The 131,596-nt window shown below is 41.5% G+C and overlaps 4 protein-coding genes across 5 annotated transcripts; 1 reads left to right on the forward strand and 3 right to left on the reverse strand.

Annotated features, from left to right (window-relative positions):
• Positions 1-8,226: 8,226 nt before the first annotated feature.
• LOC120575301 lies at positions 8,227-10,756 on the forward strand. Its single transcript, XM_039826022.1, has 2 exons — positions 8,227-8,444; positions 9,532-10,756. Exon 2 carries the CDS (start codon positions 9,770-9,772, stop codon positions 10,754-10,756), a length of 987 nt encoding a protein of 328 aa, XP_039681956.1. The 5' UTR covers positions 8,227-8,444; positions 9,532-9,769.
• Positions 10,757-26,525: 15,769 nt separating this feature from the next.
• LOC120575302 (DELTA-actitoxin-Aas1a-like) lies at positions 26,526-32,910 on the reverse strand (the record flags this gene model as incomplete). Its single annotated transcript, XM_039826023.1, has 3 exons — positions 26,526-27,272; positions 30,277-30,365; positions 32,812-32,910. Coding segments are annotated over 3 exons (615 nt in total), but the record flags the coding sequence as incomplete, so codon positions are not given.
• Positions 32,911-45,818: 12,908 nt separating this feature from the next.
• Positions 45,819-60,521, reverse strand: LOC120574923 (bryoporin-like). 2 transcript variants are annotated; one of them, XM_039825443.1, is made up of 4 exons: positions 60,362-60,519; positions 55,732-55,858; positions 51,755-51,849; positions 45,819-46,639 (listed from the first exon to the last, which is right to left on the reverse strand). In XM_039825443.1, exons 3-4 carry the CDS (start codon positions 51,835-51,837, stop codon positions 46,213-46,215), a joined length of 510 nt encoding a protein of 169 aa, XP_039681377.1. In that variant the 5' UTR covers positions 51,838-51,849; positions 55,732-55,858; positions 60,362-60,519; the 3' UTR covers positions 45,819-46,212. The 2 variants fall into 2 exon arrangements, with proteins under 2 accessions (XP_039681377.1, XP_039681375.1); XM_039825441.1 differs by lacking the exon at positions 55,732-55,858 and having other exon boundaries at positions 60,362-60,521.
• Positions 60,522-70,983: 10,462 nt separating this feature from the next.
• Positions 70,984-121,385, reverse strand: doc2a (double C2-like domains, alpha). Its single transcript, XM_039825411.1, is given in 12 exon segments — positions 70,984-73,304; positions 74,688-74,784; positions 76,230-76,311; positions 82,536-82,741; positions 94,119-94,178; positions 94,363-94,489; positions 97,980-98,011; positions 98,014-98,055; positions 98,057-98,092; positions 100,332-100,406; positions 113,150-113,229; positions 121,051-121,385. Coding segments are annotated over 12 exon segments (1,308 nt in total). The 5' UTR covers position 121,385; the 3' UTR covers positions 70,984-73,167.
• Positions 121,386-131,596: the final 10,211 nt, after the last annotated feature.

Below are 131,596 nucleotides of genomic sequence, written 5' to 3' on the forward strand. Positions count from 1 at the left end.
AGATATAAAATCCTGGATGACCTATAATTTTCTGATGTTAAACTCTAACAAAACTGAAGTTATTGTGCTGGGCCCTAAACACCTCCGAACTTCATTATCTAAAGATATTGCTACTCTGGATGGTGTTGTCCTGGCCTCCAGCACTACTGTCAGAAATCTAGGAGTTATTTTTGATCAGGATATATCCTTTAACGTCCATCTAAAACAATCATCAAGAACAGCCTTTTTTCATCTTCGTAACATTGCCAAAATTAGGAATATCCTGTCTCAAAACGATGCTGAAAAACTAGTCCATGCATTCGTTACTTCCAGGCTGGACTATTGTAATTCTCTACTGTCAGGTTGCTCAAATAAGTCCCTTAAGACTTTCCAGCTGATCCAGAATGCTGCAGCACGTGTTCTGACAAGAACTAAGAAAAGAGATCATATTTCTCCTGTTTTAGCTTCTCTGCATTGGCTTTCTGTAAAATACAGGATTGACTTTAAAGTCCTTCTCCTGACCTACAAAGCCCTAAATGGTCAAGCACCATCATATCTAGAACAGCTCTTAGTACCTTATTGTACCACTAGAGCACTGCGCTCCCAGAATGCAGAGTTACTTGTGGTTCCTAGAGTCTCCAAAAGTAGAATGGGAGCCAGAGCCTTCAGCTACCAGGCTCCTTTACTGTGGAACCAGCTCCCAGTCTGGGTTCGGAGGGCAGACACCATTGCCTTATTTAAGAGTAAACTGAAAACTCTCCTCTTTGATAAAGCTTATAGTTAGGTTAGATATAGGTCTATAGTGGAGTGAGGAGTTGCAGCGTCCACCTAACCCAGCCCACCTGCTTCTCTTCGTAGTCATCAGATTTATTGATCATATAATCAATAATATAGTGTGAGTAGAGGGAGGCAGGCCAGTACAGCCTCTCATCAATGTTTTCATTTGGTTCCTTTTGTATGCATCCTGTCCCAGAACTGCTTGTTACTAACCTAGCTCTGGGGAGTTTACTCCCTGGAGTCCTTATGTTTCTTCTTCGCAGAGCTATGCTCTGCGATTCCCTTCAACGCCCGGCCGCGTCCTGCTGCATCTGCTGCACCCAACCGTGCTCTGCAGCGCCACATTTCATCCCGCAACGTTCTGCTGTGACATGAACTACAACGACTACCTTCAAAGTTACTGTTCCACTATCTTCAATGCGACTATTATCGCCTTCACACCCCCAACCGGCCCCGTCAGACACCGCCTACCAAGAGTCTGGGTCTGCCGAGGTTTCTTCCCAAGAGGGAGTTTTTCCTTGCCACTGTCGCAATAGCCACTTATAATGCTTGCTCTTGAGGGAATTACTGTAATTGTTGGGGCTTTGTAAATTATAGAGTGTGGTCTAGACCTACTCTATCTGTAAAGTGTCTCGAGATAACTCTGTTATGATTTGATACTATAAATAAAATTGAATTGAATTGAAATCAGTTAGTTTGGAAACCAGCAGGGACATAACGCCGGTTACAGCGTTCACACTTATTACTGGACCAGTTTTAAAGATTGTTGTTCCCATCAGTCACTCACACACAAACATAGGAGAATAGGGTCTAGGTTGAACTGGTAAGCTTCTTGGAACTTGTCTTTGTGAAAATAAGACTGTTGCTCTTTGAATAAAAATCCACGACACTCATCTTTAAAAATCTGGTAAAATACCCTCATTACACCTGTCACATAGTGACAGTAAAATAAGATTAAAAACATCCCGTCGGTGTGTTTTGGGGCGTGCAGCCTTCAGGAAGTTACAGGAAAGGTTTGAGGTGAAACGATATATAACCCCAGGTGTGAGTGAATCAGCAGCTGCAGATGTTTAGTAATCAGGGTCAACCAATCAAAAACAGTGTTGGGTCAGTCTATCCCAAATAATGAAATAACTGTCGAGTACGTTTAACATGCACACCAATATTCTGGATTTGATGCATGTCATGTAAACAGCATATTCCGGTTGGATATTCAGAATAAGGCCTTTTTCCGAATATAGCAGTTTCTGATTAACCCTTGCGTTGTCCCAGGGTGAAATTTGACCCATTTTCTAAAGTTTTTTTAATATCAGAAATATGGGTTTCTTACAACTAAATTACCCAAAATAACATGAATGCATTCATGTTCTTTGCAGGTACAATTGGTGATTACTTTCATTGAATTTTGGGTGTTTTATTCAATTTTATAGCATTTGAAAAAAAAATTGAAATAGTTACAAAACAGTATTTTGACTAAACTTTGACAGATACCAGTCTGATTCACTCAACATCCTCTGTCAAAATAATTCATAATTTCATTTTTTTTCAAAGTCAAAAATTAGGTATATTGTCATCTAAATGAGGTTTGTTGACCATGAATTTTAAAAAAGCGTTGAGAAAAGTGACAAAAACTTTTTTTTTCAAGTGTCAAATGCATTGAAAAAAGTGACAAAAAGAAAATTCATTTTCAAGTTTTGACCCGGAAGGACAACAAATTCCTGGTGAACGGGAAGACAACACGAAGGTGACATGTGTGATATTCCGGTATTATTCGGGTTTTAGAGGCATTGTTTGGCGCATTCAGAATATGCGTCTCAATCGGAGATTTTACCGTAGGTCAGCTCTGTGGTTGCTGTAAACAAACCAACCAGCCAACAGTTTGCAAGGCTGCAGCCCCGATAAGAAGGAGAAACACAGCTGCTTTTAGACATGATCAAAGACTTGGATATCAACAGGTTTTTGGATATGAGCCGCCCTTTTCTAGAAGCTAGTTGAAGGAATGAAAGAAGGATGCTGTGTTTGCACGGGCCAACAAGTCCTCCACCGCTAGAAAACTTAAAGGTTAAAATCAGCGGCAAAAATGTCGGAAAAAGTAAGTATGCAACAATCAGGCAGATTGCACATAGGTTTAATTTACTGTGGCTTAATAATATTAAACTTAAAAACAATTAAATAAATGTAATAATCAGTACTTTTAGCGTGTATAGAGCCAGAATATTTCCACATGTAAATGGGTGAATTAAACCAGAGTGGTGATTGTTGGAACAGTGGAAAGACGAACCAAGACGGCTTTTACACATGCTGTCTTGGTTCATCTTTCCACTGTTCCAACAATCACCACTCTGGCTAAAATAAACCCTTAATTCTCCCATTTACATGTGGAGATATGCTGGCATGTGGAGATATGCTGGCTCTATACACACTAAAAGTCTGATTATTCACATGGAGTCTGGTGGAGATATGCTGGCTCTATACACGCTAAAAGTCCTGATTATTTACATGGAGTCTGGTGGAGATATGCTGGCTCTATACACGCTAAAAGTCCTGATTATTTACATGGAGTCTGGTGGAGATATGCTGGCTCTATACACACTAAAAGTCCTGATTATTTACATGGAGTCTGGTGGAAATATGCTGGCTCTATACACGCTAAAAGTCTGATTATTCACATGGAGTCTGGTGGAGATATGCTGGCTCTATACATGCTAAAAGTCCTGATTATTTACATGGAGTCTGGTGGAAATATGCTGGCTCTATACACGCTAAAAGTCCTGATTATTTACATGGAATCTGGGTTTGGTGACCATGATTTTGGGGCTGTTGCATGTTACAGTTTTTTCCAATTGCTAACACACTAAAATGACATGCATAGCACAATTATTTAAACTGACACACAGAGAGCAAAACCTCTTCTTAAGTCTCCAAAAGTCTAAACACCTTTTATGCTTTACACACATTTTGCAATTCAAAATGTCTCTTTTTAAATGCACTGAAAACAGTTCTCTGCATAAGACACAACAATCTGACATAAAGTCACACATGACACTACATGAGCTAATTGGCCAATATATGTGCCACCTGGCCAAACACCTCAATGGTTAATTGTTACCACTTTAATCAGGAAGTAAGCACTATGATGCCTCTTTTTTCTATATATTTTTTCTGCACATTTTTTTCTGCAATTTTCTTTTTCATTTTACTGTTTTTTGTGAGCATATTTTTGTTCAGTCCAATTTAAATATCTGCTGTGCATATGTTGCACTTACTTGTTTGGTGAAAAATAAAAATGTTTCCACAGCATGTGTGTGTATCTGCAAATATGTCTGTGCATGTGAACAATCTGAAGAATTTTCTACACTTTGAACTATTTTAGTATTATGACAAAGCACACTAACGATGAGAGTGCTTTTCATTATACCCAACAGTGTGTAGTAGGTAAGACACACATCTGGTAACATGAATGAAGTGTGCACCATGTGGTAAAAATGTTTGATTTTGATAATGCTATATGTAGTTTTGGTTGCAGTGCTTCATTCTGCAGGATATATATGAAGTATTTTGCAATTTGGGTGTGTGGTTTTGTGAATGTGTTAAGTATTTTGATAAAACCAGCCTAGTTTGCAAAATTGTGTTTTAGCAATTGGAAAAAACTGTAAACCAAATGAATGTAGTAGTTAAGTGTTGCAGTTCAACACTGTGACCATAGGAGGGCAGTGATCAAGCGTTAACACTGTTCATGTTAAACTAAAAGGATCTTACTCTTTAAAAACAAGGTCTATCTCTGTAGGGATCCTTTCTATAATGTTGTCAGACACTTAAATAATAAGGTTCAGGTTGGAAAAAACAACATTAACCTTTTAACTTTCTTTTAAAAAGCACATTGGGGTTCCATAGTTTTGTTCCACTCACAGTAGATTAATTTGTCAACATTTTGTATTTAAGAAATAAATCTCAGACCATGTTGGTAAAGTTCAGAAGTTATTTTCTTTCAGACCTGAGTGATTATATGAAGTATACACTTACACAGTTATTAAATGAATAAACATACGCAGATCCATTTTATCTTTTTTCAAATGTATAAAAAACTATATAAATAAAAAAACAAAAATAAAAAACCCAAATTTAATAAATGTAGTGAACTGATCATTTAATTCATTTGTGAAGAGCGTTGTAGGGAACCATCCACGTTATCTTTTTTTGACAATTTGGTTGAAAGAAACCCCAAATTTATTACATTTTATAACACTTGAAGAAAAGAATTTATAAAAGAACGTTGAAAAAAGTGACAAAAATGTCAAAAGCGCATACAAAATTTACAAAGAACTCCAGAAAAGTGACAAAACATCAGAAAAAGTGACAAAACATCAGAAAAAGTGACGAAACATCAGAAAAAGTGACAAAAATGTCAGAAAAAGCTTCAAAAACATGGTAAAAAAAACAAAAACAAGGGTTAAATGCGCAGGGAAGAATAGAAAAAAAATCAGGTCTGAAGAGTTCTGTGATGCTTCATATTTCACTTGATGCACACCTGTACCTTGACGACAGATGTGGCACTGTCTGACATGGTGGCTCGGACGATAACATGTTCAACTTTTTGAGTCAGACTTTGGGAGTATTTAGCTTTACCTCTGACGAACCCTGACTGTGGGTAAGTGATTTTACACATCTCTTCAAAAAGGCTTTCATCACCCTTTCTATTATTGTCGAAGACTCCCACTGCGTACGTGTTCGAGTTCATGATGTAGTCATAAGGGACAGAGAACATGACAGCCACTTTTTCAAGGCATTCCTCTTTGGACTCATTCTGGATATCGTAAGTGAAGACTCCAACAGCTCCACGTGCCGAGAAAGAAGTCTTGTTGAACTGAGCTGTGCCAGATTCAGACGGGCCAAGTGTTGGAATTTTACAGAATCCACTTTTAGTGTACACCCTGGTGACACAAGGAAGAAAAAAAACCTCGGAGTTAGTCACTGAAACACTTTTAGTCCGTAAGTTACGACTTCAAGTAACGACTTGGTAGCGTTCCAGGCAAAGTATCGACAAAGTTAGCTAGCGGCTACCTACCGCTGACGTTAGCTATCGGCTACCTAATGCTGACGTTAGCTAGCGCTAGCTGATACTAGCGATTTCTAGTCGGCGACATATTTTGGGCTTCATTTAATAAACATAACCTGTAGTAGTACACAATCGTATTTGTATTGTTTTGATTACAATGTGCAGAATTGCTTTACGTTGCCTATTTATGTCTATTTATTTCTATTTCTCATCGTTAATCACCGGCGTCTGTACAGCATCAACAGGGGTCCCCATTGTTGTTTATGTGTATGTGTGAGACGTCAAAAACTGTAACTGGGTGTAGAACGATCTGGTACTAGTTCACGTTTAGTAAGTTACAGGTTTGACTGGCGTTCCAGGGCACTTTCAGGGGTAGAAGGTTGTGAAAACACGTGTTACGTGTTGCCTTGAACGCAGCATTAGCACAAAGACTGGACTGGAACTGTTAGCTTAGCTTTACTAAAAGAGAGAAAATACTTCTGTTAGCAGCTCCAAAGCTCCCAATTCTCCCATCTTGCAACACTCTCTCATGAACGGGTTTGAGAAAAACTTAAGGACAACCGTTATTATGATATCCTATGAAATTAGGCGACCGCCGGCCGGTCACATGTCAGTTTAGTTTAGCTTCTTTACGGTTAAATTTAGCTGAGAAAAGGTGATTGTGAGCCGGGTACAGAGCACGGTGCAGTGAAAACACACCGGGCGCGTATAAGGCAGCTATTTTCATTTCGGCGCCCATGTTATCCAATCTGTCCGTTCATACCCGGAGCGGAGCGTCCGCATCGGCCCGCACACTGCAGCGATTATTTCGGCGTCTCCTCTATTTTCTTGTGTTGAACGAGGGTAGTTGAAAATCCAAAAACAACTAAAATAATATTCCTGCTTTTTGAAATGTATTTGTATTAATCCAAAAAAACAGCTATACTTCTGCTTTTGACATGTACTAGCTCAAGAACAGAAATGTACATATAAAAATGGGTGCTGAGCCAAAAACTAGGGCTCTTGGGCTGATTTTCTGCTCTTTTGACCTAAACCCTTGCACAGGACATCCTGTGTCTTGGAGCATTTTTGAGTGATTGAACTTAGTTCATTTTTCCTTTTATTCTTTTTTTTGCTTATTTATTTTTTCTTGTTAACTTTTTGCTTTAAAAAAAAAAATAAAACCACCTGTGTTCGTCTTGAACAAGGTGACCCAAAAAACCTTGTGAGTCTCTTTTTGCCGTTTTAGAAGACTTTTTTCCTTTTTCTCCTTTTTCTCCACTTTACCAGTGTGAGCGGGGACACCCCGAAAGGGGAAGTGGGGGCCTCCTCTTTAACCGTGTGGTTTTGCAGCAACCCCGGGGACCGATCGGACAAGCAGACCTTTGATCCTCCAGCTGAGCGGAAACCTCTGTGACCAAGGCAGAGGTAGCTGTCCGAGTGTGAGTAATCAATTGTAATTGTTTGGTTGTAAAGATCTTCTGTGTGCTGTGTATATCACATACGGGGGACATCTAGGTTGTCAATCAAAAGCCTCTTGTCTCGTCATCGGGTTTCCACCGTAGCGAGGACCCGTGAATGCGGGGGTGTGTGTGTCTCTTTAAAAATAATCTAAAAACCATAGGGAAGTATCTAAACTAATTCCTTTGAACCGGTATATAATTTATAATAGTATAACTTATAATATCCGAACCAATAATGTTTCACTACCTACAGTATTAACTATAGGAAAGTATCTCAAATAACTCCTTTAATATAGGCTTAACCATCCGCCCTGCTGAGAGTATCTGTAACGGCTGTATGGCTGAAGAGGGCTTAGAGGGCGAGGGTTATCGGGGGGGGTGTGGTGGCAAATTTTATTTTAACCATTATTGATTAATGATTATAACCATTTGCTTAAAGATTGTTTTAAACCTCCACAAAAATGCAGTTCCTTCCTCTTAGACTCTTAAAGGCCAGAGAGGGACAGCAGCAGCCATGAACTCTTAGCCTAGTGGTTTTTATTTAAGAAACTCTAGCTTCTCATTTTGTTTAACTTTTTAGCAGACAAAGTCGAGAAGGCCACAAACCATGTCTCCTACTGCCTCCTGAGATAAACTATTGTTTAGGCTAATGTTGGGAACAGAGAGCAGGGAGGAAGGTGACGATGGTTTGACTTTTGGTGATGTCCTCTTTTCAACTATGGCCAGGCTAAAAGATAAAGTTAGAGGAGTGGCTTGAGAGAGGTTTTGACTATATGATGATGTGATGTTTAGATTTTAGTTTAGTAATGCTCATTCAGTTGTACTGCATGTACCTTTGAATCTGTATTCTCATATTTTGCAAAATATAATAAATGCTCAAAGACCAGACTTTGGTTTAATATCTCAAACAGTCTTTATTCGTTTTCATTTTTATCATTGATATTTGTTTACTCTGCTGCTTCATAGAAAACTTCCACCACATTTTGGCGTTGTCGAAGGCAGGACGGTTGTGAACAGCGGCACGGAGGACTCCGTGGGCCTGGGGTTTTGCAAACCAGGAGATCAACGATCAGCCTGCCTCTATACCTCGAAATAAAACATTTCAGAGAGAAGGAGGCCAGGACCGCGGAGGACTCCAAGCTGTTTTTCCACTCCGTAAAACGAACAGGAAGAGATTTCTGGCAGCACGGGTAAGATCCAAATTAAACAATTTAATTGGATTATAAAATCAATATCAGGTCAATTATATCAAAATGAATAATTACAAAAATCATTAGTATTGTGTTATACAAACAAATGAAACTTATTCTGACTTTTGAGACTGAGTATTTAGATGTGTGTTGTGGGTCATTTTGGGTAACAAAAACATAACTGAGGTTATGAATGACATCTTTTGGCAGATATGGACATATTTATGATTGAATTCTCATATGGTGATAAGACAATTGATTGACGGACAAGACCAGTAAGAGAACTGGCAGAACAATAGGCAAGGCCTAAAGTATTAATCTACAAAACTGATAGCACGTTTCTTGATTAAAGAGGTGGACTGCAGAGTAAATTAAATAGTTAACTATTTAAGAGATTTTGACTGCAGGGTCGCACCAGGTTTTTCATACAAGTTTCCCGAACAAAAACAAATAGTCTATACTCTTTAGAAGAGCCTCTTGATTATTTAGAGACAGACTGCAACAAGGCGAAAACATACTAAATAGGTCAAGTTATTTGACTATTAAGTTGATTTTGTCCGCAGGGCTGTACACGGGTTTTCACGTAAGTTTCCCGAACAAATAACCTCGCGGTGTGGTGACGATCACATCGAGCAAGACATAGTATACTATAAAGTCCAAGAATCAATTATGGGAAACGAAATTTCCCGTTCCAGTGATGCAACTGGACCCATAGTGGATGAAATGACTCATAAATATGGACCGGATTGTTTGCGGTGTCTATCTTATTGGTCCAAATTGGCTTTCCGCCAAATGGTTCCCTGAGTGTAGCGAAGCTCAGGATGCTAAAATTAGATCTACAGACAGAGGAGAAAAAATTGAAGGGGAAGAAAACAATTAAAACGGAGGTCTTAGAGCAAATTGAGGATAATAAGGCATGTTTTAATGTGTGGATGAAAGAAGCTGATAACAGAGAGAGAAAACAGTTGCAGAAACAGATGACACTTCTGAGCATGACTGATACTAACAAAAAAGAGAAAAAAGAAAAAGAGAAAAAAGAAAAAGAGGTGAACAATGTCACTGGCACACTTTCTCCTCTCTATCCGAGTTTGAAAACCGTGGATCCGGTCTTGGACATCCCACCCCTGTTCCCAATCCCCGCCGCACGGAAGAGGAAGAGAGCAGCCACGGTACCAACGACCCGACAGACGAGAGGCGATCGGGCACGGGAACAGCTCATCTCACTCCTCCGCCGCACTGAAGCAGCTGCGACCGCTGGATTGCCAGTATTCCAAGGCCTCACAGAGGAAACTGATGAGGACGGAGATGAAGCTGATGCATTTCCCATGATTCAAGTCCCTACACAAGCAGGGGGAATAGGCCTGGTGTATAGGGCCTGGACTGAATTAGACATTAAACAAGCGACAAGCCACCTTCCCCCGTGCAAAAACTCTGGTACACAATTTACCATAGCCCTTCAGGCATTCATTGAGACTTTTCTGCCCACTGTTCCAGAAATACGACGTCTTCTGATGGTAAACCTGGGGCCTATGGAGTATGCAAAGATCCGACACCTTCTCCCCGAAGACCCGACCGATGATCCAGTCCTCCTCCATCCAAATCTCGCAAATAGAGCAAATGATGGCTACAATGACCTGCTGGATGAGCTCTCCACCGGACTAGAGACCGTGTTTCCAGACAGAATCGACATGACACGTGTGACAAACACCAAGCAGTATAAAAGCGAGACGGTGGAGGACTTCCAGCACCGGCTTTCTGAGACTTTTGATAGACACAACGGCATCGCTCGCACCACTGCCGCCGGAGCAGTGGTTGAACTTTGGGAAGCTCATTTCAAAAACGTGTTTTTGAGTGGGCTGCTCCCTGACATACGAGCTGAAGTGGACAAAACCTGCATTGGACTGCCCGATTCAGCCCTGGTGGAGATTGTTAGACATGCTAGACATGCTGAGAAAATCCTGACCAGCACAAGAGAAAAGACGGAGAAGAAAAGACAACAAAACAGTGATGCTGCACAGTTAACCCTCATAAAAACTGTGGCAGCAATGTCTCAAGAAAGAAGGAATGCGGGCAGAGGAAAAGGCAGAGGCAGGCCAAGTGGAAGAGGCAGAGGAAAAGGCAGAGGAAGCAGAGGCAGGGGCCGTGGCACATATCTCGATGGTGGACAAAGACACTTGCTACAACTGTGGCGAAAGGGCATTGGGCCTACGAATGTCCCCACCCCAAGAAGGACTCGTCCAAGGGACAGCGCAACGACCCCCAGCAGTTTGCAGATTGACAGGCGGTGGGGGATGGAAAGATGGGTGGAATGAACGGACTGGATGACACGAGTGCGCCTGTTCAGGAGGGTAACATGCACACACACAAAGATACACATGCTTGCAATGAAGACATGCTTTCCTGCATACCACAAACATCTACACCACCCCCAAACAATAAGCAAAACATACTAGATGCAATACAGCATATAGAACAGAAGGAATTGGCAGAGAAAATGCCTACTTACGCTATGTATTCATCAGATGTGTATAAAAAATTGCCTACAACAGTGTTGACAATACAGGGGAGGGAAATAGAATTCTTGGTTGATTCAGGGGCTACAAATTCGGTTTTGAAAAAAACATTGTTTCCAAAACAAAAACTTTCTGGTAGGGTAATTCTTTCTAGAAGTGCAAGTGGTATGATAATGCCAGAGAAATTTACCGTTCCAATGACTTGTGTGCACACAGATTCTACAGATCCAGACCCAGATAGAAGAGCAAAATGCTCATTTTTGCTCTCACCTGTGTGCCCGGTAAATTTATTAGGAAGAGATCTAATGTGTGTTTTTGGTATAGGGGTAATTCCTACCCCCACTGGCCTCAAGGTTGTGCGTTTTGACAAAAATCATCTTTTTCCTGACATGTTTTTGTTAAAATCAAAAAGCACACACTCCTTCACATTTCTATGGGACATTAACCTTTGTCCGGCTATCGATCTCCTGACAGAAGCACAACAACTAGTGTCGCCTTTAGCAGTGATGAGAACACCACAACAAATGCATTGTATCTCTCTTGTCTCCCCAACTCCAGACGAAGAATATGTTGACAAATTCCTTGACCAGTCCAAGGACGAGCTAGAGTTGTCTTATGTCTACTGGCACACGCACACATGCGCAGTGACGGTAGCCTTGACTGATAAACAGAAAACGTTTTTCAGAATTTCTAACTCTGTAGCTCATATTCTCCTCTCTTTGTCTCCAACAGACCAGGGGACAGACCCGGGACACTTTGTCATGACCTGTGAGAAACTGACTGACTGGACTGACACGGCTGATGACTGTATTTCATATTCTCCCTCAACAGGAAATTATAGAAAACTTTTATCATGGCGCGTGCCTTGTATCCGCAGTATCTATATATTGAGTGAAACTGCGCCTACAACAGACACATTTTTGCACGGTAAAAACGACATTTTACCTACTGACGTCTCACCACTTTTAGCCAAAGTGCCAACACACCTTTGGGCGACACATAAATATGACGTGGGGTTGATTAAAAATTGTCAACCTGTCGTCATAATACCACGTTCGGACTACAGACCACAGAAACATCAATATCCGTTAAAACAGGAAGCTATTGATGGAATCCGACCCGTTTTTAACTCCTTATTGGATACAGGAGTTATAATTCCGTGTCCAGATTCTCCTGTTAGAACACCGATTTTTCCGGTAAAGAAAATACGGCCAAAAGGCATTTCGACGGAATGGCGTTTTGTTCAGGACTTGAAAGCTGTCAATGCAGCTGTTCATGCGCGCGCACCAAATGTGCCAAATCCATACACAATCCTGCAGGGAATTAAAAGTGATGCTAAATGGTTCTCTGTTGTTGATTTGTCTAATGCTTTTTTCAGTGTCCCGGTGGACAAAGACAGTCAGTTTTGGTTCGCTTTCCTGTTTGATGGAAAACCATACACTTTCACACGCCTTTGTCAGGGATACACTGAATCTCCGACGATCTACAATGACGCACTGCACGACAGCCTAGAGAGCTTCACACCGCCCAGGTTCAAGTCGCTGCGTGCAGTAGACGACATTTTGATTGGAAGCTCAACACAAGAGCTGTGTGAGCAAGACACGATTAGCGCTTGTTGTCATCTTGCAACTGAGAGACACAAAGCCAGTCTTAAGAAATTGCAATTTGTAAAACAAGAGGTCCACTTCCTGGGACATGACATTTGGGGTCAGGGAAAACCTTGTCTCATTCGCGAATTGAGGCAATTGTTTCCCCTACCAAAACCGGTACGAAAAACAAATGATGTCATTTTTAGGGATGTGTTCCTACTGTCGTGTTTTCATCCCAAATTACGCGGAACTTGTTCAACCTTTGGGGACGTGATACACGTAAGGGACTGACTGCACACAATTTGGTAACCTGGACTGTTGAGGCTGAGCAGGCCTTTGTAGATCTTAAAAAGGCCTTTCAAAGTCCCCCAACCTTAGGTTTGCCAAACCCAAATCTTCATTTCACTCAGACAGTGGATGAACGCGTAGGATGCATGACATCTGTTCTCCTGCAGCCGCATGGAGACAGGTTAAGACCAGTGGCCTATTTCTCTGCAAAACTCGATCCAGTTGCAGCAGGCCTTCCGATTTGTCTCAGGGCTGTAGCAGCTGCTGAAAGGGCCTTGGCGGCATCACATGACATAGTAGGATATGTTCCACTCACACTGCTAGTCCCACATGCTGTCTCTTTGATCCTACTTGAACAAAAGGCTTCACATTTGTCTGCAGCACGATACCTACGTTATCATACAGTACTTCTTGACATGCCTAACGTAACAGTTAAACGTTGTACTGTACTTAACCCTGCTTCTCTTATGCCTACACCAGAGGACGGAGAACCACATGACTGTCTGGCAGAGCTGGCGCAAACATGCACACCTCGCCCAGATCTTTCGGATACTCCCTTGGAGAATCCAGACCTCATTTTGTATGTAGATGGGTCAGCCTCACGCTGCCCACAAACAGGACAGGGACAGTTAGGATTTGCTGTAGTTTCTGACACTGAAACTATGATTGCTAAATCTCTCCCAAACCATTTGTCTGCACAGGCTGCTGAGCTCATTGCCCTCACGGAAGCATGTAAGTTGGCTGATGGCTCATCTGTTACCATCTTCACGGACTCAAGGTATGCTTTTGGAGTGGTGACGACTTTGGTGCACTGTGGAAACACGACCAATTTCTGAAATCTGACGGTAAGCCCATTTTACATCATCATTTGATCAATGATCTTTTGACTGCTATTCTACTACCAACCGGGGTGGCTGTATGTAAATGCACTGCACACACAGGAGCGCAAGATGCTGTCTCTAGGGGTAACAGTCGTGCTGATATAGCTGCCAAAGCAGCTGCACGCCTGCCCCTCACACTTGACACCTTAGCTCACACTGCAGAGGATCACTTCTCACTCCCAGAGTCTGTCATTGCTATGCAGACACATGCTACACCACAAGAAAGACAACAGTGGAAAACAGTAGGGTGCACCTTTAACACTGGCATCTGGCTAGGGCCAGATTCTAAACCATGTCTCCCAAAACACTTTTTCCCACATTTTGCTAAGTTGACACATGGGTTAGACCATATTTCAAAAGGAGGAATGATGGTAGCTATCACACAGACATGGTTTACAAAGGGGTTCACTACATTTGCAGAAAAATTTTGTAAAGCTTGCATGATATGCGCACAACACAACATTGGCAGAGGAGTGAATGTAACACGACAGGCAGCACACCAACCACCAACACGACCATTTGAACATTTGATGATGGATTTTGTTGAGCTAACACCTTCAGAGGGGAAAAAACATTGCCTCGTTATGGTTGATATGTTCTCTAAATGGGTGGAGGTGTTTCCGGCCAAAAGACAGACAGCTTCAGTGGTGGCAAAAGCTCTAATGACTGAAATCATTCCCAGATGGGGAATACCGAGCCTTGTGTCTAGCGACAATGGAGCTCATTTTGTAAACTCAGCGATAACACAGATAAGCTTGTTTATCGGGATAAACATCAAGACGCATTGCGCTTACCATCCACAGTCCGCGGGATTGGTGGAACGCATTAACGGGACGTTAAAGACGAAACTAGCTAAATGCTGTGCAGACACAGGCCTCCCTTGGACAAAGGCGCTTCCTTTGGTCCTAATGTATATGCGAATGCGTACACAATCTCGTTCCAATCTCAGTCCGTAAGAGATTCTGTTTGCCAGGCCTCCTTATGTAAGGACAGAAATGCCAAAGGCGGCAATTCCCTCAACAGCTCTATGTGAACATGACATGTTGAAATACTGCACCCAACTTTCTTCTGCTCTTTCTGACATAAGAAAACAGGTTTCAGCAGGTCTGCCTAGACCAGCTGAGGGACCACCACATGAAGCCGGCCCGCGGGGGATTTGTGGTGATCAAAAGCTTCAGGAGGAAGAACTGGCAGTCCAGACGGTGGGAAGGACCCTTCCAGATCCTCCTGGTCACTCACACAGCAGTCAAGGTCGGCGGAACGATCCACGCGTGGAGTGCGCAACACACTGCAAACAGGTTCCGGACCCAGGAGAGGTGCCAGGTTCGCTAACACCTGCAACAAGTGACGAGCAGGTTCCCTGCTGAGTCACCTACGAGGGAAATCGATTCAGAGACCAGCCTGACAGACGGCGTTCTGTGCTATCTCTGAAATCAATCGGGGAAAAACTGGAGTTTTTCTCACTGATTTGCAAACACACTGAAGGACAAAAAGGACACTCACAGCACAGTCCTTGTTTTCTTTACACTGAGGAACTGTTGACATTCCTCTGTGACTCAGAGCAGGCACTCAGGCACAAACATACAGGAGCAGAGTGCTGTGATATGCACACATGATGGAGCAGCACGAGAAACTACTGAAATGGTACCCTCCGAGGAGATTCGGGTGGTCCAAATTTGTACTGAGTTTATTCTTCATTACTGCATTTGTGATTATATTGCATTCGTAATGTTAGAAAGATATGATAAACCGCTGACTGAAGTAACCATTTTTTCCAACACCACTTCTCCCAATGACACAGACACACCCAGACACACTAGGAACACCAGTGAGGAGCATGGGAGGGAATAGCGGCGCGTTCCACAGTTTCTGCGTCTAGGAGTAGATGCCGTTCAGAGTACAACAGGTATCACAGAGCTAATGTTACTATCATGGTCAACACTACATCCACTCTTATGCTTCAGCCCTGTGACTTTGTGTGGTGCGGGGAGCATGGAGCATCAGTAGGAGAGAGAGAAGTATATGTATGTTACATTGCAGAGGTGATGGACATTGGTTATTACAGAGAAGGAGGACCCTTATGTTCCTCATGGAAACAAGCTGTTTGGTATACAGGTAATGCAGATTGGGGCTATGAAGTTCCTAACGACCACACAAACCTAACCAATAGATTATCAATAAAGAAGGTAAACTATTCCTCAACAGGCATCTTGTTAACATTGACCAATGCTCAGTATTCGGACCAAGGTTACGTTCGTTGTATTATATCTGTGATTAGGGAGGCTTCTTCCTGTGGATCTTTCTATCTTGAAGTAATCTCACCTCCCACATCCGACACAGAATCACCACATTTGACGCAGACTTTTGAAAGTTTATCTAACAGATGGGGATCTTCTGAGGATAATGATGCATTCTCCACTAATGCATGGCTTGGCCTAGTTAAGAAGTTCACGCGTGATGTAGGGTATAATGACTCTTGTTATGTATGTTCACTATTTCCCCACTCTCAGAAGCAGGCTACCCCAGTAAAACCACACACATTGAATCTCACAGAAGTTGTCTGTGCTCTGACAGCACTCAAGGATGTTAGAGAGGAGGGGGGTCAGTTCTATTCGGCTTTTATTCAACCTTCACCTTGTGGAGGTTTTGCGAATCGCACTGTGTGTGCTCCGAATGGTACTATTTTTAAAACTAAAAATGGAAAAGCATCTGATAGTATAGGACAGTTTCACCATAGCCTTATGAAGAATTTGACGCATGCCCTATGCATTTAACGACCTCGTCGCATGGGTTCTCAGTATTTGGGGGTAACCATGGGTTGTCAGCGGACTTTGAATTGTACGTGCGCAACAGGGGATTTAAATATTAGTGCAAGCTTACACTCCACACCAGGATATCTTAGTGCTTCAGTACTGATACCATCTTTGACTCACACCATGCGTTGGCCTGATGATTCTGGCGCAGGGTCTCTAGTGGATTATGTTTGGCTCTGTGGAGACCATTGGTATCAGATTTTGACTTCACGATGGGCAGGAAGATGTAGTATGATATATTTGACACCTTCCATTACAGTTATGACTTCCCTTGTGCATACAACTCACCACTATCCCATGTACGTGCCCACATCTGATGTTTCTGCTAGAGATAAGCGAGAGGTTACCAGCCCAGGAACTAAATTCGCAGCAGGGTTTTTTCCTTGGTATGGAACAATAAATAATGCACATAATATTGATCAGGTTCAGGAAAGTCTTGAGAATTTGACTGCTATGATGATTTCAGGGTTTGGAGAATTTCCTCCTGTTATGCGAGCTATGAGAAACATGCTAATGCAGCATCAGATGGGATTGGACCTATTGCTAGCAGCACAGGGGGGACTTTGTCACATAATAGGGACACACTGCTGCACATTCATTCCAGACATTTCAGGAAACATCACTGACACCATTCACCACTTGAACCTACTTTTGACTAATCTCAAAGCACAGGACGTCTCAGAACACTATGCAGGATGGGACTGGTGGGCCTGGGTTTTTCAAGGGGGTGGAAGGCTTGGTTAGCTAGATTAATTGCACCACTAATAACTTTGATGTTTGGTTTCCTGATCTGTGTATGCTGCATAATCCCACTAGTCAAGAAAATGATTTCCTCCATCTTCATGGTAAATATGATACAGTATCAGGCACTTCAGAATACTGAGTCCTCTGACTTGTTTCGTCTGTCCAGATATGATGATGAGGTCCTGGACACTGTTTCTGATACTGTGTGAGACTGATTAAAATTTTTGTTTTATTATTTTTACTTAGACGTGAACGCTTGCTACAATTAAAAAGGTTTTTTTTTTGTACCTCTTTAAAAAACAGCATTTCAGCAATAGACAATTATATCCATAAGTTTGAATCCTAAGAAGTAAAGGTTGAATTTTGTGATTAATTCTAAGATATGTTTGATGTTTGAATCTTTAAGAAATAAGGTTTGAAATTTTAAAGTAAAATTTATTTTGTGTGATTATGTTGTAATCAAAAGGGTGGACTGTGGTGGCAAATTTTATTTTAACCATTATTGATTAATGATTATAACCATTTGCTTAAAGATTGTTTTAAACCTCCACAAAAATGCTGTTCCTTCCTCTTAGACTCTTAAAGGCCAGAGAGGGACAGCAGCAGCCATGAACTCTTAGCCTAGTGGTTTTTGTTTAAGAAACTCTAGCTTCTCATTTTGTTGAACTTTTTAGCAGACAAAGTCGAGAAGGCCACAAACCATGTCTCCTACTGCCTCCTGAGATAAACTATTGTTTAGGCTAATGTTGGGAACAGAGAGCAGGGAGGAAGGTGAGGATCTTTTGACTTTTGGTGATGTCCTCTTTTCAACTATGGCCAGGCTAAAAGATAAAGTTAGAGGGGTGGCTTGAGAGAGGTTTTGACTATATGATGATGTGATGTTTAGATTTTAGTTTAGTAATGCTCATTCAGTTGTACTGCATGTACCTTTGAATCTGTATTCTCATATTTTGCAAAATATAATAAATGCTCAAAGACCAGACTTTGGTTTAATATCTCAAACAGTCTTTATTCGTTTTCATTTTTATCATTGATATTTGTTTACTCTGCTGCTTCATAAAAAACTTCCACCACAGGGGGAGAAAGGGAGTTGGCTTTAAAAGAAAAAGTGATATTATGCCTCGATAACTGTCACATCGCTCCACACTTGCTTAGCCGACAAAAAGTGAGTGTCATGCAGCGACGCCAGTTAAGTTTAGACACCAAAACAACTAGATAAGATTAGAAAAAAACCAATTGTGGTTTGAATTAAAACACTCCCTAGACATGAACACCTAGTTCCTGGGAGGAAGTGGTTCGCAGCAAACATGCGAGCCGTCCCCAGCGCCCCGACCACGCTAAACACAAGCAGCATGAAACAGCCTTTATACAGCAGCAGTCAATGTGGTCCATTTCTCTAAAACAAAAAAACTCCCTTTCCAGGTGAATTAAGGTCAGCAGCTGTATCACGGGTTCTAAGCAGAAAGGTCTAAACTCCCAAAACTCAGAACCAACAGAACACTCTTTTGTACCTGGAGACATTCTACTTCTTAATTCTATGAAGAACCATAGATAACTTATTGACTTACTATTTATTGATTGTTTACTGTTTTTTTATTGGTTTTTAACTATGCCTGCAAGGTGGGCAATCTCTGTATTGTGTGTATGATTGTGTGTGATTTGTACTATACTTTCTACTGCACAACAAATTGCCCCATTGGGGGACAAATAAAGTAACTTGAACATGAAATTTAACTTGAATTACAGAGCTTTGATTTTCAGAGATATATGTATTGAATGTATATATGTATTGAATTAAAACACTCCCTAGACATGAACACCTAGTTCCTGGGAGGAAGTGGTTCGCGGCGAACATGCGAGCCGTCCCCAGAGCCCCGACCACGCTAAACACAAGCAGCATGAAACAGCCTTTATACAGCAGCAGTCAATGTGGTCCATTTCTCTGAAACAAAAAAACTCCCTTTCCAGGTGAATTAAGGTGAGCAGCTGCATCACAGGTTCTAAGCAGAAAGGTCTGGAGGAACTTTATCAGAAGCAGCTGGTAAGAAGGGCTGAATCTATCCTGTCACATAGTTCTCATCCCTTACAGGCTGAATCTATCCTGTCACATAGTTCTCATCCCTTACAGGCTGAATCTATCCTGTCAGATAGTTCTCATCCCTTACAGGCTGAATTCCACGTTGCCATCTGCATCATGCTTTAAACTCCCAAAACTCAGAACCAACAGAACACTCTTCTGTACCTGCAGACATTCTACTTCTTAATTGTATAAAGAAACATAGATAACGTATTGACTTACTATTTATTGATTATTTACCATTTTTATTTTTTTTAACTATGCCTGCAAGGTGGGCAATCTCTGTATTGTGTGTGTGATTGTGTGTTATTTGTGCTGTACTATCTTCTCCAGAACAAATTGCGCCATTGGGGGACAAATAAAGTAACTTCAACTTCAACTTGAATTACAGAGCTTTGATTTTCAGAGCTATATGTAAGAGTGCTTCATGAGAACAGCCTGATCTTGTAAGGAAAAGACACACATTGGTAAAAAGTTAAATATATACTCACTGCGGGTTACACAGGGTGAACTCAGAGCACTTATTCTCAATCTCAATGGTGCACTCGCGATTAAGTACAATCATTAAAACTTCACTCGCCATATTGTCTTCTACCTGTACAGGGAGAAAGAGGATGAGGGTGAAAGTAGGGCATGGAGGGACGACACCAAAAAACGATTTTTTTTAGTTGGATATTGGATGTGAAAAGAAGGAAATCGTTCTAACATTGCACTTTAGATGTGTGTGAATTTCCCACACCAGGAGTAATTTATATAGTTCTATTTTATAGTGATCCATTATCTGTTCAAACAATGTTCTATGTTCTGTGCAAAATGTTCTTTTAAAGAAAAGATAGAAAATAAATATTTGTGTGTGCTGTAAAGTGGTTATAAAAAATTTAATCGGAATTGGCTAAAATTGATATCGGCTGGCCTAACTCAAAGAAAATCGGAAATCGGAATCGGCCTAGAAAGTTGTAATCGGTGCATCTCTACTACATAATGTCATATTCATGTGTGGAAAGGAAAGTTTGAGCCCTTCCTCAGCTTTTTCAATTCTAATAGAAGCACATCTGTTCTGACAGACACACTGTGGAGATTTCTGAAGACGACAGACAGACAGACAGACAGACAGACAGACAGACAGACAGGCAGACAGACAGACAGAAAGACAGACAGATAGAAAGAAAGACAGACAGAGAGAGAGAGAGACAGACAGACAGAAAGACAGACAGATACAGAGAGAGAGAGAGTGACAGACAAACAGACAGATATATTTCAGATTAATGTAGTGGAGTAAAATGTACCATATGTACCTCTGAGATGTAGTGGAGTAGAAGCAGAAAGTGACATAAAATGGAAATACTCAGGTTAAGCATAAGTAGCTTACATTTGTACTTAAAGGTCCCATGACATGGTGCTCTTTGGATGCTTTAATATAGACCTTAGTGGTCCCATAATACTGTATCTGAAGTCTCTTTTATATAGGCCTTAGTGGTCCCCTAATACTGTATCTGAAGTCTCTTTTATATAGGCCTTAGTGGTCCCCTAATACTGTATCTGAAGTTTCTTTTATATAGACCTTAGTGGTCCCCTAATACTGTATCTGAAGTCTCTTTTATATAGGCCTTAGTGGTCCCCTAATACTGTATCTGAAGTTTCTTTTATATAGACCTTAGTGGTCCCCTAATACTGTATCTGAAGTCTCTTTTATATAGACCTTAGTGGTCCCCTAATACTGTATCTGAAGTCTCTTTTATATAGACCTTAGTGGTCCCCTAATACTGTATCTGAAGTCTTTCCCAAAATTCAGCCTTGGTGCAGAATTACAGCCACTAGAGCCAGTCCCACAATGAGCTTTCCTTAGGATGTGCCATTTCTGTCTGTAGCTATTGAGGAGGAGAGGGGGGGGAGGGGGGAAAGGGTGGCCTTGACCAACTGTCACTTTGCTCGTTTGAAAGCCATGATGTCTCTCTCTCTCTCATGGGTGGGCCAAATTCTCCGGACGGGCAAAGCAGAGAAAGGGGAGGTAACCTTGCTCCTTATGACCTCATAAAGAGAAGATTCCAGATCGGCCCATCTGAGCTTTCATTTTCTCAAAGGCAGAGCAGGATACCCAGGGCTCGGTTTACACCTATCACCATTTCTAGCCACTGGGGGACCATAGGCAGGCTGGGGGAACTCACATTAATGTTAAAAAACCTCATAAAGTGACATTTTCATGCCACTTGGAAATTAATAACTCACATCTATAACAAAATGAACCACTGCAATCAAAACACTCCTTTCTAAAAATGAAATTCTTGCAACAAAACCATACACACAAGCACCATTTGAATTACTCTTTCATATCACCAGCAACACACTGATGGGCTTTATATAAAACACTGCAGTCTTTGTGTTTCTATTTTTATTGTCATTTTCTCAGACTCAGTCTTCTGTAAAACTCAAAAGTAGAATTTTTACAAAAAACAAACATTCTTACAGAAATAAAGAAAAATAGAATCACAAATCATCAAATTTAGCAACCAAACAACATCACAGGCGATGTCCTCGCGGGCTGGGCATCGGGGAAAATATCGCCTTGTGTGCCGAATCCACCCTTGGATTGATCCCAACCTCAGTGTCTCCGCATGCCTCTTCCATTGCTTGCAGAAGAGGTATGCGGGCATGTGGTTGCCGATCATATACTTTCCACCGCCACGCTGAAAAGAATTCCTCAATTGCATTTATTTATCAGGTTCTTAAACTCTTTTGAGCCAATTACCATAACCTGTCTAACAGATAAAGTAGCTAAGTTTTAGCCTACTGTCTCATCTCTTGATACTGTTCCTACATGGTTCTTCAAACTGATTTTTTATAATGTGGGGCATTGGGTTTTGTCTATTATAAACAGATGCCTTCTCTCAGGTTTTGTCCCTACTTTCTCCAAACATGCCATAGTAAAACCTATATTGAAAAAGCCAAATGTGGACAAATTTGAGATCCATCTCAAATATATCTCTTATATCTAAGATCCTTAAGAAAAATGTGTTATTGCAGTTACAGAGCTTCCTTGATGAGAATAGTATCATAGAAAAATTCCAGTCTGGTTTTAGGACTAATCACAGTACTGAATCTGCTTTATTGAGAGTTTTAAATTATATTTTGTTTTCTCCTGATTCTGGGGACTCTGTCATTTTAATTCTCCTGGATCTGAGCGCAGCGTTTGACACAGGATTTTACTTTCATGCCTTGAAAAGTTTATGGGCATCCGAGGAAATGCTCTTAACTGGTTTAAGTCCTATCTTACAAATAGAACCTTTTCAGTTGGTATTGGAGATTCTGTTTCGTCCATAGCTTTATTTACCTATGGCGTTCCACAAGGTTCCATTTTGGCTCCTACTTTGTTTTCTTTATATATGCTACCGTAAGGATCAATCTTTAGGAAACACGGAGTGTCTTTCCACTTATACGCAGATCATACTCAAATCTATCTGCCTTTTAAGCGCACTGACACAAAGGGCCTTGAAACCCTATCTGAGTGTTTAAACGACGTAAAATCCTGGATGTCCTTACATTTTTTACATTTAAACGAAAGCAAAACCGAGGCTATTGTGTTTGGCCCTGTTCTAGGAGATGGAAAAAATACTTTTAATACTGCAGACCTATACTGTGACATTAAACCTACTGTCAGGAGTCTGGGAGTGGTTTTGGATTCCACTTTAAAGCTAGATAAACACATAAACACAGTGGTGAAATCAAGTTTTTATCATTTGAAGCTGTTATCCAGAGGTATCCAATCTCTGTACGACCAAAGTGAGAGCTGTGTCCGGGTTCTTGGCAGTAAGTCGGACTCGTTTCAGGTGAGGGTTGGCCTCCGCCAGGGCTGCGCTTTGTCACCAATCCTGTTTGTAATATTTATGGACAGGATATCGAGGCGTAGTCGGGGTGGGGAGGGGTTGCAGTTCGGTGGGCTGGGGATCTCATCGCTGCTTTTTGCAGATGATGTGGTCCTGATGGCATCATCGGCCTGCGACCTTCAGCACTCACTGGATCGGTTCGCAGCCGAGTGTGAAGCGGTTGGGATGAGGATCAGCACCTCTAAATCGGAGGCCATGGTTCTCAGCAGGAAACCGATGGAATGCCTTCTCCAGGTAGGGAATGAGTCCTTACCCCAAGTGAAGGAGTTCAAGTACCTTGGGGTTTTGTTCGCGTGAGTGAGGGGACAATGGAGCGGGGAGATTGGTCGAGAATCGGGCGTGCGGTATTACATTCCATCTTTCTCGCACCGTTGTGAGCTGAGCCAGAAGGCAAAGCTCTCGATCTACCGGTCAGTTTTCGTTCCTACCCTCACCTATGGTCATGAAGGCTGGGTCATGACCGAAGAGACGAATCCGAGGGTACACGCGGCGCGAAATGGGTTTCCTCAGGAGGGTGGCTGGCTTCTCCCTTAGAGATAGGGTGAGAAGCTCAGTCATCCGTGAGAGCTTCGAGTAGAGCCGCTGCTCCTTTCGTCGAAAGGAGCCAGTTGAGGTGGTTCGGGCATCTGGTAAGGATGCCCCTGGCGCCTCCCTAGGGAGGTGTTCCAGGCACGTCCAGCTGGGAGGAGGCCTCGGGGAAGACCCAGGACTAGGTGGAGGGATTATATCTCCAACCTGGCCTGGGAACGCCTCGGGATCCCCCAGTCGGAGCTGGTTAATGTTGCTCGGGAAAGGGAAGTTTGGGGTCCCCTGCTGGAGCTGCTCCCCCCGTGACCCGACACCGGATAAGCGGACGAAGATGGATGGATGGATGGATGGATCCAGAGGTAAGCATTTCCTATCACCAATAGAGCTTGAAAAAGTGATCCATGCTTTCGTTCTATCCCGTCCGGATTATTGTAATTCCTTATATGCAGGACTGCCCCAGTTCTCTATTACAAGGCTTCAAATGGTCCAAAATGCAGCTGCCAGATTCCTGACTGGGGTTTGCAAACATGAACATATCACTCCTATTGTCTCTTAACTGGCTGCCGGTGCGTTACAGAGTTGAGATGAAAATACTGCTGTTTGTTTTTAAATCCTTAAATGGTCTTGCACCAGCTTACTTATCCGAACTGTTAAATCTGAATGTACCTGGTAGGTGTCTACGGTCCACGAGCAACTATAATCTGTCCTAGCCAAGCTCGCGTCTAAAGTCAAGAGGGGACCGTGCCTTCGCTGTTGTTGGTCCTAGGCTGTGGAATAGCCTCCCCGTCTCCTTGAGATCGCTGTCCTCTTTATAGGAGTTTAAACTCAAACTAAAGTTTTATCTCTTGGAGCGTTCATTTCTCTAAATTCTTATTTTTATTTATGTTTTCTGCTGTCTGAAGGATGTTTTATTCTATTATCTTTCCTGACTCTTGTTATGTGAAGCACAGTGGTCAACTTATGTTGTGTTTACTTGTGCTATACAAATAAATGAAATGAAATTTAGAAAGGGGCAGTAAGGGGGCAGGTATAAAACTGTGAAATGGTTATGGTTGTTGAACCAATCTCGGACCAGAGCAGCCCGGTGGAAACTAATATTATCCCAGACGACAACAAAACTGGGTTGATCTGGTCTCTCCTGCACAACTGCATGTAGTGCATCTAGAAAAGCAATGATCTGTCCTGTATTGGAGGGACCTATAGTGGCATGGTGATGAAGGACTCCTTGGACACTAATTGCAGCACACAAGGTTATATTTCCCCCACGCTGCCCAGGGACATTTACAACGGTCCTTTGTCCAACTATGTTATGGCCCCGGTGGTTTTGGCTAGATTGAAGCCTGCCTCATTCATGTAGATGAACTCATGTGGCAGTTCGGCGGCATCAAAATCCAGAACACTCTGTAACAGAAAATATTGAATAGTGTTACTTAAAACACATACAGTAACTACAATGTCTATATTTTCACACAAGTAGGGGCTGGGTTGGATCAGTATAGAAAAAAAACTACAAGCTACAGGCAGGGCAGGTGGCAGCATAAACCCTCATTTCCACATCACAATATATAGTATGCAAAGCAAAGTGACACATACCTGCACATAATCATGGCGCAGATCCTTGACCCTGACACTGTTCCTCTCAAATGGCACCCTGTACAGCTGCTCCATTCTGAAGTTATGTTTCTGTAGAATGCGACTCAGTGTAGAAATGCTGACACTGTTGATATTGTTGAATACATTTCTATTTGCAATTATGCGTTGTTGCAACTCACGAAGTCGCATTGCATTATTTTCTCGCACCATTTCGATGATGGCAAGCTCTTGTTGTTGAGTGAAGAGCCGTTCCCTTTCACGTTGAAGAGGTCGTCCAACCATTCTGTAGAAAATGCCACCACAAGATGTCATTGGTTAGGTTCTTTTTTCAGATACTGTACTTTCAAACTGTACACAGTACTGTACCATCACAATGGTATTCCTTTACATATACTTCACAGCACTACCCATTTTTGTATAGTACAGTTATTACAGTAATACTGTAATATGATACAGAATCCTGTAACACATAGAGTAGGTAGAGTCTGAAGTAGAAACTTGAAGATATACCTGTTCTCCAGTTGGAATGTCCTTATTATCGATGCTACTGTGTAGCGACTGAGGTTAGGGTGGACTCTTTGCCCAGCCCCCCTCATGGACAGGCCATGATTTATCACATGGTCCACCAGAGTAGCCCTGATGTCATCTGATACACGTCTCCCCACTGGTCCTTGTCGTTGTCCTCATCCTCTTCCACGTTCGACTCCTCTCTCTCTTTGTTCTCCTCTTACTCTGACTCTCATTGCCTCCATGCTTGCAAAGTTCTCAAAATGGCTTCACTGGGGCCTATTGGTAGTGCTAAGGCTCAGACCGATTGGTGTTCTGTTTTCTGTGCAAGTGTTATGTAAGTGCCTACAATTGCCAGATGAGTTTTGCATTTGAGTGTTTTCCCAATAACAGGAGATTTCGTTTTTGAACAAAGTGTCTAATGTAAGAAAATGTGTGTAGTGTTTCGCATTAAGTGTGTTACAGAATTGCAAACAAAGTGCAAAGTTGACAATGTGTTTAAGCTATGGTTACACTGTGTTCAAGGTATGGTTACACTGTGTTTAAGGTATGCTACAAGAAGTTTAGGTATTGAGGCTTCGGTCTAAGCATTCGTTTTTAGTCTGTAAGCAATGGGCGAAAACTGTAAGAAATAAACCTCGGACCATGTTGTTGAAGTTCAGAATTTATTTTCAGACCCGAGTGATTATATGAAGGATACACACATGTTATTAAATTAATAAAAACATTGTAACCAGACAGAGACAACAGTTCATACACAGATTCAGATATATAAAGATAAACTAATGTCGAGAAATAAACGTGACATTATAAAATGAAAGTTGATTAATCTTTTGAGTTAAAGACCTTTTATTATGCTCCTTTTTAAGATTCATAATTGTATTTATAGGTTAAACCAGAATAGGTTTACATGGTTTAAAGGTATAGTAAGTGATGTTAATCTCGTCACGGTCACCAAGCTCTCGGTTTTCCGTGATGCTTCATATTTCATTTGATGCACACCTGTACCTTGACAACAGATATGTAACCGTCTGACATGGTGGCTCGGATGGTAACACGTTCACCTTTGTGAGTCAGACTTTGTGAGTCTTTAGCTTTACCTCTGACAAACCCTGGCTGTGGGTGCTTGATGTAACACATCTCATAAAAAAGTCTGCGATCACACTTTTTATCATTGTCAAAGACTCCCACTGCATACTTGTTTGAGTACATGTTGAAGCCATAAGGGGCAGAGAACATGACAGCCACTTTTTCAAGGCATTCGTCACTGGTCTTATTCTGGAGATCGTAAGTGAAGACTCCAACAGCTCCACTTGTCGAGAAAAAAGTCTTGTTGAACTGAGCTTTGCCGGATTCAGACGGGCCAAGTGTTGGTGGCAGAGGACTCTTACAGAAACCACTTTTAGTGTACACCCTGGTGACACAAGAAACAAAAAAACCCTCGGAGTTAGTCACTGAAACACTTTGACATGTTTTAGATCAGAAGTGTCAAACTCAATTCCGCGAAGGGCCATGCTGGAAAATAAGAATCACATCCAGGGCCAGACATGTTTAGTTTATTCACATACTATTATCATCATCGCAAAAGTCAAGCATCTTTTATTATATTATTGCATGTCTCATATAATCTTCTCACTTACAGCTTGGTCGACATAAAGACCTAAAAAAGTGAGCAAAAGAAAAAGTAACATAGCCATAAAAGAAAAAAACGACAAAAAAAGCTGAAAAAAAGCAACAAAAACATTGCAGAAAAAATGACGTAAAACAGGCCAAAAAACATTGAAAAAGTAGCAAAAAGGTCAGAAAAAAAACATTGCAAAAAGCTAACAAAAACTATGTGTGCCAAAGTCTATTGACCTAAATTAATATACGGGCCGTATCAAAATCTGCGAGGGGCCGGATTCGGCCTGTGGGCCTTGAGTTTGACACATGTTCTAGAAGGAACATCTAGAGATAAGTCCAGGACATGTTTAGCCTAGCTAATGCTGCGTTCCAGACACAATTTTTAGCCCGTAAGTTACGACTTGGTAGCATTCCAGGCAAAGTCACGACAAAGTTAGCTAGCGGCTACCTAACGCGGATGTTAGCTAGCGCTAGCTGATACTAGCGATTTGTAGTCGGCGACATATTTTGGGCTTCATTTAATAAACATAACCTGTAGTAGTACACAATCGTATGTGTATTGTTTTGATTACAATGTGCAGAATGAGTTTACATTGCCTATTTATTTCTAATTCTCACCTTTAATCACCGGTGTCTGTACAGCATCAACAGGGGTCCCCATTGTTGTTTATGTGTGTGTGTGACATCAAAAACTGGAACTGGGAGTACAACCATCTGGTACCAGTTCACGGGGAGTAAGTTACGGGTTTGACTAACGTTCCAGGGCGCTTTCACCGGTAGAAGGTTGTGAAAACACCGGTTACGGGTTGCCTGGAATGCAGCATTAGCACAAAGATTGGACCGGGTGGGGGGCGACCTGTTAGCAGCTCCGAAGCTCCCAATTCTCCCATCTTGCAACACTTTCTCATGAACAGTTATTATGATATCCTATGAAATCAGGCGACCGCCGGTCGGTCACATGGCAGTTTAGTTTAGCTTCTTTACGGTTAAATTTAGCTGAGAAAAGGTGATTGTGAGCAGGGTACAGAGCACCGTGCAGTGATAACACACCGGGCGCGTATAGCTGCATAGCGCAGCTATTTTCATTTTGGCGCCCATGTTATCCAATCTGTCCGTTCATACCGGGTGCAGAGCGTCCCCGATGTCCCCGATGTCCCGCGCGCTGCAGCGATTATTTCTCCTCTATATCTTGTGCGAGACGCGAGCAAATGTGTCAAGCCACGCAGGTAATCACAGGAAGACCACAGTGCAGCCGGATGCTTTACAAAAATAAAACACATTTCAAAAAACCCAGATTTATGGTGATTTTGGCTGTCTTGACTTCTCACAGCAAGACACGTGATCAGCCTCAACACACACACACACACACACACACACACACACACACACACACACACACACACACACAAACACACATACACACATACACACACACACACACACACGCATATGCAATCAGGTACACACACACACACACACACACACACACAAAGACACAGACACACACACACTCACACAGATACACACACAAAGACACACAGACACAAGGACACACACTCACACACAAACACACACACACACACACACACACACATATCCGGTCTCTTTTTATCTGACAGAGAGCCGAGAGGAGAAGGATTGCTTTTTAACCTGCACAGAGAAATACCCGTCCGCTATAAATGGCACGTAGGCTATACGCGACGCTTATGCACCCGGTGTGTCTTCATTGTTACAGTTGAGCTTAGCGGACAAAAAGTGAGTGCATGCAGCGACGTCAGTTAAGTTTAGACACCAAAACAACTAGATAAGATTAGAAAAAAACAAATTGTGGTTTGGATAAAAACACTCCCTAGACATGAACACCTGGGAGGAAGTGGTTCGCGGCGAACATGCGAGCCGTCCCCAGAGCCCCGACCACGCTAAACGCAAGCAGCATGAAACAGCCTTTATACAGCAGCCGTCAACGTGGTCCATTTCTCTGAAACAAAAAAACTCCCTTTCCAGGTGAATTAAGGTGAGCAGCTGCATCACGGGTTCTAAGCAGAAAGGTCTGGAGGAACTTTATCAGAAGCAGATGGTAAGAAGGGCTGAATCTATCCTGTCACATAGTTCTCATCCCTTACAGGCTGAATCTATCCTGTCAGATAGTTCTCATCCCTTACAGGCTGAATCTATCCTGTCACACATGTCTCATCCCTTATAGGCTGAATATATCCTGTCACATAGTTCTCATCCCTTACAGGCTGAATCTATCCTGTCACATAGTTCTCATCCCTTACAGGCTGAATCTATCCTGTCACATAGTTCTCATCCCTTACAGGCTGAATCTATCCTGTCACATAGTTCTCATCCCTTACAGGCTGAATCTATCCTGTCAGATAGTTCTCATCCCTTACAGGCTGAATTTCACATGTTGCCATCTGCATCATGCTTTAAACTCCCAAAACTCAGAACCAACAGAACACTCTTCTGTACCTACAGCCATTCTACTTCTTAATTCTATAAAGAACCATAGATAACTTATTGACTTACTATTTATTGATTATTTACCGTTTTTATTGTTTTTAACTATGCCTGCAAGGTAGGCAATCTCTGTATTGGGTGTGTGAGTGTGTGTGATTTGTAGTATACTATCTACTGCACAACAAATTGCCCCATTGGGGGACAAATAAAGTAACTTGAACTTGAATTACAGAGCTTTGATTTTCAGAGCTATATGTAAGAGTGCTTCATGAGAACAGCCTGATCTTGTAAGGAAAAGACACACATTGGTAAAAAGTTAAATATATACTCACTGAGGGTTACACAGGGTGAACTCAGAGCACTTATTCTCAATCTCAATAGTGCACTCGTGTACAGCTTTACTCGCCATGATGTCTTCAACCTGTACAGGGAGAAAGAGGATGAGGGTGATTTGGTATTGATTACAATGTCTATATAATGTCACACATCTGTTCTGTCAGACACACTGTGGAGGTTTCTGACGACCACCACAGAGAGACAGAAAGACAGACAGGCGGACAGGCAGACAGACAGAGAGAGAGAGAGAGAGAGAGAGAGAGAGAGAGAGACACAGACAGACAGACAGACATATTTTAGATTACAGTTTTTTTTCGATTGCTGAACGAAAGTGGGCACAACTGGAGTCACATGTGCAAAACTCTAACTACAGTCTGCACAGCAGCAGTTCATGTGGACCAAACTCTAGTTAGTTTTTCATTGCTTGAACACAGTTTTCAAAACTCTACACACTTATCCCACGACTTTAACCACAACGTGCACAACACTGTAGATTTACAGCACTTTGTTCAAATGCTAACACACTGCTGTCAAAACTGTTAACAGAATAGATTCCAGTCTGGTGCCTATCAAACATTGCTGATTGCAATTTTAGCTGAAAGCCTAAGCAGGTGTCTTGTTTTAGACTAGTTAGTGAACATATATGGTATTTATACAGAGAAAGCTCAAAAAGACTTTTTTGTAATACAAACACCAAATAAGAATGAAACAATTATACACTGTACTGTTTGAGAGAAACAGGTAAAAGAGCAAAGATACCAATATGTCCAGGTAAGATGTCTGAGGTTATATACACAGCTATACAAAAAAAGTGAAAAACACTATATCTTTATTATAGTAAAACTGCATTCCTACTGTTTTTCAGAAAGTAATAGAGGTGAAAGCAATAGAAACACCACATTCATTTGTATTTAGAGATGATGAAGACATCAAATGTGATGAAGAGAAATTGCCACATGATGCTGGAGAGAGGCATAATTAGTCACACTATTTGGTACTGTTATGTATGTACCTTTAGTTTTTTTCCCCCAGTAATTCCATAAATTACTAGAGACAAAATACTTTATTGAAGAAAACTGCTGATTTTCATTCCTTCTTGTTTACCTTATGTAAAAATTGGTATGCTATACAATCTATATTTTTTCCTTAAATAAACTGTTGAGTAGTGTCAAGTCACTCAAATTGTTCAAACTGTAAAGATGAAAAAGTTAGTAATTTCTGTTTTGGTGTTTGATGCTAGTGTTTTTACTCTCAGTGTGTTCTGAGTGACGGTGTGTGTTATCTCAGTGAGGATTGTGCATAGTGTTGCTGCACTGAGCCTGTTTTGAGACGTGTGTTAAGAGTTGTGTTGCTTTGAATGAGTTTTGCAGGTGATGTGAACTGTTTAGCTCAGGTGACTGTAGGTAGTGCAGACTGTAGTTTGAGTTTTGCACATGTGACTCCAGTTGTGCCCACTGTTGTTTAGCAATCGAAAAAAACTGTAATGTAGTGGAGTAGAAAGTACCATATGTACCTCTGAGATGTAGTGGAGTAGAAGTAGAAAGTGACATAACATGGAAATACTCAGGTTAAGCATAAGTATCTTACATTTGTACTTAAGAACTTCAGAAAATGCACTTAGGGCGTTTTCACACCTATAGTTTGGTTGCAGCATTGTTGCATTTTTCATTTGGCTCGGTTTGCATTCACACTGCACTTTGTCGAACACCAAAGACTGTAAACACACGTCGCACGGTGGAGACGGTCGCTTGTTTTATTGGACAGAATATCTGGAACTCGCCGCCCTAATTTATAATGTCTTGGGTTTTCTGGTTCTGCTTTAGTGTTTCTAATATTTTAGAAAACAAAATTTTGATTATTACTTTGTTATCTCATAAAACAACCCAGTCTCACGGCAGTTTGTGAAATAGTCACGTTATTTTGATCAATTGATATGTGTACAGGGACACATTTTTCTACTTTATTTCATGGAAATTGGAACGTTACCATTTCACGAACTTTCATGCGACTGGGCTGCAGCTGGGCTGCCTGCTCTGGGGGAGATGGTGACAACAGGATTCTTTGAGGACGCAACAACAGGGAAATTAAACGCTGCACGCCGGCGACAACAATGGCGAAAATAACGGGGGACCCGCTACAACAACGGGACGGTTGTGGTTAAGAAAAGAGAGACAGGGAAAGGTTGTGGTTAGGAGAACAAGAATGCGGAAAGGAACTACCACACGCAGGACGCGATCCACGGTCTCCGGGGTGAAAGTCCTGTGTTGTTTGACCCATCCACCACCCCAAATAACCTCCTTACACGGATTTTCGGCTTTTCAAAACTACTTGCTACCATAATCGTGCTGTTATAAAGTAATATGCTTCCTATTTAAATACATTAGTTTTAAATTCGTGCTCACCAACACCATAAAAACCCGAAAACCGTGTCCCTGTACACGAATCAATAGTTTAAATAACGTCACCATTTCATGAACTGCCATGAGACAGGGCTGCATAAAACAATACATGAACAGGTAAAAGTGACTTACAGCAGCGATGAGATGATAGTCTGTTTGGATGCTTCTAACAGTCCAGTTGTGGTTGAAACTGCAGCTCGATAAGGGGGCATGTTGTTCAGGCAGGAAGTGGTTTCATGAATCTGGTAAGTACAGCTGAGTTCTGAAAACATTTAAACATTAAGAGGAATGAGAGTTGGAAACAATAAAAAATTTAAAAACTCACTCTAACAGTCAGAAATCAAATAGAAAAATGGAATAAATTGTATCCAGAGGATAAAGTAAAACAATTAAACTTTCTAATAGGTGCACACTGTAGATGGACATGCATGCACAAACACACACACATGCACACACACATGCCACACACACACACACACACACACACGCAAGCACACACACACACACACACACACACACACACACACACAGTAAATCTGCCCCCTTTTTTTGTGTGTGTTTTGTTGCTGTCTTATTTTCCAGCCCGGTCTCATGGAAGTTTGTGTAAATGTGACGTTATTTTAATCTATTGATACGGAGACGTTTTTGTCGGTTTTTACGTGGCGGACAACACGAAAATGTGAAGTAATGTATTTCAATGGGAAGCATAATTTGTGGCCACAGCACGAAATTGTAGGGAGTAATATAAAAAGCCGAAAATCCGCGTAGGGAGGTTGGTCGGGGTGGTGGATGGGTCAGACAACACATTACTTTGACCCGGGCGAGCGGGGATCACGTCCCGTTTGCGGCGCTTTGTTTCCCCGGGATGGCGTCCCTGCGTGTGGCGTTTTGTCCCGCGTGTTACTGTGGAGCGTCTCCCGGCATTTAAGGCGCCCTTTCCCCGTAAGTTTTTTCCTAAACCCAACCTCCGCTATCCCGTTATTGTGGGGCGTCCCCAGCGGGCCGCCTTGCGGGCCGCCTTGCGGGCCGCCTTGCGGGCCGCCGCGGGCGCCTCCCGGCTTATGGAGCGTCCTTTTCGGCCGCCTCCCGGAGTCCTTTCCCCGAGAAAATATTGTGACATTTACACGTAAAAAACGAGAAAAACGTCTCCGTGAACACGTATCAATAGATTAAGAATAACGTGGACATTTACACGAACTGCCGTGAGACCGGGTTGTATTTTCTGTCTGTGTGTTTTATTACTTATTTTTTAACTTATTTGTTTTTTCTTCCCTGTTTTGAGAAGCATTCCCTGTTCCCCCTTGGGTTTTCTATTGAATGTTTATATGGGGGTGTAGTATGATAAAGAATGTAATGCTTTTTGCACTTGACACTAAGAAAAGTACTACAATAACGAAGAGATACATTGTAAACAATGAAAGGGTGTACAAGGAAAATGTTGCAATACCTCCACCTGTAGGAGAACGCCCTAGAAGAAGACTTCTAGGTCAAAGGAGAACCTATGCAGAATCATTGTAGCTATCAGCAGTCATGAGTGTTAAAAGATGTTCACCATATTTGTCACAAAGCTCAACCAAGGTAGTAGTTAAAGCTTTAACATTGTAGAATCTTGACTATCATGGTCTAATATAATCTTTATCCATGGGATTGCTTTCATTTCGGCCGGATGTCCGTCCCCTTCCTCTTTCTTTGTGTTGTGCAGGGTAAATCCAGACAGCTAGCTAGACTATCTGTCCACTCTGAGTTTTCCGTTGCACGACTAAAACAACTTTTGAACGAACATGTTCCACCAAAACAAGTTCCTTCCTAAGGCTATTTAGCAGTGACACCGTGGCTCCATAAGGCGTTTAGCACTGCCCCAGATGACTGTGATTGGTTGAAAGAAATGCCAATAAACCAGAGCACGTTTTTCTACCATCCAGGAATGCTGTGTGGACCAGCCAGACCTTCCACTCCAGCACTGTGGAGGAAGGACATGCAAGACTATTATTTTGTTATAAAAAAACCTGAACAGGTTAAAGGGGTGATAGAATGATTATATAGGGTATTTCACACTGTTCCTTATGGTCTCCTAATGGGGTATGTAACATTGGTTGGGCTGAAAATGGCCTGGTTGATATTTTATTGGCCCTTATGCATCCCTGTGTTTTGGCCCTATTTGTAACAAGAGCTTTTCTTTCAAATATGGTATGCTCATGAATATTTAGATGAGCTGCCCTGATTGGTTGAGCGAATTGCCATACGCATACATTACGAATCACCATACACACATTAGAGACGCGCGGTGATTGGTTGAGCGAATCCCAAATACACACACATTAGAGACGCAACAGAATCTTATATTCCAGACACTGCAATTTTGCCTTACCAAATTCACTTCTGAGTTTTAATTGAGAAATCAACTATATAAAGCTAAAATATGGGCCCTTTTTACGAAAATTGATGGCTAATGACTAATAAAATTTAGTAAGACTGTGTGTCGGAGTTCAGCGGCGGCCTGCCTTCCTTCACAGACCCCGGCCTGCTGTTAGCTCGATTGAGCTCCGTTACGGCTGGCAACCCTGACAGAGCTCCAGGGCCTGCAACTCCCATCTTCCTGCTAGCTAAATGGCCCATGTGTGAGAGTGAGAGCACGTTACACCAGCAATCTCTTACCACATGTTACACAAGTCACGCCACTTATACAACATCTAAACTAAATGTCTTATAAAGCTTAGGGGTTTCGTTAGCTGTGACTGTCCCTTCAATCCTAGCTGTGTGTAGCTACAAATCACGGATAGTTGGTTTCATTTTTGGCGTAATTCGAGTATAAATTTACAGTTGTCTCTCTACATACTTCTCTCCTTGTTTCTAAAACTCTACATCACCTCTCTGTCTATCTACATACTCACACTTTTTCACACTACCTACTCTCTACTGTTCCTCTCTACATCGTAAACCCTCTCATTCTACCATCTACTGTTGTCTCTAATCGTGACCACTATCTACCGTCGCTCTCTACATAATCTCTACTGTGTCTCTGTCATACCACTCTCACCGTTGCTCTATCACTTACCATCTACTGTTGTCCTCTCACGTACTACTATTCTATCGTCGCCCTCATCGTCACTTCACTCTCACCGTCTATCGCACTCACTTCTATCTACTTGTCTCATCTCACTACTACCTATCATCGTCTCTCATCACTCCACTTCTACTGTTGTCTCTCTACATACCACTCTCTAACCGTCTCTACTCGCTACTATCCACTGTTGTCTCTATCGTGACTACTATCTACTGTCGCCTCTCTACATACTCCACTCCTACTGTTGTCCTCTACATACTACTCTCTACCGTCGTCCTCTACATACTACTCTCTACTGTTGTCTCTCTTACGCACTATCTACTGTCGTCTCTCTACATACTACTCTCTACTGTCATCTCTCTACATACTACTGTTGTCTCACTACATACTACTCTCTACTGTTGTCTCTCTACATACTACTCTCTGCCGTTGTTTCTCTACATACTTTGAATTCGTCATGCCACTTATACAACATCTATCTAAATGTCTTATAAAGCTAACAACGATGTCCGATTTCAAGTTAATTAATATTTGTGAACATTAGCTAAGGGTTTCGTTAGCTGCAACTGTCCCTTCCATCCTGTTGAACTACAATCGGGAGTTAGCTTTTTTTTCAGCCCACGGTAGTATTTACAGTTTGAATTTCACACCACTTATATAACATCTACCTAAAAGTTTTATAAAGCTAACAACAATGTCTGATTTCGTTAATGAATATTTGTAATTTCAAGACTGAGGGGGCCTTTTGATAGGGTACATCCAGTCGCGGATCAATGAAACTCGCACAAGAGGCGGTATTTCACCAATCGCGGTTTTTAACCCATAACACACACATTATAAGATTAACTGGAAACTGTATGCTGGAACGAACTCACTGACCGCTCACCACAACAACCTGGCATTAGAGGTCCCCGGAGCTCTGTCCGGCACGCGGTGAATCCATTAGCCCACAAAACAGTGATCTTTGCCGGTATGAAGGCCATGGGTTGCAGCCGTAACAGACCTCAATCGATCAATTTTGTAAAACAGCCCATGTTTGAGCTTTACATAGTTGATTTCTCGCATAAAAAAGCCTTGAAGTTTGTAATGGAATAGCAAGATCTGCGGACCTAGATTCAGAAGACTGATCTCAGGTCAGGTGTAGCCTATGTAAATGTTGAGCAACCCATGGGTGACAAAGTTACAGGTCCGGAGGTTGACGCAATCCAGCTTTGTTGAGATTCGCCCGCTTTCAGCGCAGTTTCCAAAATATGAGATTTTCATAGTAAAGGGGTGTCAATGGGATTTTGAGCTTCTATGTATGTCATATTTACCCACCGAACTGTCGTTATTCAGCTATGACAGGGTAAAATCGGTTTTGCATTCTATCACCCCTTTAAAGTGTGACTTAAAGCAGCGATGAGATTATAGTCTGTTTGGACGCTAAAAGTCTCCTTTAGCGTCGGGACTCTTGACATCACTCTTTGACGCTCTGGGTGACTGCTGACTGACATGCGGTACCGAACAGGATAGTTAGGTTTAGGAAAAGACCCCGGTCTCCAGGGGAAAGTCCTGTGTTTTTTTAGCCCATCCACCCCTCCAACCAACCTCCTTACGCGGCATTTTGGTCTTTCATACTACTCTCTGCTGTTGTCTCTCTATATACTACTCTCTACTGTTGTCTCTCTTCATACTACTCTCTACTGTTGTCTCTCTACATACCCACTTCACTACTGTCGCCCTCTACATACCACTCTCTACTGTCATCTCTACAACTCACCATACTCACTGTCTCCCCCACTCACTTCACTTGTTGTTCCTCTACATACCTACTCTCTACTGTTGTCTCTCTAGCACCTCTACTTTATCTCTACATGCTACTGTCTACTGTTGTCTCTCTACATGCTACTGTCTACTGTTGTCTCTCTACATACCACTTCCACTGTCGCCTCTACATACCTACTCTCATCACTTGTCCATCTACATACTCACTCTCAAGTTGTCTCTCTACATCCTACTCCTCATCTCTCTACATACTCCACCCCTACTGTTGTCTCTGTACAGTAATCTCCTAACCTTGTCTCTCTAACCTACTCACTCTCTACTCTCACCTCCCACACTCCACTCTCTGCATACCACTGTCATCTCTACACTTCTCTACTGCTGTCTCTTACATACCTCTCTACTGTTGTCTCTCTACATACTCACTCTCTACCACTGTTTATCTCACATACCACTCCCTCACTGTTTATCTACATACCACTCTCACTGTCTCTACTCATTACTCCCTACTTCGTCTCTCTACACTCTCTACTTGTTGCTCTCTCTACATACTCACTCTCTATTGTCTCCTCTACATACTACTCTCTATCTGTTGTCTCTACATACCACTCTCTCACTGTTGTCCTCTACATACTCATCTCTACTGTTGTCTCTCTACATACTTCCACCTTTCTCCCTACACTTCCTACCTTTGTCTCATGTTGTCCTCTCTCAACCACTCTAATCTGTCTCTCTACTCATTACCTCTACTGTCGTCTCTACATCTCTACTGTTGTCTCTCTACATACTCACTCTCTACTGTTGCTCTCTACATACTCACTTTCCACCTTCTCTCTTACATACTCACTCTCTAATTGTCTCTCTACATACCACTTCTTACTGTTGTCTCTACATACTCACTCTCACTGTTGTCTCTCTACATACCACTCTCACTGTTGTCTCTACATACCCACTGTTCTCTCTCATATTACTCTCTACCCTTTGTCTCTGTACTCTGTTGCCTCTCTACATACTCACTCTCACTGTTGTCTCTCTTACATGCTACTCTCACTGTTGTCTCTACATGCTACTGTCTACTGTGCCCTCTACATGCTACCTCTACTGTTGTCCTCTACATACTACTCTCTACTCACTGTCATCTCTCTACATACTCACTTACTGCCTCTCTACATACTACTCTCTACTGCTTCATCTCACATACTCACTCCATCACTTGTCTATCTACATACCTAACCTCTAATCCTGTCTCTCTACATACCACTCCTCATCTCTCTACATACTCACTCTCACTGTTGTCCTCTGTAGCACTCCCCACTGTTGTCTCTCTACCTACTCACTCTCTAACTTGTCGCTCTCTACATACCATCTCTTACACTACCACTTCATCTCTACATACTTCTCTCTACTGCTGTCTCTCTACATATTTCTCTCTACTGTTGTCTCTCTACCTACTACTCTCTACCACTGTTTATCTCTACATACTACTCTCACCAGTTGTTCTATCTACATACTCACTCCCACCCATGTTGTCTCTCTACATTACTACTTCCCCACTGTCCTCTCTACATCTCTCACTGTTGTCTCTACATACTACTCTCTACCTGTCTCTCTACATACTACTCTCACTGTTGTCTCTCTACATACTACTCTCTACTGTTGTCTCTCTACATACTACTCTCTACTGTTGTCTCTCTACATACTACTCTCTACTGTTGTCTCTCTACATACTACTCTCTACTGTTGTCTCTCTACATACTACTGTCTACCGTTTTCTCTCTACATATTACTCTCTACCTTTGTCTCTGTACTGTTGTCTCTCTACATACTACTCTCTACTGTTGTCTCTCTACATGCTACTCTCTACTGTTGTCTCTACATGCTACTGTCTACTGTTGTCTCTCTACATGCTACTCTCTACTGTTGTCTCTCTACATACTACTCTCTACTGTCATCTCTCTACATACTACTGTCGTCTCTCTACATACTACTCTCTACTGTCATCTCTCTACATACTACTCTCTACCGTTGTCTATCTACATACTACTCTCTACCGTTGTCTCTCTACATACTACTCTCATCTCTCTACATACTACTCTCTACTGTTGTCTCTGTAGTACTCTCTACCGTTGTCTCTCTACCTACTACTCTCTACTTGTCGTCTCTCTACATACTACTCTCTGCATACTACTGTCATCTCTCTACATACTTCTCTCTACTGCTGTCTCTCTACATACTTCTCTCTACTGTTGTCTCTCTACCTACTACTCTCTACCGCTGTTTATCTACATACTACTCTCTACCGCTGTTTATCTACATACTACTCTCTACCGTTGTCTCTCTACTATTACTCTCTACTGTCGTCTCTCTACATCTCTCTACCGTTGTCTCTCTACATACTACTCTCTACCGTTGTCTCTCTACTATTACTCTCTACTGTCGTCTCTCTACATCTCTCTACTGTTGTCTCTCTACATACTACTCTCTACTGTTGTCTCTCTACATACTACTCTCTACTGTTGTCTCTCTACATACTACTCTCTACTGTTACAGGAGAAAGTGTGATGCACACATATAACAGAGAAGTTAAAGAGTTGAGTTTAACAGAGAAATATGTAAAACCATGATTTTGATTTTTTTTTTAAAGTTATTATAGTTGTGGTATGTTGCAAATGAGTGAGTTGTGGAGCATATGTGAATTTATCTTATTATTTATTATTTATCTTTTCCTCGGTTCAAATTTGACCTGCTTTTTTTTGGAGTTTTCTTGTATCATAAATATGGGTTTCTTTAAAACCAAATTGCCCTAAGATAACTTGGATGCATGCATGCACGTTGTATGGAACCCAGACAACATTCTCCGCATGTAAAATTAATGATTGCTTCCATTGAATTTTGTGTGTTTTTTTTTTCAATTTTATAGCATTTACAAAAACTATGTTTAAATGGTTTTAAAACAATCTTCTGACTAAACTTTGACTGCCCCAGCCTGATCTTAACTATTAGTCAAAATAATTCATAATATCTGCTGTTTTTCTAACTCAAAATGTAGGTATAATGTCATACGAATTAGAGTTGTTGATGATGAAGAAGAAAAAAACGTTGAGAAAAAAAAAAAGCACATAACATATTTTCAGGAAGGAAGCATGAACTTGTCATGCTTGACGGGAAGAAAACACAAGGGTTAAGGGAATATTATCACTGCATTAAAGCGCCCATATTATGCTCATTTTCAGGTTCATAACTGTATTTTAAGGTTGTACCAGAATAGGTTTACATGGTTTAATTAAAAAAACCCACCATATTTCTGTTGTACTGCACAGCTCTCTCTCTTGCTGCTGCAGATCCTCTTTTCACCTGGTTTCTGTTTTAGCTACAGAGTGAGACCTCTTTTCTTCTTCTTCTTCTGTATTATCTTTGATTGCACTTGCACATGATCAGTAGCTCAGATGTAGATCATCTCAGCTAGCTCCATAGACAGTAAAAGAAAGGCTGTTTCTCCAACTTCAGTCACTTAGAAGGCAGGATTAGCTGGGAGACTTCTAAATGAGGGTGCACATGTAAGTAGTTCTTTTGTAGATTATGGTGAACTTGTGTGTGTTGTAGCAGTGCTTTACTATTGAGAACGAGGTAGCATGCTAGCACGCTATCGCTAGCATGCTGACCCTAGCATGCTAACGGTTGTAGTAACACTCTTTAAAAATGTGTCTGTTTTTCCGACACTTTTATGCTTTTTCAATTCAATTCAAAGAACTTTATCCCAAAAGAGCAATTCCGTTTCCAGCAGTCTTCAGACACCAATAAAAAAAACACTTACACATAAATGCATACACAACAGACAGCAGATTGTCAGAAAGAAGTTACAAGGGACGGGCAGCGAGTGTACACAGCCCTGTTTGAGGCGAGAAATGACAGATACATGAATCATGTTCCCAAACAAGTTGAACACAAGCAGCTCACACCTCAGGAAAACAAAGCTCGTTCCAGAGACTAATGTCTAGGTATAAAAGTCTCTCTATTTTTAAACTACTATCAGTTTGTGTACGGGTGTTCTGCCGTGTGTATCGAGCCCAACAATGGAGATATTTTTCTTCCTACTTCTGGCAAGCGTAGGACAAGACCTCTAATCATTCGCTTTACCAGATAAAACTGCAAGACTCTGAGCGCCAGCTATCCTATCCTGTTCAGGGTTTGTTTGTCAAGCCCGATAGGATCCAATACAGGATTTTCTCCTGGGATTTAAATCAAGCAATTACGTGTTGGTCCTAGACGCAACTCGGCTATTAAGTCATGGGGGGTCCGATTGTTTTGACTTTTCAGTCGTTGACAATGCTCCAATTCAAAGTTTTAAGCGTCTGGATACTCCTGGTAAACAAATCAGGAAGAGAGGAAAACGGGGCAGAATGCGGCAATGACTAAGAAAACTAATAAAAAATAAACGTCTTCCCCTACCAATGATATTGCTGGCTAATATCCAGTCCTTAAGGAGAATTCCGGCCAATTTTTACGTTAATCTAGATAGAAAACTTTCGACCCGAATCAGTGCTGGCAACACGGAGTAGCTGCGTTTACAAGCGTCCCCTGAGCTAAAACGGCAGTTGATCGGGGCACGTTTTAGAGTGCCTTTGTGCCTCTTAACAGACACAAAATGCAATTAATATGTCTGTGCCACATGAACAGGGCCCTTACGTGTGAAGAAGATGTGTTTGCGGACATTGCTTAAATTCAACTACCCTGTCTTGATCCTGCCAGTGGGTAGCTTGGCCTGTTAGCTGCTAGCTGCTAGCTGTTAGCTTCTATCTGCCGTCCATAATAAATGTGTTCAGCCAGGCTTTTGTAAAAAATCATCACGCAGCAGTTCCGTGTGTATTTGTAGCTCATCTATTTTGTGTGTGACCGATAGTAGGTAGGAGGCTTGTCAGTGTCGATCTGTGTGGTAGCTAGTGCCCTTAGCCAGTGGTCTGGTGGATGTCCTGCATAGGACGTATCATGCCTTCGCAGCGAAAACTTTAGTTTATTTCCCCCTCAAAAATAGGTAATTCAGCACTGTGAGGACAATGGAGCCCTTGGTTTTGGTGTTGTCACAAGATGAAGCAGCAACTTTGAAATATTTATTTTGTAGACGATTTACATCTCGTTTACGTAAATGTGATTCTTGAATAAGTGCCACGTCTGTTTTTCCTTCTTAAATAGTCCTGGAATTTAGCTTGTTTTATCGGTCCATTTAGCCCCCTGATGTCAACAGAGAGGATTGAAAGTTTAGCCATATACATTTCTCGAGTACCCAACCGGAATTCACTGATAAATTTGTAGCAAAGGGTGAGCTGTTAGATCTAAGCACAGTGTGGTGAAAACACAAAAAAATTAAATAAATCCCCTAGCCTTCCGAGACCGCAGACCCCCTTCCCTCTCTGCCAGATACGTGGCCGCATCAAACGCAGCTCACACAAAAAGTCCAGCTCAAAACTGCCCCTCCTGTCTAAATTCAAAGATTAACTGAAACAGGTCTAACTGTCAGGTTTACATGGACTTTTCAGTTGGTTTTCATGGACTTTCTGTTTGTGTTTCCCATTCACTTTCCCCAGCACTCACTCCTCTCAGCAGTTCAGTACTGATTACACGCACCTGCACTGCATTACGCCTCATCATCAGTTCACCACCTGCATCTCATCAGTGACCACCTTCTTAAGCAGCACAGACACACTCTTACTTTGTCTAGTCTTGTTTGTTCACGACGCTCTGACTTGCTCTCGTATTTCTAGTTTATTCCCAGTACTTTTTTTACCTGTTGTTGGCATCCTGTTGTCTGCTGCTGCTCTGAGCATTACCTCGTCTCCTGCTGGTATCCTGCCTGTTCACACGACTCTCTGTTGGATCATTGTGAATAAAGCTCACTGCACTTACTCCAGTCTTCCGTGCGTGACACTAACGGTTTCCTATGTTAAACATGAACAATTTTACAAAAAAAACTTAAAACTAAGTCCCAACCAAAGTTATAATCTTTAACAAAAACAAACGAAATAACGAATCAATGTCTTTCATAGAGAAAATAACGTTATTTCTTTCCGACCATGACATTTCCCGTAGACATGTATAGTTTCTGACTGGGAACCCAGAAATTCCGACATTTCACGTCAAATTGAACAGAACATGTCCGTGCCACTGCCCCTCGCCTGGCATCATGGTGGTACAGAAAGTTGGAAGAAAGCTACAGTCCTATCTGATTATGACTGTGTCAGATAAAATCAAGTGCCTTGCAGTGGAAGGTGGTAAAATATGTGGACAATTTATTACAGGGGAAAATCCCACAAATTGGAAAGTACATTTGAGAAGCGCACACAAGCTAGGAGGCTAACCTAGCTTACCTTAAGGAGAACGTAAAGCCCCCTTTCCCCGAAACAGAAGCTAACTCCGGCACAGGGCATGGAGGGCCAGGCAGCATGACGGAGACAACCGCAGGACAGAGAACACTACAGGAGGGCTTTCACCGGCGAACCGATAGCTGCTGATTAGTACATACGCTAAAAGCGTAGGTTAATATGTGTGTTGATACTGGGATGTCTACACAACTGTGTGAGTCAATTGACTTCAAAAAGTTCGCCACTTTACTCGAACCAAAGTTCAAAACACCTATTCATGTATGTCTTTTTTAATTTATTGGCTATTTAGTTTTTTTTCCTGGCACACGTCACTAACACATTTTGCAGTTACTGCGGCCTCTTGTGCAGACTGTTTACGTATTTATGACCATATGTAGGCTACTTTTTATGTACAGGTGTTATTGTTGAATACATTGTGAATACATATTTCTAAAATCGTATGATGTTTTTGTTGAGTTATTACACAATACTTTTTCTGAATAAACTAAACTAGCAAACCCGCTTTAAAAACTAATTAAAACTAAACTGAATTTGAAAACAAAAAGTCAAAACGAAATAAAAATAAAAACTAATGTAAAATGCAAAACTATAATAACCTTGATCCCAACCATCTATTAAGTTCTTAAATGTATCTATGAAAAACAAATCAGCCATGTAGGAGTAGTAGACAAAGAAAATAAAATGCAGTCTAATCAAATACTCCTCATAACTCTGCTCCCAAGCTCATACATATAGTTTCGCATTGTTGCTTTTCCAGGACCCTGGTCATAGTCTGCTCCATGTGTATGTCCGCGTTAGCATCAGAATCCCCGCTAGCCGTCGCCATGTTAGCAGAGTTGGCAGAGTTCTGTGCTCGGTTAAACAGCAGCGAGGCACATACAATGAGTTTGCGGCGGGGCAGGGCGAGCACTGCTTTTATAAATAATTAAAATAACACAAAATAACTAAATGGTGGTAGGTAATACATCGGTTTTCATATAGGCCTGCTGCTTTAGTATAAAAAAAAAAAATTCTGGGCTTTGGCTCTCACCTGAGACCATTCTCGATATGCAGGATGCAAAAAACGAAAATTACTGTTGCACTAGTCTGGACAACTTACCGTGCCAACGTTGCAATAAAGGTTGCCTAAATGCCATGTATATAAATTTGCTGTCAGCTTACTAATTGATTGCTCGTTTTGTGTAGATTTGGACCTATATATTATACTATACTTTTTATTCCACATTGTTTAAACAGCTAGGTGGATCTACTGATCACTGTAGATTACCTTTTTTTTTTTCTGTCATTGGATTACGGCAAAATACGGATCTTTTTTCTTAACGTGTCTTAACATTTTATGGTGTGATTGTGCTTCGTTTCTGCGTTTGGAAAGGCATCTCGACAGACTGTAGGTCCAACACTGATTGGTCACTGTTATATTTTAGTTGAATGTAAGTGTCGGGGCATTCCGCCACCGTCTGTCTATTGCATTCCAAGACATTTGATTTCATGAGGTCGGATTGTTAAATTGTTACAATGTAATTTCAAATCTGCTTTAAAAATAAACATATGTTTATTTAGCATGCATGTTTTGTCCATATGTGCTGGTGCTGTGTTCCCCAAGTGGTAGTCCAGGTCTCAGCTGCTACAATGAGTTTTTTTTTTTTTTTTGACCCCCTGGCTCGAATATCAAACTCCGCTTATGGCGAGGCCTGCTTTTTCGCTCTTGCAGGCATTCCACTAAGTTACCGTGGTGACAAATGAAACGATTGACGTGGAATAAAAAAGAATAGACCTGGTTTTTAATGAAAATGCGGAGATGGGGCGAGGAGCTTTAGCCTCGAGCAGCCATGCGATTCGTCGTTAACGTGATCTCCGGGTTCCATAGTTTTGTTCGACTCACAGATTCATTTCTTGAAAACCTTTTGTATTTAAGAAATAAATCTCAGACCATGTTGTTAAAGTTCAGAATTTATTTTCTTTCAGACCCAGAGTGATTATATGAAGTATACACACACAGTCATTAAATGAATAAACACATGTAACCAGATGATGCAAACAGAGACAAAAGTTCATACACAGATTCAGATATATAAAGATAAACTAATGTCGAGAAAAAAAAGTGACATTATGAAATGAAAGTTGATTAATCTTTTGAGTTAATGACCGCATGTTATGCTCCTTTTTTAAGGTTCATAATTGTATTTAGAGGTTATACCAGAATAGGTTTACATGGTTTAAAAGGTATGGTAAGATGTTAGATGTGATTTTAATCTAATACACTTTTTTTCAACTTAAGTGATTATTTCCTCACGGTCACGAAGCTCTCTGTTTTCCATGATGCTTCATATTTCATTTGATGCACACCTGTACCTTGACGACAGATGTGGCACTGTCTGACATGGTGGCTCGGACGGTAACACGTTCACCTTTGTGAGTCAGACTTTGGGAGTCTTTAGCTTTACCTCTGACAAACCCTGACTGTGGGTAAGTGACGTTACACATCTCTTCAAAAAGGCTTTCATCACCCTTTCTATTATTGTCGAAGACTCCCACTGCGTACGTGTTCGAGTACATGATGTAGTCATAAGGGACAGAGAACATGACAGCCACTTTTTCAAGGCATTCCTCTTTGGACTTATTCTGGATATCGTAAGTGAAGACTCCAACAGCTCCACGTGCCGAGAAAGAAGTCTTGTTGAACTGAGCTTTGCCGGATTCAGACGGGCCAAGTGTTGGCGGCAGAGGACTCTTACAGAATCCACTTTTAGTGTACAACCTGGTGACACAAGAAAGAAAAAAAAAACTTGGAGTTAGTCACTGAAACACTTTGACATGTTCCAGATGGAGCATCCAGAGATAAGTCCAGGACATGTTTAGCCTAGCTAATGCTGCGTTCCAGACACAATTTTTAGCCCGTAAGTTATGACTTCAAGTCACGACTCACGACTTGGTAGCATTCCAGGCAAAGTCACGACAAAGTTGGCTAGCGGCTACCTACAGTTGACGTTAGCTAGCGATAGCTGATACTAGCGATTTCTAGTCGGCGACATATTTTGGGCTTCATTTAATAAACATAACCTGTAGTAGTACACAATCGTATGTGTATTGTTTTGATTACAATGTGCAGAATGAGTTTACGTTGCCTATTTATATCTATTTATTTCTATTTCTCACCGTTAATTGCCGGTGTCTGTACAGCATCAACAGGGGTCGCCATCGTTGTCTTTGTGTGTTTGACGTCAAAAACTGTAACTGGGTGTAGAACGATCTGGTACGAGTTCACGGGGAGTAAGTTACGGGTTTGACTTTCACGGGTAGAAGGTTGTGAAAACACAGGTTACGGGTTGCCTGGAACGCAGCATTAGCACAAAGACTGGACCGGGGGGAGGGGGGGGGGGGACTGTTAGCTTAGCTTTACTATAAGAAAGAAAATACTTCTGTTAGCAGCTCCAAAGCTCCCATTTCTCCCATCTTGCAACACTTTCTCATGAAGGGGTTTGAGAAATATCGTACGGAAACTTACGCACAACAGTTCTTTTGATATTCTACGAAATTAGGTGACCGCCGGCCGGTCACATGTCAGTTTAGTTTAGCTTCTTTACATTCAATTTAGCTGGGAAAAGGTGATTGTGAGCAGGGTACAGAGCACCGTGCAGTGAAACCACACCGGGCACGTATAGCTGCGTAGCGCAGCTATTTTCATTTCGGCGCCCATGTTATCCAATCTGTCCGTTCATACCGGCTGAGGAGCGTCTGCGTCGACCTGCGCGCTGCAGCGATTGTTTTGGTGTCTCTTCTATATCTTGCGTGAGACGCAAGCGAATGTGTCAAGCCACGCAGGTAATCACATACAGGAAGACAACAGTGCAGCCGGATCCTTTACAAAAATAAAACATTTCAAAATAAAACACCCAGGTTCATGGTGATTTTGGCTGTCTTGACTTCTCACAACGAGGCACGCACGCACGCGCACACACACACACACTTTTTAATTCATTTTAGAAGCAACAATTTTGTTAAACAGGTATGTCTCAGTGCAGATGATTGACAGACACACACACACAGACCGAGTCTCACACACACACACACACACACACACAGTGTTTCTCACTATCTTTGTGGGGACCCGTCATTGACATAATGCATTCCCTAGCCCCTTACGCTAACCTTAACCACCACAACTAAATGCCTAACCTTAACCCTAACCCTAACCATAACCTAATTCTATCCCTAATCCTAAAACCAAGTCTTAACCCTCAAACAGCCCTTTAAACTTGTGGGGTCCAGCATATTGGCCCCACAAAGCTGTCCCCACAAAAGGTTCTAAGCAGAAAGGCCTGGAGGAACTTTATCAGAAGCAGCTGGTAAGAAGGGCTGAATCTATCCTGTCACATAGTTCTCATCCCTTACAGGCTGAATCTATCCTGTCAGATTTTTCTCATCCCTTACAGGCTGAATCTATCCTGTCACATAGTTCTAATCCCTTACAGGCTGAATCTATCCTGTCAGATACGTCTCATCCCTTAAAGGCTGAAGTTCAGATGTTGCCATCTGGATCACGCTTTAAACTCCTTTAAAATGAAAGACTACTTGAAAAAACATTTCAATATTTAGTGTAATTGCAGTATCTGAGACTTGGCTTACAACTGAGAAAGAAGCGGATGTAGAACTACAGGGCTATGAGCTATTTTCAACTAATAGAGAATATAAAAATGGAGGTGGTGTTGCACTATTTGTGAACAACAAACTTAGGTGTAAAAAAGTAATGGAAATGTCAACAAAAATGGAAAATATCATGGAATGTGTTACTGTAGAAATAGAGGTGGAGAACAAAGAATATATTAATAAGCTGCATCGATAGAACACCTGGATCTTATCTAGTTACTTTTAATGAGAAAATGGTTCACATTTATGATAACAGACATAATAACTAGATGACCTTTGTATGTGGAGACTTTAATGTAGACTTGTTAAAATTGAAGGAGCACAAACCTAGCAGAGATTTTATCGACACAATGTACAGTATAGGTCTACTACCTACAATCTTGAGGCCAACAACAATAACAACTGACAGTGCAACTTTAATTGACAACATCTTTACCAATGAAATTGGAAATAGAGTACTAAGTGGATTGCTTATCAATGATATAAGTGATCATCTTCCCGTGTTTTCAACCTTGCAAAATTCCACAAAGGAAAATAAACAGAGAAGCTCCAAAATTGCTAAGATGATTCGGAAAAAAACACCTGACTCCATAGAGGCCCTTAAGGAGGGGTTAAGGCAGCAAACCTGGACAGATGTCTATTTAAATCATGACCCAAATAAAGCCTATGATGAATTCATGTCAATATTTTCCACTCTGTATGACAAAAGTTGCCCTTTACAACAACTAAGGACAAATAAATATGAAGATAAACCCTGGATTACTAGGGGACTAGAAAATGCTTGTAAAAAGAAAAATGTATTGTACAAGCAGTTTCTACAAATTAGAACAAAGGAAGCAGAAAACAAATATAAGAAATATAAAAATAAATTGACTAGTATATTGAGAACAAATAAAAAGGATTACTTCAACAAACAATTAGTACAGTATAGAAATGACACGCGGGGCACATGGAAGGTGCTAAACAACATAATCAAAAAAGGTACTGGGAAATCAGATTACCCTGAATATTTTAATAAAAACAACCAATCAGTGATTACTGACACAAAGGAAACTGCTAATGATTTCAATGACCATTTTGTGAATGTTGGCTATAATTTAGCAAAACAAATTCCTGATCCAGTAATAACAGAGGATATAAATGACAATATTATTAAAAAAAATGCCAATACCATTTTCTTGAGGAGAACTGAGGAAATAGAGTTAATTGACATGGTAAATAACTTCAAGAATAAGAAATCCACTGAAAGTAATTGTATTGACATGGCTTTAATTAAAAACATTGTACATAGTATAGCCAAACCCCTGACTCATATCTTTAATCAATCATTACAAACAGGCATATTTCCAAATCAAATGAAAATTGCAAAAGTCATTCCCATCTACAAAAATGGAGATAAGCACCTTTTCTTAAACTACAGACCGATTTCTCTTATTCCACAGTTCTCAAAAATATTAGAAAAGCTTTTTATCCATAGATTCGATCAGTTTATAGAAAAACATAATCTACTGAGTGAACATCAATATGGCTTCAGATCAAACTGGTCAACTACAGTGGCAGTGATGGAGCTAACAGAACAAATATCTACAGACATGGATAATGAGGAATTCACTGTATGCATTTTCATAGATTTAAAAAAAAGCCTTTGATACAATTAACCATAAACTATTATTGAACAAACTGGAAAAATGTGGGATTAGGGGAGTAGCATATCGATGGCTCAGTAGTTACCTGGAAAATAGATATCAATATGTCCAATTAAACAACTGCAAGTCAGAATTATTGAAGGTTACATGTAGGGTCCCACACGGATCAGTGCTGGGTCCTAAATTGTTTCTATTGTACATAAATGACATTTGTAATGTGTCTAAAATATTAAATGTGGTTTTGTTTGCTGATGACACCAATTTGTTTTGTTTTGGCAAAAACCTTGAGCAGCTTTTGGATACAGCGGAAACCGAACTTGATGCTTTCAAACAATGGTTTAATCTTAACAAGCTGTCCTTGAACATAAATAAAACGAAATACATAATATTTGGACAACAATATTGAAATAGAAAGAGTACTGGTTAACACATTTCTGGGAGTTGTCCTTGATCACAAATTATGCTGGAAACCACATAATATCAACAAATATCAAAGTCTATAGCTATTCTGAATTAAACCAAATATATTCTTAATACAAATTCTTTACATTTATTATATCAATCCCTCATACTTCCATATGTAACTTATGGTGTGGAAGTTTGGGGGAAAACATATAAAACAATTACAAATCCAATTTTCTTACTGCAAAAGAGAGCAATCACAATTATAAATAGGGTAAATTATTGTGAATCGACAAATCAGTTATTTATAAATTTACAGGTACTTAAATTTAGTGAACTTGTAGACTTTAAAATAGCATCTCTAATGTACAAAGTATTTAATAGTATGTTGCCAGACTGTATTCAAAGGCTGTTTCAAATAAGAGAATGACATTATGAATTGAGGGGAAGCTGTGATTTTACTAGATTAGAAATTGACTTGAAAAAGTGTAACACAATCAACCGGTTAAAAAAATTATTTAAATATAAGGTGATTAACAAATATAAAACAGAAGTGTGAATACCAGAAGGTGCACAAAATGTATTGGACTTCTTGTGTTGTACTGGGGTATATAGTGTATACTTAGTTTCTGTAACTTTAATTTTTGTATGAAAAATATACTTTTATGTAAAAGGGTAGGTGCAATAAGCTCCGGCTTCAGCCTACACCTTTTCGGTCTTGTTTGTTTGTTGTCTCTATGTATGTTTGACTGTTGTGAGTTACAGATGGCCAGAAAAAAAAATTAAACTAAACTAAACTTACTAGGCTACTTACTAAACTAAACTCCAAAAACTCAGAACAAACCGAACACTCTTTTGTACCTGCAGCCATTCTACTTCTTAATTCTATAAAGAACCTATTCACTTACTATTTATTGATTGTTTACTGTTTTTTTATTGTTTTTAACTATGCCTGCAAGGTAGGCAATCTCTGTATTGCGTGTGTGATTGTGTGCGATTTGTAGTATACTTCCTACTGCACAACAAATTGCCCCATTGGGGGACAATAAATTAACCTGAACTTGAACTTGAATTACAGAGCTTTGATTTTCAGAGATATATGTAAGAGTGATTCATGAGAACAGCCTGATCTTGTAAGGAAAAGACACACATTGGTAAAAAGTTAAATATATACTCACTGTGGGTTACACAGGGTGAACTCAGGGCACTTATTCTCAATCTCAATGGTGCACTCACGATAGGTTAAACCTTTACTCGCCATGATGTCTTCAACCTGTAGAGGGAGAAAGAGGATGAGGGTGATTTGGTATTGATTATAATGTCTATATAATGTCACATAGGCAGACTTCTGGAGCCGGCTGTCATGTTCATGTGTGGAAAGTGAAGGTTTGAGCCCTTCCTCAGCTTTTTTAATAATCTTTTTTAATTTCTAATAGAAGCACATCTGTTCTGACAGACACACTGTGGGGGTTTCTGAAGACGACAGACAGACGGACGGACAGACAGACAGACAGAGAATCAGACAGACAGGCATATAGGCAGACAGAGAGATACAGAGAGAGAGAGAGATTTTTGATTTTTGAAAAAACTTTATTTACAATTTTAACAGTATCTCTTCACAATAAATTTTAACAATATCTCTTCACCAGAAAAACCTACAGAAACTAAAAAGAAAAACACAAATCACCTTCACAAACTGCACACAATGCACCATATCAATTTTAAAAGTTGAAAGATCACTCATAGTTTTATAAAACCGAAAGTCAATCAAGACTCTAGATTTGATCAAAGTTAAAAAACATACGTTCACATCATCGCTACACTGTTGTTCCACTCTGTTTTTCCTGCTGATGTAAATAGCCATTTTTGCTTGCCCTAGAATGAAATTCAACAATTGACAGATGAAACGTTTTTTTTCCGAAAGTACTTAAAACCCAAGAAGAAAGTCTCAATACAAAACGTTTCATCAAACCTCAAAAACAACTCTTCTAATCTCAAACAATGCATGAAAGCATGAAAAACGGTCTCCCTTTGAGGACAGAAAGGGCAAGCAGAATTAACTTCTGGATTCAACACTGAAATAAAAGAATTGACAGCAATGACACCATGGAGAATTCTCCATTGTATATCACCAAACCTTTTAGACAATGGTGGCTTATATAATGATCTCCATTCAGGTTTTACATAATTTTTCAGTTTAAAAACTTTTCTAACACTTTCTTATTAAAAACCAAAACACAGGCTCTATACAGTTTTTTTCCATCACTTGACAAGAAATCCAAAAACAAAGATTCACCTGATTTCAGCAAAAAACCTGTACCTTCTTCAAGATTGGGTTTAATAATCAAACACGGAAAGGGGTCCTCAACATCAGGAGAACAAGCCCCTGTAGAAAAGTCTCTTAACAAATGTTCTTCTTCAACTGTAAAACATGCTTTAAGTTTGACCAAAAAACGAGTTAATAAGCGAACAGATCTGATTCGTAAATGTTTGAAAAATTGAGGCCCAGTTAATGTCAACAAATGTCCCAAAGTAAAGACCTTGGATTGCAGAAAAATGGTGCTGAACCCCGGCAGATAACAGGAAGTAGCAATGTCCAAACGGGCCCCAAATATCAGTGGTTCCTGCAAGAGCCAGTGGAGAGAATATGAGTTCCCAGTCTTCTGCACACAAAAAAAACTCCACACCTTGAAAAGATTTTGATAGAAAGCAGGCAGCTCCGATAAGTCCAATTTGGTTGGATCCATTAAAAAGAGGGATTTATCCAGTCCGAAACCCCCAATAGTGTGCAAAATAGTGCAACTCACAGCACGCCAGCTGAAATCTGTAGAGCCATCAAGTAATCTTTTTACAAACTGTAACCGAAAGGCAGCCATTCTACTTTGTAAATTAATCAAACCTTGCCCACCCTCATCTTTGGGGAGGTATAAAACACTCTGTGGGATCCAGTGCAATTTGTCCCAAAAAAATTCACAAGAGCAGCTTGAGCTTCCGCTAAAAACTGTGGAGAAGGGTCTACACATGCCAATCTATGCCAAAGTGAAGATGCCACTAAGTTGTTGACAATGAGAGTTCTCCCCCTATAGGACATATTCGGTAATAACCATTTCCACTTCTCCAAGCGCCCTTTAATTTTTTCCATCAAACCCTCCCAATTTTTTTGTAACACGCTGTCATCCCCTAGATAAACTCCTAGAGGAAGGCAAGGTTTACCATCAGCCCATTGTCCTACCAATAAAGCATCACTTTTCTTCCAATTAACCTTTGCAGAAAACAACAGTCTAAATTCTTCAATTAAATAAAATAAAATCTACACATCACTTTGCCTGTTGATGATGACAATAATGTCATCAGCATAAGCTGACAAACAAATCTTTTTATTACAAACCGGTAAAACCAAACCACTTAGTTGACCTCTTATCTGTTGAAGCAATGGCTCAATAGCCAAAGAATACAACATTCCAGACAAGGGGCAACCTTGATTTTTCCTGATCCACATGTTTTTGCACTTCACTCCTTTTACTTATTTTGGCATCAAACATTTTATCAATTATCTTCCTTTTATTCGGCCCCGGCAAAACCTCCTCAACTATGTCCGCCCCACCTTCGCCTTTAGTGGTCCCATTCACTGCGTTTGCTTCCCTGTCTGAAACTTTGTCAGGACAGTTGCGGATTAAATGTCCAGTTCTACCGCAACCAAAACACTTTGATTTCGCGGTAGTGACAAAAATAACATATTCAAAGTTGTCAATTCGAAAATTGAGCGTCATATCTAGCTCACCATCATCCGGAATAATCACATAAGCGAATCGCCTGAACGAAACAATGTGTTTCAACAACGGTGATCCACAATTGATTGGAATCTTTGTGATCCGAGATACCAATTTTCCATAGCGAGATAAAGCTTGCGTCAGAATTTCATCATTCACGAACGGTGGAACATTTGATAAAGTGACTCTCTTAACTGGCAATGAAAGAGGAAGAACAGAGACAAAATCACCACCAATGACTATTCCGTGTTCGACTACTTCATTGACTTTATCAACGCTATTAAGAAACACCACAACGGCACCATTCATTCTGGAGGTAGATAACACGCTCTCATGCCCCACAACCTCGCCAATAGCAAGACAACACTCCTCCACACTCACCGCGGCGGCTACTTTAACTGCATTACGCCGCGTGAGTGAACTCAAAACCTGCCCGCGTGGGACCGACATGCTTCCCCGATAAAGTGGAAAGCACGCGGCCCAACAAAGAACCAAAAAAAAATAGAAAAGACCAGCAAACCAACAAGGGGAAAAGATAGAGAAAAGAAAAATCAGCTTCACTCACAAACTCTCCAGTCACGCACACACTCCTTCAACTCGCACCCAGACACACCGAGAGAGAGAGAGAGAGAGAGAGAGAGAGAGAGAGAGAGAGAGACATCTGACAGATACATTTCAGATTAATGTAGTGGAGTAAAATGTACCATATGTACCTCTGAGATGTAGTGGAGTTGAAGTAGATAGAAAGGCGGACAGGCAGAAAGACAGAGAGAGAGAGAGAGAGACAGACAGACAGACAGACAGACAGACAGACAGACAGACAGACAGACAGATACAGAGAGAGAGAGAGAGAGAGAGAGAGAGAGAGAGAGAGAGAGAGACAGACATATTTCAGAATAATGTAGTAGAGTAAAAAGTACGATATGTACCTCTGAGATGTAGTGGAGTAGAAGTAGAAAGTGACAAAATGGAAATAATCAGGTTAAGCATAAGTAGCTTACATTTGTACTTAAGAACTTCAGAAAATGCACTTAGGGCGCTTTCACATCTATAGTTCGTTAGACTCAGTGCGATTCGGGGGTGAAGTTGCAGCATTTTTGCATTTTTTATTTTGCTCGGTTTGCGTTCACACTGCACTTTGTCGAACACCAAACGCTGTAAACACACGTCACACGGTGGAGACGGTCGCTTGTTCATCGGACAGAATATCTGAAACTCGCAGACATTTCTGGTCTCTGAAATAATGGAGCAAGACCAAATTTATAACATCTTGTGTTTTCTGGTTCTGCTTAAGTCTTTCTAATATTTTAGAAAAAAGAAAAGAACAAGATTTGTTTTGTTGTCTCATGAAAAAATACATGAACAGGTAAAAGTGTTTGACTTACAGCAGCGATGAGATGATAGTCTGTTTGGATGCAGCTGTGTTTGAAACTGCAGCTCGATGAAGCAGCAGATTGATGTTATTGTTCAGACAGGAAGTGGTTTCATGAATCTGGTATGTGCAGCTGAGTTCTGAAAACAGGATGTGCGTGGATCCGTTAAGAGGAAAGAGTGTTGAAAAATTGAAAAACTCACTCTAACAGTCCAGGAAAAATTGAATAAATTGTATCCAGAGCATATAGTTAGAAAAATAATTAAAGGTCCCATGGCATGAAAATGTCACTCTGAGGTTTTTTTAACATTAATATGCGTTCCTCCAGCCTGCCTATGGTCCCCCAGTGGCTAGAAATGGTGATAGGTGTAAACCGAGCCCTGGGTATCCTGCTCTGCCTTTGAGAAAATGAAAGCTCATATGGGCCGATCTGGAATCTTCTCCTTATGAGGTCATAAGGAGCAAGGTTACCTCCCATTCCCCCTGTTCCCCCCCCCTTCGTGTTTCTATTGAATGTAAATATGGGGAGAAAAAAAGTAAAAAATATGTATTAATTTAATTTATTTTTTAAAAGTGCTGTAGTACAACTAGAAGGAGACAAGTTATAATTGATTGTTTGGAGAAACTACCTTATTTAATATTTAAATTAATAAATATTGTTTTTTGTATCTCTTTTCGGTGTTGTAATTTGTAGACGTCCCTAAGCACTCGTCTTAGTGCCGGTAGCAGCAGAGAGTAGAAGCCAACAGGCAAGTGTTATTTAAAATAAACTCCTGGTGTACTTACAAACTTTCCAATCCATCGTTTTATGAGTACATAACCTATTTGTACTAGTGTAGAAGTATGGTATCATTTCGGGCATTATTAGTAGGGTAATGTACAAGATACACTCTTTATGTGTAGGACTGATGGGCCCCCATGTTCCTCATCACCCCCAAAAGAAATAATAATCGGGCCTTTGTGCACATGAATCTGTAGACCTAGATGTTTATAGGGTAATAACTATTAGGCCAGGAGCCAGGTCCACTCCTCAAGATGTTTTTTGCTACCTTTTTTCACTGTTATTTCCTATTATCTTATACCTTGGGCCATCACAAGTTGATAACGACCACCCCCAACTCAGCCCCGTTTGGTCAGGGGCCAAAAAAAACACCCTTTTTGGGAAAAGCTTTTGACAGAATGATGTAATTGTGAATATTAAGGTACTGCAACTACATAAATGGTCATATAACCCTAATATTTTGCATGGTGTATCCTGACATAGGGGAAACTAGCAGAAAATGATTCTGGGGATTGCTGGCTTTTTGCTGTCAAATATCACCCTCAACATACCCCAAAAGACAAAAAAAATGTCTGTCCGCCTGACAAATTGTCATCAAAAGTGATCATATCTATCTATAATCATATCTATAATATCTATAATAAATTATAGATATCACTGCCTCAATTGTACATGAAAAACTTCCCAAATTTATAAGCTTCAATGTAAGTCCAACATGACCTTTCTAGCTAGAGGATTACAGCTGGTATAACCAAAGTTCTCCACTGTACCTCAAATCGGAGAAAACATAACTTTCAAGCATTACCATGGGATTAAGCATATTTTTTGCACATGAACAATATCTTAAACAAGAGTTGAGATTTGACTTATGTACTGCTATACTATATGATGTGAATTACCTTACAAGTGAATACTATTAAGCCCCTAGGTGAACTGGGGTCAGGGTGTAAGATAAAACAATGGTAACCAGGTTACACCCATAAACACACTAACCAACCAACACACTAACCCACTACACTACTGTCCACCAAAGACTAATATCCTGCATTCTGATACACTTTTATGCACCAATTTATGGTGGGAATACCTTTATTTATCCTATGAGAAGAAAAACACAGATGATATTCAAAAAATATCAAACATATGATGGAAATAAAGCAGTAAGAGGGCTTTCACATCAGGGACCTGAGCCTGGATATCAAAAGTTGACCCAAAAGCAATAAAGACAAAATAAAATAGGCTACCTATATTTGTCTTAAATGTGGTGAAGGGAGGATAGTACTGGCGTTATTGTAGGCGGAGCATTGGGGCGCGGTCGCTACGCACACACTAAGCACTGCGCTCAGCGAGGAGCGGGTCAGTGAAAGCTGAGAAAAGTCTCTCTGCATGTTCTGCAGTGTTAGTTTTGTTTGCTGTCACATTACTCTACCCCGTATTTGTGAATACAAATATCTGAAGTGAAAGTTCTGTCACAAAAATATATGTTGTTGTGTATCACTGCACATTTTTTTTAGTGAGTAGACTACATCACTGCACTAACCAACCAACACCCTAACCCTTCATGTCACATCCTGAAGTTATTGAGCAAAGACAATTTGGAGGTAAGTTGATCTATTTTTCTGGTTGTGGAAAGATTTTGATTCTATTGGGAGATTGGTGTCCTATATTTTTCTACATGTAAGGCGCCCACTCTACTTCTAGATTGATTCAAGTCAAACTCAGGGTCTGGGACATATTCTGCTGGGATCTGTGGAATAACCAATAATTATTATTATTATTATTATTATTATAATTATTAACAAAAGAGAGTTTGTAGAAGCCATGTGGGAAATGACAAGTGGCCGAGGCCAACATACAGAGACGCAACAAAAAGATCTCAGACCATGTGAAATCACTTGGTCTGAGGAGCAAGTGCAGCAAACAGTACAAGCTTTTCAGAGTTTTATCAACCCATTTCAGCTTGAGACTTGTCAGGTGCTGTCACTGTGTTGACAAGTTTGAGTTCAGGAGCAGCTATGCCAGAAGAGGTGCGCCATGTGCTGAATGCCCTGAAAAATGGCAAAACTCAAAAAGAGAAGTTCATCCGTGATCGATATCAAACAAAATAGGTCCTTTTCTTTGAACCCATCAAGAGGAACAGATTCAAGACAGGGGGCCTCATTCACCAATATCTTCTTAAGTTTTCTCTTAAATATGTTCTTAAGAAGGTTTCTAAGAAAAAGCTACGTCACACCTGTGTTCTTAGGATTGATGAATCCCACGTCTTCGTAACTGAAAGCGAGTGCCAGTTGTTCCTAATTAGCATAAGAAAACGCCCCGCAAATTCCCATATAAGGACACAACACTTCCTGTGCACCTCCTGGGAGACTGCGTTAGAGATGGTCGGAGCGGCGGTGGAGGACGTACTGAATCTCATATATTTATGAGACATATTTACTTTAGTAAAAGTATAAGGTGTCCACTACCACAAACAAGGCCTGGCTTTCAAAAAGAAGTTCCTATCCTAACCAGCATAAAACGGAAATATGTTGTTAAAATCGGAATAAGGTTTTATTCATGAATGTATTTTAAGACGGTTTTATTTTCTTTAACCATGCAAGTAAGCAAATAAAATGTGTGAAGCAGCGAAAATGGGGAGATGTGAAGAGGTCCAGCTAAATAAATAAGATATGATATAACCTGGCGGAGAAGTAAATGACGCTGTGGTGAGAAATAGATGGTAACTATGATTTAAAAACGGGAATAATAAAAAACAAACGTTTTCATTTTCACGTTTACCGGAGGCTGTATTACTGAGGGTCAGCAGTGCTGTGCCCAGGCTCTGGAGCACCGGAGCCGGCGTGGAAGCCAATGAAGGATCGGCGGTGCCCAATATATACAGTATCTATGGCAACCAAACTTCACTGGTGACACAAACGTGTGACGGTCAGGAAGACGTTTTGGCAAGGGGAAACTGATCGTAAAATGTAACGGAACATTGTACAAATGTAGTGGAGTAGAAAGTATAGATAATTGCTGCAAAATGTAACAAAGTAAAAGTTAAAAGTAGGCTATGCACTATTGAGTCTACTTAAGTAAAGTACAGATACGTGAAGAATTTGTACTTTGTTACATTCTACCACTGCATTTTGGCAATATAAATAGCGATCAATCACCAAATAACGCAGGATTTAATCAGTTTAATTGCTGATGTAAATTGCAGTGTTAGTGTTTTTTTGCATAATATCATTTTATTTTCAACAAATTATCAGAAATACATTAAAGTACAATACTATCATTGTAAACGACTGTAGAATTAAATAAAATGCAGCAACCAATCATTTGGAGCAAATTGTCATCACTCAAATGCTCAAAGTGCTTTTCAGTGTTCGTAGATTTTGTTCTTAGCTAAGAACTAAATCATAAAAAGTGCGTAAGAAGGGTTTAAGAACACATTTCTTCGTAAGAACGGTTGGTGAATGAGGCCCAATGTCGTCTACCATGCCTAAAAGGAAGCTTGTGGCATTAAACTAGAAAGTGGCCACAAGTGGGTTTATCTTTCAGATCTTCATATAATCACAAGAACTTAAGTCACAAATTAGCATCTCTGATCTAATGACATATCCCCTTGACTCTGACGCCATACTTCATCTCAACAATCGATGGCTTTTTCGCAAAAAACAACAAAGGAAAAGGAATTAATCACATGATCAAAGATGCTGAGAATGCACAACTTCCTTCTCCAAACCAATATGCTCTCATTCAAGATGGAAGCTCCTTATTCTACATGCACGATGTACCACAGACAATGAAGATTATATCAGAGCGCACCTTCAAAAGTCTACCTGCTGCAGCTGAAACAGTATTCAGCACAGACACTTACATTGACCGTCTGAGGCTGAATGTTCATCGACCCGCTGACTGGAATGGTTTTCTCACAAATGATGAAAACAAGAAGGCACTCATTAATTTACTTCTGGATCACTGGAGCTCTCATGATATGATGGAAGACATCATCCGATTTTCATAGAGGCTGGTCAAGTTTTCAAGCAGTGACGGACTGGCCATCTGGAATTTGGGCAAATGCCAGACGGGCCGCACCCCTATTGACCCCTATTGGCCACTACTGATAAAGTTATTTCATGCATGCAGCCGCAAGGTGCATGGAAAGATTAACTCGGAAGGCAGAGTTACTAATTTCCAAGCTAGGTTATTGACAAAAATAGGGCCGGTGTGTTGCAAATGCCAGGGCCGTTTCTTGATCCCAGTCAGTCACTGCTTTCAAGCTAGAATGCCATGCTGAAGTTATGTCAAAAGAACTTCTACCAGAGATCCCTTTAAAACATGCAGAAACAGATGTGAGGATGATTAACAATGCAGTATATCCAAACTAAAATGACAGACATCAGAACAGTTCGAGTCAGAGCAAAAGACTGACATTTTCTTCATCCTCCTGTATTATGCCAAGTCATCAACTGTCAACATTATCTTTGACATGGGAATAATCAACATCAACCAGCTGGCTGAAGATTATTCACAGGAACACATTTCAGCTCTCTTCTGGCCTTGCATGCGTTCACTGGTGCTGACTGCATTTAAGCATTCAAAGGCAAAGGGAAGGTCCGTCCGATAAAGATTCTTAATCAGAATTCAAAGTTTTTTCAGTGAAGATGAGGAAGAGGAGGAAAATGATGATTGAGAGTTTATATTCTACACTAATACAATACACTAACATGACCAGTCGTCAAAGTACAGCATGGATAAGCAGCAAAAAGATTTAATAACCAAAGAAATGTTTTCTATTTTATGTTTGAGCTGTATTTTAGTTTTGCCATTTGTGTTGTGAGGACTTTGTGGACTTTAATAAATCTCACATTTGGTTAATTGATTTTGTGTGATTGTACCCTATGTTGCACCCTGACCCCAGTCCACCAAGGGGCATAACATTACTCACTTTTCATGCAATTCACTTCATATAGTATAGCAGTACATAAGTCAAGTCTCAACTCTTGTTTAAGATATTGATCATGTGGCCCTGGTAGCTTAGACGGTAGAGCGGGAGCACATATACAGAGGTTCATGCCTCGATGCGGAAGGTCCGGGGTTCGATTCCGACTTGGGAAGATTTCCTGCATGTCTTCCCCCCTCTCTTTCATTGCTTTCCTATCATTAAAGGCAGAAATGCCCAAAAAATAATCTTATAAAAAAAAAAAGAACAAAAAAAAGATATTGTTCATGTGCAAAAAATATGCTTAATCCCATATGGAATGGTAAGTTAAATATTTTTCCCTCATTTTGTTTTCTCTCCTTGTCCTGTCTTTCCTTTCTTTTTGGTAGCATGATTTGACTTTCTTTGATAAAGATATTTCTACAGCAGAAGTTTGCGCTCCACCAGATGCTCAACTGAACTAAAACAAAATGCGTGCAGATGGACTAAACCATTTGGCGCATTAGCAAGGGGTGGGTGAGACCTTAGAAAGTCTTTTTTGTATACAAAATGTAGTCAATCAATCAATCAAGTTATTCAGCCAATACACTAACTTTTATCTAAATTTTAAAAGGAAATGAAAATATCCAGGTAAAATATATTCCAGACTTTTCAAGGGCCCTCTCTCCCCTTGGGCCCTGGTAATAAGTATTGGTTTTACCCCCAGTCCGAAGCCCCTGCTCTGCAGGAATGGGAGCCAGAGCCTTCAGCTACCAGGCTCCTCTCCTGTGGAACCAGCTCCCAATCTGGGTTCGGGAGGCAGACACCGTCACCACATTTAAGACTAAACTTAAAACCCTCCTCTTTGATAAAGCTTATAGTTAAGGAGTGAGGAGTTGCAGTGTACGCCTAGCCCGGCAGGGTGTATAGCTACAGACACAGCACCCCTGCTTTTCTCTGCTTCTCTTTACAGTCATCAGATCTACCTATCATATAATCAATAATAAAGTGAGAGTAGAGGGAGGCAGGCCAGTACAGCCCGATCTGGTTGGGGAGAGTTCTCGCCCGACCAGGCACCTCTCTTTAACCTGCTTCTCTTAGTCATTCTATTATTATTTTATACTGCAGGGGAAGTTCCTTCCTTCTTATGACAATGAGCTGCTCTCTCTTTTCTTTTTCTTTCTTTTTTTTTCTTTTATGTGCATCCTGTCCCAGAAAAACTTGTTACTAACCTAGCTCTGGGGAGTTAACTCCCCGGAGTCCTTATGTTTCTTCTTCACAGAGCTATGCTCTGCGATTCCCTGCAATGTCTGGCTACGTCCTGCTGCGTCCACTGCGTCACCCATGCTCTGCTGTGCCACGTTACATCCTGTAATGCCCTGCTGTGCCTGGCTATGACATGAACTACTACGACTACCATTGTAGTCACTGATCCATTATCTTTATTGTGACTATTACGCCACTGTTCATCATAACCACCAACCGGCACCGTCAGACACCGCCTACCAAGAGTCTGGGTCTGCCGAGGTTTCTTCCTAAAAGGGAGTTTTTCCTTGCCACTGTCACAATAGCCACTGCTAATGCTTGCTCTTGGGGGAATTATTGGAATTGTTCTTTGTAAATTATAGAGTGTGGTCTAGACCTACTCTATCTGTAAAGTGTCTCGAGATAACTCTTGTTATGATTTGATACTATAAATAAAATTGAATTGAATTGAATTTATAATTCCCTCGAAGCACTGGCAGACACAAGTGGTTTTCTTGCTACAGATTTATTTGAAGCTTCTGCTCCAAATCCACCTTGAAAACTAAACACACAGTGTAACGAGAAAATAAAGACCACATTAGCTTAATATGAACATACAATGACATGCACAGCATGTAAAATAACGTTCACCAAAGTAAAATACAGACACAAAACAACATATCTCATTGGCTGCATGCTGTACACAAGGGAATAGAGGCAGTGGCGGCTCCTGAAAAAAATCTCAGGGGGGGCAATTTTTCTGATGATTTAGGTGACCTACACACATTTAAAAAAAGATATGTCCAGCAACAACATGAAGACAGGGGCAGCATATAAGTCAATACCAGAAGCATTTATTGACTGATCTCAAAAGTGCTGGCTTACAAAAGCAAAATAAGTTATCACAGTAAAAATAATGAAGGGTGTTCTTTCACATTCCTCAACACTGCATAAACAATATGCATTTCCATAAACAAATGAAATATCAGCTGAAAATACAGCATCTTGGTATTTGTTCAGATTGCAGGATCAGCAAGAGCTTTTACCACATTTACAACATTTCAAAGGTAGTGCAGCCTAATAATGTTTTAGAGTAAAAGGGAAATCCACACTTTAAACAATAAATAGTAACAGCATGGTAATAACAAGTAGACACATTTTTGAGAGAAGTGGATCTTTAGAACTACATTTTCTGGAATGTAGGATATGACCAAAGTGCTACTTAATAAAAGCAAAGTAACGTCCCAAATAGGGGAATGAACAAGTGAGGCTTAACCTAGTGTGGTCTGGGCATCCTGGCTTTACACATTGAAGACCAAACCAGAATGATGAGGTGCTGCTAACTTTAACTAAATAATTCTGATATACACATTACTTACTTCAAAAAGGCCTCATGGTTGAATTGGAAATATGTGCACCTGAGCATAATTCACAACAAGCAAGCAGGAGCTTTTGATAGAGGCTACTGAAAACATTGATGCAAGTTATTGGTAATAAGCAATTTGTATAGACTTCCATATTCTGCCCTCTTGTATAGATTTGTGAAAATGAACATGAACAGTGATAGACATTTTGCCTGAAAACAGCATTTGAAAATAATTTCTAGAAAAGGTAAACACAGCTATCTGTATGGCTTTGTAAAAATGAACAACCATATTCTGGCCAATTGTATAGATTTGTAAATATGAACAACCATATTCTGGCCATTTGTATAGATTTGTAAAAATGAACATGAACAGATTTCTTTTTTTTGAATGAAAAATAACTATTTAAAACAACATCAACTCTGAACTGATTTGGGCGTGTGTGTGTTAAAGAGACAGACAGGGAGGGACAAAGAGAGAGAGAGGCTACATTACTTGTACTGAAACTGTGCCCTTCTCTCTTTCAATGCAGCAAAGCGCGGTCAATGACTTTTTTATTTCTTTGAATTGAGGCATATTGAGGACTATCCCTCTCCATGGAAAGCATGGCCAGTGCATTCAGACGCTCCTGGCCCATTGAATTTCGCAGGAATGTCTTAACTCGTGTCAAAGTTGAGAAACATCTCTCAGCTTCAGCTGTCGTCATGGGAGTAGTTATGAGGATGTTCAACAGAGTCACAGTCTCAGAGAACGTCTCCTGGAGGTTGTAGCTCATGAGAACCTGGTACAGTGCCAGTGCACCACAGCAGCCCTTGAATTCAGGATTCTCATAGATCAGAGAGAGTTCTGTCTTCAGCTTTGCCTTGCTCAGCATGGGGTATGCGTTCACAGTGGCATTCAGAGCCTCATCAGGAAATGAATGGCAGTACCTTTCAAACATATCTGCTTGCAGTAAGGTAGCACTCACAAGGTGGCCAGAGAAAGAGAACCTTTCTTTGGTGTGATCCAGGATGGTGTTGCAGACCTCTTCAGACAGCCTCTGCTTCTCCTCTTCTCTCAAAGCTGTTCTGGGTCTTTTGGCTCCTGTGGCTTCTTGCAGCTGCTGTTGAGAGGAGTCCCTGAAGGCAAACAGACCAATGTGTTTGTTAGGCTATGTACAGTACTGTAGTCTATATGTGATGCACAGGTATATGCAATGTATCCATGTATAGAACAAATACTTCAGTTCCACTTAAAATGGGCAGGGATGCATAAAGTCTTTAGTGTTTAAGTTAGCCTTTGTGTCTCACCTAGCCTGGATGTTCAGCACAGTATACAGTGGTGCTCATAAGTTTATGAGCCCATGCCAAAGAGGACTAAAAAGAGAAAAAGAAAAAAGAAAATTGGTGTCCCTAAAGGTTGGATTTTCCAACTTTTTTAATTAAGGCATTAAGATCAATTTCCAAAAGAGGATTTTTTTATTCCTCTTTTTAGTCAACTTTAGCATGTGTTCATACACTTATGAGCACCACTGTACAGTACACATAGTATATAAAGTAAGCTAGATTACACCACTGGCCATTCTTTTCATGCATTCTTTCATGCATTTTCATACATTTTCAAATAACAAAGCTCTGCATTGAAAAAGATCGAATGATACTGTTTAATCTTACCTTATGGCCTGCACACTGCTTGTGAAGCTGTCGAGGGAACGTTTGATGAAGACACCGATTGGTCCTTCTTTTTGGCGCCAGTACAGAATGTCGGATGGGGGCATGATTTTGTGAAAAAGGGCTGGTCAAATGAACCCAATGAACCAGTCCTGATGGCCTTCAAAACATTGTATGAGGTCGCGCCTCGATTCCTCGGAGACAGTGTTCACGACACTGCTGTTGAAGTTCCACCGTGTGGATGAAGCTCTGGGCAGTCTTCGCGTGTAACAGGTCTGGTCAAGAATGCTGGAACGTTGGGGTGCCGGGGACGAAAAAAGTTGCAATCCCGCTCAGATCAGAAAGAAAATGTTCACTTTTTGATGCGTAGTAGCTTGCTGCATGATCAAATTCAGCTGATGCGCATAGCAATGCACATAATGGGCATTCTTGAAATGCTCACGCACCTTTTGCTGCACACCAGCCTTCTCTCCCCTCATCACACTGGCTCCACTGTAGTTGCTTGCGCCAATGAGTTTGACTTTCGTCGTTGCCGGCAAAAGACCGCTCGTCAGTCTCTCCAAAAGCACACTGGCGATTGAGACTGAGGTTGATTCCGAGATGGGAAGGAACTCAAAAAGCTCCTGCACTTTATGGTTGCTATCTATGTACCTCAGCACAAGCACCAGCTGTGTCTGTGTAGAAACGTCCGTGGTCTTGTCAGCTTGGATAGCTACGAAGTTCGCCGACTTCACCTCCTCCACAATATGTTCCCTCACGGCCGCTAGCATACACTCCAGTAGCTCGTTTTGAATGGTCTTTGATGTGCCCTTGAAAACTTTAGCATTTTTAAGATGGTCATCAAACACCTCATCTAACTGTGCCACAAAGTTGACAAGTCCAAGAAAAATACCAGGGTTGGTGGAGCCCTCAGTTTCATCTTTGCCCCGCAAAGCTAACTCAAACACTCCGCAAAACTTCACACACTGGATTAGCCGGCTGAGGATGTGACGGTTCTTGCTAACCTCATCGTTGTGGCGGCGGACAGCTAGCCTGTATCCCTCATCCAGTTGAGTGGCAATGTTCACTCTCCCCAAAGCAGACAATCTCAAACAGCTATCCATGTGGGTCTTTGACAGCTCATGTTTCTTAATCTTTTCTGAAAGATGTCCGTTACACCAGTCGCTGTCCAAGCGGTGCTGTCTGCCGTGCCGCCTTCAGGGTGAAAGAGTAAGCAGGGGTAGCAGAAGACTGCATTAGCTACATCGCAGCCTGCTAGCCAGGTTTTTCGTTCGTATCAATTTTTGGAAAATCCTCGGGTGTAGGACTTTCCCCCTTTAGTAGAAACCTGTTGAATTATTAAATTTGGTCTGGGAGGTCCTAATTGTTTCGTTGCCAATTTATCTTGATTTGTTCGCCGACTAAAAGGAACTTCTTTCAAAGAGACAATCGAGTTGCACTGAACGCTAGCCATCTTGACAGCAGTAAGTGAATTGAACCCCAGAGACATAAAAATGGCACATCCTAAGGAAAGCTCATTGTGGGACTGGCTCTAGTGGCTGTAATTCTGCACCAAGGCTGAATTTCGGGAAAGAGACTTCAGATACAGTATTAGAGGACCACTAATGTCTATATAAAAGCATCCAAAGAGCAGCATGTCATAGGACCTTTAAAGCAGCAATGAGATTATAGTCTGTTTGGACACTAAAAGTCTCCTTAAGTGTCGGGACTCTTTGAGGCTCTGAGTCGGGACATACTGACTGACATGCGGTACAGAACAGGACAGTTAGGTTTAGGAAAAGACCCTGGTCTCCGGGGGCAAGTCCTGGTTCTTTTTGATCCATCCACACCTCCAACCATCTCTTTTTGCTTTTTTTTTTCCTTCCCCTCTTCTCTTTTTCTCTCTCTTCCCTCTTTTTTTTTTTTCTTCTCTCTCTTTTTCTCTTTTTTTTCTCTCTTTTTTTCTCTCTTCTTACCTGCCTCCTCTCTACATTACTACTCTCTACTGTCGTCTCTACATACTACTCTCTCTCTACTGTTGTCTCTCTTCATACTACTCTCTACTACTTGGTCGTCTCTCTTCATACTACTCTCTACTGTCGTCTCTCTACATACTACTCTCTACTATCGTCTCTCTACATACTACTCTCTACTGTTGTCTCTCTTCATACTACTCTCTACTGTTGTCTCTCTTCATACTACTCTCTACTGTTGTCTCTCTTCATACTACTCTCTACTGTTGTCTCTCTTCATACTACTCTCTACTGTCGTCTCACTACATACTACTCTCTACTGTCGTCTATCTACATACTACTCTCTACTGTTGTCTCTCTATATACTACTCTCTACTGTTGTCTCTCTTCATACTACTCTCTACTGTCGTCTCTCTTCATACTACTCTCTACTGTTGTCTCTCTATATACTACTCTCTACTGCTGTCTATCTACATACTACTCTCTACTGTTGTCTCTCTATATACTACTCTCTACTGTTGTCTATCTACATACTACTCTCTACTATTGTCTCTCTACATACTACTCTCTACTATTGTCTCTCTACATACTACTCTCTACTGTTGTCTCTCTACATACTACTCTCTAGAGTTGGGAATGAGAACGGGTTGTAAGTGTATACTTTGCTGGATGAAGAAAGAATAGAGAGAAAGAGAAAAAGAAAAACCAGTCGAGGCCAAAAGAGTCTGTGACTCCGTACCAGCACTGCATGAAACTATTATTCAACTGAGCTGCGAGGGAGTGAAAACATAGAGTAAACCACATAGTGAGTCATTCTGTTGGAATACTGTTGTGTCTTTAAAACAGACACATAGTGCCAAAAACTGAATTTTAAAGGACAACCACACACACACACACACACACACACACACACACACACACACACACACACACACACACACACACACACACACACACACATGTTGTGAAGCTGGAATGGTGACCCAACCCAGTCCCACAGGTAAGAAGCAAAAGATGCATCCTCCACCTAATACCAACTCCAAACCATAGCAAAAATAAAAAGGAGATTTTGAAAGTACACAGGGGCAAAACGATGAAGAAGACGAGGATTGTCATGCCTTGCGGAGTGGAACATTGTGTCCTGCGATAGGAAAGGAGACAAAGTTAAAGAAGGCAAAGGCCAAAGGCAAAGGCCAAAGGCAGAGCGGCGAAGGATGAGAGTCAAGACCACAAAGTTGTAATGAAACTTTTGAGAAAAATCAAGAATGCAGAAAAAGAAAGTGAGGAAGAGGAGGATAGACGATGAGCAATTCCCAACACCAGAAGGGAGCCGAGAAGAGTCAGATTGGGAAGACCACTTGATCAGATCAATAAGAAAGAGCTTATAGGCTTGGTGGAGAAATAGAGGAAGGAAAGGAGCCCAAGGCTACTTGAGGAGCGATCACATGACGGTTCATTACAGGAAATTTGGGACAGAAAAAGAATCCTAGAAGTCTCCCAGAAGATCTGCAACTCTAAATGTGTTTTAACTTGCTGTATCTGGCTCGGAAATGCCACAGAAAAAGACAATCCGAAAAACAGTTACAACTGCCAGCAAGTTACTTCGGATAACACTACCGAGCATTGAACACATTTACAAAGACAGACTGGTGAGAAAGGCCAATAACATGCAGTATGTGACTGCACACACCCCCTCATTTTAAACTACTGCCATCTAGGCATCGTTTTTGCCCACCCCTTCTGACCAAGAACAGATCCAAATTCTCTTTTGTACCACAAGCCATGAAGCCTTAAATCAGTCAAAATAAGGCTCACATCTCCTTCCAGGCAGCGCTGCGACCATTGACTTCAAGGCACCTAACCCTACCCACTTTCCCCTTGTGCTCGTGCCCCTCGTAGCACCCATCCTGGGCGCTGCATTTTAACCCAAACCTAACCATAATCATTACCATTACCATAACCATAACCATAACCATAACCATTGCCTAACCCTAGTGCCTTCCAGGCAGCGCTGCCTGAAGAGCTCTGAGGTGGTCTTCACCGAGGAGGGACAGAAGAACTTCCGGTTCAGCTGAGGGCCGTGGCGTTGAGGACCAATTAGATAAGGGCCATGAGATGCAGCTTCAGTCTCTCCGTCCGAGTCCCCCGCTATGTCTGCTTGTAAGCTCTGTAAGCTACCACCCCTCAGCCTGTGTTATAAGATTTGTCACTTAAGTCACCTTTGCATGGGAAAATAAACTTAAGTCGAGAAAAAATGGAATTACACTTTAAAGCCTCTGAACATCCACACGGGTGTTTTAAGTGATTCTGGCTGATAAGACCTCTGTTCAGGTTAAAGGTGGGCTGGAGCTTTGATGGGACTTTTCTTCTTCTTCTTCTTCTGGCTTTCCGGCAGACTAGAAGCATATTGCTTCCTCTCACAGGACCCTTTAAGTAACATTGGAAGTATTGTCAAAATCAGTGGAGTATTCCTGTAGCAGAGATAACATCCATGACGGCTTCCACTATCTCAAATTGATATTCAGGGGGGTTTAGTAAGGATCTCAATGTCATGTTCTGTATTCCCATGCAAGACCACAATGCCCGAGTCTCAGCCTTGTCATTATTACGGAGTGTCTTCTTTCTTTGCCCAAATAGCACTGCTCTGCCTGTACCCTATTTTGAATTGAAAAATAATGATGATCTCTCATTTACTTTTACCACTGCCTTTGCCACACTGCTGTAACATTTTTCTTAATGACAGACCGGCATTCAGATATCCCAACACATACCCTTAAATCAGTGTCTCTTTTCAATGCCATTTTAGCTGCCTTATCTGCTATCTCATTCCCATCTACCCCAACATGGGCAGGCACCCAGAGAAATCCCACCAATCCTCCAGCAGTCTCGATCTTATACAACAGAGCCATTTGATGGGACTTTATTGTGTTGCAAATCTTTTCTACCAATAAGAACGGCAAAGGTGTCCCGAACAGGTGCAAGTAAGCTAACAAGAGACTCAGGAAGATGCCAATCAGTCAGTCTAAACACAAAGCCCTGGGAACTAGATCTAATCAGCCAGATTAACTGAAAACACCGTGTTGGTGTTCAGAGTCTACGTAAAAGATCTGAGGACTTCTTCCATCATTGCCTCATAATAGAAACTAGAAATACAATAATACAGTTATACAGACATCGGTTAGTATTACAGTGTGATGTGCAGATCTTTTGTACAGTTATTACGATTCAGAGGGCTGATGATGTTTGCAGAGCAGTCAGTCTGTGTATTTAATGTTGTGAAGCTGCAGCTGTAGTACTCTGTACTGTCTGCAGGGGGCAGCAGTTATCCACACTGTGAAACCAACATAAACCAAACCCACTCTTCTCTCTGTCAGTGTTGCATTCCAAATTTTATTGTTGCATCGTACATAAAACACCTGATAGAAATGTAAGAACACCTGTAAAGCACAAGATCTGTGTAAACAACAGTTAAACAATATCGTATAGAAAGCACATTCATACGTTCGGTCGTGCATACAAAGAAGAACGATAACACCGTGAACCTGAATGTCTCATCGGGTCTCAACACGTTGACTTAGAAAACAGGCAGCAGAGTATAGAGATATAAAGATGTATATCAACATATTGCATCATGCAACACCAAGGAAGAACCACTATTATATATCATCGTCAGTTTGTTTCTCACAGTCTCGTTGAGGAGTGCAATAGAAATGTGACCCGTGCATTACAGACCAGAGAAATGACATGAAGTAACTCAGGGTTTGTGCGATATGGAAGCTGTTAAAGGCCCATATTCTTTTATTTTTTTTATGTTCCCAAAATCAAAAAGCTACGGAGCACCTAAAGCAGGAGTGTCAAACTCAATTTCATAAAGGGCCACGCTGGAAAATAAGAATCACATCCAGGGCCAGACATGTTTAAGTTATTCACATGCTATTATTTCATGGTAAAAGTCAAGCATCGGTTATTGTATTATTGCATGTCTAATATAATAGCTTACAGTAACTTAGCCATCAAAGAAAAAATAACAAAAACATTGGAAAAAGTGGCAAAAAAGGTCGGAAAAAAACATTGAAAAAAGCTACAAAAACTATGTGGGCCAAAGTCTATTGTGAACCTAAATTGATATGTGGGATCTAAAGGGACCGGGGGAATTTTATTTACCCTTCTGTTGTCCTCGCGTCAAATTTGACCCATTTTCAAAATCTATTTCTATATCAGAAATTTCTTTGACAACCAAATTGTCAAAGAAAATAACGTGGATGGTTCCATACAACTATTATTACTCTTCACAAGTAAAATAAATGATCAGTTCACTACTTTCATTAAATTTGGGTGTTTTATTCAATTCTATAGCATTTGAAAAAAAATTTGACAAAAATGTTGTTAAAAAATGCAGGAAAGAAATTGACGAAAACATCGGGAAAAAGTGACCAAAAACTTGGATAAAAGTGACAACAACCTTGGGAAAAGTGAGTGTGTCGAAAGAAGAACAACAAAATGTTTGAATTTAACATTTTGACCCAGAAAAAATAAAAAAGTTGCATGGGTGACGGGAAGACAACACAAGGGTTAAGATACTTTTCTGAGACAGAAAACCACTCTGAGACAAAGTGGCTGCCAAGAAGAACGTACTCATCTTCCTGAAAATGCAAGGAAATGTACCTGACAGTGTGATCAACACACTTAAAGATGAGAAGGTAACTCTTGACCGATATCATGCTGTGAATGTGAAATATCAACTTCAGCCACATAAAGTTAGGACTTCATTCGCATTACGCACGTGGCACAGAACGTGATGTAACCGTTTGTTTCTTAAATTAAAAAAAGAGGTTCACTTTTTATTAGCAAGTGGGACATGAAGTATAAGAGCGCCAAATGTCCTGGTAAGGAGGCAGGTTGAGGGGGGGGAGGGATGGGTCAAACAAACACAGGAGACCGGGGTTCATGTCCCGTTAGAAAAGAAAAGGAAACAGACAAATTTTTTTAACTTTACGGAAAACAAACGGCGCTACGTCGCGTTCTGCGTCATGTGGTAACCTTCAGGAAGTGAAGGGACGTCTGATTTGAACCCAAACCTCCATCTTTTTATCAACTTAACTCAAAAAGTTAACGACGTGTTTAAAACCACAACCTTTTCAAGCGGGTCTAACGGGGTCATGACACTATTTAAAATAGAAATCCTGTATCAATAAGACAAATCTGTATCTTGTAGAAACAAAACATGCAATTTCATTTCAAGTACGAGTCGGACGTGTACAGCTGTGGCTTAATCTCTGTCGGAGTGTATCTTCTGTCTGTTACGTGTGTTGTAGTTTGGTGCTAATGTTGTAATGACAGTGTTCTTCTTCACGATGACTCAGCGATCACTAATGAAGGCACACCAGCAGCACCGCGCTGCTCCGGCTTCACCCGGCTCACCAGCCGGCATTATTAAAACACAGTTACTGCAGATTCCTGCGGTAAAGTTGCTTGTGTCCGTCCCTTAACGAGGATTCCCTGTGGCCGCCGACCGTCTGCAGGAAGCTGCCTGCCCACCCGCTCGCTGACGTTCAGTCGTGGCTGAGGGTTCGGGGCAGCTCGTTGGTCAGGATGTGCCACTGCTCCACCCTGCGGCCCTTGTTCTTCAGGCAGTCCATCCAGTGACGGAGGGCGTCGCCCTGGGAGTGACAGCTCAGACACACGCCGCCTGAACAAGGAACAAACAGGAATCAGAATCAGAAAAGGTGTTATTGACACAATAAGTACACTTATGTGGAATTTGCCTTGGTGAAAGGTGCATACATAAACAAACAAACAAACCAACATATTACACATTAATATAATACAGTCATGACCGAAAGAACGAGATCCAGGGTACAAGCGGCCAAAATGGGTTTCCTCAGGAGGGTGGCTGGCGTCTCCCTTAAGCCCGGGACACACAGGGCCGATAAGCGGCCGTTGGACAGTGACTCGAATCTGTTTGGTGTGTCCTGTGCCGTCGTCTGTCTGGGGGGCTGTCGGCGTTCATTTTGGCCGACCTGACGTGTTCAGTCGCCGGCAGGGCAGTCGGGACTCACCCGGAAATGGGGAGCGGAATGAACATGACTAGAGTCTCTCAAAATCTGACGAAAATCTTTTAAACCTAACTTTTTTTTTTTTTTTAACTTTGTTGATCTGAAATGAAGACAGATTTGGCCTATTTCTCGCTTAAAATGTTTTCAGAAACACGTTTCAGTGAACTATTTTAGTACAATATGAGATCGGATTCTGAACGGCCGCCATGACAGTCTGACTTTGAATTTCCAGAGAAAACAAACCCATGTGACGCGTTTCTTCCAATCAGCTGCCGGTTTTCATTTTTTGGGCAACAATACAGAGTAGCGCCGCCTGCTGTTATGGAGGCGTATTGCATCTCGTCTCTTTGGTGTGTTCTGTGGCACTTTTTGGACCAACACGGGGAGACTGATCATTTCGGTTGGCCGTCTGCTTGGTGTGTCCTGGCTTTTAGAGATAGGGTGAGAAGCTCAGTCATGCGTGAGGAGCTCGGAGTAGAGCCGCTGCTCCTTTACATCGAAAGGAGCCAGTTGAGATGGTTTGGGCACCTGGTAAGGATGCCCCCCTGGGCGCCTCCCTAGGGAGGTGTTCCAGGCACATCCAGATGGGAGGAGGCCTCGGGGAAGACCCAGGACTTAAGGGTTAAGAGTCAGTGTCAGTGGGGGTCTGGGGAAGTGTCTGCAGTTAGTCTTATGGTTCGTGTCCACAGTGGCGATGAAATATCAGCAACCACAAGTGCTCTTTGTTTACATTATTAACACAATAGTAAACAGAAAGTGTGTAATTATTAAAAACAGAGGAGTAATACAGATGGCGAGAGCTTTCACTGAACAGCTTTGCCGACACTAACAGGCAGCATGTGTTAGATTCGAAATCAGACGATGGCTTTCTTTCCTCTGATATTTCCTCAGACTAATGTATAAAACATAGAGACTTTGACACTCTTACAGGACGGCCACACGGTTCAGAGATTCTGCGTTCAAAGGGAAACTCGGCGAGAGAGTCAGCGATCCGAACAAACCCCTCGGCGTCTCACCTATGAAGTCGTTGGAGCGTCCCAGGTCGTAATCCCACACCGTCACCTCCAGAGTCTTGTTGGTGAGCTCCGACAGGGAGATCTCGTAGAAGAACTCCTGCAGCGATCAAACACAGGCGGAGACACAGATTTAAACACAGAACACAGGTCAGCGTTCAAAACAAACATGTTGTTTTGTTTGGTTTCATTTGGCGGATATTCAAGTAGAAGTCTGGGAATTTATATATTTTTCGGTTACACATTACTTGAAGGCATCTACATAAGAGTGACATGACACTGGCATGAACGTGTCCATAAACATTATAAACAAGTCAGACGTTTATGACATAATGCTTCTGTCAGTAAGTGGTTTTTGTCATTTGGTTTTTGTCATGACTGTGACATGTGTTCATGACAGTGTCATGTCACTCTTATGTAGATATCTTCAAGTAAAGAGATACCTATTTTTCTAGTGTTCTAGTGTCAAAGCCTGATACACCAATTCCACCGCTTTTCTGATGACTGATTCTGATTCTCTTCTTTGGTCGTTTATGGCCAGACTCCCATAGTTTTGGTTCAGTCTTTAGCAGTTAATTATCGTGAGTAGAATTAATTTACCTTGACTAATATTTGACCCCTATTTAACCCTTGTGTTGTCTTCTATTGGACCATGCACTTGTCGTCCTACCGGGCCAAAACTAATAAATCAACACTTTTTCTGATGTTTTTGTCCATTTTTTTCAACACTTGTGATGCTTTTTTTCAATGTTTTTGGCGCTTTTTTGTTGTTGCCCTTTTACACTTCTTTTCACTACCATGTATAAACACCACTAACACCAACGTATTACTAGTTTTACACTTATTTTTGGAATTCATGGTCAATAAACCTCATTTATAGGAAATTATACCTAGTCCTTGAGAAATTATGAACTATTTAGACTAATATTAAAGGAAGGATAATCACAGACTGGTATAGGTCAATGTTCAGTTGGGATACTGTTTCAAAACGTTTCAATTTCCTTTTCAAATGCAAATTTTTTTTTAACAAAACACCCCAAATTCAATGAAATTAGAGATCCGATCTTTTGTTGTACTTGCGAAGTGCATTGTATGGAATCATCCATGTTATCTTTGGGTAATTAAAATTAGGAACTTAAAAAGAAACCCATATTTCTGATATAGACATTTAGAGGTCTGACAATATATTTTTATTATTATTTCAATTGTTAGTTGTTGGCACTTGACCCTATACACATTCATAGCAACATAAATGAAAAGGGGGGGGGGGGGCAGGAAAACATGTATGATAATAAAGAGGCGTTTTCTTCATAGGCTGTGTATTTATCTTATATATTATCTGGGTCACATGACAGTGATATATAATAAAAAGATGTATCCTGGAATTCATTCAAAACAAAACAAAAGTTATAATAATATTTTAATGTATCTGACTGAAAGAGACAATTATATTGTTTATTGCAATTATGTCTGAGACACTTAATTGCACAGCAACATTTGGACTTGTTCCAGCTCTAGTGGGGGGTGTGTGAAGCTGGTTCTTACCTCATTGAATTCGGGGTTCAGGGTCTTTTTCATCACGGCCGTTTTGTGTTTGGATTTCTTCAGTATGTCGGGCTTCAGGTATCTGACGGCCGAATGAGAAGAAAAGAAAGTGTGTTTTAATTTGGATTAACCGTTTGAACTCTGCAATGGAAAAGGTCAGCCAGTGCCTAGTCTCACTTTGCCAGACCTTCCTCCAAAGCACGCCGGAGGAAGGTCTGGCTAGTCCACACAGCATTCTGGGATGGGAGGAAAACACACTCTAGTTTATTGGCATTTCTTTAAACCTCCTGTTGACCCAATCTCAAAGTTATTACATCAAAAATTGCTTTCAAGCAAATTGCCCCCCAAATAACATGGATGGTTCCATACAACGCTCTTCGCAAGGAAAAAGGAATGATCAGTTCACTACTTTCATTTAAAATTTGGGTGTTTTATTAAATTTTATAGCATTTGAAAAAAACAATGAAATGGTTTCTAAAGAGTATCCTGACTAAACTTTGACGGTCTATGATCATCCACTCAATCGGAACTATTTGTCAAAATAATTCATAACTTCAGCTTTTGTTAAACTCAAAAATAAGGTATAATTTAATATCAATGATGTTCATTGACCATAAATTATAAACTATTGTAAAATTAGTGGTAATAAGTTGATGTTAGTGGTGAATCCGGTGGTAGTAAAAAAAGCACAGAAAAAAAGTGACGGAAACCTCAAAAAAAGCGAAAGAAACCTTGAAAAATAGCTTCTAAAAAAGGGTTAACTCGGGTGGACAACAAGGACACAAGGGTTAAACCAGCGCAAAGGGGTCCAAAAGTGTCATTTTGGACATTTGTTTACATGATACTCCTCCAGAAATCTATATTTTTAGAGTCGAATGTTTCCCTGTGAAGGCCTGAAAGATGGTAGTTAAAACTTGAGAATTCCGCAAGAAATTTGGACAGTGTGCCTACTATTTGGTGCACTTCCCAATAACACTAGCTTAAGTGTGTGTGAGAAAATATGGTTGAGTAAAGGCCATCGTCACCAAAGGTATATTAGTTGATATCATTAGTAACAGCTGTGCTAATGTGTCATTGCCAGACCTTCCTCCACAATGCTGCGGAGGAGGGTCTGGCTAGTCCACACAGCATTCCTGGATGGGAGAAAAACATTCTCTGGTTTATCATTTCTTGAAACCAATCACAATCATCTTGGGCGGAGCTAAGCTCCGGACAGAGTCACGGTGCCTCTGCTAAATAGCCTCGGGAAAGAACTTGTTTTGGTGGAACATGTGTACGTTCAAAAGTAGTTTTAGTCGTGCAACAGAAAACTCAGATTGGACAGATAGTCTCGATAGCTGTCTGGATTTACCCGATTAACCATAGTCCTCATAAATCCACCGGAGGTTGGAACGGCAACACAAAGACAGAGGAAGGGGACGCACATCCGGCTGAAATGAGGGACATCTGGCAGATTTTTCAGCGGCAAAGGAGCAATCCCGGAAGTGGAACGTCAAGGATATAGACTAGCCAGTGCCTACTCTGGTATTTCTGCTTATTGTGATGTCATTTCCTGGAGTATCTTCAAACGTTAAATCATGTGTTTCACCAAATTTGACTAAATAAACACAACATATTTTGATCAAAAGATTTTTAAATGTATAACCATGAACTAAATATTTCTTTGAAGTTATTTGAACTTCACTGTATATGCAAATCTTTAAGTGTTTTGAGCCTGTGACTTGCAGATGTTTTACTTAAATAAAAAGCTTAATATTTGCATCATGTCTCGCCCTGAGCTTTAATTACGAAGCCATTAATAAGAGGAAACACAACAACGTGGAATTACATGAGTGGAAATGATGCGGTGTGCTTAATTAAAGGATTGTTTGAGGGCACGGGGCAAACATTTCCTCTCTGAGGGATTATCTTCATCCTGCCGCCTGATCAAATCGTGTTAATCCTCGTTAATGAAACAGTAGTTAATAATTAATCAGTTTTACAACAATGCAGCACACACAGACACACACTCAGAGAGCAGCATGGGTCTAGCGTCACACATCTTCATCTTCATCAGCGGCTCACACTAAAACAGATGTTAAAATGTGTGAGACCCCATGCATATCGACATGTAATGACAGAAATAACAGTTTTGTTTCTTTAGTGTGTGGAGAGCAACGATTTGGACGGAACAGCACACCCCACACTAACAAATCACATTAACAAACAACCAGAGTCCCCAATCTCAAAACATGCTGTCTGTATCCAAGCTCATAGCTCCTCCTAACTCATGGAGCTAACACCTCAATGTCCTCTGTGTTCCCTGCTTACAGCAGGATATCAGATCGGAAATACTGAACGTGTTAAATATTTGCGATCTAAAATCGTGAGGCCAGGATGGACTTATGAGCAGATTGGGGGATGTAAAAAACACTCGTAACACATCTCACATCACAGGAAAACCTGGCAAGATAATCTTTGGAACTACCAGAGGGGGGGAATCGGGCCAAAATAGGCTTGATTCTCGTGGGGTGTGTACCCCGCTTGACAGGACGAGGAAAGACAGCCTGGGTCCCTGTACTCTGTGATCTTTCTGCAGTGGTGGAATAAACTATGTACATTTACTCAAGTACTGTAAGCTACTTGAGCACAAATCAGTAGTAGTCCTCCATCCTCCATCCTCTATCTTCTATCCTCCATCCTCCATCCTCTATCCTCGCTTCTCCATCCTCCATCCTCATCCTCTTCCTCCATTCTCTATCGTAGAACAAATCGGTAGTAGTCCTCCATCCTCTACCAAGTTTATTTAGACTTTCACAAGACAATCAAACTATCTCATAAAAGCCAGACTCATATCACACGTTCACATAGGCGTAATTTACAGGGAGGATGGGGGGGTTACAACCAGTGCAACCCCCACAAAAACCTATGATAATTTCATTCACATAATGAAATTTGTGGCATTTGCACCATAAATTGTTTTGCGGAAACCTTCACCAGAATGCAAAAAATCAAGTTTTTGTTTGAGGCTCAAAATTTCAATTTTGCATAAAGGTGAGGATCTCAACCCCCCCAATGTTGAACCCCAAGTTACACCCTTGCTCGGGTATGATAAGCCATAAAACACTAGACAAAAAATGACACAAAACACAAAAAATGACCAAAGCCAGACAGATGAGAGAGGAGCAGGTAGACGACACCGACTGGACTTCCAGAGAGATTATCGGCTGTTTTTTAGAAGCGTTGTATTGGCTGAAGTCGAGCTGTGACACAGCGTGCTGAGACTCTGGTCTCTGCAGGGATTTCTAAAACTGGCTGTGAGTTCACTCGACCCCTCAGCTGTCAGTCGCCTTCTCCTTCTGGCTCACGCTCAGTTTGCATTCACATGGTGTGCGACAGAGAAAAAAAAAACTGCTGTTCAGAGCCAGCATCCCTCGAGGAAACAGAAAGCAAAGAGAAAGGCTGAAATCTTAAATCACATGCAGAGTTTGAGGCACTTGCACTTTACTTTAGTGTTTTCTTTTCATGCCACTTTCTACTTCTACTTCACTACATTTATCTGTAGTTTTAGCTTTACTTTACAGTTTCAAGCGGTCATATATTAGCATGCTAAAATGCTATCTTTTGTGTGGATTACATAATTTGTGCTTTTGGGTGTAACATGCAATAAACCAATCTGAGTGTCATCTCCCATTCCCTTTAAAAGCCAGGCGTGTTTGGACCTTGGAGCATTGCTGTTATGATGGAGGATTTGCACCGTAATATTTTTATTTGTAATCTTCTGCATGTGTGTGTGCTGCTGTGCGTCCCTGTGTGTGTAACAAGCATAGTGTGTGCACGCTGTGCATGAGCCTATGCGCATTTTACTAATTTGCTGTTAAAATATTGACCAGGTTTTTGTTGGTCAATGGCACAATCACTTCCCGCTGCTTCAAGATAGCAATATGCCCAGAATGCACCTGAACACACTTCCCTGTAAGACCAGCACGCCCATGGGCCACAGATGGGCGCACGTGCATTTGCTATTTAAACAACGCGGGCGCTGGATGGGAAACTGACAACTGCGTCGGTCTTAAACTAGCAAAGACACTGGCGTCGGGCTTTGCGCCACGCCGGGTGCAAGATAGGACCCTTATAATAATAATAATAATCTGAGTCTGTCAGCGGCAAAAACAGAACTTTTAGTGGACGCAGACTGACGCTGAACATTTGCTCATTAATGTAACATTGCAGCTTGTTTCTCTTGCTAATACTTTCAGATAATACCAGTTTCAAAGATCATTGTTCCCATCAGTCACTTAGACACAAAAACAAGGGAAAGAAGAGAGTCCAGAGGTTCTCAAATGTAAAGGTCTGCATCTGATTTTGATTCCAGATCAGAGGTCCAGATTGATTGGGGATAACAAATAACATAAAATCAACTCACTTATAACCAGGGGCGTCGGACTGGGGGTAAAACCAATACTGATTACCAGGGCCCAAGGGGAGAGAGAGCCCTTGAAAAGTCTGGAATATATTTAATTTCACCTGGATATTTTCATTTCCTAATAAAATGTCATAATGCATGTCAGATGAAATGTAAAGTTAGTGTATTAGCTGAATAACTTGGTCGATTGACTGACTACATTTTCTATACAAAAAAAAGACTATCTCACCCACCCCTTGCTAATGCGCCAAATGGTTTAATCCATCTGCACGCATTTTGTTTACGTTAGATCAGTTGAGCATCTGGTGGAGCGCAAACTTCTGCTGTAGAAATGTCTTTCTCAAATAAAGTCAAATCAGGCTACCAAAAAGAAAGGAAAGACAGGAGAAGGAGGAGAGAAAACAAAAGGAAGGGAAACAATTGGTAACTGACTTCTTTTCAAAGAAGCACAAACGAAAACGAAATCCATGGTGCTAAACTGCTTGAATATCTCCGTGACTGTTAGTTCTAAAAACGGACTGAGACAACCCATTGAAAGAGCAGAACATACACTTTCAAATGATAATTTGGTTATACTTGTAATCTGAGGTAAAGGCTAAATAAATAAAATACACTAACAATGCTGTTTGCATACAACACACCATTGTAATAGCCTAATTTAAAACATGTTTAATTTTAAATGAATAGGCTATAATGTCTATAATTAGCAATAATAGGCTAATCAGTGTCATAGGTAGCTCATCGGTAGATACATATCATGTCAACATTATAGTTATGTCAGATTCAGTAGAAGCAGATGTTAACATTGTGAAACACATGGCCCTCAGTTTCAGAAACTGTCCCACCAGGGAGTGGGGTAGCAACAGACCCCTCATCCTCATCTTTGGATTTGAGACAAGGTGAGCTTATATCAAAATTAAAGCAAACCATGTTTAGCCATTTTGACTGAAAGGTGTTAAGTAACACTAACATCTTAGTGTGTTTTATTATATTAGGTTACAATTAGGATAAGAGGTTAATATCAGATGTAGCCTTCATAGAGAGAGATGATAGAGAATATCTGATTGAGGATGATGGGAGTGAAGACAGCAGGGAGCTCTGAGCACAGTGTGGAAATGAGAACTATGGAACTGGGAAGTAGACAGAGCAGTGCAGACCAGTTTTTGCCAGAGGATCCAGGACTATGGCCAGATAAATTAACAGATGATCAGAGAGACACCATAGTACGCAGGCTGGCAAGTAAAGGTCCAGAGAAAACAAACTAAATGTAGTAGTAACCACAGTACAGTAGGCTAGAGAATGTTGAGAAAGGAGGTTTGAAATGTGTGTTATCAGGCTACTAATAGTTATTACCCTATAAACATGTAGGCCTCCAGATTCATGTGTACAGAGGCCCGATTATTATTATTTTATTTTTTTTGGGAGGGGGGGGGTGAGTTGAGGAACATGGGGGCCCATCAGGACTGCCTATGCACAGGGCCCAGGGTCTTGTGCTACGCCCCTGCTTATAACTTTTAAAAGCAACATCTATTCAAGTTGAGTTGTCTGTTTTCCATCATAACTTTTGTACTGATTTGGGTAACATTACATGAAATTCGGTACCCGTAACCAACGGTAACTTTTTGTCATGCTTCATGTAGTAAAAGTACAGCAGTATTCTCAGCTTCATCAAGGAAAACTGACATTTTTGTTACCGTTTTGTTGTCGATTTTTTTGCCGTTTTCCACCTTTTTTGTGGACAATATTGTTGTTTTTTTCCTCACACACACACGCTGTCCCTGCTATTCTCTTAAAGTGATCAACGCACAACTATAAACTTCAGGCTACTTATGCTATGCCGAAAGCTCTGCGTGGCACCTCCGCAGACCCATAAATCAAGCTTAAGATGATGATGTTCTTACATTTTGACATAGGGGTCGGAGAAGCCGTTGACATCCATGGCGGCCAGGTGGGCGCAGCGCTTCACGCCGACACAGAGACCCCCGCTGCGACGCCCTTCACCTCCTCCGTCTACGTCTTTGTCCTCCCCGCCGAGCGGAGGCAGAAACTGCAGCGAGAGCAGCAGACGCCCTCTCTCCTCGAGGCTGTGCAGCTGCTCATTCTCCCACTGCAGAGAAAGGTAGAAAAATCACATTAATCTGGTCAGATTAGATTAGTTGGATTAGATAAATCAAATTAGTTCAATCGGATTGAGTAAATCTGATTTTCATAGAGACTCGTAGGGAATCATAGAGAGTCATAGGGAGTTTTAGAGAGTCGCTGGGAGACATGGAGAGTCGCTGGGAGACATGGAGAGTTGTAGATAGTCTTAGATCGTCATAGAGAGATGTAGAAAGACGTAGATAGTCGGAAAGATGTAGAGAGATGTAGAGAGACGTAGAGAGTCGTAGAGAGACGTAGGGAGATGTAGAGAGAAGTCAGGAGTCAGAGGGAGTCGTAGAGAGACATAGGGAGATGTAGAGAGACATAGAGAGACGGAGGGAGTCGTAGAGAGATGTAGGGAGTCGTGGAGAGACATAGGGAGCCATGGAGAGTCGTAGAGAGTCTTAGATCGTCGTAGAGCAACACATTCTCACACCCAACTCGTAAAATAAGGACGTTCGGTCAGGAGCCTTTCTCGTTCTTATTTGACGTTAAAAGTCTCCTTTAGCGTCTCATGTAAACGTGCTTGGTCGCCACTATTGCCGTCCCTTTTTCGGAGAAAAACAACGGGGAAAGGACGCCTCAAAAGCCGGGAAACACACGCCATAGACGGGGGAAACAAAAGAAAAACAACGGGGAAAGGACGCCTCAAAAGCCGGGAAACACACGCCGGAGACGGGGAAACAAAACGCCACACGCGGGGCGCGAACCCGAGTCTCCTGAGTGAAAGTCCGGTGTTTTACCCATCCACCACCCCAACCACCATCCTTACCCAGCAATTTCCCCTTACATACCACTCACTAAGTCTCATCCAACTGCGGCTCTCCCCAGTACGTTACACAAATACGCCGAAGGCTGCCTTGTTCGTCGCATCAGACGCTGAAGGACACTGACCAAACGTACTTATTTTACGAGTTCGGAATGAGAACAGGTTGCGTAGAGAGATGTAGAGAGACGTAGAGAGTCGTAGAGAGATGTAGAGAGACGTAGAGAGTCGTAGAGAGACGTAGGGAGATGTAGAGAGATGTAGAGAGTCGTAGAGAGACGTAGGGAGATGTAGAGAGATGTAGAGAGTCGTAGAGAGACGTAGGGAGATGTAGAGAGACGTAGAGAGTCGTAGAGAGACGTAGGGAGATGTAGAGAGACGTAGAGTCGTGGAGAGACGTAGAGAGTCGTGGAGAGACGTAGAGAGTCGTGGGGAGTCGTACGGAGATGTAGGGAGACGTAGAGAGTCGGAGGGAGATGTAGGGAGACGTAGAGAGACGTAGAGAGTCGTGGGGAGTCGTACGGAGATGTAGGGAGACGTAGAGAGTCGGAGGGAGACGTAGGGAGACGTAGAGAGACGTAGGGAGTCGCGGGGAGTCGCAGGGAGACATAGGGAGATGTAGAGAGACGTAGAGAGTTGTAGGGAGAAATAGGGGGACGTAGAGAGACGTAGAGAGACGTAGGGAGTCGCGGGGAGTCGCAGGGAGACAGGGAGATGTAGAGAGACGTAGAGAGTTGTAGGGAGAAATAGGGGGACGTAGAGAGACGTAGAGAGACGTAGGGAGTCGCGGGGAGTCGCAGGGAGACATAGGGAGTTGTAGAGAGACGTAGAGAGTTGTAGGGAGATGTAGAGAGACGTGGGGAGTCGTAGGGAGACATAGGGAGATGTAGAGAGACGTAGAGAGTTGTAGGGAGATGTAGAGAGTCAGAGGTTGTCGTAGAGAGTTGTTAGGGTAGGGTAAAGTCCTTGTGTATGTGAGTCACCTTAGTCAAGGTGTGGATGTCTTTTCAGCTGGCTTGGTAAGGAGCTAAGATGCAGTCCTCAGGACCACTTTCTTCAATTGACTTCAAAATTATTATTTTAGTCAGATTACTTTAGAGAGATGGATTTACTTGGATTTATTTAGTCAGAATATTTCAGACAAGTTAGATTCCAACTTTACACACTGATATCTCCTGATCTAATTGGCAGATTTACTTCATTCCTTCTACTAATTAATTCCAGAATAAAACCACAGTATCATGTTTCAGATTTTCAGAACGAATGGTTGGGTGAACCCCCTAACGAACCCCTGCAGAAAGCAAGCTGCTGGTTATAATACGAAAGGTATTATAGGCCTTTGAAACTCCAGAACACAGAATAATAAAACATCTTCTTCTTTCACACCGGGGTTTTGTGTATATTAGGCTTCTATTCAGATGCATTTTCGGATGTTTTTGGCTGTTTTTTTGAAGACTGAGTGATGACAGCAGTGTGTGATTGCCTGTGGTGCTTTCAGCTGATTTTGCTCCAGGCGATTCATTTGAAAAACCTCCAACATTTCACATCCAGTCATCATCGGTGACACGACTCCAAGCCCACGACGTGCAGTTTGTTCCTATGAGGATTCATGGTTTCTGTGTGGATGTTTTGGTATTTGTTGTCAGATTCTTCAGACTCTCTTTCTCTCTGTGGAATAAGGCCTTTCAACGCTTATAGTCATTTACAAAAGCAGATTTTTAAGGAATCTGTATGTATCTTGTATTTATTACTGTCAGCAGCACATTGACTGCTGCTGTATAAGAGCGTGAAGATCCTCGTAGGGAGGAGGTCGGGGGGGATGTTTGGCTCCTAAAAGACAGAGCTTTCATGAGGGGGGAGCGGAATTCATGTCCCGGAAGAAGTTAAGGAGAAAACGCAAGACTTTCACCCAGGAAACAGTTGTTTATGTCCTGGAAGAAGTTAAGGAGAAAACGCAAGACTTTCACCCAGGAAACAGGTGTTCATGTCCTGGGAGTGTTTCAATCCAAACCACGATCTTTTTTCTAATCTTAACTAGTCGTTTTGGTGTCTAAATATAACTATCGTCGCCGCATGACGCTCAGTTTTTGTCGGCTGAACTCAACTGTAACGGCCGCTGATGCGACGTACCCTTAAGGTGCTCTGTACCCGACTCACAGTCACCTTTCCTCGGCTAAATTTAACTGTAAAGACCGCTAAACTTAACCATCAGTTGCCTAATTTCATAGTATATCATACAAACCTGTTCATGAGAATGCGTCGCACATAGCGAATATTATAACTGCTAATTTATAAAAAAAGTAGAAGCAAAAGGCAAGGATAGAATTAAAAAGTGCCGGAGATCCATTCGTTCCTGCGTAACCTGCGAGGATAGTAAGTGTCAGCCATGACGGGATGATGCATTATCAGCTTCATCCAAGAATAGACCTGCAGTTTGTGGGAGTCGAGTCTTCTGAGTGCCTATACTGACTATAATCCCATTTCATACTTTGATTTCATCCCAAAACGTTCCCACAAAGACGAGATCACGACACGCACGCATCTCCCCGATGGGGTTCATTAAAACTTCTCCCGCTGCTGCAGATCTATCTGATCTCTGCGGTCGTGACACAGCAGAGGGTGGGAAGATCGATGCTTTAATCCTCCGCCTCTGTCTTACTGTCTCCTCCGCTGTGGTGCGTTACGAACACAGGTTACCACCTTTGATCAGCTCCTCCTCCTTCACGCTCTGAGCTTTCTCTACGCTTTCCTAGGGACACAAACGCTGTTGTTCTGATCCCTTTGAACAAAAGAAAGAAATTGTGGAAATGTTAGTTAAGTGCTTCCAACAAAGACGGCTGGCGTTTGGCTCCAGCTTCCCTGCGTCCTTCACAATAAACCTGCAGCTAAGAAAAGAAAAGAAAAAGGTCAGAAAATAAGCAGGTCGATGTCGGACTGAGCACAGCTTGGCAGGGTTTTATCCCCCCGCCCACATCTGATTGGATGGAGAGGAACTGCAGGTGAACCCTGCATGCACTGGAGGATATTTCAGCTCAGCTTACAAAGTCAACATCTCTCTCTGAAGGAAATGAAATAAGCTTTCAGATGTCTGCTCCGGTCCAAATGTCATCAGGCTGCAGGTTTTTGCTGACGGACAGCCGCTGCATCGTTTTCCCTGTCGGAGTTATGTCAGTGGCGGCTGACCTCGCAGAAAGGGAGGATTTAAAAATCTGCTCACTGTTTGACATTTTCCCAGGAGACTGAAAAGTGATAAGTCGTCAGTCAACACGTGAAACCGTTTCAGGCTTTTAAGCAAAGATCTCGTATTTTGACAGAGAGAGAGAATGTTGTTTGTCTCCTGTTTCCAGTCAACACTAGTTTACAAAGGTTGAAGAAGTACTCCGATCCTTTAGTATCTCTGAAAAGGAGACCCTCCCCCAAGTTTTTTTTTTTTTTTTTTTTTTTTTTTTTTTTTTTTTTTTTTTTTTTAAAAACCAAGCCTGCAGCTTGTCAGGGGTACTGACAAGGGCCAGGAGATATGACCACATACTGTAACTCCTGTCTTAACCTCACTCCACTGGCTACCCATACAGGCAAGAGCAGATTTTAAAATCCTCCTTTTTAACCTACAAATCGCTAAATGGCCTGGCAACCTCGTACCTAGCCGAACTGATTAACCCCTATACCCCCACACGAGCACTCCGCTCCCTGGGTACCAATCTTTTAGAAATTCCTAGGGTCAAAAAGATCTCTACCTTTGTTTCGAAAAAAATAAAGCCTCTACTCCGACATCCCATTGTTCTGACTGTATAGGCTTTTGTGGATCACCTCCCATAATCTAAAGGGGTTAGGCTGTTAGGGGTTGGTTAGGAATGTCGGACTAGTGGGCTGTAGGACCAAAAGGGAATTTTTCGGGTTATTGAGAGGTCGGTACAATGGAGCGTCGGAGAAATGACATGGCACCAAATAAGGAACCACGGTCGTCCGCCGTAAGGGGAGGGACTTCTCCTCTCTATGGCAGCCCAGGCTCATGGATAGTGTAGTAATTAGAGCCTTCCTCTCAAAAGAAGTGAAACAATGTCGTCCGTTACATACGGATAATTCGTCTGAGCTGCTGTTTGTGTGTTTTACAGCAGGAGCACACACAGAGAAAAGACTGAAGCTGAGTCATTAAGTAAAGCTCCCGTCTCTCACAACAACACGGACAGCTGGCTGAAAACACCGGAGGGCTTTCAGCGACAAGAAAACACCTCTGTGTTTAGGTAAAACGTTTGTACGGCTGCCAAGGTGAAAGCCGGTTAATGAGCCACACCGAGTTAAAGTACCTGCGTCACACACACCCGAACACAGGAATCTGAACTAATCTTTAAAGCGTCTAATTGGAGCCTCAAGTCTTGATTCCTGAAAACGAGTGTCACACACCGGGGACAACACGCTGCAGGAAGTCGCACGCCGCTCTGTGGCGCCCGGTGGGCGCCGGTTGCTTTGGAAACGGTTCCAAAAAAAAGTCAGAAACAAACAGAGCGACAAACAGAAAAGTTTAGTTACAGGTTTCACCTGCAAAACACAAATTGAGAGCAGCGGCCTTGTTCCAGTTCTGTTCTGTCAAAGGGGTCAGCCCTATGTTCCTACAGCCCTATGTTCCCACAGTTCTATGTTACCACATTTCTAAGATTTTTCTTAAAATTAGGCCCTATGGGTTAGGATTAGGTTAAGTTAACCCTAACCCAATGTGCACTTACATTAACTGTTTGCAATAAACAAAGAGATGTGCGCACCAGATTTAGCTAAAAGCTACATTCCATCTGTAGTCCATTGCTACTGCATAATAGGTTGGGTGTAATTGGCTACCAAATTGGGAGAAAGGGGGATCAAATCTGAAACAAATGTATATAAAAGGAAATGTGGGAACATAGGGCCTAATTTTGGAAAGAAATCTTAGAAATGTGGGAACATGGGGCCTAATTTTGAAAAAATCTTAGAAATGTGGGAAAATAGAGCCTAATTTTGAAAAATCTTAGAAATGTGGGAACATAGGGCCTAATTTTGAAAAAATCCTAGAAATGTGGGAACATAGGGCTGTGGGAACATTGGGCCTAATTTTGAAAAAATCCTAGAAATGTGGGAACATTGAGCTGTGGGAACATTGGGCCTCATTCACCAACCGTTTTTACGAAGAAATGTGTTCTTAAACCCTTCTTACACACATTTTACGAAGATTCTGGCATTCACTAATGTTTTCTTGACATGGATTTGTTCTTAGCTAAGAACAAAATCTACGAACACTGAAAAGCACTTTGAGCATTTGAGTGATGACAATTTGCTCCAAATGATTGCTTACTGCATTTAATTTAATTCTACAGTCGTTTACAATGATAGTATTGTACTGTAATGTATTTCTGATCATTTGTTGAAAATAAAATGATATTATTCAAAAAAAACACTAACACTGCAATTTACATCAGCAATTAAACTGATTAAATCCTGCGTTATTTGGTGATTGATCGCTATTTATAGGGCCAAAATGCAGTGGTAGAATGTAACAAAGTACAAATTCTTCGTAACTGTACTTAAATACATTTGTCACGTATCTGTACTTTACTTAAGTAGACTCAATAGTGCATAGTCAACTTTTTACTTTTACTTTGTTACATTTTGCAGCAATTATCTATACTTTATACTCCACTACATTTCTACAATGTTCCGTTACATTTTCTGATCAGTTTTCCCCCTGCCAAAACGTCTTTCTGACCGTCAGACGTTTGTCTCACCAGTGAAGTTTGGTTGCCATAGATCTATATATATATATATATCTATATATATATATAGGGGGCACCGCCGATCCAAGCCGGCTCCGGTGCTCCAGAGCCCGGGCACAGCGCCGCTGACCCTCGGTAATACAGCCTCCGGTAAAAGTGAAAATGAAAATGTTTGTTTTTTATTATTCCCGTTTTTAAATCATAGTTGCGTCTCTACAGCGTCGTTTACTTCTCCGCCAAGCTGCGTAAGACGCGTTCATATCTTATTTATTTGGCTGGACCTCTTCATATCTCCCCATTTGCGCTGCTTGACACACTTTATTTGCTTACTTGCATGGTTAAAGAAAATAAAATACATCCATGAATAAAACCAACCGCATTCCAATTCTAAAAACACATTTCCGTTTTATGCTGGTTAGGATAGGAACTGCTTATAACAGCCAGGCCTTGTTTGTGGTAGTGGAAATCTTCTACTTTTACTAAAGTAAATATGTCTTTGGTTATTTGTACTTTTATTTAAGTACTGAGATTCAGTACTTCCTCCACCGCGGCTCCGACCATCTCTAACGCAGTCTCCCAGGAGGTGCGCAGGAAGTGTTGTGTCCTTATATGGGAATTTTTGGGGCGTTTTCTTATGCTAATTAGGAACAACTAGCACGCCCTTTCAGTTACAAAGACGTGGGATTCATCAATCCTAAGAACACAGGTGCGAACAATTCTGCTGTTTAAGAACACGTCATGAATCCGACGTAGACTTTTATTAGAAACCTTCTTAAGAACATATTTAAGAGAAATCTTAGGAAGATATTGGTGAATGAGGCCCACTGAGCTGTGGGAACATTGAGCTTTGGGAACTTAGGGCTGTGGGAACACCGGCATGCTCCCATGTCAAAATCAAATCGCGTGAGGAATAAGACAACCAGCAAGACATCGAGTTGAGTCCCAAGTCGAAAGCTAAATCAAGACAAACAAGTACCAAAGCAAGTCACACTTCACGTCTCAGATTAAAAGGCACGTTGGTAACTATTGTCAAACTGCACCTTCTTTTATATATATTGTGTGATGGTCTTTACATCTCGACAGCAATACATAACTTCTGGGCTCTGAAAATGGAGGGAAAAGATCCGTCCGCCTCTAACAAGTAAAAAGAATCCTGATCTCATGTTTTTATAAGAAATAAGTGCTCTGAAACGAGTGAACTTGTGCCTGGAATAAATGAAAGTATGCCCCTTTATTAGCAGAGATATGAATCCAAACGACTCCCGGGGACTCGAGATGTTGTATCCTGCAGTTCAGACTCTCAGAGGTCTTTAAAAAGGGCCGCGAGTCATCGGGGGAAAATGAGAAGTAGTTTCATCTGACGGCGGTTTAATTTACTGGAGAAGATCCCAGTTACAGGCGCTTAATAACTCAGATAATAAGATCACTCGGCTGCTGTTTTCAGTCTGAACGGAGGACCGAACCATTCGGTCACTTTGATCCAGATAAACTAAACATTTCTCTCGGAGAACACAAGATAAATCACCTCTTAACATTTTGTGAAATCCTCTCACTGTCCTCTTTTTCTGTCTTTCATTCTGTCTCTCTTGAAATCTTCCAAATCTTCCAAAGTGGTCTCATCATTGCATTGCGCTCACACTCACAAATGCTCTGACTTACCAGAACTACATAAACAGCCACGCTATTGCATTTTATTTTCAGATTCAAAATAGCTCTTCACCAGCACTTACTGCTCTTCTCCAGACACACAGTATGAGACCAGTACGCCTCACTAGGTCAGTCTCACAGGCACTCATTCCAGTTTCCCCATACAAAAACAACTATGGTCAGAAATCCTTTTTTTAGACTTACACCAAAATTTGGAATTACATTCCCCATCACATTCGAACACTATCATCCATCACATATTTTAAAATATATCTACCAAGTTAATAACTAAATCAAGTCCCAAGTTAAATTACTTGTCAGTGTATTTTTTTAACTGTGACCGAGCCAGGCTAGCTGTCTCCCCCTGCTTCCAGTCTGTATGCTAAGCTAAGCTAAGCTAAGCTAACCGTCCCGACTCCAGCTCCATCTCCATCTGAACATCTCTTAGAAAGAAAGAGAAGAAGCGTATTTCCCCTAAAAAGGTTGAAGATGATGAAAAGTAATGAACACAAAAACTAATCAGGACCTTGAGGAAAAATGATATATTCATAATTAATAATTAAACCTCTTTGATCTAAATCAAAACAGCCTCCAGCCAGAAATTAAAGTGCGTATAACCCAGTCTGCAGCAGCCGGATGAATATTTTATTTATTAACTCTATTTACCTGCCACGCAGACAGCTTTGCAACACTCACGGCTGTAATTCAGCGAGGCTGCATTCACACTTCTTTTTTCTGTTATTTATTTGAGTATCCCTCTGAACCATCACACAGTGTTCCTCACAATTGTGGCTCTCTCTGTGGTCATTTTGCATCTGTCAATCAAATACTCAAACTTTACTTAGGGAGCACTTTAACCAAAGAGTATTGAAGTAACAAGAGGCGAAACTCAGTAGACTGTTGTGTTGCGTTCAGTCCAAGATGGCGGAGCTGCACTCAATGGAATGTTCCATTGCAACAAACGCACCCATGACCGAGCTGCAGCTTGTAATGGAACGTTCTAAAGAGTGCAGCTCTGCCATCTTGGACTGAAACGCAACACAATGTTCTATTGAGTTTCGCCTCTTGTTACTTCTCTACTCTTTGCTTTAACCCTCCTGTTATCCTCGGGTCAAATTTGACCCATTTTTAAAAAAAAAGTTTCTATATCAGAAATGTGGTAGCCTGGGAAAACCCTGACGAACTTCTGGCAAATTTGAGATTTGCTCTGCAAGTCCGTCTGGCCAAGAGCCCATTCAAGCCCATTTCCAGTTTCTCTCAATCACAACCACTGAGGCGGGCTTTACACAATGATGATAGCGCATGAAGCATGATCGCTGCTACGTCACCCGGATCGTTGCTCTGATTGGTTGAAGGACTATCCAATGGCGCCCAGAGGCATTTGAGCGGCGTCCGTTGGTGACGCCCCTTTGGAAATGGGCTGTGAATGAAGCTTCCCCAGACCCACTCTGAGTTACAACTGAGAAGGGTCTGGTGTCAACCAGGCTAGAAATGTTGGTTTCTTTCAACCAAATTGTAAAAAAAAATGAACGTGGATGGTTCCCTGCAACGCTCTTCATAAGTCAAATAAATGATCAGTTTACCTTTTTCATTGAATTTGGTTGTTTTAGTCAATTTCATAGCATTTGAAAATAAATTCATAAAAGAACGTTGAAAAAGGTGACAAAACTGTGGGAAAAAACAACAAAAACATTAAAAAGAAAACGCAGAAAAAAATTGACAAAAACATTGGGAAAGGTGACAAAAACATCGGAAAAAGTGACAAAAACATGTGTCGAAAACTCAACCAAAATGTTAAAAATAAGTTTGAATTTTAAATGAAACGTCGATGGGAAGACAACCCAAGGGTTAAACCAGAGTGCTGCACAGAAGATTCAATAAAAGACAAAGTATACAACTCACACAGGAATTAAATACAATGTAATATATTTTGAAGTTTTATGTTTCTTTGTGGTCAATTTCTGGGATTTTTTTCATTTTTTGGCATTTGAACCCTGAGGGCACCAAGTATCTACCTAATCCCTCCTAAACCATCCTCACTATTTAGCGTCTCTTTGTGGTCGTCTTGCATCCCCCTTGTAGTTGAATTGCCTCTATTTTTCGTTCTATTGTACTTTCTTGTGGTTTTGAGTCGCTTATATTCGGCATATTTTAGTTTATTGATCGTTTTTGTGTAAAGTCATTCAGCGTCTCTTTGGTCTTCAGTAGTCGTTATTTGTACATTTTGTAACCATTTCATGTCTAGTTTTGCATCTTTTTAGTCAAATTTGTCAAATTCAAAGATTTTCATTTTTTCCCCACTTTTTGTCGCTTTTTGACGCTTGTCTTTTTTTTCTACTTTGATCGCTTTTCCGACGTTTTGGACACTTTTTGACATCATTTTCGTTCTTTGTTGTTATCTTGCAGCTATTTTTAGAGGTTCCACCTGTCTTTGTGGGTGTTTTGCATGTCTATTTGATAGATAGATAGATAGATAGATAGATAGATAGATAGATAGATAGATAGATAGATAGATAGATTCGTTATTCATCCCGAGGGAAATTCTAGTAATTTTGTGTCGTTTGTAGACTTGTTTTTCTGTCATTTGAACCCTGAGGTCAGTGAGTATCCTCCTAATCCCTCCTCAATTATCCTCCCAGCTCTGGAAATGGGACATAAAGCCAGGCAGCCAGCCAGCCAGGCAGCCGTGGGACACATCAAGGAGCTTTAAATCCTGCAGGCAGGTTTGTAAAGGGTGCTGGGCCGAGCTGTGACGGGCTGTGGCACCTTCAAGTCTTCCAGGGCAATTTCACAGACTGTATTTTCTCAGAATATACGTCTGTATGCATCCTGCGATGTAGACGGAAGAGCAAAGGGGTAAATTCAATCAAAAGCGGCCCGTTTTTTGGCTATTCCTTTCACCGTTATCCCGATTGGATTGAAGGATGACAAAGTCTGTGTTCAATTCATCTTATCTCAATTCATCTTATCATATATTTTGTTGTGGTTTTTGAACGTTTGTATTACTGTAGGGTCTCTTTGTTATCATCTTGCACCTATTTGTTTCACCAACTCATCGACTGATTCGGACAGAGCAAACCCAAGCCCAGGGACAGAACAACGCTACGATGGAGATGTTTTTGCCTTTGGTCCGGACCAGATGAAGTGGACTACAGATTGGAGAGGACTCTGAATGACGGCTGGAGTCTTACCTCTCGTAGGTAGCAGGAGATTCCTCGCAGGGCTTCCCCCATGGCGGTCGGAGAGGGCAGCTGAAAGCACAGATGGGACATCTGTAGTATTCAGATCCTTTACTGCAGTAGAAATACTAATACAGTGTGTGTCTGTGTGTGGGTGTGTGTGTGTGTGTGCGTGCGGTGCGTACGTGTCTGTGTGTGTGTCTGTGTGCGTGCGTGTGCGCGTACGTGACTGTGTGTGTGTGTCTGTGTGTGTTACCGGGGGCGGGTGCTCCAGGCAGGTGTGGAAATGTTTGGTCTGGTTGGGTTTGACCCGTTTCAGAGGAACCCGGGACTCCCCGATCAACTCGTTATGAGTCAACTTATCCTCGTCACACACGGTCAACCTGGAGGGGAGAGGGGACAAGGAAGGGAGAGTGCAAACAAGGAAACAGGAAAGAAAAGGTAACAAAGAAGTGAGGGAGAAAACAGGAAAGAGGAGTGTCAGGAAACAAGAGAAACAGGAGAAACAGGAGATGACAGGGAGCAAAAGAAAGAGGAGAGAAAACAGGAGATGACACAAGAAAAGAGAAGAAAAGGAAACAACGGAAATGAGAGAGAGAGAACAGGAGAGGACAGGATACGAGAGATGGAGAGGTGAGATGACACAAGAAAAGAGAAGAAAAGGAAACAACGGAAATGAGAGAGACAACAGAAGAGGACAGGATACGAGAGATGGAGAGGTGAGATGAAATAAGGAGAGGAGACAAGGAACAATGTGAGGAAACATAAGGAAATAAGGAGCGGAGGGAGGAAACAAAAGCGACAAAAATCATTGGAGAAAAGAACTTCCAAAAATTGTGAAAGAAGTACCAAAATTATATATATATATATATATATATATATATATATATATATATATATATATCTCACACACACACACACACGCCAGCTCTGCTGTGTGACACACTTAAAAAAAATAATAATTTGAGTCTGGCATGCTTATGTCTACGTCTCAAGTATTCTGTCTGAGAAAAGATATCCTTAAACAAGGCCTTTGTGTGTGTGTGTGTGTGTGTGTGTGTGTGTGTGTGTGTGTGTGTGTGTGTGTGTGAAGAATCCTCAGAGGAACCTGGATGTTGTCTGAGGGAGCAGTGAAGCGTCTCTCCAGAATATAACAACATCTCGCGGTGACAAACGTTTCAGAGGAAATATAATTGCTGCCTGGAAGTGTGATGTTCTTTTATTGCACAGGCCTTGTTTAGGGACATCTTTTCTCCACTCAGACAGGATGCTTGAGGTAGCGTAAGCACGTCAGACTCACATTCATTTTCTTGAAGTGTGTGTCACACAGCAAGGCCGGCCCGCGGTTCATAGGCAGGATATAGAAAAGTTAAAGGTAATGAGAAAAAGCTACCGAAACGTTGGGAAAAAGGATGGGAAACGAATGTCATTTTTACTCGATATGGGATGAGCTGTTGAGATCTTTGCAGAGTAGGTTTGTGTGTCTTCCGACTCAAATTGGGGCTCATTTGATGCAGAGTAAATTTGTGATTTTGTACTTCTTTTGATTACAGATGTCCCCCCCGCCGCCTCCTGTGTGCTGTCAATTATAGAAGCATTAATTGATTAAAGGGTGGAAACATGTCAACGTGTGTCGAGCTCTTCACGCCAGACTTAATTGAAAAAACAGGCACATTTCTCCATATGGCACACGGCTGATTATGTTGCACTTGAATCCCAGCTGATAGGTGTGTGTGTGTGTGTGTGTGTGTATGTGTGTGTGTGTGTGTTTTTACATGAAAGAGAACAAGATCAGAATCAGTGAAAGGATCAGATCACCTCGTGAGTTTCAGACAGCAGCAGCTTTCTGCTCCGACAGCTAAATTAATCAAAGGGCGTCACCTGAGCTTCATATCTGAATGTCAAGACGTCGCTTGATAAATGGCTCCGAAGCTAATCAGTCGAAAATGAGATCCGATGCACACACATACACACACACACACGCACGGAAACACACATGCGCACACACACGCGCACGCACGGAAGCACACATGCACGCACACACACGCGCACGCACGGAAGCACACATGCACACACGCACGCACACACACACACCACACACACACACACACACACACACACACACACACACACACACACACACACGGCTATTCTCATGAAGCATTCGCAGTGACGGACTGGTAATCTGGCATTTGGGCAGATGCGAGAGGGGCCGCGGGCCCTCATGGGCCGTTTGGGCTGGCCGGCCAATCAGAGAGCTTAATTGTATTTGTAAACAGCGGCCCGTATAATTTCTCTTGGCCCCCTTTCTAGCATCAATAATAAAGCATGATGGCCAAAGGATAACCAAACTTAACCAAATCCTTCATCTAATAATGATGTAATCTGATCAGTATTTATACCACATAGGAGTCTTTCTATATCACAGTCATGGTTACCCTCTATAGTCACAAACTTTTACATTATTAGTCTGTATTGTTTTGTAGCAAAATTACTTATTCAGATCAGATGTTCAAAAAAGTAAACGTGCATGGTGTGAAATAAAACAAATCTAGCTGCATTTCTTTTATTTGAATATTTGTTTGCAAAAGTTAAAATGAAGCAATGCCTTCTGGGAATTTCACGACAGAATCGAGTAGACCGTCTGCGTCTTTTCTACTGTCTATGGTCTGCGTCAGCGTGGTTGTTGGAAGTTGAAAATTGAAAGTTGGAAGCAAATGAATCGAGGCATCAAGCGACACAAGGGGGGAGGGGGGCGGAGAAAAAGAGAGAGAAATATAAGAGAGCACTGTTGGCTGACGTTGAAAAATGCTACAAACTGACAGATTTGTTTTTAAAATCAAGTGCAGCTTCAGCTAGCATTAGCGCTAATACTGCTAGCATGTTAGCGACACATCTGAGCCAGCACACCAGGGAGAAAGACTGGACAGTGAGGAATATGAGGAAGAACAAAACGAGCAAGAGGAGGATGAAGAGATAGACATGGATAACGAATCTATGGAACTAACCAACACAGAACAACAAGCGTGCTGTGGGTCTGAATGTGGATTCCCAGAAGCAACAGAGATGGAGACCAATGCTGCAGGAGGGAGTGTAGCTACAGTAAGTTTGGCTACTTCAGAATATTATATTATTATGGAGCAGCTGGCTCTGATGATTTTTTCATTTTTTTTATATAGTCTGTTTTGGTGCAGTTGTTTATAGCATTGGAGTTTACGTTCACCATCACTGGGGCTATCAAAAGTGCGTGTTCTTTCCGTGGGTCAAAAGTTCTATCTGCGACCCCCCCCCCAACCGGTGGGCTGCTGGTGGGTGGAAATGCCAGGGCCGGTTTTTGTTCCCAGTCCATCACTGAGCATTCGTACATATAGCTGTGAATGTAAAGCTCTGCAATTGTTATGTATTCCACATATGTATTACTGTCAGCAGCATGTTCATGAGAATGTGAATGTGTCGCGTGCACACACACACACACACACACACACACACACACACACACACACACACACACACACACACACACACACACACGGCTATTCTCTTGAGGCATTTGTACATATAGCTGTGAATGTAAAGCTCTGCAATTGTTATGTATTCCACATATTTATTACTGTCAGCAGCATGTTCATGAGAATGTGAATGACACACACACACACACACACACACACACACACACACACACACACGGCTATTCTCATGAGGCATTCGTACATATAGCTGTGAATGTAAAGCTCTGCAATTGTTATGTATTCCACATGTATTACTGTCAGCAGCATGTTCATGAGAATGTGAATGTGTCGCACGCAGGTGCGTGCGCGCGCACACACACACACACACACACACACACACACACACACACACACACACACACACCTGAGCGTCTTCCTGTGCATGTCCTCTTCCGTTCAATACCGATGTACGTGAGCGTTTCATTCCACACTGGATTCAGGGGAGTTACGGATCGTCTTTGTCTTCAGCTTATTGGCCTGAAGGACGGACACACACACACACACACACAAACAGAGAGAAAGAGAGAGAGAGGGGAGAGAGACACACACACACACACACACACACAGAGGGGAGAGAGAGAGAGACACACACACACACACACAGATATTGATTTCAGTCACTCTGAAGCGCCACACTGCACCCAGTTTTGCTAATTCTCTCTCCCTTTTTGATTATATTTAACATTTAAAACATAAAACAAAATCTGATTCAAAATCAGTTTAAGATTCAATTTAATGTAGCCTGATCAAGGTTTTTCATTCAGTTGATATCAATATCTAGTCTGGTCGCTCACATTGAATCAAATTAATCAATCAAATATTTCAAGTTAATTCTAGTCCGTCTTTTGGGTTTAAGATAAGATTTCACTTGTCGAAGGATTCAGAGCCAGAACGGCAGCTGAATGAGTCCTGCTCTTAAATCGATGCACCAGTTAGTTGTCATGCTTCGCACGTCAGCTGGGAGTGAGGAGGATTTCATTTCATGGATTTTATAAAATGACCTCATCCGAAATCACCTGAATCCTGTCAGTCCACGGCAAACATCTTTAATCTGCAGCGAAGGAGAAGGTAAATATCTTTCATTTCTAACCCTTCAAGCCGGGGTCTCAATCACACCCAGGGGCCAGACAAGTTCAAGTTCAAGCTCCACTTTATTTATCCTTAGAAAAGGAAATTAAGTGTGCAGCAGGATGTCTAAAAACACATGCACAGAAAAAGCACCACCAGACTGTGTTGTGTTTACAAAAACATTGTAAACACAACACAGGACACACATCACTGGAGACACTCCTTCACCCAAAACCACTGACAGAATCCAGTTGGACAGTACACAGGTACATCTGTCGTAACGAACATGGACAGGAATAAATCAACGCGCAGGAAATTGTTTCTTACATGAGGCTCCTTTTTCAACTATCAGGTCAATATTGTTTTTCACTTGCGACAAAACAGCGAATTATCCGTGCATTTATATGGAACTAAGCTTTAGGAGCTTTCCATCTTTACTCTCCTCCCTGTTACGTTCTCATTCAAATCAACAGCTAAAGTAAGTTCAAACTGTTCCTCCACCCGCTTCAGTAACTCCTGCTCTCATTTAATTCTTTTAGATCGATTTTTTACATAGATGTATATGCTACTTGTATAGTAATTTTCAGTCTGTAAACTGAACCAGAAAACAAGTCAGTAGTACTAAGTAGTGCTCACTTAAAAACCATGAGCTAATTAAGTATTTTTTACTTAAAATAAACAAGTTGTATTCACTTAAAAAGTGTAAGTTCATTAAGTGTTACTTACCCAGAATAAACAAGCTGTGTTCACTTTGTTTCAATTTATGTTTATTAAGTATTGCTTACAGAACAATTAAGCTGCACTAATTTACCATTAATAAGTTCAATGAACTTATTTTTTTTGGCAATGAGTTTGTGTACATTTTGTAAGTAAAGTCAACTTGTCAAAATTTACAGTGTGCTTAACCAACTTCTCAAAGGTCTTCATCACCAATGAGGTGAGAGCTACAGGTTGAAAGTCATTTAAGACCTTGGGGTTCTTACACTTAGCCACAGGAATGATTAATGATAATGATGTATGTTAATACGTTCAGTTCATTAACATGCTTTAATTTAACAGAAAAAGTAAAATATCTTTGACTGTATTATTGAATGTCTCGAATAGTCTTTTCTCTTACAGTTTGGTCGACATAATGCCCCAAAAAAGTCTGAATAAAAATCGTAGAGTTTAGAAAATCAAGCAAAACAAAGATTACATTTTTAAAATCAGCTGACTCACAGCAACCTGCCTCACAGCATGAATATGAAAACTCTCTGTTTCTGGGGGAATTTATGAGTTTCACAGTTTTCAAGTCTGCCAAATTCTGCTTTGAGTGTCGCATAATTGCAGTATGGAAACAGTTTCCTGTCTTTTTGGTGTCTGGCACAACTAGACGGGCCAAAATGTATTGTGAACCTAAATTGATTTATGGGCCGGATCAACATTTGTGAGTTTGACGCATGTGCTCTAAACTCAAAGTTTACAACAACAACACAAAGTGACAGTCTCAGACTAAGAGATAGCACTACAGGTAAGATGAATATATTTATTTTTTGTTTTTGGTTTAACTGTCCCTTTAAATCTAGTCTAGAAAGAAAGTCTAGCATCAGCAGATCTATCATTATCCTTGAACTCTGTCTTGATAACCCCGTGTTTGGCTAAGTCTCACCTTGCAGGCTCCGGGCAGCAGGTGCAGTTTGACGTACGGGTCCGACAGTCCGTTGAAGTCCATCGACTTCAGACCCTGCAGACAAACAACCACAGCTCACTCACAAAAGATGTATTCCACCTTGTTCAGGGTCCTGTTCACTCTGGCTCATTGTCGAGTCTTAATGAGATATTTGCACCTGCGAGGCATCGTTAATACAAACAGGTGTTTTTAATATTCAGGTAGTCTCGGTTTGCCAGACCCTCCTCCACATTGATGCGGGGAAGGTCTGGCTAGTCCACACACAATTCCTGGATGGGAGAAAAAAAAAACAGAACACGTTATATATATATATATATATATATATATATATATATATATATATATATGGAATGAGAGGGGAAAACGTAGCAGAAAACATTCCTTTTTAAACCAAAACATAGCAATGTTAATGTAGCCTGAATGAATATTCTTGTGTTTATTGTTATACGTGTATCGTCATTCATTGTAGAACCAAACCTATGGAGGGTTGGTTGTATGCAACATAATTCATGCAGCTTCCGGTCGCTGCTCCTGTGGCAGACCACGCTACCCCCGGCTATTTTAGATTTATTTTATATTTTTAGACTTTTTTTATCTGCGATGGACGTCAAGAAGTGCTGGTTGTTGCTGTTTTGCACATACCTCCTGCAGTCTTTGGACAATCGAGGGCGTTATGCCGTGAGAGTTTGTTACTCGTTTGCTGAATTGAAAGGGATTGGAGCTGGCCTGGAACAATGGCGGAGTGGGGCACTGGCTACCGTGACGGATTTTCAAGAATTTCCGAAAGAGATAATAAGACGGAAGAGAGGTAAATCTGGCGGAGTTTTAAAGAGACTTAAATCACGGCGATGTCGGCTCTATATTCCATCTATGATCATGGGAAATGTGCAGTCGATTAGGAACAAAATGGACGAACTGAGAGCCAATGCCCAATAGATCAATAAGTTTGATGGTCTTTACCGAAACTTGGCTCAACAGAAATCACACTGATGAACTAGTGGCGGTGGATGGATTTAAAGCTCTTCGAGGGGACAGAACGGCGGATTCGGGGAAGAAAGGAGGCAGCGGAGTTATGGTGTATGTAAATGAGGAATATTGTCACCCAAATAATATGTCCATTAAGACACATACTTGTACCCCAAACTCTGAGATAATGACTGTTAGTGTTCGCCCATATTATATCCCTCGTGAATTTTCACATGTGGTTGTGATGGCAGTTTATGTGTCACATAGAAATGTGTCTAAGGAGGCGGCCGAGGAGATACAAGCGGCAGTGTACAGGATCGAGTCTGCGTCGCCAGACGCATTTGTTGTGATAACTGGGGATTTTAACCATTGCTGCGTTAAGACAAGTGGGTCTCACTACTATCAACATGTCAAGTGTAACACAAGGGGGGAAACGGTCCTCGACCATTGTTATACTAAGGTTAAGGATGCGTATATGTCCAGAAGTTTGCCAAGTTTGGGCAAGGCAGACCATAATTTGATTCTGCTGTGTCCCAAATATATCCCACTTGTAAAGAGGCACAAAAAGGAACTGATCACGGTGAAAAAGATGACAAAAGATGCGATGGAGAGACTGAAAGATTCGTTTGAAAATACAGACTGGGCAATTTTTGAAAATAGTGCCAAGGATATAAATGAATTTACTGAATCTGTCTGGTGGTATATACAATTTTGCAATGATATGGTTGTACAGGAGAAAAGGGTTAAGGTATATGCAAATTGTAAACCATGGATGAATGCTGAAATTAAAAGGTTAGTTAATGACAAAAGGAAATCCTTTGCTAGGGGAGACAAGAATACACTGAAAAAGATCCATAAAGAACTTAAAAGGGAAATAAACAAAAGAGAAATATCGGTATAAATGCGAAATAGAAATTATTTATTTATTTTAAAGAAAATGATATGAAGAAAGTCTGGGAAGGAATGCGGTTAATGAGCGGATATGCAGGGAAAGGGAAGGTAAATAGATCCCAGTTAAATGGCACAAGGGAATATGCTAATAATCTAAATCATTTCTATAATAGATTTGATAAAATAGACTTTTCTGATGAAAGACAAAGACTCAAGGATATGATTGGCAGCACAGAGGATGATAACTATAGCCTGCAAACAAACAATCAGGAGTTATATGGTATGTTTATGAGGCTGAAAGCTACCAAAGCAGCAGGTCCAGATGGACTATCTCCAAAAGTATTAAAAGGCTGTGCTTTTCAATTAGCAAGCATTTTTTCAAGTATTTTTAATTATTGTTTCTCTCATAAAGTGTTACCGGATTTATGGAAACAATCTTGCATTATACCAGTACCTAAAAAGAAAACTGTTCAGTGTATGAATGATCTAAGACCAGTGGGGCTAACCTCCATAGCTATGAAGGTATGTGAGAGAATTGTGTTAAATAGTCTGAAGCCTCATGTAGAACATTATCTTGACCCCTGCCAATTTGCTTATCAGAAAGGGAGAGGGGCAGAGGATGCTATTGTCTGTAAATTGGACAGTGTCTATGCTCACCTGGATGCAGGGGGACGGTGTGTGAGAATTCTGTATTATGATTTTAGCTCAGCATTCAATACGATACAACCACACATCATTGTAAATAAGCTTTTAATGATGAAGGTTCCAGGTGTATTTATTTCTTTTATTCTAAATTTGTTAAGCTAAACTCAAGAGTTAAGTCAGACAAGATCATGACAAACACAGGTTCACCTCAGGGAACTGTTTTATCACCCTTTCTTTTTACCATTTACACTGCAGACTACCGTCCACAGCAGGCAAGCTGTCAAGTTGTTAAATTTGCTGACGACACAGCGCTCATTGGGCTAATTGAAAATGATGACTTTAGTCACTATCAAAACGAGATAAAAGCTTTTGTTGATTTTTGTGATACTCATTTCAGAACTCAATGTTAAGAAAACTAAAGAATCAGTAATTGATTACAGGAGAAATAAGACGACAACTGAGGCAGTGGAAATTAAAGGATCAGAAATAGAAAGAGTGAACACATACAAGTATTTGGGCATTGCTTTTAATGATAGGCTAACATGGACAGATCATGTTGACTTACTGATGAAAAAATTAAGTCCACGGGTATACTGTATGAGGAAGTTGCAGTCCTTTAAGGTGAATACAGATGTGGTGAGAATGTTTTTTATGTCAGTTATATGTAGTGTTTGGAGCTACTGTGTGGTGGGTTGGGGGGGAATGCTGGGATAACCGAGAAGGCCAGGATTGATAGAGTGACTAAAAGGGCTGGAAAAATGGTAGGAGAGTTAAATACAGTGGATCAAGTATATGAAGACCGTCTGGCAAAAATGACACAGAAAATAACAAGGGAACCGGGTCACCCTCTTCATGATAATCTGCCTGGTAGGGTTATAGAACGTAGTGGTAGGCTAAGGCCTCCCGTGACACGAACTAAGCTGTATGCTCTCTCTTTTATACCTCAGGCTATCAGACAGCACAACAAGCACTTTAAACGTACATTTTTATAAATGTTGTATTGTATTGTATTGTATTTATTGTATTGTATTAGGCGGGTGTGAGCACTGTAATTTCCATTTTTATGGATGAAATAAACTTGACTTTGACTTTGTGCCTAATATATTTGGTCCCCCTAATATTGCATGTGGCCCCAGCCTGGCCGCTCCATTGGAAATGGTCTAGAACCGCCACTGGTGATAAGAGCGGAGACATCTAAAGACTCTCACTCCCTCAAGTAGAAGAGCCACTTTCAACTAGTCTGGAACAACAGAAGTAGATTTCCGGGATAACTGCCTGACATCCGATGTCTCTCCTCTTCCTCTCTCTGTGTGTTACCGTTCCCGTTTGCTTCGGGAAATAACAACAAACTTTGAGCTAGCGAGCTACACGCTGAAGAATATTTGGATGGTGCAACAAGGCAGGCCTGCTCGGTTCTTTGGGGGAACGATTGTAAAGATTTACAAGGAATATGTTTAGGGCGTTTCCTCTCTAACTGGGACGTTTTGGGACTGATTGGTGGGATTGCTGTGGATGAAGTACACACGGAGATACACTGGTAAGAGCCAATGAGGTTTAACCCTGTATCAGCTAATTTAAATAGCTCACGTTACTGTATTGTGTCAACAGTTAAATTAATTTAATATTGTATGTGTATTCCACCAAAACAAGTTCCTTCCTGAGACTTTTTGCAGAGCCACCATTGCTGCCCTAACCCTAACCCAAGTGGAGGTGACCTTTTATTTAAAGTTTTAAATTCCCGCTGTCCTTCCTTTCCAGTGGTTCTTTTAACCTTTTAATATCTGGCCGACTTTTAAACAGCCCCCTCTTTTTTATTTTTTAACCGAATCCGTTTTTTTAAGGAGTTTTTTAAAGTGTTTTATTCACACCAGTGGTCCCCTTGTGTCCGTGCCCCTCGTAGCACCCATTTTGGGCGCTGCGTTTTAACCCAAACCTAACCCTAACCCAAGACCATTGTGATTGGTTTAAAGAAATGCAAAAAACCCAGTTTGAGTTTTTATCTCCTATCCCAGAATGCATCTGTGGTGGCAATGCGAGACTAAGTGGCTTCCAATAGGGGTAAAAAAAAAAAAAAGATGAAAGTAAGTCGTAAACAATTCATGTTAATTTATGTCGCCGGCTGTTATTCAATTTCCCTTCTACGATTATCCATCGTAGAAGGGAAATGTCTCTCATAGACATCTGAAAGTAAAGTATGAGTGTAAAGACTGAAGCAGACTGCAGGATGGGTGATTTTCACACCAAAGGATCAAACACTTGATTTGACCTTCTCAGTGGGACTCGAATCATCGTGAGAAATTACTACCAAATTTATTTCAACAGCTTTGACATTTGCAGCGAGACTGATAGATTATTTGAATGAGTCCGCAGAGAGCAGGTAGACACTCTGACCTTACAGACGTGACTTGTATAATTTAAATCTCACATACATAACTACTATATCATGTTTAAATCCAGAAGTGGGAGCAGTACTCAGATCTTTTGCTTAAGTAAAAGTATCAATACTACTCCGTTAAATACTCGGTTCCCCGTTGAAGGGGTTGTCTGACAGCGAGGTAGAGCGAAAATATTCCACATAGAGCGTCCACTTAAACTGCATTTAAATGCGAGAATTGGAAGCAGAGTGTGACCTCTTTCTGCAGCTCTCCCTCTCCAGTCTCTGTATGCATGAACAGCCAATAGGATTTTTTTTTTTTTTTTTTTTACGCTTTTTTTTTTTTTTTTTTTTTTTTTTTTTTTTTTTTTTTTTTTTTTTTTTTCTCTCTCTCTCTCTCTCTGAAATGACCTGTGATTGGCCAAAGTCTCCCATCACAGGCTAGATTATCTAAAGCCTGAAAACAGAGCATAGAGGAGGTGCAGATGTCTAGTTTTTGTTCAGAACACTTGAATTACAAAATGCAGAAAGTTTATGGAATTTTAGCCCAGTGACGCAAAAAAATAAACTGCCTACCCCAGCTTTTAACTGATACAGATGTTTTTAGGTGCTAAAACATGTTTAGCTGCTGACCGCCCCCCCACCCACAGCAGGATGTTGCTTAGTTCCTCTTGTTCTCATGAAGCATTCTTACATATATCTCTGAAAAGTAAAGCTCTTTAATTGGTATGTATTCCTCGTATTTATTACCATCAGCAGCACATTGACATGAAGATCCTTGTAGGGAGAAGATACTTTCTGCTTTTTATAACTCAAAAATTAGATATGATTTCATATAGGCTAGATGAGGTTTATTGACCATAAATTCCACACAAAAAATAGTGGTAATCATGTGTAATATATACACTTTAAAAGTAACTTGCCCAGCGCTGCTAATGCACCCGTTCGTGTGTGAACCTGCCTCTCTGTGTGGATAACAGGAGGGAGATAATTAACGTTTATCTCCTCAAAGAGAGGAATCCCTGCAGGAGGCGGTGACAGCAGAAACTGAGTCTGATTAGATCTGTGCAGCAGCGCAGATTTTTCGTGTTGTTCTTTTCATTATCACAGTCTGGAGACTCCAGAGCTCCAGCAACACTGCAAACTAAGATCTAACAGAGTTAGTGATTAAAACATTTACTCAGGGACGGTTGTAAAACATTTATCAGTTATCCTGTTATGTAGATTAATCAGCCAGTCCTCCAAACCCTCCGAGGATATCGGTTGTTTGTTCCTCCCACCCCACCCACAGGAGAGTTCTCCGTCCTCATATCTAAACCAGAGAAGGTAATGGTGGCAGTTTTCATCACGTGGTTAACGTTGTGAAACGGTCCCAGTTTGGTTAGATTTAGACGCCAAAACTACTGAGTTAAGTTGATAAAAAGATGGAGGTTTGGGTTCAAATTAGACGTTTTTGTCGTTTTTTGCATATTTTTTAACTTTTTGTAAACATTTTTTTCCGCTTTTTCTTTTTTCATTGTTGCTTTTTCCTGGCTGCAGGTTTTCAATTCTCAGGGAAACAGAGGGAAGTTTGGCAGGAGAAGTGAATAACATTGTGTGATATTTTCTCTCCTGTGTGAGGCAGCCTCATCTCTCCTCATAGATACTGAAATCTGGAGGAAATAATGAAGTCTCCTATAATCACCATCTGTCCGAGGTGTTCCCAGTGCATGCTGGGAGAAACTCCACGGAGAAAGAAGATAAATGAGTAATATCATCTTTATTCATGTGTTGCTTTTTCAAATCAACACTACACTCAAAACACTCAAAAACTAGAAATCATTATTTTTGGAGAATACCTCAAATAGGAGATTTGGGCTTTGAGCAAGGATGATTCGTACATAAATATAAAATCTGAAATATATATATATATATTTTTTTTTTATTTTTATTTTTTTAAATGCTTTTATGTTGTATTTTTTCATTGTTGCTTTTTCTGAAATTTCTGTGAACCAGAGAATGTAGCGGTTGTGTTTTTAAACAGGTGGTTAACGTTGTGAAACGGCCCCAGTTTGGTTAGGTTTAGACACCAAAACTACTGAGTTAAGTTGATAAAAAGATGGAGGTTTGGGTTCAAATCAGATGTGACTTCACTTCCTGAAGGTTACCACGTGACCCAGAACGTGACGTAGCTCCGTTTGTTCCCTAAAGTAAAAAAAAAACTCTCTGTTTCCTTTTCTTTTCTAATGGGACATGAACCCTGGTCTCCTGCGTGAAAGTCCTGTATTTATTTAACCCACCCCCCCTCCCAACCTACCTCCTTACCAGGACATTTGGTGTTCTTATGCTTCCCCACCTTACTTCCTGCTTTGCTCCCGTCAGAATTACTACGGCCACTAGAGGGCACCGCCACTAGAAACCTAAATATAGGTCAGAGTGATTCTGGAACAAACTACCTATAGGAGCATTTAAATGGGGAGGACAGTCTCTTGTGACCGGTGGATGACTTTGTGTCTCTGCTGTGTGTATAAAGCATTAATATAGAGAAATATAGTGTTTTATATATTAAACGCATCACTCAAAGGGGACTATAATCGCCTGGTGATTCCCACCTAATCTGCTCTCATCCTATGAATCCGCCGAGCGGAGAATTATAAAGCTGCAGTGCCAAATTATTTTACAAATCCTGATCGTATTTCAGTGCAACTTCAACTTTATCGAGCCTGTCTTTTGGTCAGTAAATTTCAGAGAACAAAAAGCCCTGTACCCGTGTGAATGTGGCCGAGGATGGAGCATAACAACAGGTTTAAATCATGTGATGCAGTAAATCTGTGGCAGGGGGAGGAAGCAGTCCTGCACTGCTGTCAGCAAACAACGTCTTTGTAATGGGGATTAAAATGCTGTAATCCTTAATGCATTAAATGGGAATATATAAATTAAAAGGTGTGTAAACGTGCACAGAAAGGATTAGTTAAAACAGCTGTTAAAGGAACACGCCAACTTATTGGGACTTTGTCTTATTCCCTGTATCCCCCAGAGTTAGATAAGTCCATACATACCCTTTTCATCTCCGTGCGTGTCGTAACTTTGTCTGACGCCCCCACCGCTAGCCTCGCTTAGCACAGATCTTGGAGGTAACCGGCTCCAACTAGCCTAGCTTAGCCCAGATCCTGGAGGTAACCGGCTCCATCTAGCCTACTGCTCCCAATAACACAAATATAAGACAAAATAACACCAACTTGTTCCTATTACCATGTTGTGATTTGTATAGTCACAGCGTGTACTAATAACAAGGTCACATGAGACACAGCCATCTTCTAACCGTATACATACTGGGAACTATAGTCTCAGAAGGCCAAGCACTGCTACTTCTGCTACTTGGGCGGAGTGATTTGCTCGCAGCACCTGAGAAGCCCTGTGGTGAGGAGCAGAGAGTAACAACGGTTCTTTTCAGGTGTTGCGCTAATCACTCCGCCAAAGTAGCAGTGCTTCGCCTTCTGAGACTATAGTTCCCAGTATGTATACGGTTAGAAGATGGCTGTGTCTCATGTGACCTTGTTATTTGTACACTCTGTGACTATACAAATCACAACATGTAAATAGGAAAATGTTGGCGTCATTTTGTTACTATTTTGAAGGGTATGTATGGACTTATCTAACTCTGGGGGATACAGTGAATAATAAAATGCTGTCATTCATTGCACTGCTTGGTTAAAAAGGTGGTCTTTATTTATTTATGACCACCAAAATATGTTGTTTCTTGTATGTACATTGGGTGTCGCTGTGCTATTACCTAGGGCAAAGTTATAAAGGTAAGATCCACACATAGGGCAAAGTTATAAAGGTAAGATCCACACATAGGGCAAAGTTATAAAGGTAAGATCCACACATAGGGCAAAGTTATAAAGGTAAGATCCAAACTGTTGTGTGCATGTGTTTGGCCCCGAAGGGCAAAGGGTTTTTGAGCGTCGTCGCCAGACATGGGGGACTCGAGTTAGACTCGAGTCGCAAATTTTAGGACTTGAGACTTGCTTGATTAACATTCATAAAAGACTCGACTTGACTTTGACTTGATATTCAAGACTTGAGACTTGACTTAGACTTGAGTCAAATGACTTGAAATGACTTGATTTTCTGTTTAATAAATATATTTTTCCCTTCTGATATTGAGGAGGAGTTAATTTTACGATTTTAGTGCTATTGCATGCGCAGGAATCGTTGATATGATGACGCGGCGCTAACTTAACGTCATGGATCCCTCTCATGGGCGCGTGGGTGCTCTAGCTCCGGAAGCACCCACGGAAAATACTGACCGCCCACGAGTGCCAGACTGCCAGTTCATTTTTACGTTAATCTAAAATTAAACACTGCAGTTGTGGAGCGTCTGTCGTAGTGTGATTGGTTATGTCAGTGGCATTGATTCTTAATTTCCCACGAAGCTGATCGCGGTTACGTGCCAGTTAAAGGTCCAATATGTAATATTTGTACTGTAATAAATCCAAAAATGACACCAATGCCTCATCAGATATTAAGGAAACATGTTAAACTGAAATACTATCTTTTCTGACAACAATGCTAATTTCAGTATTTTTTCTTTTTGAAATTTACATTCCGTGACGGAATTTATGTTTGTGTTTTGATCTGTGTGTTGTTATCAACGGCCCAGTTTGACAGCCAGGCCGGGTTGCCAGATATACCTGTAAACACGTAAACCCAGCGCGCTACAGCTGTAACGGTAGTACAGCCATGAAAGCAGCAAACAAACAAACAGGATCAACGGAGATAGATTCTACCCGACCTAAAAAAGAGAAAACAGCATGTTTCTAACAGTTGCGTGACCAGAGACATAACAACCCCCTGGTAAATAATGGAGATGTATTTGAAAGATGGAGACAGCTTAGAGCCCAAAAGGACGCAGAGTTGGCTTATTTCCTCCTGAACCGGTAAGCATTAGCTTCAGGCTAATTTATCACAGCTACTAGGGACGGGCATTTTTTGTCATTTCAACATTTGTGTTCTCACATTGAATTATATAGCTAGAGTACCCGAGTTGGTTACTCGCAAAAACAATTGAGACATAGCCAGTAAAGTGATCCCGACTGGTCCTGGCTAACGCCGCCATGCTAACCCTGCTACCTGTTAACGTTACCGGAGAACCAGGCAAGCCCATGGCTGTTTACAGCATGTAGCCTCGTCAGCGGCTGGAGCCGACAACGGTGAGTTATTTTAAGCCACGAGAGGGGGGCTGTAAATCAGAAAGAGAGGACTGTGAGTTTGCAGTGTGTTTAGCGATTGTTGCCGTAATTCTAAGCCAATGAAGGGTGTTCCGTCGGCAAGGTAGCTAGTGGTATTTTTAGCGTTTCGTATTGTAATTCTAAGCCGAGGAAGTGTGCCTGACTGGCGTGTGGAGAGGACGGTGAGGTTGTTGTGTTTTTAGCGGTTCATACTGTAATTTTAAGCCGAAAAAGTGTGTCTGTCAGTTGGTTACAGAGCCCCGAATGAGCACGGGCTTTTATGACTGTCAATATAGCCAGCATCTACCGTTAGCTACTCCGCTGTGCTGTGGAGTAATGTCTGGCTATGTGAGAAAAGTGTCTAGCAACGTTGTTGTGAATGCTGCGGTCTCAGCCTGGCAACCCCCGTGAACTTCGAGTCTGGGCAGGAGGGGGCGGGGGAAACGACTCTCCAGTATTTTGAATTGGTAGTGCAGTAACTATTTTAACCGCTAGCTGCCAGTATTACACACAATATTACATATTGCACCTTTAAACTTTTCATCTCCAATCCTATCTGTATTTGTGAGAAGTGGCGCTGTCCTGGCTTTACTATGGCGTGTGTGTTTGTGTCGGCCGCTGTCCGTAAGGTTCTGAAATGCAAACACTTTTTTTGTAAAGGGTGTGCGCGTGTGAGCACCCACAGAGGAAAACATAAATCGGCGCCTATCCCTCTGCACAGAAAATAATAAAGTTTGGCTATAAGGATTACACATCTGACCAGGCAAAGAGAAAACATATGGCAGTTTACAAGGTCTGCAGTACTTATTTCCGATGTCGAATTTCATCAGACACTTAAAATCGGGAGAGATTCGGGTTCCAGTCCCCATATTCAGCTGAACCACTATTTGGACGTTTGTGATGGACAGAAGTCCCTTCAGTTTTTGGCCATGAATAAGCACACTCTCCCCTCTTTGTTGAGCGAATAAAACTAGGCACACATACACAACACAAACTATTCTCTCTCTCTCTCTCTCTCTCTCTCTCTCTCTCTCTCATAAACACACACATGCAGACGTAAGTATGTGAATAATTAAAGCTAGGCATACATACAACGCACTCTGCACTCAAACACACGCACATTCACTCACCAATATTAATAACTTTTCACTCTCTCTTTCTCAAACACGCACACATTCACTCACAAATACACTGTCAAATATCACCATATACTTTCCATTCCATGTGATAAGCAAAGGTGGTGGGATTCAGCTACTCCTAAAGAATATGTTTTGTTTTTTAAGAGAAGGAAAGGTTAAAGGATGTGTTTCTGTCATAAAAGTGAGCCATGTTTGAAGAATATTATTTGACTTAGGAACCATTATACTTTAATTGTTTGAAGGAATTTCATGATTTAATGTCATGTTTGAGGCATATTGAACAATTTTGATTTATTGTTGGCCTAATATCAGTTTTAGGCTGTGATTTTGTTTATCTGTGTTAATTTAAACTCTTCAATGTATGTGGACGCAATGTCTTTTGAGTAAAAAATGCAAATAAAACTCCAGCAGTTCATAATCACTGTCTTTAGCTCTTTTAAAAATGGAAACTTTTGTATGACTTGACTTGTGACTTGCTTGACCAAAGCTATGACTTGACTTGACTTGCTTGATTGTCACAAAAAATGACTTGGACTTGCTTGAGACTTGAAGGTTAAGACTTGAGACTTGCTTGCGACTTGCCCATGTGTGACTTACTCCCATCTCTGGTCGTCGCTGTATCGGTAGTGACGTTGGGACCCTGGGACGCATTGGCGCTACACCATTGTTTGAAATGCTGTCTTATAGTTTATGGATTTACCACTGAAAACAAAGTATATGGACATTTTCATGCCGCATGGAAAAACAAAACAGACGCATAAATGCAGACCTCTGGACACTGAAGACATTCATCTGCATGCACGGCAGAACACTAAACTAAACATTAAGTTACCAGCTAATGCTAGCGGTAGCTAGCTAGCTTGGTAACAGTTTTCAAAACGAATCTAGTTGTAGTCTTGCAATGTGTGACCCTGCAAGATCTCATCGTCTTTACATATGACGTCTTTAACGTTAGATGTAAGATGGTGTCAGACTGTAGTCTGTTCAGAGTCTGTTCAGTGTCTTCTAGAGGACGGCCTTAGTCTGCCTTGTGAACATTCTGCTGTTCTGTCTCATTCTGTCTCACAGCAGCTGTTAAATGTCGGCCGGTGAGAAAAGAAGAGTTTGGGATGACTGATACCTTCACACTCAGTGAGCTTAGAGACAGGTAGAACTGGTGTCTGGGGAATCGCCCCTCGGCTCCGACAGCCCTGCAGATTTACGGTGGTGCAGCCTGTTGTCTCTTTACAGTCCTCATTTATTCTTTCTGACACTTAAATCGGTCTCTGGGGCGACAATTTGCTTTGAATTACGACACTTCTGCAGGTGCTGTTTCGGTGTAGCAGTGGATTTAATAGTTTTGAAGCCAGTAGGTTCAAATAAAACTGGACTGGTTTCTGATTAAAGATCTCTGGGTTAGACAGTTGGTTATGGCGCTTCAAAACAAAACAAAACTGACAGTAAGAAATACGTGGAATGCATACCAATTGCAGACATTACTTTTCACAGCTAAATATAAAAATGCTTCAGGCTGAGTGGAAAGCCTGAAACCTGCCGAGTTGCCCCCGGTGGTTTGGAGAGCGGCCTTACCTTGGCCCGGAGCACCGTGCAGTGCAGCTCGCTGGAGCTCTGCTCATATCGAAGTTGAAACTCCAGCGTTCCCAACGCAGCTGAGAAGATAACAGGGGAGAGAGAGACAATTATCACACCTCATGAAAAGAAACATGACTTCAGTCAGCAACAGAGAATAATAGAATAGAATAAATGAAAAGCATGCCAGAGAACAGAGAAATATCTCAGCATGCGTTCAGAAGATGGAAATTCAATTTAGTGGAGCAGCATCTGTCACATGAATCCCAACAGCACTTGACGTGTCAACACACAAAATCCTCTTAGAGGCAGAGGAAACACATCCGTCTTACAGACATGCATACATGTTCAACACACACACAACCTGGTGTTGTTCCAGTGAGTTATATAAGATGATCCATACACAATATGATTCACAGGGATTAGAACAAAACATTTATTTTAGGCATCAGCTCCACCAACAAACCTCTGCTGCTTACGCAACACTTTGTGTTCTTATGCTAAACTATAAGCTCCTGGAAACTGCCGTGTGTTTATCAGCCTGGAGTATTTCCCTCATCCTGTTCAGCTTCCGTTGATCTCAAACTGCAACATCTGTTGGACGGTCATCAAGTGACTTCAAAGACACGGAAAACAACCGCCGAGGGACGGCAAAGAGACAGCCATAGAGAGACAAATACAAAAAGACGACAACAGAGAGACGGTTGCAGAGAGAGGCAGCCTGATAAAGACAACAGCAAAGAAGTGACCGTGGCCGCAAAGAGACGGCCGCAAAGAGACGGCCGTAGATGGACAAGTGCAAAGAAACGGCAACGGAGAGACGGTCGCAGAGAGACAAACGCAAAGAGGCAGCCTGATAAAGAAAACCGCAAGGAAATTACCGCGGCCGCAGAGAGACGGCCATAGAGGGACAAATGCAAAGAGACGGCAACAGAGAGACGGTCGCAGAGAGACAGTCACAGAGAGACAACTGCAAAGAGGCACTCCGATAAAGACAACCGCGAAGAAATGACCGCGGCCGCAGAGAGACGTCCGCAAAGAGACAGCCATAGAGGGACAAATGCAAAGAGACGGCCCGATAAAGACAACCGCAAAGAAATACCCGTGGCTGCAGAGAGACGGCCGCAGTGAGAAAATCATAGAGAGACGGCCGCTGAGAGAAAATCATTGAGAGACGGCCGATTACAAACTTCCGCTGGGAGACAATCACAGAGAGACGGTCAGAGAGATGGCCGCAGAGAAACCCTTAACAACTACAAAGGGGCGTAAAATGACTGCAGAGATTAAAAAAACAACCACAGAGAAATGGCTGTGAGCTGTTTGTAGTGGTTTTGTGTCTTTCAGTCTGGGGGTCTTGCTCTCATGTTGGAGGTCTGGGGGGGGTCTTGCTCTCATGTTGGAGGTTTAGGAGGTCCTGCTCTCATGTTTGAGGGGTAGGGGGTCCTGCTCTCATCTTGGAGGGGTGGGGGGTCTTTATCATGTCTGTGGGGAGTCTTTGGCTCATAGCGGGAATAATCTGTCCTCTCTGTGTTCCCGGTGTAATATCCCACAGGGGATTTCTGGATTCCTGCTATTTCTCCTCCATAACTGAAGAAAATTAAATGGATATCAGAAACACAGCTGCTGTCTGAGACACTTCACATCATTTGCATCTCGTTTCTGAAACCCTGGTCGTGCATCAATAGCAGCACATCAGCAGCCGTTTCTGTTCTGCATCAGTAAATCTCAACATGAGCCGGAAAAAGACTCGAAACCTGAAAAGATCAGGTTTGCAGGGGTGGAACATAACCATAGGCGTAGATTTCCGGGGATATGTGTCATCCACACCAGAAAAAGTGTTGTTTGGCAGTACTTTCAGTCAAAAGAAGGCCATTCAAGTCCAGCTACATGTTCAATTTGCAATGCCGATTTGTCTGGTGGTGGCGACATCACCACTGTTAAAACATTTGCGTATGAAACATCCGAAACAATACAAGTTGCGCATGAAGGAATCTACAGACAGCAGCCAAAATGCAGCAACTTCAGGTACAGCAAAGGAAGGTCACAGCTAAAAACTTGTGTTAACCAGACAGTGCCTCTCTCCTGGGCTGTCAGCCCTTCTCTCGGCAAATGAGTTTCCCTACAGTGGCAGCGGCGTGACCGAACAGCTGGCTGCTGCTCGTTAGCTAACGTTAGTTTGCTAATTTCACTCACCAGATTAGTAATTTGTCCCGTTAATCTCCGATTTCATAGTGCTAAAACTCAAATGAGTGTTTCCCACTATCTGTGATATGTCCAGACTGTAGGATATGTCGTGGGGCTATCTGGCAACCCAAACAACCCGCCTGCCGTGCCGTGCGTCACTCGTCACGTTCAAGCTCCCGTTCGAGTCAGAGTCAACTGATGCTACGTTTCCACGTGGCTGGCTATTTTCATAAACGGACATTTCAACCTCTCCGTTTTAAAAAATAACATTGTGCACAGCTGTCAGTTTTCAGAAAAGAGTTTGTTTACATGTACCCGTGTATATATGCCGTTAATGCCGTCAAGAGCACGCCAAACCTGTGAAGCTCAAGCCCACGTTAGCCAATCAGAATCCCAAAAATAGCAACAACAGCAACGAATCACTTCCTCTTTCTCTCTCTCGGCTGTCTAAACCTCCGTTTGTCTCAGTTTACATGCAAACGTGCAAACGAAGATCTCAAAAATCTCCACTCTGGCCGGAGTTTTTAGAAAGACTCGTTTTCAGAGGAGAATTCTCTGTTTGCGTGTAAACGAAGGGCACAAACGAAGGGACATGTCTCCGTTTGTAAAAATAACCATGTACGTGTAAACAGGGCCTGAATCGAAAATGGATGAAACCACTCCTAAAAAGAAGAAGTGTGCGTCAAAATCCCTGTCCTCTTGTAGCGAGAACTTCCGAGCCGCTAGCCACTTCAGCAAACACCGTGCGTTTAGCAAAGTATGTCGGGCAGACTTAAGCGTAGAACGCGGTGGGAAAAATTACGTTACCAAACATGCTAATTACAGCAAACATTAAGGCTCATTAAAAGTCATTTACTTGACACCGTTGTGTTTATTGTTTTATTTTGTGGTTAGGGGTTAAATGGGGGCGCGGACGTTGGGAGTAGTTCATTCCAATCGATTACCATGGAAATCTCCCTCTTCATTACAGCCCGATGTTAGCTGGTATGTACTTAAAAAAAGATCTTTAAAATAAAAGGATGACATTTTGAGCGACGCAGGTGATGTTCATATCACTTCCTCTTCAGCCCGAATGGAAGTGAAGAAGTGAAATAACACAAATGTTTGTACTCGGCCTTCACTTGACATTGTACTGTTGAGCAAAAAGTCTTTGGCATGAGGATGATTTCCAGACGTGTTCAGTAAAATTTTTCAAAACTAACCTCAGAGTTCGAATCTCAGAGGTACAGCGTGTGGATAAACACAGTTTCTTCTCTCTCCGCTGACTCCACTGCAGTCCTCAACACAAAATGGAAATAAAAAAAGCTCTCAGTGCACTTTCCATTTTCAATTCTGAATGCTTGTGGTTTTAATTCCTGCCTCCTACGCTGACTCCCAGCTGCCCCGGGCAGAGACGGTCGGCTGCTGTAAAACCATCCTGCAGAAACAAACGCAGTGCTTCAGCATCCCCAAAAAAAAATTGTCTTTTATGTTTGATCAAAGAGTTTTAGTTACAGTCTGTCAAACTCTGATCAATCTCATTATTAAAAACCAAACAGTGTGACTGTTTAACAAATACAAACACAAAACTACTACAAAAAGACACAAAATGAAACAAAGGGATGACCACGAAGACAACCCCAAGAGACGCATAATGACTACAGAGATCTGAGCCTGCATGCGGAGGAGGAAATCTCTGCAGGGATCGTTTCTGCACAAAAGAATCAAACTCCCATAAAAAAAAAAACTTCTTTCACATTGAATGTGTCTTTTGTGTTTGATCAAAGAGTTTTAGTTACACGTATTTCAAACACTGATCAATCTCATTATTAAAAACAAAACAAAACATCGGCCAGTGACTGCTGTGCAAATGCAAACACAAAACGACTCTAAAGAGACACCATGGGCCCTATTTTAAGGATCTAAGGGCGTTTAGGGCGTGTCCAAATCCACTTTTGCTAGTTTGATGGTGGAAAAAAGGGTCTGTGCGCCGGGCACCTGGTCCTAAAGGGTTGTACTTAGTGTCTTCATTAATCAGAGGTGTGTTTTGGGCGTAACATGAAATCAACAAATCAGAGGATCATCTCCCATTCCCTTTAAAAGCCAGGCGCGTTTGTACCTTGGTGCATTGCTGTTATGATGGAGGATTTGAACCGTAATATTGTTATTTGTAATCTTTTGCATGTGTGTGTGCTGCTGTGCGTCCCTGTGTGTGTAACAAGCATAGTGTGCGTGCGCTGTGCACGAGCCTAGGAGCATTTTACTAATGCTCTGTTAAAATAACAATGAAATGCCTTTAGACCAGGTTTTTGTTGGTCAATGGCACAATCACTTCCCGCTGCCTCAAGATAGCAATTTGCCCAGAATACACCTGAACACACCTCCCTGTAAGACCAGCACGCCCAGAATGCTCCTGAACACACCTCCCTGTAAGACCAGCACGCCCATGGACGCAAAAATGGGCGCAGGTGCATTTGCCATTTAAACGACGTGGGCGCTCGACGGGAAACTGACAACTGCGTCGGTCTTAAACTAGCAAAGACACTTGGGTCGGGCTTTGAGCTGTGCTACGCCGGGTGCAAGATAGGACCCTAAGAGACACAGAGACAGAAAAACAACCACAAAGACTGACTGTAACGACCATGCAGAAACAAAAGACGCATGAGACGCAAAAAGACCACAAAGAGGCAAGAGAAGTCCACAAACAGACCCAGAACAAGAGAGACGTAATATAACGACCACGCAGAGACTGACCACAAACGACGACAAAGACAGGCAAAACAGCCACGCTGGTAAACTACTGTTTATTACGGTAAGAGACCGTGAGTTTTTAGCTGTAAATGTTACACGAAAGGATTATAGCATACAAAAAGAGACACAAAAAGAGATCACTAAAAACAAAAATAACTAGGAAACATCTACAAACTGGGTGATTTATGGATATAATGTCGCCATTGATATATGTATATACATGTATATATACTGTTGTATATCAATATACCATTGATATACAACAGTATATCATCTTAGATTTTGGATATTGTAATATCGTAATATCAAGATATGTGTTGTCTTTTCCTGGTTTTAAAGGCTGCCTTACAGTAAAGTGATGTAATGTTCTGAACTTACCTGACTGTTCTAGCTGTTCTATTGTCATTGTTCCCAAATTATTGGTGATCATTTATCACAACTCTCATTGTGTTCATATTTTGTGAAAGCACCAATAGTCAACCCTACAATATCGCCGCAACATCAAGATCATATTTAAAAATATCGTGATGTCTGAATTTGTCCACATCGTCCAGCCAGACTACAAATAGACACAAAATAGTTTTGTGTGTCTTTCTGTTTAATGGTTGGCTCTCATGTTGGAGGGGTGAGAAAGGTTTCCTTTATTTCTGACGAGTTTAAGTTACGTGTGACAAACTGTCAAACTCCGACACTGATGGATCTCATTATTGAAAAAACAAAAAAAACCACAGACTGTAACGCAACCGACCACAAGAGATGCCAAACGACCACAGAGACAAAAAAACCACTTCAAAGACCCGCACAGTGACAAAGATGCAAAAAGACTATGGAGACAAAAAAAAAACCTGATAAGAAACAGATGCAAAAAGAACAAATCAACTGACTAACAAACGCAAACGACCACAAGAGACACCAAATGACACAGAGACAAAAAAAAACAAACATGCACAACGACAAAGATGCAAAAAGACTACAGAGACAACAAAAAAACCCGATAAGAAACGGATGCAAAAAGATCCCAAAAAAACGAGAAAAACCACAAACAAAGACAACCACAAAACAACTAAAAAGAGACACACTCACAAAGAAACAAAATGAGACACGTTGTTTTGTGTGTCTTTCTGTTTGGAGGTTTTGCTCTCATGATGGAGGGGTGTGAGAGGTTTCTTTCATGTTTGATCAAAGAGTTTTAGTTACGTAAGACAAACTGTCAAACTCCTCGACACTCTGATGGATCTCATTATTGAAAAAACTAAACACATATTCAACCAGTGACTGCAAAACAAATGTGATAATAAAAACATGCTAAGGAGGAAAATAAAAACCCCTAATTAGCCTTTCCTTTAGAGTCTGAATCACAAAAGAAACTGGTTGCTCAGAGACCCGAGTCATTCATCACACTTTGTTCTCCTTAAGCGACTGCAGTGATGATAGAGAGAATGAAGGAGTGATCTGTCTTCATTCATCCATTCAGCAGAGTGATGCTTTAACCCCAGAGCCAATTCCAGCACGTCTGAGGTGTCTCTAGAGCACAGATCGTGTTTTATCTGCCGTCTGATGCCTTGTCTGTCTCAATTAGAGATGTTCCAATACCATTTTTAGCTTCCAGGTACTGATTCAATTACCTGAACTTGTGCAACTTGTATAAAGTACTTGAACGCAATACTTGAGTAAAAGTACAACTATCTTACCAAAAAAATGACTTTGGTCGAAGTTAAAGTAAGCTTTTACAATATTACTTGTACTTTGATTATAAACTATATTGTGGCTTCCTTATAGTGAAGCATAATATTCAGGGTTTCCACACTTTCTTAAACATCAAACTCAAAGTCTGACATCAACAAAGAGAAAAACTGAATTTAAATTTTTTTGTGAGGAAGAATCTTTCACTCCAACGTACAAAAACATTTCTTGCAAGTAACGAGTAACGATGACAAAGTAGTGGGGAAAGGGGAAAGTAGTGGAGTAAAAGGGAAAGTTTCCAGGAAAATTAATAACGTAAGTTAAAGTAAGTAAGTGAGTAGAAGTACAGATAGGCTATGTGAAAATTCTACTTAAGTACAGTAACAGAATATTTGTTGCATTACAACACTGGTACCGATCTGATACCAGCGTGTCATATATTTTATTAGGTTTTATCAGCTGTATACTACTATCCAAGGGCGTAACTGGGAACTCACCATTGACGGAGCTCAATCCGAGGGGCAGCATAAACGGTTGTCTTTCAAATTCCCTCTGCACGTAACAGGATAGCTCTACAACCAGGGGGAGCCACGAAGAAGGTAGCGGAGCTAGTTGATAGATTAAACTTTTGCCGTATCCGGTCGGCAAAACTCAGAACACATCTTCCTTTTTTAAGAATGATTTCAGTGCCGTTCTTTGTTCTTTTCTCAAAGAAAAGCTTAACTCCAAGTCTTCCAGAAGACCGCTGTTCACCACCAGCAGCAGCAGCAGCCATAAGCCCCGCCCACCGACTCTATACATGATGTGATTTACCTGACCAGATTTTGGTTTTTCCAGCTCGCAAGCAAACGGAGAGTGCCTAGACCCCCTTGGCTGCAAATTAAATTTGCTGCCGCTAGGGTACGTCTAGATTTCTAGGCTACATATCAACACTTAATTTCCTGCATTCTGGTGAATTTTTCTGCAACAATTTGTGCCTCATCAAGTTATGTTTCAAATGTCTGTATTTATGATAAGGAAATTATAAGTTTATATAGTTTTGATTATTGGGGGTTGTCCCCCCATCCCCCTGTAAATTACGCCTATGCTACATGTGCTTCCCAGAAAGTATCAAGAACATAAAACAACCTTTTCATTTGCATTACATTTACCTAACTTTGCTGTAGTCGAACAGTTTCCTGTCAGTCAACTCTACCTGACGTCTACACGGTGAAACATCATGCTGAGTCATGCAAAAAGCCGCCACAGGTGTGTAGAGACGCACAGTAACACACACACAGACACATGCCGACAGCGAGGCTCACTGCAGTCGTCACTGTCGGAGCTGTTGATCTCCACCGACGTGTCCACGCTGCTGGTCAGAGACAGAGAACCGCCGCCTCCGCCACCAGGCCGGCCGTGGGCCAGCAGCGGAGACAGCAGGTGAGCCCCGCCCACCGTCCCGGACGCCACGGAGCCGGGGCTGAGGGCCAGCGGTGAGGAGGCCGGGTTGGGGGACAGGGGGCCGGGGGAGGTGGGGGACAGGCGGGGGAAGTAGGCGGAGATCTGTCGGATGGGTCTGATGGGGCCGGGACAAACGTCGATGGCCATGTGTTCCTGGATGGAGATGCTGAGCTTCTTTCCTCTCCGCACCGTCATAGAGTCTGGAGGAACAAAGAAAGGCACGCTGAACAAAATGGCAGTCTTCTCAAACTCAAGGGGGTAAGCTTCGCTCTAGAACTCGAGCCATCTATGGCGCCATTTTGTTGCTACCTGGCCATCACCTCCTGTTAGCATTCCGCTGACCGCCATTTTTTTTTACGTCACTTGACAGCGAATAACTTTACATCTGAAGCGTTTAAAGACTCTATTTGTCCGTTGTTTATTTCTTAAGAAACACAACAATGTATAAAAGGCTCCATTACCTTGTACCTCACGTTATGGCTCCGTAGCAACCGTTTTTGTAAAAATAGGCTAACGATTGTGTCACATAGTAGAGGAATTACCGTATAGTACAAGATAAGCTTGCAGGCAGTTTGGCTTACATGAGCTGTTTAGGATTAATTACTAATGTTAACTAGCATTTTTGTTAGCAATAATTAGCCTGTGCCCATGTTATCTCCTTACATATACCTACACACTCTGGGCTAGATTTATCAAGCCGTTTGCGCCTGTTTCCAGGCGCTAATTGGTCGCAATGACGGACGTAACCGATGCGGCATATTTACAAACAGGGCGCACTTGGGTAGAATCGCAGATTGTCTGCCACATGAGCGAGAAGAGACAAGTTGCGCTTTCAATATGCGTTCGTGGGAGGGTTGTGGGGAAAGTGGGAGTTCCACCCAAAAGGTGGGAGGATAAGCGCGCAGTGCGCTAATTATATATTCCGTGGTATTTACAAAGACTGTCAGTAAGAGCGCCTCTATTCTGTGGGGGGAAATTCTCCGCCTCTTAAAAGCAGGTCTAAACCAGCCGCAATCGAGTTTCCTCGTAGACCTTTATGCCCCTGGTGAAATGGCAACAGTAATTTGAGCAAGACGAAGACATAGGCGAGGCTGAAAATATTTTTAACAGAAGAATCACACTTTGTCAGTGAACACAACATCATTTAGCGTTACAGATCAAGCAGCCGTGCAATATTAGAGTTACTGGAAGAAATCAAAGATGAAATTGAATCTCCCACTCAGCGTTCACATCCCATTCCAGCAGTTGTTAAACTCCTCGCTACATTACAGATATTGGCATCAGGATCATTTCAAACAGTCATAGCATCAGCAGTGGGAATATCGCAGTCTGCACTCAGCCATATCATAGCACAAGTACCACTTTGCTACAGCGCAATTTACGGTATAGTGGGCGGAGAAAGACGCTGATTGCCTTATGGGTGTCAGGGTTGATAAATACTACGCAAAATGTGGAAGCATAGCGTGCGCTATTACCGAACTCGCATAAACAGACGCAGCGCAAACTGCGCTAGTTTTAGTAAATCAGGCCCTCTGTCTCTGTAAGATTGGGAATGATTGAGATTTCTCTTGGCGCAGCTACCAGAAGACTTCCAACTTTCAGACACGTTGCTCACGTCACATTCTCTCAGTTGGAGGCTGCACAGTAAAGCTGGCCATCACCGGAAAAGTGCTTCTAATAGCCTTCACTGGTCTCCGTCCAGAACAACGGGCTCTGTTGGTCCATTATATACTGTCTATGCTCAAACTCCGGACAAAGGTCCACATTCGGACCAAACTGCAAGTAAATCCGGACGTAGTACATACTTTATTAAAATTTATTATATTATATTTTGAAAAGATTTCTGGTACAGGATATGAAATCCTCTATTCCAAACTCAAGCAACACAAAACAAATATATATTCACATTTTAACATGTTTTCATAAAACACATTCATTTCATGATTGAAATTTTCGAACAATTCATAAATCAGTTACATAAATTACTGACAAGCTTTATAATTATACATTACACCTTTTGACAGGCAAAATGCATCCAACCTTTCATTAAAATAATCAATTGAAGGGGAAGGCACAACTTGGTCTGGAAGCTCGTTTCATGATTTTAGATTTTAGTAAAAACAGAGAATGTATGTTGCTTGGAAGTTAAAAGTGAGTTGAGTAAATGTTATTTTGTTATTGCCAATTGTAAGAGCCAATTAGTGCCCTTGGTATAAATAGGAACCAATCTTTGGTTCCTCGGGTGCAACCTGGAAGCACATACAGTTTTTGACCAAACGCACCAACACCACAACACCACACAGGCATACATACAAGCAGTGATTTTTTTGGAAACCCAACTAAGATCTCATGGAAATAAATGGAACCAATGGTTGTAACTGCAAAAGACTTGGACTTTCATTGATCAAAAAGGTAAAAAGTGCATAAATTACTCTACCCGTGGAACAGCACCTCAGCTTTGGCTGATGCTGCGTTCCAGGCAACCCGTAACTCGTGTTTTCACAACCTTCTACCCGTGAAAGCGCCCTGGAACGGCAGTCAAACCCGTAACTTACTACCCGTGAACTGGTACCAGATCGTTGTACTCACAGTTACAGTTTTACATAAACAACAATGGCGACCCCCTGTTGATGCCGTACAGACGCCGGTGATTAACGGTGAGAAATAGAAATAAATAGACATAAATAGGCAACGTAAAGTAATTCCGCTTATTGTAATCAAAACAATACACATACGATTGTTTACTACTACAGGTTATGTTTGTTAAATGAAAGGCAAAATATGTCGCTGACTAAAAATCGCTAGTATCAGCTAGCGGCTAGCTAACGTTAACGTTAGGTAGCCTCACCTGAACCCTGCCAACGGCACAATGTTTAGCTAGCCAGCTTGTGACTGGAACGCTACCAAGTCGTGACTTGAAGTTAGCCAAAAATTGTGTCTAGAAGGCAGCATTAGCCTCTACACCAATCATTTCAGACCTCTGACCTGGAGTGAAGATCAGATACGGACCATTGAGTGATATGTTTGAGTTTGAGTAGTAATAAGACTACACCTTTTTTTTCATCGAAAAAGTCTTGCTGCATGTCACGTTTGTCGCATTTTCAGTCATTTTTGTAGCAGTTTTTTCAACATTTGTTTCTTTTTCCATCTGTTTTGTGACGTTTTTGTCGCTTTTTTCAACTTTTGTCACATTGTCTTCGACATAAAGTTCCTACAAAAGTCAGTAAAATAGTTCCTTAGCCATCATAGAATTTAGCAAAGCAAGAAAAACTAGAACTGCAAGCAGTTATGACGGGGTCCAAGCCTCCGCGGTGCAAGTCCCCCCTGGTGCAAATCACACCTGATGACACGCAGAGCTCATTTTGCCAAGATATGCTAAAGTTCGTGTTTTATGGCTAGCTACGAAAATTAGCTTGGTTGTAAATTAAGCATTCTTTAACGTAGCAAAATTCTACGTCTAGGAAGTCCTAGGAGGAGTATGAAAAAGTTGTCTGATTCAGCACGATTCAAGGAACAAGTGGATATAAGGTTTTCTATTGTGCATGTATAATGTGGGAGTTATAGGCAAAAACACGTTTGTCATTATAGCGCCACCTAGTGGTCCATGTGTGTAATATTTTGGTATGTGAGGTCCATGAACCATTGTACATATACACTGTAAATTTGAAGTTGCTCACATTAGTGTAAGTGGTCAATCCAAACCTGGGTCCCATAGGCTACGCCTACTTTGACGAATCAGTACCCCACTGTAGGCGTGGCCTCAGGAGTGGCCCTAGATCAGTGTTTTTCATATGGGGATACGCGTACCCTAGGGATACTTCGGAGCACTGCAGGGGGTACGTGAGATTTTTTTTAATTTGCACAATTTTTATCCGACAAAAAATCTTTTCATTATTTGTTGTCAAGCCGGTCTGGAGATGTTACATACCAAGTTTCGTGCAGATCGGTTGCACAGTCTAGGAGGAGTTAGAAAATGTAGGTTTGCAATAAATCGTGATTTTTCGCGCATAAAAGTCTATGCAGAAATGGGTGTGGCCTACATCAGGACATTCAGCTCAATTCAGGGAACGCGTGGATATGTGTATTTTTTATGTGCGATGTACGGTTTGGGAGTTATAGGGCCAAACGCGTATCTCTGCTATAGCGCCACCTAGTGGTGCACATTTTTTTGTCCGAGGTCCTTGCAGGGTTCTGGACCAGTCCTGAAAACAGCACCTGTACCATCTGTTTTAGCAAAGGAAAAATAATAATAATCCTTAGGAAGGCAATAGCCCCCTCGGGCTCGGACAACTAAAAAGTTTCCCGTCTTTTTTGGTTTGGCGCTCAACTATAGGCTTGCCAAAATCTAATGTGAAACTAAACTGATATTCAGGCCGGCTCAAAATCTGCGAGGTTGAGTTTGCAACATGTGGTCTATATCAACGACGTTCCACTTCTGGGATTGCTTTGCAAATTCCACCGGATATCCCTCTTTTTGGCCGGATGTGCGTCCCCTTCCTCTTTCTTTGTGTTGGCGTTCTAACCTCCGGTGGATTGATGAGGACTATGGTTAACTGCTCCTCAGATCTCTGCAGGGTAAATCCAGACAGCTAGCTAGACTATCTGTCCAGTCGTGCAAGTTTTCTCTCGCACGACTTAAACTACTTTTGAACATACACATGTTCCACCAAAACAAGTTCCTTCCCGAGGCTATATAGCAGAGACACCATGGCTCCATCTGGTGCTTAGCGCCGCCTAAGAGGACTGTGATTGGTTTAAAGAAATGCCAATAAACCAGAGCACGTTTTTCTCCCATCCAGGAATGCTGTTTGGACTAGTCAGACCCTCCGCAGCAGCAATGTTTACATTTGTGACACTTTTTTTTCCCAACGCATTTATAACGTTTGGCACTTTTTTTCTGTCAAATTGACTGTGAACTGACTAACAGTGTCTCACACACACACACACACACAGCATTACCGGCTCCCGTTTTGTCCTGTGAATTCAACATTTCCACTTTCCGTCTCCGTTGGGAGTCATCGTTTACATGTTTTGACACAATTTATCCCCCAACAGCAGCCTCCGCCACAGGTAACTGACAGCAGGCGTTTAATGAGGAGTGTGTGTGGGTGTCTGACACATGAACAGAGGGAATAAATTCAATATGCCCGTTGGGTTGCACTGGCCGGTTGTGATTATTGGAAACATTATGACAACATTATGGAAAGGATCCCTACAGAGATAGACCTTTAAAAACCTTAACCAGGAACAGCTCTGAAGTTGCTAGCACCAAACCCACCAGACTCCATTTAAAAAAACAGTACTTTTAGCGTGTATAGAGTCAACATATTCTCACATGTACATCTGTAAACTATGTGTTTATTTCAACCAGAACTAGAGTTGTAATGGTTGGGAAAGTGGAAAGAAGACCCAAAACGGCTTTTCATAGTTTTATTTTGTTTCTGTCGACTTATTCGTGTCGTGTATTTTACGATACTAAAATTACTGTTTATTTACATGGAGTCTGGTGGGTTTAGAGAACGCAATTTTGCAGATGTGTTTTTGTCTCAAAAAAGGATCTTACTCTTTAACAGAGAGGTCGACCTCCTTAGAAATCCTTTCCGTAATGTTGTCAGACACTTCGAATATTGATCTGAGCCTTTCAGCGGCAAAACAAGCACTTTAGTGAAGGTAAATACAAGCTGGACAATTGCCCTATTAACTTAGATTGTAGCTTGTTTCTCTGCTTAATACTGGACCAATGTCGCTGATTGTTGTTCCCATCAGTCACTTAGACACAGAAACATCCAGGTTGAAACAAACGGTAGTTACCCTTTAAGGAGAAAACACAAGACTTTAATTCACGAAACGGGTGTAAACTGAACTACCTAATGCCGCTGATACGACGGAGGTCCGTGGCGGCTAAACACCACCAAGCAACTGCTGCTTGGCGTCACGTGACCAGCGGCAAACATTGAAAAAAGCCACTAAAACGCTGAAAAAGAAACGTCACAAATGTTGAAAACAGCACTAAAACGTTTGTACTTGACTTACGTAAATGCAGGACTTTAACTTGAGTATTTCTACCGTGTGGTGTAACTTGTTTTGCTGTAAAAGACCTGAACACTTCTTCCCCCTCTGGTTAAATGAAGTGACTGCCTCCTTGTTAGTTTCAGATGTTAAACAGCTGTTTCTGATCATCAGCCGCGTCACCTGACTTCCCTCCGAAACACCTGCAGTCTTCTTCATATATCCCACGGATCAGACACTGAGGACGCTGCAGACGTTTACAGTGGGAGGCGCTGATGTTCTCCGCCGGGAGGGGTGAACAGAGCAAGTGGGCGGATCAAACTGCTGACTGGGAATGACTCAGCAGGTTTTAAAGTCACTCGTTTGGATCGTGAGATGATTTTATTCTCCTACTCAGTCATTTTTAACTTCAAACAACCTATTTTCTTGGGGGTTTTCAATGGGGGGGGGTGGGGGTGTGGTCAAGGGCTGGCCCGCGGCATCAGCAGCCACCGTAGGACTGGCAGGACCGTACGGCTGCAGCCTAGAGCCTCCCGTCTGGTGCCGTCGGGCCTCTACTTTTCAAAATAAAAGCATGATATAATATGTTTTAAATAGGGCTGGGCAACGATTAAAAGTTTTAAATACATGATTTCCCCGATTAATCGGAATTAATCGCATTGTTATACGCAAAATCCAATAATGAAGTCAAAAGTAGTGTATAGCGCAATTTTATTTTAAATGTTCTGCCATATGAAGGAAAGTGCCATAACATTTGTTCTGCAAACACTCAACATCAGCATTTTGTTTATACAGTAGCAGATAAATAAAATATTTAGTGTAAATCTCAACTTAAACAATGTAATCAAAGAAAATACAAAATTAAAGCTTATTGCCACTGCCAGGGCATTCATGTTATCCTGTTATATATATTAAAAAAACAAAATTCTCAGCTACAATCATAACATTAAAACTGTAACTCCGAGGTAACTATGGTTACCCAGTGAGGTCCAGTAGTCCCCAGTGAGAGTAACACGTTGTAAAGGTGTCGCTTTTGCAGTCCTCTCCTTTTCATACAACTGGTGTATTCTTCTTGTGATGGTGTGTCTTGAGGGAATCTCATACCTGCCGTCATTTGTTGCGATTCTCAGAATGTTTCTCAGACCGACGTCCTCCACAACACTAATGGGCCTGCAGTCTGTAGCTATCCACTTCACTATGGCATTTGTTAGCTTCTCTTGCCTTTGTTTATCTATACTTCTCCCACACGCTGCATCTAACGTAGTCTGCCGACGCGCCACTGTTTGTTTCGTTGAATGATTTGCTGGTATCAACGGTGTGTATTGCATTTACGTGATATTTCAGACTGGAAGTACTCCGGTGATAAGAAAATTCAAATTTGCAGTGGTTACAAATAACTTTGGTTCTGTCGACTGCGCCGTCTGGAAGAACTTTAAATTGAAAATGGCCATGTAAAAGTTCCGTACCCTTCAACATGTTTGTTTATCCGTCAATTATTTTCTTTTCCGGTTCCTGTAAGCGCAGCAGCAGTCAGTCTTTTACAAAATAAAAGCCTGTGAGCAACAGACTTTTACAATAATAAAAGAAATAATAAAATCTGCGTTAATGCGCGATAAAATAGTTGTCGGTAGTTTATTTGAAGGTTTTATGAATGGCTCCAGTGTGTGTATTATTTAACAATGAAAGCCTGTAATTGCGACTCATGCTGCTGCTGCCATAATCTCACGTGAGCCTGGTTTTTGCAATTATAAAGCGAATTAAAGCTGAGCCTCAGCGGTCAGCGAGTCCCGTCTCTGTGAGTGACCACGTGAGAGGGGCAACGCATTTTACATTGAAGGGGTTGGACAGGCCTTCGCTGGGTTACTGGCAGACGCCGCTCCTTGCGGCCGTGCATTTGCGCGGCACTCAGACTCCGCAAATCGTCACCAATGAAAAGAGAACTCGCTGCTGAGTTCAACGATACCTCACACAAGACTCTACATCATGCAGTTCGTTAGCTGTGAAAGGGGGCGTGGCCAAAGCATAGGGTTCGGGCCAAATGTTTACCAAACGGCAAACCCTCACCAATGAAGAAGGAACTCTCTGCTGAGTTTAATGACACCTCACACCCTACCTTAAACGGTTCAAATGTTATGAAAGGGGGCGTGGCCTGAGTAAGTGGGCATGGTTAAAGTATAACTTGGACTCTGGGAAATTTCAAGCAGATATGTACGTACATTTTCACCAGGCTTGATGCGACCGCCAAATTTGGCAAGTTTTTGAATATGTTAAGCCCCTCAAAAAGGCAATTCATTTGCCGGGAAAATAATAATAATAATTCCTTCAGTTTCAATAGGGCCTTCGCCGCTGTCGGTGCTCGGGCCCTAATAATGTCCCCGTCTGAAATTGGGCCGGTAAGGGAAAGAATTGCCAGGGCCGAATGTGTGTCCCAGTCCACCCCTGGCAGTCACATGATTACAGAGAAGTTACAGATAATATGAAATGGGAACAAAAACATTGGAAAAAGCAGCAAAGTTTCCGTCTGTCCTGCGTCACTCGAAGATAAAATGAACAGAATGAATTCTTACTACAAGGCGGCTTCTTCCATTTCATCATTTATTCTCTACAGCTGAGAAGAAAACATGTTATGTTATATTATATTAGTCATCGTTTGAAATGGATTGTTAAAGATGTGCTTAGTTGAGCTGAAAGACAGAAGAGATATCGGTCTTTAAGTGGATAAGATTGGTATAGGTTTTTTGCATGGTATCTTTGTCTTTTTTCTCTCTCGCTCTCTTTCTCTGTCTCACTATATATCTTCTCTCTATCCATCCATCCATCATACTTCCAACCATCAATCCATCCATCCATCCACCATCCATCCATCCATCCACCCACCCATCCATCCATCCATTCACCCACCCATCCATTCATCCATTCATCCACCCATCCACCATCCATCCATCCACCATCCATCCATCCATCATCCATCCACCCACCCACCCATCCATCCATTCATCCATCCATCACCATCCACCATCCACCATCCACCATCCGTCCATCTATCCATCCATCCATCCATCCACCCATCCACCATCCATCCATCCACCATCCATCCATCCATCCATCCATCCACCCACCCACCCATCCATCCATCCATCCATCCACCATCCATCCATCACCATCCACCATCCACCATCCGTCCATCTATCCATCCACCCACCCACCCATCCAGAGATATTGTCCCATAACTTTGACTTTTCATTATTCCCAGACACATTATGTGCGTTTCTTCATGTTATTTTCCTGCGGTGTGCTGCAGCGCTGCAGAGCCGCTGTCCTCATGTTTAATTCATCGTTTATCAGCGGAAACATTCCTCCACTTGAAAGTGAAGCGCGGTGCTCGTCCAGAGTGACTGATAGGCGTTCACGTTGGGATTACTGCTGGGATTCAGAGACAGCTGGAGAGTTAAGCTGAGGCAGAAGCACAGTGGAGAGTATGCTAATGAGGGCGCATGAAATGCATCCTCCTCTCCTGTTCACTCCCCTATCTTACCTGCCACTCACTCTTTATTCTCATCCTGGTGTCTCCCCCCCTCTCCCTCTGTCTTTCATCCCCTCTGGGTTGCTTGTTTTTGTCTCTTCTGTCTGCAGATGTGTCGCTGTCTTCATGTTGCTCTCTGCGTTAACTCTAGGACTGACTGAGCCTCAGCGGTCAGCGAGTCCCGTCTCTGTGAGTGACCACGTGAAAGGGGCAACGCATTTTACATTGAAGGGGTTGGTACGATAAAAATGTTGGAAAAAAAGACAAAAATGTCAAAAAAAAATGGGAAAAAAAAGTCAGAAAAAGAGACAAAAATGCTGAAAAAGAGGCAAAGGAGTCAAAAAATGGTCAAAAATGTCTGAAAAAGAGACAGAAATTTGGAAACTGGACACGAATTGATGTGCATAACTTTTTCGTAACATCAGTTCATTTTCATATCCTACGAAATTAGGCAACCGCTGGCTAGAGAGCTCGGTCGTATCAGCGGCCGTTGCTAGTTGAGTTTAGCCGACAAAAAGTGAGCGCCACGGAGCTATGACAGCTAAGTTTACCAAAACACCAAAAAGACTAGTTAAGATAAGGAAAAAGATCATGGTTTGGATTAAAAAACTCCCGGAACACCTGTTTCCTGGGTGAAAGTCTTGTGTTTTCTCCTTAACTTCTTCAGGACATGAACACCTGTTTCCTGGGTGAAAGTCTTGTGTTTTCTCCTTAACTTCTTCAGGACATGAACACCTGTTTCCTGGGTGAAAGTCTTGTGTTTTCTCCTTAACTTCTTCCAGGACATGAACACCTGTTTCCTGGGTGAAAGTCTTGTGTTTTCTCCTTAACTGTGTGTGTTGTGTGTGTGACGAATTTAACACAAACTACATAAA

This window comes from Perca fluviatilis, chromosome 15, assembly GCF_010015445.1.
Source record: "Perca fluviatilis chromosome 15, GENO_Pfluv_1.0, whole genome shotgun sequence".
Taxonomy (NCBI): domain Eukaryota; kingdom Metazoa; phylum Chordata; class Actinopteri; order Perciformes; family Percidae; genus Perca; species Perca fluviatilis.

Excerpts from the sequence above, each read along its gene's own strand:
- LOC120575301 (XM_039826022.1), top strand. The coding sequence starts at position 9,770 with ATGATTCAAGTCCCTACACAAGCAGGGGGAATAGGCCTGGTGTATAGG.
- LOC120574923 (XM_039825441.1), bottom strand. The coding sequence starts at position 60,388 with ATGAACATTCAGCCTCAGACGGTCAAT. Across the intron at positions 51,850-60,361 it reads TTCAGCCTCAGACGGTCAAT|GTTGAAGACATCATGGCGAG; the intron begins GTAAGTGTCTGT and ends CTCCCTCTACAG. Across the intron at positions 46,640-51,754 it reads TTCACCCTGTGTAACCCACA|GTTGTACACTAAAAGTGGAT; the intron begins GTGAGTATATAT and ends TTGTGTCACCAG.